Genomic DNA, 136,365 nt, shown 5'->3' with positions numbered 1-136,365 from the left:
TTTTCCACATTCTGAATGGCATGACGTTGGAGAGCTTAACACTTGTAGATGGAGGAGACAAGAAGTGTTAGAAGAACAATTAAGGGGAGACAAATTCCTCATCTAGTAGTCTCTGTTCATTACGCCTTCACTTTCCCTTCACAATGAAGCCATTTAGTTAACAGAAACTCTCTGTGAAAGTTCTCGTCTCAGAGTTGTGTTTCCTTGTCATCATGCCAATGTGTGTCTCCCCATTATGCTATCATGGCTGCTTAATTTCAGATGTGCAGGGATCAAAATATTACCTTCCAGCAACACTTCTATGTAATGCAGTTGAACGTGTTAGCCACCTGTAAGGGTGCATTGCAAGAAAGCCTAAGTTAACTTAAACCACCAGACAGGTGTTCGGCATGATGGCAGAATATTGCCTATGCACCTCACCCTCACTCTGACTTCTTTAGAGTTTAATATCATGCTGTCTGCCATCAGCTGTTAATGCCAAAAGGCTATCGTTGAAAGGCTAATTAAGATTCCCGCAATGTTTTCCTATAAACTGCGCTGTTTCACTGCCAAACCATTCATCGTTTAACGTCAACGCCTGTCTAGCAGTGTGACGGTTGTGAACCGAGTCTTTCCCAGCTAACATGCACTTTACGGGCCACTGTGGGCACACCTGTCCACACCTGGAATTCAACAGAAGCCTTTGATTTATAGCTGCTAGCTTGTCTATGTGAAGCTACTGCTGGAGCTTTGCCGGGACCAGGCTGCAGAAGACTGGCAGTGTCCTCGAGAAATGTCATGGTCTGGTAAATAAATCAACTTCAAATGTCATGATGACCATTGTGCCATCTAATCACTTTTAGGATAAGTGGGAAACATTGGTGACTTCACTGAGGTCACTAATTGTACTTTTGGGTGAGATAAGCTGTTAATTCAATGTAGGTTATGAATTTGGTGTGTCAGTCCTTTACTGGGCCTAAATAAATGACTGTCCACTTTTCACAAGATGGAAAAAGTCATTACTCCCCCTAATCTATTAAAATACTTGTGTATAGAGCAATAACGTTTTTTAATTAAATTGTAACAGCACAAGCTTACATGTAGCACAGCAGGTATTGTTGAGGATGAACGTTCAAAGAACTTATTATTTTAATTTCACACCTCAGATATCAAACATAAATCAGAAAACAAACAATGTTAATTGTTCTCAGATGGCACAGAGAGAGACACTGAGGGGGCTTTTCCACTGGGCTCGTTTGCTGTGGTCCGAGCCCGAGCGCGTTTGTTCCCGGCGCCCCCCGCAGCGTTGGTCTGGTTTCACACTCAACTTGATTCTATCGAACTCTGGTGCGTTTGCGTGCATCTTAAGTCATTGCAAACGTGCACGGCGCATGATAGAAAACACGACGCGGGTCAATATATTGTGTTTTTTATTAATTTGGTGCCATTATTCATAGCTGAGTAAACAACCCAGGTTAACTGTGTGTGTGTGTTTCGCATAAGCTGTTTTTCTGCTGCTTGCAAATGGACTCTTTTGAGGAGACAGTGGATTTCCATTAATTTGTTGCCCTGATTGCACGCACTATGCGCGAATACACTGCAGACTCACTCTTGCTCGTATCCAGGGTAAATCTTCATCCCTTACGTGTGTTTTATTTAACTAAATACATCATAATCGACTAAAACGCATGCGCAGGATACTTTACTTCCTGAACAAGTGCGCACCCGAGTCCGTGTAGTTTTCACATACACGCGAATCGTGTTCGGGAGCAACCGAACTCAGACCACCTCCTCCAGGTAGTCTCGGGTTCGGTACCCCAGTGCGCACCCGGGTCCCATGACAGCGTTCACATTAGCGATTTTTCATGCGAACCGTGCCCCGTTCCGAACTAAACTGCCAGTGTGAAAGCCCCCTAAATGTTCCACTGATACACAATTTGCCAGTGGCATCCCTTCATTTATGATTGTTTGAGTGCCAAGAGTTCAACCATGTAGTTCATTACAAACACCTGTGTAAGTGCATGGAGTAAACTAAATGAAATTGTTGACGGATTAGTTCATACAAAAAAGAAAAAGTTTAATACTCTGCTTCTTTCTAATCCGTGCAATTAAAATGAATGGAGACTGAAGTTTTGAGATCCAAATTATGCAATTTGATTACGTGATAATATAATAAAACGCTTGCAGTCGTTGAAGGGTGAAGCTATAGTGTAATGATTCTCTATTTCTATTTACTCCTTGATCAGCAATGATGTCTTACGGATGGCCTTCTGGTATATAATGCTTGACCAAACAACTAATTCTACAGTGAATCTAATCCTGTTAATGTGGTTATCACAGATCTGACATACCACAAAAAGTATAGGAAACATCTGTGGTTCCTCAACAGATGCACAACCATACATTTCTATAGTAATTAGAAGAAAAAAAAAACAGTATTAAAGTGTCATATAGCCTTCCATCTCAAGAAGAGCTTGACAAAAGAACATAGAAAATTCTACTCAAATTATGTCTTGTATCAGAGCCTGGGGGTCAAAGGCAACTCAGCATTTTGCAAAAGGATTAGCAGTCTTACTGCTCACTTCCTTTGAAAAGAGAACTGCAAAAATGTAGATCAAGATTTTTTCTCGCACATAATATGGCTTTATTTTACATATGTATGCTGGAGTATCATGGTCCTTATTTAAGTGTCACATGAGACAAAAATGACTACAATCTGTATATCTCACCACCATGGACAAAAACATGAGCATGCAGAACAACATGTTGAGATGTTTAGTATAATAACAAAAGCTTATAGTTGAGTCTATGATCATGGAAAAGAGACCAAATGTATTATGAAACAGTACTGCTTGCACTGTATATATGCAAATTAGACATAACGTCTAAGAACTACTTTGTTATTTTTGTTCTCCGTTGTTTTTGTTTTTTTTTCCAGATGTTTGATTCCAGCGCAGTTTCCCTCTTACTTCACTCCGAGGTTCCCCTAAGGTACTAAAGGACATACGCACTGGCACACTCTTCCAAAACGGTGGTTTAATTCTCTTGACAAACTAAAAGACGTAGAATTAAATTTATATAAATTGTTACCACCGGCCGAAAGCTGTAGTTCCAACTACACAACTTTCTGATGCTGTTTGTGATTGTTCGTTGGAACTATGGTTTGGGGAAACTAGACTCATCTTTGAATTATGTTAGTAACAATTGAACTTGCGACTATAGTTGGCTAATGATGCTTATAGGAAATGCAAACCAGCATGACTTTCATTTTTTTAATTTAGAGTAAACTATTCTTTTTAATTATAGATAACATCCGAAGGGTACTAAAACTGAAGTGAAAAGGTGTTGAGGAATTGCCTTACCCAAACCTGTGAATGTTCCATATTCTAGTATCAAAATGTCAAATTCTTAAAAACAACATCATCTCTTTATTGTATGCGTGTGCATGTTGGTCTGTGCTTATTTGGAGGTTGGGCTGGGTGAAAGAGGGGATTTGGACTTTCACTTAAGAAACATTCCAATGGTTGTAAGTTTTGTTGCTGACAGTTGTAGCCGAATGAGGAGTACGACACAGGAGGTCCCATGAGGCTTTACAATGAAGCTGATCTCTCATGTTGCCATAGGAAATACCATCAAACTGCTCTTAATTACAGATCTCCCTCCCTGCTGGCCTCTCCTCATCATGTGTGGCATGTGTCTAAAATTACACTCCATGTATAATGTCTTTCCAGGCCTGTGCCAGCTTGTTACTCAACCCAATTTCTGGAATATTGAGGAACAATATTGGATGGATATTTAAAGTGCAAAGCACAGGTGGAGGTAGGTGTTTGTAACTTAAAAGACTGAAGTGTGCTTCTTGGCTTCATCCCTTTAGATGTGTAAAGAATGTGTTAATGACTCCAGTCAAAGACGACCTGAGCACTGGAGGCCAAACAAATGGGAAGGCTGTGAACACATCAGCACAGGAGCAGTTCCAGCTTAATGCGGTGAAAACTGTAATTTTCAGAGAAAGGAACAGAAATAATAGCAGGATTATGGAGGTAAAGCAGCCATGTCCGTGGCCTAAAGCACAGGGATAAGTGTACATTTGCTCTTTCCGTGCCTCAAGTTCTAAACAGAGGAGGATGTTGGTTACTTTTATTAGGGTTTCTGTGAATCACTTTCATCTACATGTTTGTATGATCTGAAAGTGTTTTATTGCTACTTGTGGTATATGAAATTAATAGATAAATCGGTGGTTGTGATGCTTTCCTTTTTTAATATTTGGAAATGGGATTTGAGAAAAGATTAATGTAAAGTATTATCAAAGTCATTCTAGTTGAGCCATAAACATTAATAAGTCTACATAAGTATGACAATAATATTGCTAGTGTCAGTGAATGCATGTGTGAGAAAAATAATGTGTGTGTGAGTTTGCTTCATTTTGCAAAATGAAGCATGAAAAATGCTTTAGGGTGACATATTTGCATTACTGGTCAAATATGCCATCAGGGCATTAGAATTATTAATTCACTCTTTTTCATCACCTCTACAAGAGCACAGTTAGTGAAAGGAATGTAGTCGATCATCTCTGATGGTCTCCTTGAAAGAAGAAATAAAAACATTAGCACTGTAGTGACAGAGCAAACCATGGCAAGCCTGTTTTTTTAACTCTATGATGACAGATAAACTCTGCATCACTTAAATTAAAACAATTGAGTCAGCCACAAACGGTAATCAGTGACAAGAGCAATAGAAATCACTTAATTATTCACATTCACTTTTACACTATTGCACTTCAGGTATTTTGTGGATGTTTGCTTGTTGTTTTCAATACCTACCCATTACTGAACATTTCTTGGCTTATTCCAAATCGTACATGATTCAAGTTTTACAACCAGTATTCATGACAGAAAATATACACCTAAAGATCATCATTTTATAACATGATACTTTGAGATGAGAAGCCCCAAACCAAGTAGCTTCATTATTCCTCTTATAACAAATTTGTGCAATAATTGCAATTTAAGAATCACCCCACAGTTCACCCTACTTCAAGGCCAAGTGTTCAATTTCAACGCCAAAGGCACCAGACCCGAGTCCTGTATGATAAGTACAGCAAGCCAAGACTTTTTGGGCCCAGGGGGCTTCAAGGGACTTTTGCTGCCCTCTTTTTGGTTCACCCCCCACTCCCCAGCACCCCCACACCCCAGATATTTAAGAGCACAGGAAACATGAGCAATGTTTTCCTCTTCGAGTTATGTGACCTACCTGGCTCTGGGGCTTACCTGTTCAATTTGGCTGATCTCTGACTAGTCATATTTCATAGTACAGTAATGACTATACTTTGGTGACTAAAGGGTCTCAATATTTTGCTTTCTATAACTGTATAACTTAAGTTACAATTCATGCATGACAATTCAATAATGATGTTTTCCAAATGAACGTCTCTACCTTTAATCCCTTAAGATGCTTATGATTGCAGTGTTTGCTCACTAAGACAAAGAGAACCTCGGAGCAAGGCTTATTGAGACCTTTGACGCATCATCAACTCAGACTGGCTTGAAATGTGTCTCATCATGCATGTCTACTGAGAAACAAGAACAAGTACACATGACAAATTCCAATGTTGCATAATACTTCTGTGACTCTTCAAACTGTTTGGATGTTCTTTCCATTAGTGGAAGAAATTTTTTTCTTCATTTTTTCCAAGTAAGCTGCCATTTTATGTAGGACACTAGGATCATTTATTGATTGTCAAATAGGTTTCTGGATGAGTGATAAAAAACACTGCTTGCCATCTACCAGTTCACTACGAGGTCACCTTTATGACACTGCGAATCGAGGTGAATAGCATAATGACTCTGACTACGTGGCTTAGTAATTTCAACTGGCAACACCAGCTGAGTACTGTTTCACTGAAGCTCCTTCCAGAAAACAAGTTTGAACAAGAAACAAGATGCAGATTCTTTAGGGAAAAGAGTTTGGCTGAACTGCATGCCAAGAGAGTCTTCAAGGAGTGGCAACAGTTTGCGTTCATACTATCGCAGCCATACACGAGAATACAGACAGAATATATGTATGTAATGTATAGCACAAGGTTTCCGACTCAAACATTGTTCGGTGGATATCAGGTAAATGAGAGGGCTCTTTCAAGAAACAACAATACTGGCAAGCTGAATTTCTGACACACTTGGCAATGACCTTTCAACTTATCTGTGAGTCTGATATTCTGACAACTTTGGCACAGCAAGAAAGAGAGTGTAAGGGATCAGACCCTGTTTTGAAGTGCTATAATACAATTACAGTTGCTCAGGTTGCACAAGCAACTGACACTGGTAGGTCACATGATAATGACAGCCTGGCGAATGTAGCCCAGATTACATTCATTCACACATTCATACTATATAGAACATACTTTTTTTTAGCAGTTGTTAAGTAATTACTTATTCAAAAGAAGTACCTACTCAAGAGAGTATAAAGCCTTGTTTATACTCGACGCGTCCGCACGAGCGCGAAGGTGCGCGCGGCAAAAATGACGTCATTGCGGTGTGGGCGGTCGTGCGCTTTGTGTGCGCAAGACCCCATTTCGCCTTGTGGTGTGCACGGCACTTTTTGTTACATCGCGCGCAGCGCCGCATCCGAAGATGAACGACTTCGAGGCGACTTTGTCCGAGCTGGTACGTCTGTACCAGCATGTTTATGATCCTTCTATACACATAGAGACATTTGCATTGACGGGCGACCATAAAAGCCTCTCATTTTGTGAATAGGAACACATTTGCATTAAGCACCCAGTTTGCACTTGTCTAAAGTTACTGCTTACATTTACAAAATAAGCCTACAATAGCAGAAGTAAGCCCTGCTGATGAAATTAAGGATTAAAGACTCTTCAATAAGGCTTCAGTTGTTTAACTAGTTTACATGCAGTGAAAGTAGCCTACAATAAACCTACTGCATTTATTACTCTTTTTTTATATGAATTTCAGCAATTAATAAACTACTAATAAACGGCAAACTACTTCTTCACTGCTGATTCCTGGTGGTTTAGAGGAGAATTACTCCGAGACGCTCCCTGACGTTTCACAGAATAGCACAATGGCGAGCGCGTCAACGCCTCGTCCGTTTGGGGAGGTGCGCGCGCAGTCAGCGGAGACTCGCGCTTGTGTGGACGCGTCGAGTATAAACAATTTCGGACGCAGCCAACGCTTCCCCGCCTTTGACAGAATTTTCTGGCTTTCTGTGTTTTCTTTGTCATATTGTATATTGTTTGCTATCACATATTTTCTGAAAAAGTACATAATCTCTGGATCAAAATACATGCAACAAGCAAAAGCATTGCTTATGCATATTGTAGTAGCCTAGTCAATGCCTGTTTCATGCATGTATGCATGTTATTGTAGTTTTAAAAAAGAGGCTCTGTTCTTTCTTTTGATATGTTGCATTGCATGTTCAGATATTCCTACAACAAAATATTCTTGGTGCCATAAGAATTATAAAAAAATGCTGGCGTTGGCTGGAAACTGAGAGTACTCTATAAAAGAGTTAAACACCCCCCAAAAGTAACCAATCTCCACCTCTTAATCTTGATCAGACTTAATGGATTTCTTAAAAAGATATATTGTATAATGCATGAAGTCATCAAGATGGCCCTGGCCCGGTAGATCTGTGCACCTGGCAATGGCGCAACTGTAAGCAAACAGATGTGGGAAGCAAGTTCATATTTCTGAGGCAAAGGAAAATAAGACTGTTTCCTTCTACCCCTATTCCAAGTGGCGCATTCCCCTTTCCCAGAGTTGCCTCATGTTGCTTGTTGCTGTCCCCCACTATCATTGTTTGGACAGCTTGAAGCTTCTTCAAGAATGGAAAGTTGATATTTGGACTGAAACCTTCGAATTGACCATTTGTTGAAACAGTCAAATCTCCACTTGAAGGAGGCCTGGATTTGTATCTGTGCTTCAAATATTACACTACATATATAAAATAAAGTAATATACAAGTAAGACCAATATAATTACATACTATAAAAAACAAAGTTTTTGTTGTTTTACTGGTTACAGGACTGTTCATGCATTGTGTTGTGCTATTTGTAATTATTTTTCTATGTAAACGTCCTGGCTGCTGCGTCACGTCTTAACTTTTTTTTGTCAGCATCTTGCGCCAAAAGTGCTGTATTTTTAGGATGCTGTCAAATTCTAAAAATAATCCCGAGATATACCAGTATTCTGCTCCATTCTCTATGTATGAATGCAAGAATGTGTTCCGTGTGAAAACCCCATATAATGTTACGATTTTCCTTGTCAGTTCTGCATCCTCAGGTTAGTTGAGTAACGAAGCTTCATGAAGCTCCACTGGCTGCCTCCACAGTTCAGTGCTGGGTCAGAGGAGACTGTGTACATGTCCTTCTCTCTTCAGAAAAACACAGCTGGGGAGCCTGTGCTGATGTCAGATGAAGACACAAGGAAGAGATGTTAATTAAATAACTCTTCCCGCACTGGCTGACCAATGTGGAATTAAATGGTGGGGGAAGATGACATTCTACTCACCATTTCTGACAAAGAGCATCAAGTGGAAACAATTGTGGTTGTATCAAATAATTTCTTCAGGTTAACATACATTAGTTTGTCCTGTTACATTGATCGTTATGCTAATCTTAACCTATAGTGGAATCTGATAAAAATTGTAAGAGTAACGAGAAGGATATCCAGGAGTTTACGTCTCACGATTGTAGAGAGCATCTCTGTTCAGACCACATCCTTGCAAGCAAACTCAGCAGCAGCCAGTACAGACCTGTTCCACAGAAATATACCTTCATCTATGTCATGTAAGTGTAACACTGTGCTGGAATGTCTGCTGGGGTCCTGGGGGCCACTCTCTCATTCAGCAAACAATCACTGCCAGCTAATAAAGGAGGCATTTGTGTGATATGTCAGCGGTTTGTGTGAGGCTTAGATGGAATGAGATGGTGTGGGGAGATAGCATTCACAGCCTCTCCAGGAGGGGAAACATATACTATTATTACCAGAAGCCATTGTCACTGCGAGCCCTTTGAAATAAAATGTGGCATGGCACTGTCAGCCGATACTTGTGCGATCAAAACCCACAATAATTTGCAGCTCCTCAGGAACATCGATCTCTAGTTACTGGAGGAACAGCTACAAAACTGTTAGCTATTCACAGTGACGCTGTTTGTAAGGTGAGAGAATAACTTTCTCTTATATATATTTCTTATATTTTCATATATTTGTTTTGTTCATTTATTTGTTCATATATTTGTTTTGTTTTAAATTAGAAGAAAAGTTATATATTTACACTATTTTTGAACAAATTACAAAATTACATTTCTCTTGCTAAATGGCTAGACAATCACAGCAGAAGTAATACATACAAAAATCTTAAAAGTACAGTAACAGAACAACTTGTTTAATGTAAGTGTCAGAAAGAGTGTGGAAATGGTCATGGACTGTAATGGTCTGACAAAAACAAAAAAAGAAAGAAGAAAGAAACACCTGCTGCTGTTATGAACATGTCTTCAGTGGCACAAACAAGTAATTATGAGAAATAATGCTTTTCTCTGTACGTCTGACACTAAGACTTTGGGCTAGTCTACGCACGATTAAAAACACTATTTGTTAATCTCCAAAACATGGATACATAGAAGCTGTTTTACTTTCATTTTCCTGTTGTGTATCCTGAAGCTACAGACTTATTAAAGCCATTTATCATCCCAACCACCCAGAGATTGTAAGGGTGTTGGTGGCAGGACTGCCCTAAAATATGATGTGGCTTTAAACAATCATTTTTATTCCACAAGTCAGTCCAGCACTGACTTTTGTTTTGATTACTGTCCGATGAATTATGTTTACCATACAAAGTGCTCAGACAACCGGTTATGATATACAATTGTTCTTATCACAAACATTTTGACAAGTCAATGATGTAAAAATGAAAAACGTCATTTTTAAAGAACCTAACCACCAACTGGTTTAGCAAACTCGGTTACGTATGTAACCCTCGTTCCCTGAGTAGGGAACGGAGACGTTCCGTTGTGACGACGAATGGGGTTTCGCTTAGAAAGCCTATCGACTTTGAGTATTACAAAACGAGCCAATGGCAAAGAAATGCCATGGGTCTGCAGAATTTGCATGTCGCAACTCCGCCCCACCTCGTGGGTATAAACGGAGGACACCGGCAACATGCAGATATGTTTCTTTGCTGAGGAGCCGAGACAGAACGTTCCCTTTCATTGTCACTACGAGTTCCATCGTGACGACGAATGGGGCTCCAGTTTAATTACGCCACCTTCACAGCTGTCTTCCAGTGCCCTGCGTAAGTCTGAGATCCCTGTCATGGGACTGGCACGGACGAGGACTCCTACTTAACACAGGAATACCAAGGTACACTGGGGAGCATTTCCCAATCTCAGAGAAATATCCAATTAATGCCAACCCAGAGGGGGGTGGGGGGGACTTAGAAAATACACATATGACCTGGAGGGATGCATATGGAGAACACTGGGGTGTCCAGGCGCAGGTGTAATATTTCAACCCCAGGGGTGGCAAGGTGGCTTGCCAAGGGAAAGACACATTCTCAGAGAGGCTTACTGTGGAAATACACATGTGGGGGTCGCCCAAAGGGAGGACCATGCACACCGAAGGCACCTAGCCAACGCGCAGGCAATAGACACTGGCGTCGGCGTTAGCAGTGCTGGAGGAACTCAGTGAAGTGGACTAGTACGGATTGACCTTAGAGCAACGCAAGAGCGGTGCAGAACAAGGCGTACTGCCAGCAACTCAAGGCAATAGACATGCTAAGGGCGCTAGGTCCTGTCCAGGAGCTCGCAGTAGCGTGTCCATTGCGTATGGCAACCCAGCCCGTGGTGGAGGCATGTGTTGAGCAGTGGTGGAAAGAGTACTGAAAAAACATACTCAAGTAAAAGTACCATTACATTCCAAAAAATGTAGTGTGAGTAGAGTAAAAAGTACTTGTCCAAAAAACTACTTGAGTAAGAGTAAAAAAGTAGCTTATTTAAAAGTACTCATGAGTAGTGAGTAGTGAGTACTGAGCTGCGGATTCTACCCCTTATAATAAACACTGTGCACTACAATTTATAAATTAAAAAAAAATTGCACATACTGTAATTCACATTATATTTTGTTCTTTGTCAGAAAGATTGAAGAATATCTATCATCCATCTTTTTAAAATGCATCAAATCAGTACACTCATCAGATTATTTGGGGGGAAAAGCATTTAAAATTAGGCAAAAGGCCACTGGGCCTGAGCATGCTATTGTTGCACATAAAATATCAATATTCATAACTGTGCAAAGAATTCAAAAACCTTTAGAAACTCATATGATAGTTCAGCATCACACACCATGAGATAGGTTAAATAGAGAGATTAAAAAATACCCAATTTCTCTCCAAAATGGTACCAATGTTAGTGTTTTGATAAATGACAATCACTAATATTATCAGATTACCTCACCTAATGCACTGAAAAAGGCTAAGATATTGAGCTAACACTAATTACACACTTTAATTCCATGCTATTAAATATGTTACAATTTAAACGTAAATGCACATTGTTCTAGAAAGGTGGCATCATCCATTACAGTTTACACGGCTACATTTACTCACATTGTAATGCTGATAATATAATTTGTAAGGAAAATTGTGCATTAAATAGGGAAGTTATATACAGGAAACTTTTACAAAAGAAACAAACAAACACACACACACACACACACACACACACACACACACACACACACACACACACACACACACACACACACACACACACACACACACACACACACACACACACACACACACACACACACACACAAATGCATGTCTCTTTGTAGTCTCGGCGAAGCTGTTTTATCAGCAGCATCCACACACAAAAAAACAAAAGTTGAACATGAAAAATGTTTTTGCGCAAGTGCACTTGCCAAATGAAGATGGATTGTATAGTGGATCAATCAAAAAACGTTGTTTATTAACGAGCTGTAGTCACGCACTGACAGAAATGCAGTTCAAGTTAACGCCGTGTTCATAGAGTGCACTGATTCTGAATCTGGCGGCATGGCGAGCGCGAGACGCGGCAGTGCACAGATCGTGACGCGCGTCTCTCGATAATGTGATTGTGAAGTAAATGGCAGCGGGAATTCACCGCATTATGAGCTCGTCACGCAATACCCCCAACCTCAGACCAAATGTTAGGCCATTTAGACAGGCCAGCCTATATAAATATCATATTAAGCAGAAATGTGAAATGTACCTTAGCATATTAGAGGAAGACGCTGATATCTGGATTGAATTGATGCGTGAAGAATGCACTTCCACAGCAGTCACGAGTAACAGCAGGAATAGGCGGTTAAAGTTTCCTATGGTTAATTTGATTTGATGACAGTCACGAGACCGATTACTCGATCCAATCACGTTGATGGATAAAAATTAAATTAAATTAAAACAAGCATGTAACGAGTAACGACCACAAACAGAAGGAAAATAGCGGAGAAAAAGTACCGATACATCACTTAAAATGTACTCAAGTAAAAGTAAAATTACACAATTTTTAAACTACTCAAAAAAGTACAATTTCTGAAAAAAACTACTTAATTACAGTAACGTGAGTAATTGTAATTCGTTACTTCACACCCCTGGTGTTGAGACAACAACATGCCCGGAAGCTCGTTCCAGGGGCACTAGCCCGTAGAAAACTGATGTTCGACCATGGGGTGAAGGTCTGACAGCAGGTCGGAGTAGCTGGTACTCGGAGCGTGCCATGTTGCCATGCCCACCTCGGGACTCAGTCGCAAAGCCAAAGCTGAAGCGGTCTCATATGAGCAATCCGAGCGGCCATGTTGTGGCTGCGGATGCCATATGCCCCATTAGCCTCTGAAATAACACCAGTGGAATCGCACTCTTGCGCTTGATTGTCTCAGGCAAGTCCGCAGTGGCTGAGTGGAGAAGGCGACCGAGTCGATACCCAGAAAAGAGACCCTCTGCACGGGGCAAAGTTTGCTCTTTTTCCAGTTGACCCAAAGGCCCAGACGAGCTAGGTCCCTGTGTTCGCAAACCTGTTCTCGAGAGTGAGCTAGGATAGCCAGTCGCCGAGATAGTTCAGGATGCGAACCCCGTGTTCCCATGGAGGAACAAGGGCTGCGTCGACAACCTTCATGAAGGCGCGAGGAGACAGGGCTAGCCCGAATGGGAGAACTGCGTACTGATATGCGCGACCCTTGACAGCAAACCGCAGGAATGGTCGAAGTCGAAGTGGAGTCGAAGGAGAACGGAGACATAAAAGATGGCGTCCTTCAGGTCGATCGCTGCAAACCAATCCTGTGGCCGCACACATTCAAAAATGCGTTTTGCCAGGAGCATCTTGAACGGCAGCTTGTGAAGGGGGAGGTTCATATACACAGGTCCAGGATTGGCCGTAACCCACTGGATTTCTCCGGGACAATGAAATAGGGGCTGTAAAACGCGGACCTCATTTCGGTTGAAGGGACAGTCTCGATCACACTGGGAAGCTCTAGCCAGGCTCCCAAGAACTGGGCCAGCGGAGTCATGTGAATCACAGACGTCCCCTCAGTGGTGCAACGAAGCGGAATGACCGGCCCGGACATGGACGGCATAGCGGCCCGGTGTGGGGGCATGGTCATAACCGCACCCTGACAGAGGAGGCCAGGGATGGACAAGCGTTCCACGGGAGCCTGCTCTGCAAGGGGTCTAGCGACAGAGGAGGATGAGAGTGGTGCGGCCCGGGGACGGCTGACACTGTCATCTGAGAACTCCGTGACAGAAGGGGACGAGAGTGGCGAGGCCCTGGGGCGGCGCGCACTAACATCCGAGAACTCTGTGTGCTCAGAGATGGGAGAGTCAGTTCTTTCTGAGAATAAGGATTCTCCCCCGGCCCTCCACCGGGGAAAGGAGTGGCCCTGCCACCAGCTCCGGGAAAGAACTGAGGCCCAATCTCTGAGCAGCCCGTCTCAGGAGCGCCGCTTAGCCCGGCGTTTAGCGGGGGGCGGGGCTGGAGAGGGCTGTGGTGCTCTCCTGCGGCTTCCTCCAAGAGACAGCCTGGGTGAACGGGCGGGGTGGGAGCCGCGAGTGGGCGCCCTCAGCGGTGGGCAGAGTGAGGGGTCTGAGCCGACGGCGGGGCTTTTTTAGAGCGGGCTGTCGGGGCAGAATATAATGGAAAGCCTCAGTCTGCTCTTGGGCGGTTGAGAACTGTTGGGCAAAGCCCTCAACCGCACCGCCGAAGAGGCCAACCTGGGATATGGGGTTCTCGAGCAGACGAGTCCGCCCGACATCCTGCACATAGGACAGGTTCAGCCACAGGTGAATGGTGGACATCACCTGACCCAGGGAGCGTGCGGCCACTTTCGTCGCTCGGAGAGCAAGGTCAGTGGTGGCGCGCAGCTCATTAAAGAGCCCTGGGTGAGTCCTGCCCTCGTGCATGTCCGCGAGCATCTGGGTCTGGTAGACCAGCAGAATGGCCATGGCACGCAGTGAGGTGACTGCCTGTCCTGTGGATCTATAGGATTTCGCCACAAGCGTAGACGAAAAACTACAGGCTTCAGACGGGTGATTAGGACCATGCCGAGTAGAAGCACTCCGAGGACACAGTAGCATCGCTACAGAGCGTTCAACCGGGGGGACCCCAGTGTACCCATGGGCAGCGGCCCAGTCGAGGGGAGGAAAGACGGAGAAGATCAACGAGGGATCGCGGGAAGACATGGGGGTCTTCCAGGATTTCAAGATCTCCTGATGCACATCCGGAAAGAAAGGTATTGGGGTTGGATGCCGACAGGTATCAGCGGCCGCACCCAAAAACCAATCGTCCAGCAGCAAACGCTCAGGACAGGGTGGAGGGTTCCACTCTAGTCCGATGTTCGCGGCGGCCCGGGAAAGCATGGCCGTCATCTCAGGATCCGACTCGACAAACGCCATATGCACACCCGAAAGTGGCAGCACTGTCGAATCTTCACTTCCTGAAGACTCTTGCCCGCCCTGTGATGGTGCGATGGACAACAGATCCGATTCTGGAACGTCAAAGGAAACCCGCGGGGGGTCCGAAGACGGGCCCGCAGGAGTCCCGTGATTGCTCACGGGTTGCGTCAGTGAAGAGGGGGGCATGGGCCCAGGACGAATAGTCGGCGTTTTTGTACCACACCATCACCCTCAGGTCACCCTGGCCAACAGCCGAAGTACCACCTCACGTGGAGAGTGTAGATCGGGGTGTGGATGAGGGGACTCTCTCTCTAACGAGATCATTGAGTCTCGACCGTAATGACGCGATGGTCATGTTCCCGCGGGGAGAACATGAGTCATCCACAAACGCTGCTCTAGCGTGATCAATGCCCAAGCACGCAGAGCAGAGAATATGCCCATCAGAGACGGAAATGAGTCGACCGCAACCAGATCAAAGTGCACTGGCGAGCCGTCTTTAAAAAGACGTGCCTCATGCAAGCTCTTTTGTGAGAGGAAAAAACTCTGCGGATGTTGAAGTGAGTAGGGAGAACACACTCACTGTCAGATACTGCACAGATCAGCAGGCAGTGTGAACTCGCTGGAGATCGCCGTCACACCAACACCGGAGAGTCGCTCGTCTCGTAGAGTGAAGTCAGAAATAGCTGTGGAGTGAAGAGATACTCTTGGCTCCAAAGCGAAAACATATCTACATGTTGCTGGCGTCCTCCTTTTATACCCACGAGGTGGGGCGGAGTTGCGCCATGCAAATTCCGCAGACCCATGGCATTTTTTTGCCATTGGCTCGTTTTGTAATACTTAAAGCTTTCTAAGCGAAACCCCATTCGTCGTCACGACGGAACTTGTAGTGACAACGAAAGGGAACTGATATCCGCAATATTCTGTAAAATGTATAAGAACAAAAAGTATAAGTAACTGACAGCTTTAGTTCTAGCAAATGAAACGTACCAGAATTCAGACAGAAATAGAGAAAGTACATGTAATATGGTGCACTACACCCTTTTAATAACAGAAAAAAGTTTGCCTCCAAGACCGCAATGTGTGTTCCAAAAGGAACATTGTGTTATTTTTCTGTCCAATTTAACTACTGAAAGTCCACATCTGCAACTCAACAAAGTGTAAATTAACTCATGTTCTCATCACCCCGCTGATACAATTACATATTTTGGCAGATATATCAACATATTTCTAATTTAAGCTTTGCATGGTAACTATTGTACAGCTACCATTTATTGTTTGTATGTATGCCTATGAAACAATGTGACTATTTTTTATGGATATTAAATTCGCAATTTCATCTCACACATTACTGTAAGCAGAACACATTTCTTGAACTAATTAGAAAATAATTGGTCTATTGTCCTATGGGATGAGTGATCCACTCCAAAAACAATGACATAATCAATTTGAACCCTAGCTTAAATTAGTCACTGGCCACTTTGAGTTCATTATCTTCCTAAAAGCAACATTAAAGTACACAATAATATGAGAGGCCAATTCCCAACACCATCAAGATGCTGAAGAGCAGAGCAGTGTCTATCCATTGAATGTCTATCTGTGTGCATTTCTGTTAGGTTAGGTCCTTTTAAATGCATGCATCCCAGCTTATAGGAGAATCATTTTAAGACGCTGTAAATTTTAAGTCATAGTAAGGGTGATAAAGCTGCCTGTCACATTTTTGTCCCTAACTACAACAGTTCCCATTCAGGCCTGCATCAAGCATCTCCAGGATTGCCACACAGTCACCTCTTTCCGGCACTCTCTGCATTCAAATGTGATCATATCAAAAGGTGACTTTCCCTCACAGCTGGGCGGAAAAGCGGATTAGGTCAAAGAGACAGAGTTCCCCCTGAATCCTGACACTGAGACGGGTGAGTGGAGACGTGTGAGAGTGTGTGTACGTATGGGAGAGGGGTAGAGAGAGAGAGAGAGAGAGAGAGAGAGAGAGAGAGAGAGAGAGAGAGAGACTAAAGAAAAGGAGAAAAAAACGTGTTTGCAGCCAAACAGCAGAGGCTTGCTGTGTCTGTCAGACTCCAATCGTTCCCAATGGCAGGCAGCCAGTGATGGTGACCTGTTGTCTAAAGGCTCGTTGTCAGTGCAGAATACATAATGAAGTTGATTCTATTTATCCAACCCTTATCACTTACCCAAGCTTTTCTTCACAGTTCACATTAAGATTTAAATGTTCTAAATATCATTTGAACTTTGTGAATAAACCTAGCTAACACCAGAATTGGTTAGAAAAAAAAATTGTTTTTTCTCAAAACCAGGCACTTGAAAGTAATTAGCAGATGGCATGTTCCATCATTCACAGTGTTTTTAATAGGGCAAAAGAGGGTGTGTTTTCGTAAACTGCTGTATGCTTTCGAAGTTAAGCTCTTGTGGTGAATTGTACTTGGTGAACACTTTGTGTTGCCTCTCCCCAAATCTTCCTGTGGTCTAATCTGACCTATACGAAAGAAAACCAGAGTGAATGTTAAGGCAGATACATCTTGAGATAGGAGAAAATAATTATTAGAATCAATAGTTTAAACTTAAACCACTGTACTTACTTTGAGAATGATTTCCTAGTTCTGCCAATGATTTGATTGTGAGGAAGTCAGTCAAGCATTATCTATGATGTGGAACATTTCAAGTGTAACAGATCAACATCAGTGCAGCCATTTTTCTGCATCAGTTAGAAAATTAGGCTGTCACTTCTAAATGTCGTAATGTCCTAATGATCTGCTTTCCCATGTCCCCAAGATCCTTATGAAACTCGCAAGGTCCAGGGACAAGAGTGCCATCTGCAGGCAACTTCAACATTGTCTCTAAAAACCTCAACCTCCACAGACACCATAATGCTTTTCCAGAGGAACTGAAATCAACGAATAACCGTGAGAGTTTAACTTCATACAATATAAACAGTTATAAATAATGAATTCACTTATGATGTGTGAATTTAAAACATTCTTAACAGTTAATAAATTATTAATTGACTTTTGATGTGTTAAAAAACTTAATACACTGCTGCTGTTTTAAACAGGTGGAAGCATGCTGTCAGGCAGGCAATCAAGACAGGAACTGAAAGACATGTTAGGACATCAAAAGATATCAGCTAAAGTTTAATACGCGCCATATAGGAAGATCTTTGGAGGCGTAAACATGATAATTAATGTACATGCCATGCCTCCGTCAGCAGTGCTGACAGATATAGTGTCCTTCTGAGGGTATGTAACCTTAATTGTTATTTGGCACGCACCTGACAAAACAAAATAAAGGGTCGTATCAAGTTGGTCCGTGCACTATTCCTGAATTAAGGTGCTCTTAAACTTGTCAGCATGTCATTAAATTTCTCAGAGCCGAACATAAAGTGACGATAATCTGTAATTAAATATCATTCATGGATATTTATATTCTCACTATGTGATTTACTAATAAAGAAAGTTTAAAATAATGTAGTAAAAACTTCTTTCCCCCCAAACAGATTCTTGACTTGTTTTTTTTTGTAGCATTTAACACAGCTAATGTTACTTAAAAAAACATATGACCATAAAATCACATAATCTATTAAAATTAAATAACTGAAAGTACATGTAATGTCTTACATTGAATGCCTTTCATAGTAGAGTCTCCAAGAAAAGTGTTTCTTTTCCATAGGGAGCACACGTGGAACATGACTGACCGATTCAACTACTGAACATTCACATCAAGTGCACATTAACTAATGATCTCATGCCTCTGCTGATACAATTACCGTTTTTGGCAGACACTCAGACATACTTCCAAATTTATTATGCTTTCTCTAGTTACTATTGTACAGCTTCCCAGTCACTTCCTACAGATTGACAGAATCAATTTGATGGCTTGTTTGAATTTGCCATTGGTCATGCTGAACCAATCTTCTTAGGGAGAGCAGAAATAAAATAGTAGTTTCAGTGTCAAGTCATTCTCAGTCTTTCCCCCATCAGTTTTCTTTATTATTATTATTATTATTTAAACCATTTTAAATGTAGCTTATATTAATCAGGTATTTGTATCAACCAGAAGTTCAATCACGTTTTTTTTATTTTGAAAAAAGTATCTTATGCTGAACAAGGCTGCATTTATTTGATCAAAAAATACAGTAAATATATATATATTTTTTAAAAATGTTTTAAAAAGTAATTTATTCCTGTAATGGCAAAGCTGAATTTTCACCATCATAATTCCAGTCTTTTGTCATATGATCTTTCAGAAATCATTTCAATGCTAATTTGCTTATTATCATATCTTGAAATTGGTTGTGCTGCTTAATATTTTAGTGGAAACCATGATGAATTTTTCAGGAGTTTTTGATGAATATAAAGTTTAAAAGAAAGAGCATTTATTTAAAAAAATCGTACTGACCGAAAAACGTTTGTATATCCAGTCAGTGGCGTCATGCCCATTCAAAGTGAGGGGGCAGGTGCCCCCTCAGATTTTTCCTCCCTGATAATTTTTTTGTCACAACTTTATTCCTATTATGCTCCATAATTACCAGAGCCTATAACGACTCAAATATATTCTTCTGGATGTGTAATAAATCGGTCAGCATCAGCCTGCCCCTTTTTCCTAATATGGTGTCTGTGTATATCAAATCTAGAGCGCTACGCATGTAGCGCTCTAGAATCTTTGCTGTGCATGTTCAAACAACACACTCGTCTCGCACGTTGAGCTGGCAATGTTTTACAGATTGTCTTGAAGTGGTAAGTGCGCAAAGCAACAAATCGGCATTGAATTAGTTATCGGATGATATTAAAAGGTAGTGGGATTATTTGTGGTTGACCTGGAAATTTTAACTTCATCAAAAAGTTATGGATTTGATATTAGCTGCGAATTCAGAGCATTAACTTAAGTTGTGTGTCAGTGTAACGTTATCGATAGCTAGCCTAGTCTAACCGTAAACCAGTTATCAAACTTCTTTCAAAGTCCTTCATCACATTTTAATATTAAAATAACTTAATTTCAGAGCACCACAAAGTCAGACCTCAGCACCTTTATGTACCTTTAATGTAAGATGGTTCTTAGGTCACATACCAATTTAAAATCATAACATAAAAACTGCAATGGTACTGTTTTTAAAATCATGTATAGTAGGCCTAAGTGTACAGTAAACGTGTGTGTAAACATGCTTTAATGAAGTAGACTTCAAAAGCTTTTGAATTTGAGCTTTGCCTGGAGCTTTCATCAACCTGTCTTTTGCATAAACTTACAAAATAGATACTTTAACTTAGTCCTCAGATAGAAGAGGGTTGCTGCTAGCTCCGTTAAGGTATTTCTGCCCCTCCCAAACTGCATTGAAATGGTATGTTTAGCAGCCAGAATTTCAAAATTTTCAGGGGGAGAAACCCCCTGACCCCTCCTAACATGATCCATATAATATCATCCATATCATTGTTTTCTACCGTCAGAAAACAATTGCAACGTCTCAGATTGTGCCCCCCCAGAATTTTGGCTTGCATGACGCCCCTGTATCCAGTGAAGTGGCCTGTCACATCGCCACACAACAAAAGGGCTTTGAAGGTGTTGTTTTAGATTTGGTGGTCTGTAGTTGTTGTTTGAATCCAAATCAAAGCTTTCCGTCTGGTACAGTGTCCAACACTCACCTGTCTCAGCTGTGTATACACCCGTCATCACTCCGCTGTCACCTGCCTGCTCTGCACACACACTGCCAATCGCCGCAACACAACTATAATCCTCAGAGGAGCAGTTATATCCCTTTGGAGTGTGCATGAAAGGTTATTCACCAATACATACACATTATATTATGTTTATAAAGGTAAAGGTAAGGTAAAGTAAGGTAAAGGTACAGTCAAACACCCAGAACACATTACTACGGTATATTCAAGAGTTTCTGTATGTTTTTACATTTCTTTTAAATGTTTTAATTCCATTTTCCTTAATAAAAGACTGTTAATCACTCCTTGCCATCTGGGCTTTTTTAACTCTGAGGCATAAAAATATATTATCACACGTTTGCATCAAATATGTTAAACAATTCTTTAAAATATTTTTTTTCTGCTTTAAACTATTTTCTCTTTTGCTATCAATTCTGTGAAAAAAAAGATTACTTTGGCATCTGAATAGATGTGGTATAACTCTTTGGCTTTTAAAACTTTGAAATGCTACTGAACTTTACAAGGAAAAGCGCTCTTACCTCAGGGCAATTCTTTATCAAGGTATACAGCAGACATTTGTGAGCAGACTACAGTTATATTGGTCTGATAGTTGACATATGTGTGCGCTGACAGTGGAAATATTTGTGCCTTGTGGACATGTATGTGACTTGAGCTCGCTCTTCAGTTAGTTTTGACATTTTGTGTTATAACTAGATGCAGAAAGCTTGAAGCACAAGAGGTGTGAAGTAAAGTCCAGAGAATACACATCTATTTGTTTCATCCAATGCACTAATTAGTCACCCAGATCAATGGTCGGAGATAACATCGAGGGGTTGCATGGATGTCGATAGTGTTGTAAAGAGTGAGAGAAAGATTCCTCAGACAATGGAATGTTTGCTAACTGACAAGGATATCTTAATTAAGCATGGCAGTCAACACGAAACACTACAGGAGTAGCATTCAGCTAGGCTGTTTGGAAGCCATACTCCTAAATGCTGAAAGACTAATGGCACTAGCTTGAACTTCCTAGCAGGTACGGTTTGTCCATCAACAGCAGAGGTAAAAGCCTGAAAACTGGATACCTGAGAGCTATAAACTCTACCGACTACTGGAGCAAGACATTATAGATCTGAGTGTCTGGGTTCAGCGGGGATAATAGCGGTGACAAAGTATGATTTCCGCATCAAGTGTGAAATATCCATGTGACTGGATGATTCACACTTTTGGTCTGGCTGTATATTTTATGAGGTACCTAAGGCTATTGCAAACCTGCTGAAACATGGAGTTTTAATATGTCATTATACCATATATCAAACATTTCTTATGTCATTAAGGTCGAACTGATTAATCACCCAACTAAATTTCTCCATAGATGTGATCTCTTTAAATATCAAAGGTCTCAATCAAAACATAACTACATAATGCTAAAAAAGACGTGTGAAGTCATGGAATGAACAATTATGTCTAGATTTTCCCTTTGAAAAAAGGCATGGGGGAAAGGGGAGGTTAGGTGTTGTTGTGATGTTAGCTTAACACACCTTGAAAAAAATATTTAGCCTCTCCATTTTCCATTTTGTTGGCTGCGTATAAATAAATAGTCGCGTAATTTTATTTTCCACCCTCATCACAGATAAGTCAAGCGTTTGCACTGACACAAGTCACATTTCAGACCATTTATAAGATTTAAGAGTGCCGTGAACAGTAAAGTACCACCCATGAATATTAGAAAATGTACCCGTGTTCTTGCAAGGTCTTCCAATATCAAAGGTTGTAATCAAAGATCATACTTGACAGTATCTCTGGCTAACAGGCTTTCCACTTATGAAGGATAGAATGGTTTATGGTGAAGGAAAACCCCACCAGGGTTCCTTTGATTTCCATATCTGCCCAGGCCACATCATGCTGTTTTCTCATGCGTGTTTGGTAACTTCAGATCAGAGTGAGGCTGGAATTTGGGGGAATTCAAGAGAATTTGAAGAGACAAGTGAGTCCAACAAACGGGTAACTCGACCACAAATATTGAGCCGAGGGGAGAAACTTCAAGCTTGTGGTTTTCTCAGTGGAAACTGCAGGTAAACTCAGCGCGAGTCTAATTATGCCTTCGCGAGCGTGATGGGGCCAGACAACAGGAAAATTACTGAGCGGTCTAAACCCATCACGATGGCGGGTGAGCACTACATTGGATCAGTAGCTCATCACACTGCTGTTAGAAGCAGGACTGCACTAAATTCCTGCAGGGTGTGATGAAGAACTGTCACTTTCTGAAGCCTCTGGTCATGCTGAATGAGAGTATCATGAAAGAAGCAATGTGAAATTATGCAAAAAGGAATTAAACATGATCACCTAATACCAGGGTTTCAACCAGGATCTGTGGAGATGTACAAAACATTATTTGAATGAACATTAACTTGTGACCTAATAAGCACAATATGTTAATGTTTCATTGAAAGGGTGAGTTCACATTTGTCAGGATTGGATAGATTAAAACAAACTCTGGAGAGTTTGCTCTGTTAGTGTGGTTTATTTGAATAGGTCTTAATGCTACTATCCAAACCCTGATGCACACCAAACAAAGGACTGAAACTTACCTTTTCACTCTGGTGTGGTTAAATACACAGACTAATTACAAAACAAGGAACACCTGTGAACAATGATAAGACTATTAACCAATGACAAGCACATGGCATGATCACATGACAAACAGGGAATCACATGACAAGACACAGAAACATGACATTAATCTTGTTCGACTTCATGCAGCTCTGCGCAGACCGATCGGCGGCTGACTTGAAGCAGTGCATGCTGGTTAGAAAGTGTGTCTGACTTTATGCAGCGCTGACGCCACATGATTGTGACCTATGCCATTAAAGTAGCGCGAGAGCGATTCGAGAGCAGCCGCAGGACTCAGCCAGCGCAGTTTCTCAAGAGCAGCTGCATGAGCTCTGATGAAGACACAACTGTTCCACGATTGGCCCGATTCACCGCATGACATTAGATCACGTGTGTTTCGTGTTTATTCGAACACCTTCAGTTCCACTAATGTTCACAAATCTGTTTTTCACAAAAGTAAAATCTCTTTTCATGTAGTCGCGATGTTACTGTAGTAGCCTATATTGTGTAGGGCTGGTTCAATACCAGTTTTTGAGCTTCGAAGGTTCGGTAGTAACGAACATCGAATATTCGAAGCTTCGGAATCTCTATAGCCTATGTCTGTCTGTCCGTTGCATTTTGATTATTTCGAGAACCGTTCATCCAAACGACTTCACAAGGGAGTGCAGTGTCGTATTTGGTGCAATATAGCTAGACAGGCGAGACGCCACACGTTCAGAATTAATAAACTTTTAATAAACTACAGAACAGCGCGAGCCAGATGCGCGCGCGCCTCACGCGAGCAGAGCTTATATGCTCCAAGAATGGACACTGCACTAGTGATATAAAACACACACAGGTCTGTTAACTTAAGCAATATTTTAAATAAGGTAGTCTAATATTTTTCTCACTAACAAATTAATTACAAAGTAGGGTAGATTTAAATAAAGAAGCGGCGCGCCTCACGTATGCAGGGCTTAAGCCCAATTTATACTTCTGCGTCGAACTTACGCCGTAGCTACGCCGTAGGGTGTGTGTAGCGCGCGTACCCTTCGGCGTACCCTGACGTGCACCTCTCCAAAAATGTAACAACGCGTCAATTCTACGCGGACGCAAGCGCTGTGATTGGTCTGCTCAAACCGCTCCCTCGGGTTTCACATGCTCCCTCTGCGTGCGTCAACGCGGACAACAACGCAGAAGTATAAATTAAAACCAAAGCGTAGTCTACGGCGTAGAGGCTCCGGCGTAGGTCCGACGCAGAAGTATAAATCAGCCTTAAAAGGCCAATTTATACTTCTGCGTCGGACCTACGCCGGAGCCTCTACGCTATAGACTACGCGTTGGTTTTCATTTATACTTCTGCGTCGTTGTCCGCGTTGACACGCAAATACACATGCAGAGGGAGCATGTGAAACCCGAAGGGAGGGGTTCCAGCAGGCCAATCACAGCGCTTGCGTCCGCGTAGAATTGACGCGTTGTTACATTTTTGGAGAGGTGCACGTCAGGGTACGCCGAAGGGTACGCGCGCTACGCACAGTTCGACGCAGAAGTATAAATTGGGCTTATGCTCCGAGAACGGACACTGCGCTAGTGATATAACACACACACACACACACACACACACACACACACACTCACACACAAACACAAACACACACACACACACACACACACACACACACACACACACACACACACACAGGTCTTTTAACTTAAGCAATATTTTTAATAAGGTAGTCTAATATTTTTCTCACTAACAAATTACTGACAAAGTAGGGTACATTTAAATAAAGAAGCGGCGCGCCTCACGCATGCAGGGCTTATATGCTCCGAGAACGGACACTGCGCTTGTGATATAAAACACACACACACGTCTTTTAACTTAAGGTAGTCTTATAATATTTTTCTCACTGACAAAGCAGGGTAGATTTAAATAAATAAAAACGAAATTTAAATAAATAAAAACGAAATTTAAATATAGAAAAACAAAATTTAAATAAAGAAAAACAAAATTTAAATAAAGAAAAACGAAAAATAAACGTGACGTCCCAGTAAAATCTCAAAGTCTCCTATATTTAGCTGTAGATTAATTTAGATTGATAAGGGTAAAAAGGATAATACATTTTGTTTCTATTATTCTATGTTCCACAATGTCAAAGCAACGCAGCTTAACCCAATATACAAGCTCATGCATGCACTTCTGTCCATACAAACTCCGCTGTTCTGCACTCTAGTCAGAGAATACTCCCGTTGCAGGAACACATTTAGTAGTCCAAGAAGAAGCAAATATATTTATTAAGTAGATATAACTAAGTTATATGTTAAGTATTATATTTCACCAGATTTTATAGTGTAAAACATATTCAAGCGCGAATGAGAACCGTTTCGAGGGGGATGCCAGCTGTGCAAAAAAAAAAAAAAAAGAATATTCGAATGTCACATTTTCAAATCGAATACCAACACACACCGAACGAATATTCGAATATCCGGGTCCAGCCCTAATGTGTCATGTTTATCAAAATAAAACTGATTAAAAAACATAGACCCCATTACATTATTTAAATAGTAGGCTAGCCTAATAGGCTTATGTTGAACTTATTCTTGAACAAACGTAAGCATAAAGTATTAAATGGAAACGTATCTGAAATGAGTATTTGACAAATATTGCATTTATTTCACTTCAGCTGTGGTAAAGTATGCAAACACCACGTAAGCGGTCACTACGGGAACCAGAAAGTGTCCGACTTCACGTCTCTGTTTGCAGCTCCTCCCCATAGACATCATATAGATAGACGCCCTATCGACCGCTACTGCCTATTGGCGCGGACGAGCCGTGGGGCCGCCATCTTAAACCGGTCATCCGCTCCGCTCAGTGTAATCTGTTTGACAGGTGCAATGAGCTGCCAGCGCATTCAATTAATCATATCTCACTGAATACCGAACTGATTTTCAAGCGGATTTTTTTGCTGCAAAGGTCATACACGTAGCTACGATACAGGACACATTGAATATTTTGTTCACAAAATACAACTAATAGTACGGTAATGTTAAATGTTAAATCTTACTTGTGTAAAGTAATCCCCGAGTGATGGTCCGCCGATTTGAGCAGGAATATGCTGCACAGTGCTCTGGCATCTACTGCTGCTATGCAACGCAAATAGGAGTATGACCGGTTTAAGATGGCGGCCGCATTTCTTGCGCCACAGCGGCCAATAGGGCATCTAGTCTCTATATGATGTCTATGCTCCTCCCCGCCTGCACGCGGCAACTCTCGCCCGATCGATTACATCCAGCCGCAGCCGATGTCGAACACACCTAATGACAATGACAAGAACAAGAAACAAAATGTGACAACTATGATGCCATTACAATTCGGCACAGGCATTCGCCATCTCCTTGCAGCAGATCTTCATTTGTGTGTGTGATGCACACAGTCAGCCGCCGATCGGTCTGCGCAGAGCTGCATGAAGTCGAACAAGCCTAATGTCATGGATTTGTTTTGACTCCTTTAACATTTTAAAAGCTGTTTGTGTGTTCTCAGCTGGTAAAAATACCATCATATACACACATAAATTGAGCGCATTTAGCCCAGCACACAGTTTGGTATAACATCATAAAAGCATTTTTTTGATCTTTAAGATCAGTGTTAAAAATTAAGCGAACCAGGACTAAATGTATCATTCTCTTTTTTTGGTCTGAATCAAAAGAACCAAACTATAAGTGTGAACACACCCTAAAAAAATCTAGCAAAAATTGGGAGTACCTGGGTTCACAGAAATTCTGGATGAGGGGTCAGTAGGGTAGAAAACCACAAGCTTTAATAGAAAACAGATAAAGAGACAAGTTAAGAAAGTGCAAAAAATAATAGTTGGGTAAACTAGATATTTACATTTTCTGAATGAAACGTCAACGATGCTTACCATGCAAATGTCACCGCAATGATGCTAGGGTGTTGTGGTTCTTGTCAGGGTGTGGTTACGTGGCTGCTAAGGTGTCTTGAGTTAGCAGTCATTTCTATAGTACAAATGGTGCGGGACAGGTTTACAAGACAAAGTTTTGTTCAAATCCCTCACTTGGACCATTAGTATTGTGCTTGGCTTAGCAAAATATATAAACTTTTTTATATATATATATAGTCAAAATTGACTTTTTTCTCAACTAAGACCACATGGATGGGGAAAAATATATTTACTGCAAATTTCAAAGTTCCTACATACTGAATATCGGAAATACATCACATTACAGACGTTAAACACATTGTGATTACCGTTTAAATTAGTCTGTAATGAGCGGAGCAGTTTGCCTAACAAGACTCGGATAGTGAATGTTTTTGAATGTGTGAGGGAGGCAGGTATTTGAGCGTAATGAGAGGGGGAATGACAGTGTTTGACAGGCCTGCTTAATATCTATATTCAGGAAGTTCAACACCTGGTTTATGTCATTCATTTTCAGCACGCTGTCCACATTGGCTCTGCCCATCTTTGTGTTTGTGTGCGTATGTGTGCATATTTTCCAATTACCATGTCTTCATCACACAGGTCCTTGTGACTAATCTCACATCAACATGCCATTACACCATCAACTTTCCATCTTTTCAGAGAGATTTTAATTGATTTAATTCATTTAATTATAGATCATAACCTTTTACCTAATGACAGGGCAGTCTGTGTCTCTTTGAACCCAGATCACTATCACCTGATGGATGGATTATGTCTATATGCTCTGGCCCTAGGGATGCACTAGACCATGTTCATTCATATACTCTTATCAGATGGTCATCTGCCCATTTACATCCTGGATTTAGCAATTACTCTTAGTGCAAAGTCAATGTGTATCTACAGGTATATAATTATATGTTCGGAAATGCTGTATAAACAATAATTTTAAGGTATTTTTAGATGGGCATGTTGGCTTAGTCAGCATCACGTCTAAAAGAGAACTGATTAATTGGCAACTCATCATTATCAGTCTCTAGCGGCTTGTTCAGACAGGCGGCTTTAGGGAAATTCAACTCAAATCAGTTTCGTTAGTAGTCTGAATGGCATAAAAAACACCTGAAATCCCATGTTTAGAAACACAATGCAAACCACATCCATATGCGTTTTAAAATCCAATTAGACATTTTCTGGGGTTAATACATTTTAGTAGCCTAGAAATCTAGACGCACCCTAGCGGCAGCAAAAAATATTTTGCAGAAAGGGTGGTCTAGCAACTCTCCATAGACTTTTGAGCTGGAAAAACCAAACTCTGGTCAGGCCAATCACATCGTGTATAGAGTTGGTGGACGGGCTTAACATAATGACGGCAGAGTTGTGATGGTTCCGCGCATAGTTCCGCGTGATTTCCCTGCTACTTGAAAACAAAGAAGATGCTGCTGGCGAACAGCGGTCTTTCGAATCGGCTTTGGCCGCGACTCTGGATGACTTGGAGTTAAGAGAACGTCACTTAAGTCATTCTTAAAAAAGGAAGATGTGTTTGGAGTTTTGACGACCGGATACGGCAAAAGTTTAATATATCAACTAGCTCTACTGGTGGAAAAACGCCCGGGACTCACTCAGCCACAGCCGTCCGTTGCTCTGGTTGGTAGTAGCGCTGTCCTATTGCGTGCAGAGGGAATTTGAAAGACAACCGTTCATCCCGCCCCTCGGATTGAGGTATGCCAATTGTGAGTTCCCAGACCTAACATCTTGATAGGTCTGGCTTGCCAGGCTAACATTTTAGTATAAATGGTCAGATCGTTTTTCAAGTTTTTGATCATCATTTGGGAAGCGACGAATATACAAAGTGCACAAAATTGTCTAGATGTCACATACTCTTTCATTATATTGCAAATTATGTTATACACTTACTATGTACTGTCAACGAGTGGCACAGTCTATTCTTTCATGTCACTTATATTATTGTATGCCCCTTGTGGGTTTATCTCCACACCAAGATGATCCATCAGATACTGACTACCATTTCGGAACAAAAGGATCAGGTTTTATCACAGCCAAAATGTCATCACAGACAATCAGTACTAAAGTTACGATATGGAAACCAAATTTGTGTGCAGTGTGAACACAGATATGTGTAAAACAGCAGTGTCCTCATCATCATACAGGATTACAAAAACGTTCCTGAGGAAAACAGCCACATTTTTCCATCTCTCACACACACCAAAGGGATTTTCCTTTCTCCAGCACTGTACGGCCAACACCAAGTACTAATACTCCCACTAGCTATGATACTGATCTTCAGATTAAGACCAGCCCCTTCCGTACAACAATGTTGCCTTTATCTTTTCCATAGTGCCTGGGATATCTGAGTGTCTGTCAACAGATTCCCTTCCCCAGCCCCGATTGCAGTCAGAGTCAGACAGGCCTACAGGTCACTCGCTTTCTCAGGTGAGTCTCACCTGCTACTGAACTTTCCATTACCTCTCCCTCTCCTTCTTTTTTTCTTCCTTTCTTCACAAAGCAAACAGTGAATTCTACCTTTCCACCCTCAGGCGGTCATACTTCCACTACCTAATATGTTTATACATGGAGCTTTTAATCAAGGTGAGAGATTGTTCTGCCCTTGTGCTATAGAAAAGACTTATCTCTAAACATAAGCTGCAGTGGTATTGGATGGGGAAATCATGATCTGGAATGGATTAATCGGTTTCGTTATTGTAGACTGGGAATAAAAAAAAGAAAAGTCCCCTCAATCTTCATACCAGAATTATGTACTTGCAGTTTTGGTTAGATGTCAAAAACTTCAACCAATCATGTTTATCAGCATGAAACTATTTCACTTGATGGCTGCCATTTCTCAAACAAGCTCTGACTCAGGCTTTGGATTTGCCTTGGGGTGATGAACCGTGACTTCTACCTCTCTCGTTCAGCTTTGATGTGGATTAATCAATGGAAAACCCCATGTGAACAACTGTCTTTCAAATATCCTGACCTCTTTTTCTATATCTACTTTATTGAGTTTATAGAAGTTATATCATAATGAGCTAACGTTCAGGTACCAGCCTATTAAGTAGGGATGTGCAAATATACATTTGTAACTATATATATTTTAATAATGTGCACAAGACACATTTACATAAGACATGTTTTTCTTTTTGGAAATATAAAGGAATGGAACACAACACTGTAATTTTAAAATTATTGTTATGAATTTAAAGACAAATTCTGCAAACTGTACTTGAGAAAACACAGCTCATTAATAAAAGCACCGTTGCAAAAAATTAAAAATCTACAAATAAATAAACATTAAATAATTTAAAAGAAGCATTGTCAATGATAATAATTTACCTGGATGTTTTCTAAATAAATTGTATATACAAAAATAAAATATATATCATACAACTTACAAATAAAATGTATATAAAAATTAGATCAACTAGTTGACCATCATGATCCATCCCTACTATTAATGATAATTTAACAAAATAATAACAGCAGTCATTCCTAGTTAAGCAGGCCTGTGATATACTTCAAGCAAAGTCCCCAATAAGGGAACACAGTCTATGCAATTGGATAAACCGGCCAATATGTACCATAAACTGGTTCCATATCCCTTACGTCAGGCTAGAATAGTCATATTTCTTTTATTCACTCTGCCGTAGAAAGATGCATCAAAGGATATTGCAATCATTGTGAACACACATCAGCCACATCAAATTAGTCTCCAGTCAGACATCTCCAAATGATGATCACACAAAGCGTCATTACCTGGGAGCCAGTCTGACATGAAGCATGGAGAGGCTAATCGTTTTTGATATCCGAACACCTTTACATTCTCTGCCTCTGCACAAGATGAAAGAATGCACCTGAGTACACTTTATTGGTCAGAGGATAGGAATGAAGCCTGGAGATGAGCTAATGTGAAAACAAATTATTTCACCTCAGAGTAATTCCTAACTCTTAACTCTAAATATGGGCATTATTTGATATCTCATTCCTGAAGACCATTTGACATACTGATCCAAAGAAATCCCAACCCACCTCCATATGATCAAATAACGTGTTATGCTTATTAATGAGGTATGAATCGAAAACATGGGTCGAGAGAACGCATCATTGCTCACGTTAACACATGAAATAGTGATGAATGGTCTAATATTGAAAGCCGACGAGAGAAAGACTGGATACTTGTGTTTATGACTTAGGTGCCAGAGGCATGTTATTTGGAGTGAGTGTTTCAAGGCTGCTTTATACCACTGGACACTGTTGGAATTCCTCAGGTGCATTGTGCAGAAGTCTCCAGTGTGTGTGTGTGTGACCCACGCGTGCATACACACACACAGTGCATGGTGTAAAGTGGTCATGCATCCTGACAGATCTGTCACCAGCTGCTTAGAGTTTTGCTCAGTCGATGATGGCTACCATCACTGCGCTTTGTGTTCCGCCCTGCAGTCACACAGGCAAGCCTGATTTCTTACAGTTACTCTGTGCACGGAAAACTCCTTGTTTACACCTGCAAACACCTACCGCAGTCTCATCATTACCACCAACGGATGTATCAGGGGCATGCTGTGGGCATTAATGCTCAATAAATTGCCGTAAGATTCATCACCTGGGCCGCAATACTCTGCGGTGTTGATTTAACAGACCAATACTCTGCATTTTTCCTGGTTGGGACACATGGTGTAAATCACCCAGCAGAAGACACGGCTTCCTCCTGTAATTGGCCGCAAGTTGTGCCTTTCTGACTAGACGTGTTGCAGCACAGGCTGTAACCCGAGGAAGATTCCATCTTAAAGGAGAAAAATGCCTTTTATAATAACAAATGCTTGGAATCGGCTTTGTTACATTGTAACGTTATATTGAATGACAGTTTATTTATAATGTTACAAAGACATTTATAAATATTATAGTTAAAGATTTCTATTTTTAAATAAATGCTTTACTTTTAAACTTTCTATTAATCAAACAATCTTGAAAATAAATGTATCAGTTTCATACAAAAAGTTTAGGCAGGACAACTGTTTTCAACATTCAAATAATAATAACAAGAATTGTTTCTTGAGCATCAACTCAGGATATCAGAATGATTTCTGAAGGATCATGTGACACTGAAGAAGGAGTAATGGCTGCTGAAAACTCAGCATTGCTATTATGGAATAAATTATATTTAAATAAGTAAATAAATAAATACATTTTGAAAATAATTTTTATTAGTTACTGTATTTTTGATCAAATAAAGCACAAAATAGAACCAAAATACAGCCTTGGTGAACATAACCCTAAACAGTATTGTAAACAAAATATAAAAGTCTATAATAATATAAAATAAACATACAAATGATTTACAAAAATATTATATATACATAAGTTATATTTTACTTTGTTTTATTTTAATTAAATATTAATTTCAATGAAAAAATATTAAATAATATTAATTCAGTTAAGTTCATATTTAGTAAACAATTACATGAGCAGTGAGTGACATTCTGAAAGACATTCTTTACTACTGAAATATTGAAGAAGTGTCTATCAATTTAAATCCTAATTTGATGAAATCCTAATTTAATGCATTCTCGCTTTACAATAATTATAATTTTACTGTCTGATGAACCTGTGAATGAAACTTTATTTCAAATATAATCTGCAATATGAAGTGTCTCACAGAAAAGACAAAATTCTGACACCTGTAATCATAACTCTATGTATCCACTGGAATGAGCAACTACAAACACATGAAACACACTCCTGTGTTTGCCCGGGGTCTGACAGTGGGCTTTGATTGAGAGTTGGGGGTAATGTAGCAGCCAGTCTGAGCCTCTGAGAACCGTGACACTAAAACAGGCGCAGACTGTTCGCCACACAGAGAGACAGCAGCAGCATCCGTCATCACCACCATTACCCTTTGTTGTAGCCAGTCAGGTGCTGAAAGTCTGGGTTAAAGAGCATTCACCAGAGGTAGTTCTCTTCCCTTCTCCAGTTTCCTTAATCCCCAAATTAATTCCCTTTTATAGAGGCTCCGTAAAGTGACGGATATTTTTGTATCAATTACAAAGCAGTCTGTTTTACTTAAACAATCACAGAGCATTGACCTTGAGAAGGGAACAAATTTTAGGCAAAGTCAGTCTGCAGGGAGATGGATTACATGCAAGCTTCAATGTGAGTTTTTCTTTTCTTTTTCCACAAAATGCTCATAAAATGATTAGGACTGGGGAGTATGACGGTATATACTTTTTGATGGTAAAATGTTTCAACCAGCAGAGTTTGCTATAAAGTGGTAGACATATATTCACAGCTTTTTAATGTCTTTGAAAAAAGTTTCTTATGCTCACCAAGACTGTATTCATTTGATCAAAATACAGTAAAAACTGTAATATTGTGAAATACAACTATTCTATTTGAATATATATTTTCAAATGTAATTTATTCCTGTAATCGCAAATCTGAATTTTCAGTATCACACTATCCACAACATGACATCATGACTTTGCGTAAACATACACGCCACTTTCAAGTCAAGTGGCGTGTTATCTATACGCATTTTGAGCTATCCGCGTGTATGTCCACGCCGAAATCTTTTGCGTGTATGTCTACGCCATTAAATTTCCCAGTGATTCCGCGTGTATGTGTACGCCGTTAAATGTCCGAGCGAAACAAAGCAAAATCTATATCTACATCTGTGGAGCGATCTTTTTTTTCCTAGGATGGTAGGAGAACACTCATAAATGGTATTAACCCCAGTGAGGGGTAGGTTTAGGGACGGGGTTGGGGTAGGTCATATATCTATATATACATAATACAGTAATATAACGTTAAGTCAAAGGCGTTGATAAACACGCTGAAAAGCGATTATGCGTGTTGATAGCACGCCAAAAATGGAAATACGAATTGGCGTGTCATACATACGCCATTTCATGAGATCAGTCTGCTATCCGGCTGTGAAATGGTTGTGTTGCTTAATATTTTTGTGAAACCATGCTTAGTAACAGAAAGTTCTAGAGAACAACATTTCTTTGAAATAGAAAACATCTGCAACAATGCAAAAGTCTATCACTTTTGATCAACCTAATGCATCTTTCCTGAATAAAAGTACTATTACGTTAAAAAAAAAATCTTAATGATCCCAAATGTTAGTATACATGAGGAACTGAAACTCGCATGCTGATCTTTCAACTCTAAAGAAACTAGGGAACATTTTGTTTAAAAGTATAAAACTAAGGAGGAACCATCTGAATGAACTGATTCACTGAAATGAATCAGACTTCCCAACACTGGTGCAGAATGTTCACAATGACGACAAACACAAAATGTTATCACACATTGCTGAAAAATCTTTTTTTCTTTGTACACAGACACAGTTTGCTGAACATAAAGGCTTAAGTTGTCTGCAAGCACATTAACCACGAAACATGCAAAAGGCCACCCACAAATATGTCTTTCATAACACAGTTTCCATCTCTGCTGATAAGCTCAGAGCCAAAGTAAATAAGAACTCACTTTTCCACCTGCCCAAGAACTCGAGTGTAAATAGTGCAAGTGTGCGCAAAGCAGCAGGTCAACATTTTGTCTCTGATATTCTACTTGTAACTTAATTCTGGTTGTAACTAATTATGCTTAAGTCAAGTGTGTCGTCATTTTTTGGTGAATAAACTCACGCTGTGAATATAAAGAACTATATTTTCCAACCACATTCTAGAGAGACAATGGTAATATTCAGAGTGGTACATTTAAGATTGCATCCAGCCCTACTCTTTTTTTCTACATCTGAATAAGGCTGAAGGTAGATTTGTTACCCGTCCAGTAAGCCGAGGGAGGTCTGTGACCTTTCATTCACTGAGGATTTTATGATCTGTAAGGTTCAGCTCCCTGGAATGTTTTGATTTAGCACTTGTAATTTCATTATCAAAGGTCACATAAAAAAAATTGAGGCTTTATTAGCTCTACCCAAAATCCCTTCATCATTCAAACTTCCCCAATTATACCTGCACTGACTAGCTCTCAGTTTCTTTCTGTGAAAGATGAGTCATCTCACACCAGACGGAGTATCTTTTCCTGATGTTATGATGACTTTTACATGAAATGAATTCTTGAGCTCCCGTGGCTTATTTAGTAAACAGAAGAGCGCAGATGCCTGCCACTCAGGTTAAAAGAGGGAAAAATCCTCAAGCTTCTCTTCAAGGGGAGCAGAAGCGGAGTGTCTTAGGGCTGTGTCGAAAGACATCTGATGGAACGGAAGCATTGGCAGGCTTTGTTGGCTGGTCAGGTGGCACCCCATCATTCCACTCTGCAATGATCCCTAACGCAATAACCTTGACTTAGACTTGGGACTGCTAATTTTTATTTTTTTTGTCTGGGTTTGACACATTAGTCACCATATGCAATGGCCCAAAAAAGTACTTTGGCACTTAAACTGTATAATGTTATTGCATTAGATAACAAAATATCAAACCAAGTTGCATTGGCAAATAAACAAGCTTTTTCTCAAAAACAAGCGTTATTTTATGAGCTGTCTGGACTTTTAACGAACTAGTCCCAAGGTAATTTTACAAGAAATATGAAGTCAAGTTGACAAGGGCAGCTAAGTTAGTGTCAAATGCCTAAAGTTTGTCAACCAAAAAGTTTTATAAACCTAATACATTTTTTTTCTTCTGTGATTGCAATGACTTTCGTACATTTTAAAGTGTGGTTTAAGTGTCATGATACTTTTTCAGGCCACTAATCTGACAACTTGCAAAATTGCAGAAAGCTGTAGCTTTTTACATTGTAGAATATGTAAAATATTCAGTAGTAAATAAGACAGATTTCTAGAAATGCTGGATGACAACATAACTACAATGAAACTGGTGGAGCTCCTTGTCAAAGTGTGAAGTGTGCAGCCACTTTCCTCTGTGCAAAACACTGTTTTTGGAGAGGAAAAAAATTGGAAGATTGATGATCCCTGGCTGATATTCATCTCCCACATTTGGCTGGAGTTCAAAAACACAAATACCATGGAAACTACTGGCTCAATGATCCTCATGTTGATTTCGAACACACCGCCTGTGTGGTGCGTGGATGGTACAGTGCTTCACGCATAGTAAACAGACTGAGGAGTTACATCCCGGGAGTCAAAATGGACCACAATCAAAACATTCAGCATTGAAAGAATACTGAAAAAAATACTTCAGACCTTGCGTATAAATAACAGGCTAATAAAATCTTTTTGAATTGTTTTTTTAAAAATAACAAAACGAAACAAAACTACATTTTATAAAACTGACTCAAAATTATGCTACGCTGCTCCTGTTGCTGCTAAGCAAACATAAGGATTTGTTCAGCTTAATTAAAAAAACATGAACAAGGAAACAAGCTGCTGCAAGAAAATTAGAGAAAACTCCTAATGCCTGGTTCAGATTACACGATTTTAGCCGATTTTGGCACGATCCGTTTGACGTAGGGTGTCGTGGGGATTCGTAAACGACAACGGGCGTCAGGACGCAAGATTCAATCGTATCATCTCGTATAGTGTGTCATAGTGGGCGACAACCTACGTCGCGTCTGTGATGCTTCACGACATCACGACAAAAAGACTAGCATGTTTAATTTTTTTAACGGTCGTCCACGACGGCTTCCATCACATGTATGAGGTTAACCAATAGGAACACAGAAGCTTTTCCGTACAAAACTTTCAAAAATGGCAAAACGAAAGAGAGACGATGGTGCTACTAGGTGGAGTTATGACATGGAGGAAAGGTTCGTGGAGCTGTGGCAACAGTATTCCTGCCTATATGATGTGTCATCGAGGGAGTACCATGACAGAATACAAAAAGAAAAATGCTGGCGAACGATAGCGGAAACACTTCAGCAACCCAGTGAGTACTGAAATTAGCATTAAGCTAGCTAATCATTCATTAAATTTTCCATCGCTATAGAGCAAATTGTTTGTGTGATTATGTATGTATGTGTATGAGTGAGTGCGTGCATGCTGCGAGTGTATGAGTGAGTGAGTGTGTGAGCGAGTCTCTCTGTGTGTGTATGTGCGTGTGTGTGTATGGGTGACAGATTTTTACTTGTACTACTGGCTAAAAGTAAAAATATATAAGAAAACAATATTTTACCTCAAGTTCTCTTTGGAGGATTGACAGCCCAAACTTTGTCCTCTTCGAGCAATCCAGGAACGTGTACATTGTCGGGTTTTCTTTCTTTTTTTACGTTTTTCTGAACACAGGACAGCCAATACAACACTCACCGCTTCATCCATTGTTTGTTTACGTTCGTTTCCGGAAGTCACTCGCTACTAGTTTCACTTCTCGATGACATCACGCGCGTCGTTAAAGACGGCACGCGATGACTGGTCAGGAAGCAACGTGTAGTCTGACATGTTTCTTCTCCACGACGACACGACAAGATTTTAGGAGTCAACATCGCGTATTCTGACACAGTGACTATCGTAACAGACAAAAAAAAACGTGTAATCTGAACCAGGCATAATAGATATCTCCAGGTGGAGCTGGGGAAGAGGAGGGGAAAACAAGAGTTTTAATATCGCGCTGCAGAAAGGTCTCCGGCTAGGGAAGAGTAATAAATGGTTATATGGATTAGGAAGTATTTGCTATGCAACGGCTTTAAGAGAGAGGGTCTCGAATCTTAATCGATTTTTTATTGGTTAAAATGAATGGAGAATTTCTCATGTTTTTCCATGGGTGCTCAACCATTTCCGTGGGTGCTTGATTCCTCGACTGATATGATTCCTCGACGGATATTATATCTGCATATGGGTGCTTGGATAGAGTTTTCAGTATTGATAACAATAAGAGATGTTTCCCGTACATCAAACCACCATATTAAAATGATTTCTGAAGGACCATAGCATGCTTTCGAAAGGATCATGTGACACTTAAGAAATGGCGGCTGAAAATGCAGCTTTGCAATGACAGGAATAAATGAAATTTCACAATATAATAACAGAGAAAATGTTTTTCAGCCTCTCTATGCTTATTGCTTTAGTAGTGCAGAAATAAAATTGGAAAGGGTCTAATTTGCTGTGACACTTCTGTACAAAATAATGTGAATGATAATAATAGAAAACATTGCATTAAAATAAACACTTATACACAAACTTTAAGTCAAAACTACCTCAAGCAAAAGTCCACTGAAGGCCTGTCCTGCTGTCTGTCACCGTAGTAGTTTTTACACACACAATGCTGTCTTTCAGGCACAGCCAACTTAGTCATTTTGAGGTGGGCAGCAACTGAGTAGTCTAAGGTTTAAACTGCTACCATTAGTGGTTCCTGGGCCAGGCATATATTGGAGAGAGAAAGAAACCCAATCTGAACCATTAGCCTGAGTGAAAGCCTTTCAAAATACATTCCAATCCATGCACAATGAGCATGTGACACTGCGGTACATTCACATCTTTGAGGTTTCATTAAACAATTTGCTTGCAATTGGTTGTGTTACTTGAGCTCACAGAAGCTGAATGATCACCCTCAATGGTTTGTGTGCAGGGTGTAAAATGCATCTCAATGTGATGTTAAATAAAATCATGTAAGGATTTTACTGAATGACTGGATAACCAAATCGTCTGATACAGTGCTGTGGGGAGTAAGCGATGCACAACAAGAGATTAATGAAATTAGCCAAACACTCAGAGAAAGCAAGAGTTGTATAATAACTTCCACCAGACATTCATCTCAACAATCAATCTTATGTACGTCTGGCAGGTTCACTTTACAAAAGAACATTTGTCTGCTTGGTAGGAGCAAACTTTCTAGGTGAATTACGTAAGCAGAGCAATGGACTGTGATGCTTTGAGACTGACAAGGCCATGGACATATTTCAGCTCGAAATCCTTTAAATGCTATCCTTCAGGATCATACTCGTTTTCATAATTATATAACATCCTCTTCGTAAATAATGGTGTGTTATGATCTCTCAAAATTATTACAATTGGTTAAGTAAACATTATGCACTGTCTAATGGAAGGTGTGCAGAGTGTTTAAACACAAAAGGTTTGACACAAAACTTTTTCTTGAGAGCACATAACATGCCTAGGGCAAGCATTTCGCAAAAACCTTCACAGAACAATAAACAATATGAGTTGAAAATGCAATTCACAGCAAGTGTATCTGTATCGCTGATGGAATTTCCCATAGTGGTATGGTGAACTCACGTTAACATATCACCTGCAAATGAAGGCACTAATCAGGGTATACAAAAAAAGGGACTTTTTATAAAGACATTGCGCCAAACCACTTTCATTAGACATCATCATTAACGAAAATGCAAGATAATACAAACTTAAAATCCTTGGCCTTTAATTGTCAAAGGCTATTAACAGGGTTAAAAATGTCATCCCGCACTCAACCTCATGCCATTCCAAACCTGTTCTTTTGGAACAAAAGAAAAAAGGCTTAGTGTGTTTTTGTCCATACAATGGGATCCAATCATCTCCAGCATATTTTTAATTTTCTTTTACAGTATGTACAGCAAGAGAAAGAGTTATACATGTTTGGATCAAAATGAGGGTCTGTTTTCAGTTTTTTATTTTAATTTAGTATCAAGTTCTTCGGTGACTTGCAAAATGTATGCTCCGCTTTCTGAATGAGCTTCAGTTAATTGCCACATACATAAATGAAACACGTACACACACAATACAGTACATAAGATAAAGTCCTATATAATGTAAAGTGTGCTATGCTTTGATGCGACTATGCACGTTAGGAATGCTTGTGAGAGCACAGTTTGGTAACAATCCTAGATTTCATCTTTAAAACATTTCGTGCCTTTAAAAAGACAAAATTGGTGAGAAGCAAAGATCTTAATGTTATATAAAACAAAAATCCATTTGCTTTCTCAATAGTTTGCAAATGATTTTCATTATTCGGATCTGATCTCCACACCTGATATACACGCCAAAACATGAACCAGTGCCTCGCTACTGTAATGCATAATCAAAGCTTAAAAAAAAAAAAAAATGCCCAGGAGAGAATTGCTTGTCTTGGTGTTGCTTACCTGACAAAAGCAACTCTAAGGTGTGATGGGATCTTGCACGATCGGGTGGATGAATGAGCTTGCAGACTGACAAACTGCGTAAGCCAGAATTCTGTCGGCTCGCATCTTAATCCACAGGTTGCTGCTTCTCTAAACATCACGGAAGAGCAATTTTTCTCCAGCCTCTGGGGAACAGCAAAGACAACAAGGGTTAATCAAGAGCTCATCGCTAATTAATGCAATTGAGCACATTTCAACAAGGAAATTTCTCAACGAACAAACTAAAAAGCCTGTTCAAATGCAGGCCACGTCTTGCCTTTCATACGTATGTAGTGACATTTTCCTTATAATATAGTGTGCTGACAAATGACATCAACACATTACATCAGTTCTATACAACTGAGTACAATGATAACTCAAAACCAAACTGTCCCACACATCCAACAAAGAACACAGTCCCTGTGTCTCAATACATCTTAGGCCTTTAAGTGGAGATAAGAGAGCATGAATGAAAGTGTTTGTACTCGGGCAGCGTAGGCCATTGACTGGGCGAGATGAGAATCAGACGTGCTCACCCTTCCCCTTATCAGAGCGAACAGATCGGGTCGATAGGGAGGGTGCACAGCCATAACGCTCCACAATGCCAGAGACATTGCACAAGACATAAGTGCAGTTACAAGGACCAAATGCAAAAGGCAGGCACAGTCTCATGTAGCCACATTCTCTGTGTTTTCTGAGGCGAGACAGCAGCACAGCTGAAACAATGGATCTCCAGTCATTTAGGTGGTGTGATTCTGTATAATAAACTTATGTACAATAAATAGATTTCCTAAAAGCAGGAATACAGGAAAAAACAGTGGTGATCTAAAATTTGCAATATACTAAAGAAGCAGACGAAAGTCTAGTCAAATTGTTTGTGTATACAATATCCTGTGGCACAGAATTCAAACAAATTATAGTTACTTTTGTGATAGTCACTTATTTGTTTAACAAGAGAAACATTCTTGACATCAGCGGTGCCCCTGATATCCAAATATAGTCCATGGAAGGTCAGTGCCTGGACATCGTCCTGTGCGCTTTCAGCGGTACCACTCCTAACAGGTGGCGTATTTTCCATGGCCTGCTTTGGAACACCATCAGCGCAAGTTCCTGGGAACAACCCAAATTTACGGAAAATAACAAAACCACTGCCCTCAGGGGATGTCCTCCAGCTTCCGACCTTTTCCACTGAGATCTAAAAAGATGAGCCCAAGCGTCACACAACTTTGCTCATACATTTACAAGAAAAGGTGGAGCATGGGACAGTCAGTGTTTCTTCAACTTTTGAAACGTGTTAATTTTTTAAAACAAACAAATATAATTTCATCTCAACAAAGAGTGAAATAAATGTAAATAATTTCAGCATTTATTGTGAGAATAAAATTTACAATTTTCCAGTTATGAATGATTATCCATTGTTGGACATGTTGGTGGACAAAAATAAATTAGTGAGTGTGTGTGTGAAAAGGTTGTTTTAAAAGAGATTATTTTCTAAAAGAACACAGGGTCAAAGTTTAAAAAAAAACACCAGTGCAAAATATTGCCGCTCTTTCTGTTACACGCATGCGCAAAATGGCTTACGTTATTAGAAAAGATATTCACATTGGCCCTATATAAAATACCCTTTGAATTTCTATTAAGCTACTGTAATATAGAGCTTTTTAAAAAAATACATTAAAACATTAGGCAAAACAATCATCAACTGTGTGGAAAATAATTGAAACTAAGTGTTACTTCAGCACGATTGGTTTCATAGCATAACCATAGCAATAACTGTGAGGATCGTCTACTTAAACCATTGATTAGCTACATGAAGCTGCAGTGATCAAGTATTATGCTGATCATTATGAATGCGTATTTCGATTTGCCTCACCAGTTTTTATTTCAGGGGATGCGGTTGCGGTGATCTTAAACCTCTCGAACTTGAAGTTCACACAGGGATGTACTGTAGTTTGGCTTTGGCAGCTTCTCTTAGTGCTCTCGGTATTGGTGGAGCTCCCTCTTGTGGCCAAGAGTACATCAGCTCTGTGACATACAAATAACGGCGCAAACAATGAATCCCTTTATCATCAAGGAATGTACTGTTTTTATTATAGATTACTTATTAATCTTGATTGTATTATAGATCGTTTTTAATAAATGTCTAATGCATTATTTTATTTTATTTCTAAAAATCAAACATGCCACGAGTGATTATTGGACACTGGACAGTATGAAGTCAACAGGAACATTCCTGGTCTGCTGTAGTTCTGCCTTCTCAAATGTTTCTATCCATCAGACTAACAAACACAAATCTACTCACACAGACGGAGGGGGCCACATGACATATGAATATACACCCACCCATCAATCAAACTGACACTTTATGGTTGAAACATTTTTCATTATCGCAAGGAGAACACAAACAAGTATCCCACGGTTTGTCTATGAGGTTTGTCCATAAATCACTGTCTGATTCATACAGATATGATGTGCATGGATGCAGATACAATAATCAAATATTTAATGAGCAATTGCATAATCAGTCACATGTTTTATAAAACACTAAGGATTTCTCATGGATTTGATTGTGAGAGATGCTAGATAAAGAAAATTGATTTCAGAGCTCTCCAAGTGAAAATAAAGATTTCTAAACAAAGCCAATGAGACACTTCTCTTCTTGACATACTGTATGGATAGAAAAATTGTAAACTGCAGTATCATTTTGTTTCATGCCTCTATTTGAATGCACAAACCATATATTACTAAAAAAAAGAGTGCTGACACAGTGTTTACATAAATATTTGCGTGACAGATTTAAATGGATGAGTCTGTGATAATATAAATAAGCCCTTGAATTTATTTAGCTTGGACAACGTCCAAGAACACACACTTTTACCGTGCATGCTTCATACCTACAATTATTTCACTGAATAGGGATCAAAGGACGCCGTGCTGAACCTTTGTTTGCATCACTTCTGCAGTATAAAAGTCTTTCTTAGTTCCTCTTGGGCATTATAGCTCATTAATAAATCTACATTAAGTGTTCAGAGAAAGCAATTAAGCCCAACATATTATAAAGGCCTTTTTCTCATTTCAAAAAGTGGTACTAATATATTTTAAATATATTAAAAAGAGATCTTTGAAACCAATGAGCACTCTCTATTATTATCTGGTTGTACTGTGACACTAATGAGGGAACACAATTCTTTTTGGTCGTAAATGTCCGTGACTTTATTTTAGAATAGGACTTATTGGAGTTATATGGAGCGTTTTTTGCATCTTTAACTACAACTTACTGTTATTTCACCCAAACTCTTTGTACCAAATACAGTATACTTCAATGTGCTATAATTATAAGAGAAGCATTTGCTCAAGGATGCATTGAGCTTTAAGACGGGAGTGAGAAACTCACCTAATAAAAGATGGAATAGTTGAGAGAACAGGAATGGAATGTGGGTATAATGAAGATCCGTCAAACAAACAAGATCATCATTATTCACAGGAGTCTCTGTGCATAGAAAAATATTATGTGAAAGGAAAATTGTTGAGATGATTTGCTATCGGAAAACATTTTGAGATGCATTCCATAAAGCTCTTGTCATTTATATTAAATATTATAAAAGTACTAATGTTCCCCTGTTATTGTTATTTTTTCCTTTTGTCATGGTGACTACTATAAATAAAAGTAGAGCAAAACATAATTCATTGAATATATTTTGATGACATCTTACCATGTCCGGTGGCCAGTTTACTTATGAATACCATTCAAATAAATGTATATGTTTGCAGATAATTCAAAAAAAATCCCTCAGTTTAATTATAAAAACTTAATAGAAAGCAAATAAAAAGATAGAAAGGATAAGAGTATGTGTGCATGAAAATCAAAGTAACCCATCAGAAGATATACTAAAAGATGAGATGATAAAAGACAAAAAGAGCTATAGTAAATGTTTGATCTCACAGGCCCAGACCCGATGAATCAATGCCTGATTAAATGACAAGCCTTCGGTGCAGCAGCAGAATGTTAAGCTACATTAGGCCGTGCTGAAGCCTCATCTCTGAACCATATTCTGTGAACTGATGCACTGACCTGTGGGACTGCGGTCAGGTGAGAAACTGCTGCGGACCACCAAGATGCTGAGATGGATTTGCCACATAAGGCAGGGAGATACTGAGATTCAGACCTCCTAAAACAGCCAAAATCGAGTCAAAAAAGCATTTTCGCTTAAGCATGCTTGGCTTGACTTTACTGTTAAAATAGTCAATCAAAAATTCATCTTTTATTTACTCTTGGAGGGCTTAAAGGGTTAGTTCACCCAAAAATGAAAATTCTGTCAGTATTTACTCACCTTCATGTTGTTCTAACCCCATAAGACCTTCGTTCATCTTCGGAACACGAATTATGATATTTTTGATGAAATCTGAGAGCTGGATCACTCCTCCATACTAGTCCATTGGCTTCTTCAGGGATTGAACTTGCCGGCCTCGAAAAGTTATTAAAGACATCGTTAAAATAGTCCAAGTGACGTCTTTAATAACTTTTCGAGGCCGGCAAGTTCAATCCCTGAAGAAGCCTATGGACTAGTATGGAGGAGTGATCCAGCTCTCAGATTTCATCAAAAATATCATAATTCGTGTTCCGAAGATGAACGAAGGTCTTATGGGGTTGGAACAACATGAGGGTGAGTAAATACTGACAGAATTATCATTTTTGGGTGAACTATCCCTTTAAGCTGGACATGACTGAAGATGCTTTAATTCTCTTTTTTTTTTGAACGATTTATGAGATTTAAATGTTATTCCTAATGTGAAATACGCTATTCTGTACTGTATGTCATCTGCCTTGGATGGATGTCTGTAAACATCTTTCTCGCTTTACTTTGACAGGTGAAAGAACAGGTTGTAATATATCTATGATGCAAAAACATATGTTACTCATGACACCTACATGCCAGCTGGATAGAACAGATAAGGAAAATCAGCCCATAAAGGTGTTACGATAACAATTTCACACAACCCATACCTCACTCCGGCTCCAATTTATAAATAATCTCAGATCGGTTGTACTTCCGCACTGGATAAATGAAACGCCTGAGATCTGATTCTATAACTGCACCTGAGAAGATGGCAATTCCACACACACACACACACACACACACACACACACGCACACGCACACGCACACACACACGCACACACACACACACACACACGGCAACCCAGATGAAGGAAATGCATTTTTGATGTGTTTCCTCATAAGCAAATATCTCTCACTCCAGAGCTGCCTCTCTCTCCTGTCCAAATGACACTGCGGTCATTCACGCCTCACCACAACAGTTTGTGCATTACTGTAAACTTTAAGTCGATTTTAATGAAACGATTTTAATGCACAACATGGAGGCAAAGAACCACCTGACTTATTTTTTTACATGTTTGCCTATAGACATCTCTTACAAAAATGTGCATTAACGTACAGTCTACTCCTCAGCTCTTTTATTTTATCTTTGGGATGTTCTAAGTGTCTTTTATATTTAATATGGCATGCTTCAAATGTTGTTTTTCATAACAGATAAACTGTTTTCAATGTGTAATAAGCATTTCTAGTCAGAATACCGTCTAGTCTCTCTAAACAGAAAAGAAAAAAAAAATTTTTTGAAAAGGGCTTATGTGGATTTTTCCCCTCCACTATAGCCCTTTCCAAGAATAATATTTCATTACCCTAATCTGTGTAATTATACCTATTACAAAGAGATAAAAATCAAAAGGGAGCCCTGACTGACTTACTGTTTGTATCTGACACAACATGACTTTACTGTTGCTTTATTTCAAATGAATCATTATGGATTATTGCAAAAACATAAAGGTGTTTCAAATAAATATTGTGTAACAAACGAAAGCACTGTGAAAAAGATAAAACAGATTATCCCTGTTTAATTAAAAGCATAACAACAAACAAATGGATTAATCTCACGCATATGTTTACTGGTGTTGCTATGCTAAACATAGACCGGGGGCATAAAAATCATATAACAAAACTCAAGAGGACAAAATTGTCAAAATTACTATCCTTTATACCAAAATTTGACTCTATCTTATACAATTTTGGATCCTAGAAGATTGACACCCCACAGTGGGTCAAAGGTTTGAACTCTGTGCTCTCTGATGTTATTTTATTACAGGCACTGTGTTTTTGCTCATGCTGGAATGGAAAATGTGAGCATATAGTATTTGATGGGCTGACACTAAAACAGGTTACGCAAGTGTGTTGTGCAAGTGAACATTCCTTCACCAGCCACAGGATAGTAATTAACTGAACATACAGCCCTTTAAAGCAAATCCCTCTCTCTTTATGATCTGAGCATTATTATAATTCTGTCTCAGGGGATTTTAAAAAATCAACATCCAAGATAAGTAATAAGACATCTTGCCATATTTAAACTTTCCTTCAAAACAAAGAAAAAATGTGTTTGAATCGTTTTAATTATGGCTGTACCGGTGGATTCAGATATCTAAGACTTAAATGTGTTTTTGGATGTTTTTTTGGGCCATACTTTTCCCCCCGGAAGCTTTTTTGAAAAATAGGTGCATGTTTTACCCCCTCCTCCCTCCAGCCCCTCCTTATGCTCTTCCACTGACCACTTGAATTATCAAAGATATCTTTTGATAACCATCTAGACGGCACGTTATAGTGTGCAGTGACATGATGAATACATTTACATAAAGAACATAAATTGTGCAATTTATGAATGATTTCAAGTAGAACTTTTTGAGGAATTCTGCTGTTGAAGATTCCTTGTCGGCCTGCAATTCCTACAATGTGTGGTCGTTGGGTGATCAGTGACACATTAAATATTGTCTGTGTTTGAGTAGGGCTGTTCAAGATGAACTGTCATTATTTGAATTCATTTGGATAATTGGATCAGTAACAAAGTGTAATATCAAACAGTGAAAGGACAATTAGTGGTGGGGATATTAATACATCATACGTAGGTGGCTACAAATATCTAAAGTCTTATGAATGAATCAGTGAATCATTCACTCAAACGATTCATTCAAAACACTAATTCATTCTGGAACAAAACTAGAGACTCATTAAATAATTTGTTAAACCGATTTGTTCCAAAATGTGTTAATTCTTTCTATTTCTGCCTTATAAAGAAATGGCAGTAGGCAATTCTGTCGTTGATACACTAAGCTATAAGTGATGTATGTTTTTATATAAATGAGTCATTGATTCATTCACTCATCCATTCATTCACTTATTCACTCATTCACTGACTGGCTGCCTCCGAAATCACATAGCCTACTCTCTTGAGTACTTATTCTGAATAAGTAATTACTTCACAACTGCTAAAAAAAGTATGTTCTAGTATGAATGTGTGTTGTATGAATGTAATCTGGACATACATTCGCCATGTTGTCATTATCATGTGACATACCAGGGTCAGGGTCATTTTGGCCTACTGCCATTCAGTAAAGTGTCCATCGTATGCACACTTCAGAAGACTACTTTCGAAGAAGTAGTCATCTGGATACTTTTTGCTTACTCTTTTACTGGGAATTTGGACATACTTCTTTTGTCCCATTCCGTTTTTCGCCTAAAAAAACGTCTCGGTTACGTATGTAACCCTCGTTCCCTGAGTAGGGAATGGAGACGTTACGTCGGATGACGTCGAATGGGGTTTCGCTTAGAAAGCCTATCAACTTCGAGTATTACAAAACGAGCCAATGGCAAAGAAATGCCATGGGTCTGCGGAATTTGCATGACGTAACTCCGCCCCACCTCGTGGGTATAAAAGGAGGACGCCGGCAACAGGCAGATATGTTTCTTCGCTGAGGAGCCAAGACTGAGCTCAGGCGATCCCCGCGGTACAGCGGAAAGTGGCAGGCAGACGTAACGTCTCCGTTCCCTACTCAGGGAACGAGGGTTACATACGTAACCGAGACGTTCCCTTTCGTTGTCACTCCGAGTAACGTCGGATGATGACGAATGGGGTTACCAGTCTAATCACGCCACCTTCTCAGCTGTCTTCCAGTGCCCTGCGTAAATCTGAGATCCCTGTCGTGAGACTGGCACGGACGAAGGACTCCTATTTAGCACAGGAATACCAAGGTACACTGGGGAGCAAATCCCAAAGTTCAGGGGAAATATGCAATTACTGCCAACCCAGAGTGGGGGACTTAGAGAATACACATGTGACCCGAAGGAGACATGTGGAACACTGGGGTGTCCAGCCGCAGGTGGAATATTTCAACCCCAGGGGTGGCAAGGTGGCTTGCCAAGGGAAAGACACATGCTCAAGAGGCTTACAGTGGAAAACACATGTGGGGGTCGCTCAGGGGAGGGACCATGCACACGGGAGGCACCTAGCCGACGCACAGGCAATAGACACTGGCGCCAACGTCAGGAGTGCTGGAGGAACTCAGGGCTTTCGGGGAAGCTCACCTGAGGAGAATATCGCACGTATCCAGTCCGTGGAGTGGAATGGCGAGCAAGCGAAGACACCTGAGCGGGTCCAGTACTAGCTGGTTGAAGCGGTACATGAGAGGACACTGGCTCCACTCGGAGATTGTAGAATCTGGCGAATGTGATAGGTGTCGCCCAGCCTGCAGCACTGCAGATGTCTGTTAGCGAGGCGCCATGCGCTAGAGCCCAAGAGGATGCCACACTCCGGGTGGAGTGGGCAGTCACACCAAGGGGGCACGGTCGACCTTGCTGCTGGTATGCCAAAGCAATGGCGTCCACTATCCAGTGAGACAACCTTTGCTTGGAGAGAGCCTTTCCCTTCAGCTTCCCACCATAACAGACAAAGAGTCATTAAATATATTTTTAATTTGTTTTTAGTTTTGTTTGTTGGATTCCAACATATTCTGTTTCTGTCATCACTGCCATTCAGACTGATTGATGAAAGCGGACATCAACAGATAGAAGACTCCCTTGTTCTGATGTTAGTCAGTCAGTCAGCCTGTCAATGTCAATGCCAATAGCCAGAGCAATTAAGAACCATGCTTTAATGCTGATCTGAGGACCATGGGAAAGTCATCTGAGGGGAACTGGTGTCTAACTCCAAGGCTTTTGAAGAACAACACTTATCAATCTGGACTGACCAGGCACTGATGAAAGCCTTCTATTTGACCCAGCTCGCCACGCACAGGTAATGATCCCGTCTTTTATCTTCCGACACCCGTTTTGGATTATAGGGTGGCTCTGTGTGTACCAGCTTCCTACACACTCGGACACAGAAACCACCTCTGTGCAAGTGCAATTCAATTTCATTTAATTATTACCTCTTTAAGTTCTTATTGACTGAGCTCAGATGGTTTACTAGTTTCAACTGATTGAAGGCAAGGATGGAGAACACTAAGCTTCAAGGGTAAAAAGAACTAAATTGTGAAGCTGAAAGCACGCAGATTAAAGATGTACATTTCGGATGATTGGCATCAAAGAATCAAAACAGATGCTACTGAAGGGCATTTGAATAGCACAGTCAATTATCCACTTCAGTAATTAACTTGCATTTTTTTGGCACAAGAACGACAGCACTTGCAGATCTCAGTTAGCCCATGCATTTACATAAAAGTTTTCTTTTTTGGTAGGGAGGTTTGACGTTCGTTTTCAGTGGATAACAAAATGAATTAGCCTATACCAAATCTTGGAGCTGACAGTTCTAGGATTTCAGAGGTGCTAAGCATTCAAATCAAGGTTTCACTTTTATAATGTTGTGCAGCACCGGGACTTTTCAGTGTATATTCAACTTGTGTGTGTTTATACATCCTTGACAGACTGTCAGTGTTTTTTTATTGGATTTAGATGAGTATAACAATGTGTGTAATTTATATGTATTATGTACTATATACTACTATATTTAAACAAACTTTTATGTTAGATGCAATTAATCGATTTGACACTAATTAAAATGTATATTTTGTTCAAACTTCAGACAAACTGTGATGAACCAGTGCACTTCTGTTTTTTAAACATTTACACACACACACACACACGCACGCACGCACACACACACACACACACACAAAGGCTTGGAAAGGTCAGAACAAAATACATTTGTATTTCACTCGGTTTACAACAGTTATTATTGTTAACTAAAACTATAAAAATGTTGTTACTAAAATAAATTAATAAATTATAAATTTAGAATGAAAACCTTAAAGTAAACAAAAATTAGAAATGCTGCATTGACTAACTGAAATATGTTGAAGCACTAAACTTATTAAATATAATATAATAGACATAAATTGATAGTAATATTTAAAAATAAAAATCTGATAAAAATGCCAAAAGCACATAAAAAAGACTAAAATTTAAATAAAAACTGAAAAATATGAAAATAAAAGCTAATTCTAAATATTCAAAAAATTACGAAATACTTTTTACTGCCAAAGTGAAATCAGTGAGGTGATTCATCAAGATTTTGTGTGAATATTATCACAAGGTTCATAACTTCTTTATCATAGGAATAGCCAATGAGTCTCTCAGTGGTTTCCCCACCTTGGGGTGAACACTTGCTTTCCAAAAACACAATAATGTATATTTAGCCTCACTGATAAGCATGAAGAGGGAAGACGATAATCTGTAAGGAGCAGCATGCACACTCCATGTGTGTAGGATGGCATCTCAATGGGCGGAAGTGTTTGAGCCTCGACTGTCGACAGGGAGGACAGGGGCCACCCGCGCAACACCATCAAATGGAGCTTGTTGCAAATGCTCTATAAGTGTCAGAGTGATAAATGAATCTTATTGAAATACATCAATAATAGTCCAGCTAACAGGGAAAGTTCTCAGAACTTTGGCTAACATTCTGTCGAGGCTCTCTTAAAGTTATGAACGAACACTTTCCAGTAACATTAAAATAACATTGTTCAAAGTTATCTGTTTTTTAATAATGTTCTTAAAACATTATTGTTCAAGGAGTGTTTTTCTGAATAGTTTTAGTTGTATGTTCATCTAACTAACTTATTTAAATGTTACTACTAACTACTTGTTTTAAAAATGTTCTGAGTACATTCAAAAGTAACATTCCCACAATGTTTGCAAATTATAAAATTAACATTCCCCTAAAGTTTTCTCTAATGTTTGCAATAACCAAGAAAAAGTTTTGACATTTTGAACATTCAGAGAACATACAGTATTTTTGTTATCTGAAGAGAATTGTGTTATATAGTAACTTTTGTTAAAACCATATAGCCCGTTAACTGTGTGTCCCAGTAGCAGGACACTTGACACCTTTTTTATTCCCTATCAGATATATTAGAATAAGAATCATTTGAAAGCTTAAACACCTTAAATTTATCCTCTGAAAACTTTTGAAATTGGACATTGCATTACCATGGAAATGGTACTTTCAATCTTTATAGCAGGCTCATTTTCTTGTGATATTAACTTTAAATTTGAAACATAACTTGCTTAGACATATGCCTTTGCTATTCTAGCAATTATAGAGTCCACATTATTTTCAAAAAATCAATTTTTTGTAAAATAAAAATATTTAGTTCAGTGGATTTTAGGGGTGGTGAAAAAATCGATTATTGATTAATCGCGAATATGTTATGGGCGAGTATGAATCGATTATTAAATCTTCAAAAATCGATTTTTTATTTATTTTAAAAAAAAATCATTATTTTATTTTGTAAAAAAAATTAAACCGGAAGTTGAACGTCACGAACGCGCCCAGTTCCAGTTAGCAAGCCCGTGTAACGCACTGTCTATGGTGTAACCAGCCAGAGCTAGTTAGAGCAGGTGTGTAAAAGCCTGTTTGAGCCTATTTACAATCGTATTTGATTGCAGAGCGCCGTCGCCCAAGCACTACCTCTCGCTCGTTCCTCTCTCTCTCGCGCGCGCTCTCTTACCCTCATATGAGGCGCAGTTTAGGGCTTATATCAAACTTGATTCACGCACACATATATGAAACACTTGCATACACATATATTAAGTAGTCAAACATACATGTATACTGCTGAATGCTCAAACAAATACATATGAAATGCACAATGACACACCTAAAGTCGCTCACGCACATACACGCAAACTCTACACACACGTGATGCGCACATACAAACTCTCCACGCACATAGCCTACTCATATGAGACACGCGTGGCACACACAAACTCTCTACGCACATATGAGACATGCGCGCACACACTCATATGAGACGCGCGCGCGCGCACATAAACTCTCCACGCACATACTGACGCGAGCACACACACACACACAAACTCGCGCACAAACTCTCCGTGCACATACTCATATGAGACGCGAGCACACACACACACACACACACACACACACACACACACACAAACTAGCGCACATACTCATCTGAGACGCATGCTCACACAGTACATGATATATGATTCTCAGTGTGAACAGAAATCACACATTGGTAAGTGCATTTTTTGTTAACAGAGACAGAGTCCATTGCTTTTATTGTTTTTGGTGGTTTTGTTCATTTAAATAGTCTTTAGAAATAAAAGTTTATTGATCTTTGAAAAGGTGTACCTTCATTATTAGGCCATTATCATTATTTTAGAAGAAAATGGTCTCAGAACGACTTTATTATCAATATTATCGTTTATCGCAATAATTTCTTGGACAATTTATCGCCCAGCAAGATTTGTTATCATGACAGGCCTATAGGTGTTACTGAAGTTACAGTAAGTTGTTCAAAAATGTTCATTTTGTCTTCTTAATGATTAAATTGGACAATTTTCTTCTAGAAAGGTGTTCAGGTGGAGAGAAAACCTTTTCTTTACCTTGATATGTTTCGACTGCAACCTACAGTCTTCCTCCACCTAAACAACACCTTGTCTTTCTAGAAGAAAATTGTCCAATTTCTACAGTATGTTGGTTCTGATCTACTTCCTAAAGGAAATAAGCCTTTCATTTATTTGTTATTGTTTAGTTCAACTTGATGAGTCACAACACAATGTGATGTATTCGTTTCTGTGTTCTACAGAACATAAGCTACATAGAAATAATTCTTAAGTTATAACTACACGACACAGAAAGTGCTTTGAGTTGTTGTTACTCAATAAAAGAGTTAAGTAATTCAGCAGCTGACTTTTTTTAATACTGCAATCACTTTGTAGTGTATTTTCGTTTACTGTTGTGAAATGGAAAATCAATAATCGCTAATCGAGAATCGTTAATAATCGAAAATTGACTGTAATCGAATCGGGACTTCAATAATCGTAATCGAATCGAATCGGGAAACCAGACAGATTAACCACCCCTAGTGGATTTACTTTACAGTAAATTTAAACTTCTAGAACTTGTTTACTTTCATTTTTTTAAAACTGCTTTCACTTCTGCTATAATATTCTGAGTGTTTCTTAAAAAAAAAAAAACACAGGCATTCCAAAGCTTTCATAATTGACAACTATTTAATGTCAGATATGCTCAAAAAGGGGGGTGATATTTAAAGGGATAGTTCACCCAAAAATGAAAATTCACATTTTTGGGTGAACTATCCCTTTAACAGGTTAAGACATGCCAGTATAAATATGCTCTCCACAGTAATTACTATTCCTGACTAACTTCTACAATCGTCCTGGTTTCACAGACAGGGCTTAGATTAAGCCAGGATTAGGCCATAGTTCAATCAGGACATTTAGGTAGCTTTTTATGACAAGCCGTTTTAGCTTAAATTGTACCCAGCCTTTCTCGTCGTAATTGCTTTTTACTAGTAAGAATTCAATTGTAGAGCTCTACAATTCAATTCTTACTAGTAAAAATTACAATTAGAGAGCTCTCTAATTCAATTCTTACAAGTAAAACTACAATTGGAGAGCTCTCTAATTCAATTATTACTAAAAAAACGAATTAAGGATTAAAGAATTAAAGAGCTCTGCAATTGCATTCTCACGAGTAACAACTGAATTAGAGAGCTCTCTAATTGGAATTCTTACTAGTAACAATTGCATTAGAGAGCTCTCTAATTCAATTCTTACTAGTAAGAATGAAATTGCAGAGCGCTTTAATTCAATTCGAGAGCTCTGTAATTGTAATTGCTACTAGTAAGAATTGAATTGTAGAGCTCTCTAATTGAATTCCTAGTAAGAATTGCATGAAAGAGCTCTCTAATTGAATTAAAGAGCTCTGCAATTGGATTCTTACTAGTAAGAACTGAATTAGAGAGCTCTCTAAATCAGTTTTTACTAATAAATAATTGCATTAAAGAGCTCTCTAATTGTAATTGCTGCTAGTAAGAATTGAATTGTAAAGCTCTCTAATTGAATTCTTACCAAAATGCAGTTAAGATGAGCAAGGCTGGGTACAATGTAAGCTAAAACATATCCTGTCGGATAGGCAACTCAATGAATTTAAAAATTTAGTTTAAGAGTCTCAAAGATCTTTCTCCTATGGGTTACTGAAGCATTGACAATTTTTGCGGTTCTTGCTGGAACTTATGGGATCTTTTAAGCACTTTGTATCATTTCAGAGGTTCTGTAGTCACATTTTCATTACCATGAGACCTCGAAGTGCTCTGGGGCAAATTAGAGGAACTCGAATTTTATAAAAGGGTTATTCTAAGATCTTTTAACATTTAAGTGGTTCCTGGAAGATCTCTCATGTTAAAGCCAGCACCTGGAGGAACCCAATGGTTCTATGAGGCCACCATAATATTTTTATTATCCTATTATTATTACATTTACATTTAATCATTTAGCGGACACTTTTATCCAAAGCAACTTACAAATGAGGAGAGCAATAGAAGCAGTTTAACTAACAATAGGACAACAATGTAAGTGCTGTGACCCTTCCCAGTTTAGTCTGATGCAGTAGGCTATACGTTTATTTTTTATTTTTTTAAACAGATATAAAGGAGAAGAGAAGAGAAAAGAAAGCGTTAGTATTAATGGCTCCAGTGTTTATATTTAAGTTTGATATAGGCTTACATTTATTAAGTATATTTTTATTGATTAATTTAAACCTTAAACAACAACAACAATAAGTAATAATAATAATAATAATATGAAGAAGAAGAAGCAGGAGGAGAAAAGTTGTATTCTGTCACCAAACTGCTGCTATTCCTCTGCTGTCATCGCTTCAGTGATCCAACAAAGCTCAGCTGATCATCATCGGATTTGAAAGTAACGGCTTCTCATCAAAGCCAGCTTCCGCCTTTTGTTCGGCCCTCCATTACAAGGTTTGTAAACTCGCCAAAGAAATATATACAGTCTCACTTTATATTCAAACACATACCTATATACTGTACACTAAATGTAGTATACTACGTCTTTACAGTATTTACCACTCAGTGTTTATTGCACAGTGGTATGAAGGTTTTAGTCGTGATGCTAACTAATATAGCCTAATGAACTTTATGCAAATGGAAATCGTTATTGTCTCAGATTTTTTTAGTGATTCAATTCAACGTATTGTGTACAACTGTCTTCAAATTGCTGATATAACTAATTTAGCTGATTCCTGCTGTCGTCATTGGCGTTTATTATGAATAACACAAGTGGTTAATTATAGTTTGGTCTGCTTTTTTTTATTTAACGTTACTACAGGTGCCCTCATTCTCTCAAATACCCTATTAAAGCCCTTTACTGGCCAATAAATATTATGTTGTGAATGGATAGAATCAGCTTTCTTTTGTTTCCCCAACCAATAGGCCTAACCAGGGGCATCACTAGGATTTTCATTTTAGGGGGGCTAAGCCCCCAATGAGGGTATGATTATTTTTTTTTTTATAATAAAAAAAGTTAACACTTTAGTTTAGGATCTAATGCTCACTATCAATTTCAGTACCATGCAAAGGCAGGGTTTTATAATCACTGTGGTCCCAAATGTGAGGTAGGGCTGATAGGGGGGTTCGGGGTTTCCCCGAGAAAATGTTGATTTCTCTTATCTGAAAAAAATTGGATAACAGCTTTAAAACCATGTCGGTGGGCAGCTGATTATTTTTCTCTCCTCATCAGCATCACACTCTTTTTCTCTTTGTTTTTCTCTTGCCCTGTCTCTTCCCCTCCTAAAGCTGAGCTTTGACTGATATAGGCTTTTCATTTTTGTCTGTCAGTGAAGAAAGTAAACATAGGGTCAACTGATGGGTTGCATTCACAATATGTAGGCTACACATTCATTATTGATCTTATGCCACAGGGCCGTAGACAGGGCTTTATAATCAAAGAGGTCCTACATTTGAGGTTTGTAGGGGTTCAAATTTTTTATTTCTCTGATATGTGTATTTCAAGACGTTTTTAAGACCAAAAAAAAAGATAAGAAATAACTTTAAAACCATGTCAGTGGGCAGTAGATTATGTCAATACCTGCTCTCTCCTCATCTTCATCTCTCTTTCTTTTTTTCTTCATCCCTTTCTCCTCCCCTCCTAAAGCATGAGCTTTTTTAAAAGGCTACAATTTGTATTATATTCTCAATATGTACACATTCATTATTAATCTTGTGCCTAACATGATTAAAACGGCTTTGTTAATGTTTCTTGTCCCCTCACAATGACAATAAACTAATTATTACATTAGGCCTACACGTTACATAGGCCTATTTTCAGTTCAAAATGGCGAAAATGGACAAAACTATATTAGTTTGCCTGATTATTTTTTGTCATTCGTTTAACATTATGACCTAAAAAATGTCAAATATAAAATGTTAAGTTTAGCTACTTACATCTTATCTCGCACAGCACTTGACCGTACACGTCGAGTTGCACTGTTAAAATTTGCGCTCAGCAGCGTCACTGAACATAAAGCCCTCCTACTTTGATTTGATTGGTCATCTCAAATATTCTGACATTGACGAGCAGTGACAGACCAATGAGGCTCAGATGAACACACACACACACACACACACACACCCTGTCCTGTGTTTCTGACGTGCTCTCTGCTCGGCGCCGCTGCGGATTGAAGAGGAAGAACGCGCTGAATCTGATTATAACAAGACTGAAGCGAACACGAATTTCTGTAGCCTACATTAATCACAATTTTTTAGGGGGGCTAGGCAGAAGTTTAGGGGCTGAAGCCCCCCTAAAAAGGGCCTAGCGACGCCCCTGGGCCTAAAGTTAAATTTCAGAGGCAACATTGAAATACAGTAAGTTACCTGCACCACATGCAAGTACATTATTACTATGAACTTTTCTGTGTGAAATTGTATTGTTTGACTGTGTACTTGTGTTTTTTAATCAGTTAGTAGGCTATTCTCTGAAAATCTTCCCTCATGCTCTCAAATCTCATTCATGTTATTTTTACATGTAAAATAATATCACAGGTTTGGCACCAATAATGCTATGCATTTTTTCTTATACCTTAATCATTTGAATAGACATTTTTGCACTCTGAATTATAACTTCAAGTTTAGTCTTTTTAGACCAAAAAAAAAAGCAATTAAATGGCTTCAGAAGACTTACAACACAACCCAAAACACATGAGTTGGAGCAATTTTTACATAAATTGTTGCATTGAATAAAATAAAATAATAATTTGGTTCCTGGAGGCACCCAAAACGGTTCCACACAGTGCCTTATATAAGAGTTCCTCAGGAGACCTGTGTGGTTCCTCAGAGAACCGCCCCTTTTTAAAGGGTGCCTAGAGGATCTACAGATGGTTCCGCCGGTGTGGCAAAGTGAAGAACCCCAAAAGGTTCCTAAGCCTTGTCTGTGAAAAAGGGTGATGGTGTTTTTTTTAAAACAGGCATGATTTATGCTGTGCTGTTGAGCTGACGAATCGTATCATTCATCCCACTTGCAGCCAGAGGTTATCTGTAGGGATGTACTACATACAGGACCGTGCTGCCGGCTTTGAACAACGCACACCCTTTTCCGATTCCTACACAATGAAAGGCAGGGTTGAAAGGCCTCCAGGGTGCGACAGAAAATGATAGCGCTGAGGTCTGATGAGAATTGTGAAGTAAAGCACAATGAGAGGAGTAAAGAGCAAAGCACCTCAACTCGGCTGTTCCAAAAGCCAAAAACAGCCCACCTTTTCAATATAAGTGCCAACACAGAATACAGAGTTGTTTTGGTCTTTAGGTCATTTCCTAATGTTAAATACTGTTTGCAACTCATTTTACCTCTGTTATGTGACATATTTCTGATTGAAACAGGATATTTCAATGGAAATTTATGGGGTGGGACTTAATTTTATCCATTGGGAATTGATTGGATTGTGTCTTTTACCAGAATTAAACCAAAACGAATGAGAATCTGCTAAAACAATGGCTAAGATTGGCTCTTGATTAACATTCTCAAAAGCCAACAAAGAAAGGTCCTTTCAGAGGAATAGCAAGTTGTTACTCTGATTTAAGATTACAAGCATGTTTTTTTCTTATTAACATGGATTAATACTGTAAATAGGGTCAGATTTGATTTCATGTTCACTTTAAATGCAAGTGATTGAACAATAAAATGCTTCATTAGTAGAGCAATCATTTCATCATAAAATCCGATGATGGTTTATAGCTGCTGAAAGCAAAGGGAGCCTCAGGCCACAAGCTATAGTTCCTCTTCTCACCACTAGGAGGCAATCTCTAACTTTTCATGAAATCAACAGAAGTGACAAAACATTTCAAACAATCACTAAAATACTAATAAAAGGATTGGCGTTGCTTTATTGAAGAATCAAATAATATGCACTGCATTAATATACTGATGCATTTGGTTGTTTCCATGAATTGAACGAGCATGAAACACTTTTATGTTGATACGGAATGTTTCTTAATTGTGTTATAATTTCAGAACTGCTGTGCATGAAAGTTTATCGAGATGATTTTAAGCTTTTACCCTGAGATGAATTTGCAAGACAGTAATACATCAAAATAGGTACAGTATTACAAAGTAAAGACATACAAAATGATGTATAACAATGAAACATTCTCAGTGCTGCTTTGGAGCTCACACACTCTTCATGTATGCGTGTCAAACATTTCCAAAACGGTAAATTAGCACCAAGAGCTATGAAGGGAGCGCATATGAAACAAACTTTTGAAATAATAATAACAATCATACACCTTTTTAATTGCTAGTGTTTAACAATGATTACAGACATGATCACACAATGTTATCTTTCGCAGGCTGGTGGGCTGAGGTAGGCCTACTCATGTGAATTATCACGGATAAGTTTTCAAATGCAGTTATCAGTTGTTTCGAATGAGCTGTGAAATTATTAGACATTTAATTGGCACAGCACTTGAATGGCCTGCGGCAGAATTGTGACAGCCATTACAAATGTGCAACTACCTCAGCTCTATTCTGCCAACCCCCGAGGAGAAACATTGTGTTGTTAGAAAAGTAATGAAGTGCTATAAAAAGCAGTTTAAGGCAATCAAGATAAATTGGTACAGTATAAATAGCATTCGGTGTAGAGTACTTTCAATACTTTGAAGAGGAAAAACTTTTAAAAGCTTAATGTTTCTGTCAGTCTCTTTATGTACTCCATCCTGTTTGTTCTCACTCTACTCAAAACAAGCGGTTGGATCCCAGTGGGAGAGTCCCATCAAAGTCTCTCTAAGCAAAATCCATTAGGCAAACAGAAGCCTGAAGATCAGCCAGATGACAAACAATTTCAAGGTAGAGGCTTGAAGCTTGAGTTTAGCACCATGCGAAATCAAAGGCGTCACTATTACGAGTGCTAACATCACATGGAGTTTGTTGTGATGAACACGTAGATGCGGGCCAGGAAAGTTGTTAAAGTTCCTTGACGCAGCAGCTTCATTTCCACGTCGATGAGGAAGTCCCGTGGCTCCCGCACCTGCCGGTTCAGGTACACGGCGCCCGTGAAGCTGTTGAGCTTCCGCGTGCTGAAGTAGCCTTCATCATTTCCTCGAGGGATGCTGATGATGATGTTGTCGCCCGAGTAGGCGGGCGAGGGTCCGATGCGGAAGATCTGTGCTGGGATGATGATGTTGGTCTGGAAGCTCAGTTGGTAGTATGTGATGCGTAATGGCATAGTCTGGCATTGCTGGAAGTTGGGGCAACTCGTTCGCTCGCAGCGTCTAAAAACATGGGAGAGGTGAGTTTTTTTGGTCCATAGAATGTGTAAGAATTTGTTCTGCAAAGACCCTGGCCGAAATTGTGTTTTAAAGTCAAATATCTAAAATGGTTCTTATGACATTTAACAGACACTTCTAAAGGGATAGTTTAACTAATAATGAAAATTCTCATGTTGGTTCAAACCTGTTAGACTTATACTTTCTTCTGTGGAACATAAAAATGATATTTTGAAAAATGTGTCTGTCCAAAGTCAATGGGGTCCAATGTTGTTTTGTTTTGTAGTAACAGCGACCTAAATTTGTAAACCTTATTGAGTTTTATTGTATGGACAGTAAACATTCTTCAAAATATTTTCTTTTGCGTTTCACAGAGGAAAGAAAGACATAGGAGTGACACAACGGTGAGAAGAAAAGACATGTTTACAAAATAAGGTCACTGCTACAGAACCAAACAAAACCAAACAAAACAAAGCAAAACAAGACAAATAATTTAGCACAATATAAAACAACAACATAACGTAACAAAACAGCAGCATAAAACGTAACAAAACAAAGAAAATCATTTGAAGGACATGGGTAAGTAAATGGTGACAGAATCTCAATTTTTGAGTTAATTATCCCTTTAGCTTGAACGCTGAATGATACCTCAAACTGCGTGGATGATTCTGGAGAGCTGTGCTGGCACTTTTCTAAATGACTAGATTTGTGATTTTGGGCTTTTTTATTTATTTGGATCAATAAGAACCGTTAAGCAACCGATCAACAACATAAAACACCTGATAACATGAGCGTCTTGTTCCACAGATTAACTAATATGTTGAAGAGCATGACATCCAATAATAACAGAGTAATACAGTGATACGGTCTCCTAAAATAACCCTGCACAACCCATATGTACAGTTTCTCCGTAGGTGTTTTTGCCCCTGCTGACTCCTCTGGGCTGTTAATCTCTGATATAGCAGTGAATCTCAGGAGGGCTGATGGTGAACAGTGGGAGTTCCCACCAATCAGAGTTCTTGCTGACACTGGCCAGACGTGCGTGTTTGAACTACTGCCTAATCAAAGCAATCTGGCTTCATTCCATTTGCTTAGCAGAAACCATGCTCTGCCAGCATCAATTCAGATGGCACGAGGATGCTACAATGAATGTATTTATGCGCTAACCAGTGCAAATGTACTGATCCAGTATATGTGCAAGTGCATCTGTATGATTTCTAGTTTCACCATTATGCAGTTTATTTCTTGATAAATGCTGACAGATCCTATATTTTTTCCTGCATTACTCAGAGTGAAACTTCGGATTACTGTGGTTAGTTGGATTGGGTCTAGCCACGCTAGTAGGTTCACTGATCGAGCCCACATGTGATCTGCATGGTAAATGTGATCTGTAAAGAAAATCAGCGGGTCATACTTACGTGTCCGACACTCTCCTGTAGTTGTCTGGACATGCAAATGACAGGCAACGGAAGCCTCCCTGGATGTTGAAACAGGTCTGGGAAGAAGAGCAATTGTGCGATCCAATGGCACATTCATCAATATCTGAGAACGAAAGGGAAGACAACAGCTAAATAGATCGAGTCGGTATGAATTGAGGCCCCTGAGACTGCTTAAAACTTTAATTCCATTATCCCTTTCCTGAATGTTCTTTATTGTTCTTTCTTCTTACATAAAAAAGAGTAAATGGAAATTCAATAGTGAATCAAACTATTAGACTTTAAGATTTTGATTACATAAATATCTTAATGGCAGCACGCATTCAACTTTACCCGTTCTCAATCAATGCTAGAAAGGTTGTCAGGGGGCGACTGACGTCTGCGGTGGCTAACCGCTAGACTTCATTCTGCTAGGAGTCAAATTTGGCCCCTCCAGAAGTAATTAATTATGCATCTCATTTTACAAAAGCAAAGTCCTCGTTACAGCTCGCCGGCTCCAATTCGCAGAGTAATTCGTTTGGTGCAGGCTAGCGCTAACCTCCGGGAGCATGTACAGGCTCTTCTTCACCTCTCATCGACTTTCCTATCTTCAGAGCCTGAGGGAGTTTCATCAATTTCGTGATCTTTCAGAGAGCGATGGAGGACACCAAGCAGTGCTGTGTTGAACCTGAGGTTAACGCCTCGCAACTCAATGTGCCAATTAGAGAAATTAAAGCTTGAAATTGACTTTGTACCATTTGGCTTTGGAAAGGTGTTAGGTAGAATAGGAACCGGAGTTTAAAGGGATTGTTCACCCAAAAATGATATATATATATATATATATATATATATACACACATACACACAGATACAGTAGTCAACATTTGAAGTGGATCAAAAAAGTTAATCAAATTTGTCCTTAGACAAGAACGAGTAGTGTTCCAAATTCATGTATAACTTTGATGAAAGGTTTTGACTACTGTATATATATATATATATATATATACTGTATACACCTGCAATATTGTAACAAATCTACTTTCCTGAGGATTAATAAAGTATCTATCTATCTCTCTATCTTAATGCATTACTTTTAGAAGTAACTTTCCCCAACACTGAACATAACATATTATAAAACAACAACAAAATATAAAACAATAAAATAACACAGCATACAATGACATAACATAAAATAAAACAACATAATACAACAAAACATAAAACATAAGATAAATCCTGAACATTTGGTCTCATGCTTTGTGCTTTTATTTAATTAAATCAAAGACTTAAATGTAATATGATAAAGCTTATATATCTCTTTAGTGTTACCTTGACAGGTGCGTCCATTGGGTGACATGGAGTAGCCATGGGGAGGGCAGGCACATTTGTAGCTACCTGGGACATTCACACACTGGAATGCACAGAGGTTTCCAATGCTCTGTGAGCACTCGTCGATATCTAGAGAACAAACAAGAACATCTTTATCAGTGAGAAAACTAGCCATTTATAAAGAATATCACAACAAACCACAGTGAGAAGATTTGTCCTTAACCTAGAAAGATTTGTGTTTAAGAAAATGTGCAAAGAACACACTTATTGCTATGATGATCTGGGAAAAAAAGCATCCTTATTAAAAGATTCAAGACATTATCGATCCAATATCCCTAACAAAGGAAAACATCACATCATATCTTTAATCAATATACTGTATAATGTGACTGTGTCCTTGTGTTTAACCCCTAATGGGTATGAAATTGATGGCAAGCGGGAAAGCGGTAGACAATCACAAAAGACTGGGCCATCCAACCAATCAGAACAGAGTAGGCTCTCAGAAAGGAGGGGTTTAGGGAGATCGGATTCTTGATCAAACCGTTTTAGACAATGTGAGGAAAGAGGTAATGGTGCAATGTAGAATATTATGAGAAAATCAAAGTGTTTATGATATCGGATGCATGTAGGCCTACTGTAGGAGAACTTTTAAAATATCATAATAGGGCACTTGAATCCATTTCCTACCTTGAGGACATTGATAACACCTCACCTTCACACTTGTGCCCATCCTCTTTCAGGTAGTAGCCCATTCGGCAGTAACACTGGTAAGAGCCATAGATGTTTGCACACTCCTGACTGCATGGATTGTTGTCACATTCATTAAAATCTATGAGAGAACACAGAAAACCGAGTTTTTGGATTAAAAACTATTTTTGTGTGTACACATTTGCATAAATCATTACAGTCTTGTGCATATTGGCAGTGTGCTAATATCAATGCAAATGTGCAGTCGAGTCCAAAAATCTGAGACCCCATTGAAAATCTGGTAAATCTAAATAAACCTGGAAATAATTTTAAAGCAGATGTAAAATATAATTCTGCACTATTTCTAGGTCACTAATCAAATTCATTTGTGATGTAAACTCTATGTACAAACGGTCTGATGTTCTATCATTCTCCAGTTATGATTGAGAACTTGATCAAACTTGTTTCATATTCAAATCAGTTTTCAGCTTTTTCAGTACTACAATATTATACTATTGTATTAAATCACTATAGGCCAGAATTACTCAATAGGGCAAATTAGCGTGCGGCTTCAATCTAATAATCTAATTAAAATAGTATGGTCTAAAACGCAATGTCATATTTTATTTTTGCCACTGGACAGCAATTGCGAGTACGTTTTCTGTCATCTTTGCAGAAATGTAATATAAAGATTCTACAAAGGAACATTTATCTTTAGCAACATTATTAATGTAAATAACAGACACAATAATGGCAGTATAACATAGATATTATGGGTACATTGTGACACATGAATTAACATGCATCAAATACCTTCAAATACCTCACAGTCCACACTACAGTGCGAAAACAATGTTTTCAAATTTATCCACTTGGGAAAGCTTTTTCAAAAAGCTCCATCTTCGTTGAAAAAAACGTTGTCTCGGTGTGAACGAAAGGCCAAAACGGAGAGAAAAAGATGCACTTTCAAACGAAAACGTATAAGTGTGGACAAGGCCTAAGACAGGGGTATGTATCAAACTTAGCTCCTGGAGGGTCACTGTCCTGCAGAGTAAAGTGAAGTGTCCATCATATATGCACACATCAGAATCTCCACAGAGGTAGTACTGTAGGTCATCCGGGCACTTTTTGCCTATTCTTTTATGAGTACTTTTGTCACATTACTATATAGTTGGGAAGAATTTGATTTCGGATGCAGTCCTAGTCTTTAGGATTACTAGAAACGTTCAGGTGTTTAGGAGCTAGTTAGAGCTACACTGTCCTCCAGAAAATTCAGATGCAATAAGTTCAGCCACAAAAATAACTCTCCACACCAGTTCATTGCTAATTTCTCACTGCGTGTCTTTAGTAAATCCTGACAGTAGTTTTTTAACGCCAAAAGAGGGTTTGTGCTGTTTGAGCTGTTACTAAATCCGGCCCTAATTCTGCAAAATGACACATGGAGTGTATTATTTATTTTAATACTGTTGCCCCTTTGAAACCACACTAAAAGTCACCTCATGAATTGTTCCTCAGGCTGTCACCCGGCAAGTCCTTGAAATAAACTCTGAATACCTATATGGAACTGTCCATATTTTAGGACTAGTAAATAAAAGAAGTGGCAAACACACCGGCTGACAGCTCACTCTTCTTTTTTTGTTTTTAGCTCTCTGCCTCATTTTAATTGGAAAGAGAGAACATTCATACTGTCAGAGCACAACACATTATTTGTGGGTAGACTGATCCGTGTTCAATTCTGCTAGTGCAAATGGATGTACCTTCGCAGTTCTTGCCATCAAAGGCCAGGGAGAAGCCTGTGGTACAGGAGCACTGGTAGGATCCCGGCGTGTTATCACAGGTCTGGGCACACAGGCGGCCCGGGTACCGCCAACACTCATTTACATCTGCCAGCACAAAAAGATGCAGAAAACTGCATTAGTTTTCAAACATACTGTAGTCTGAGGAGCATCTCTCTCTCTCTTTCTCCATCCATCTTTCTCCTTGCCTCACTGTCCTCTTTCACTCCTCTATAGGAGCAGAAGGGATACAAGATTAGGATAATCTGCATGCTCTCTGGAGCATGAGCTGCTGTCAGCTTCATCTATATGCATGCTATTAGTCTGGCTAACCACAGAGAAAATGACGTCCTTTGGGTAATTCAGTCACAGTATCCAAACTGTTTTTAAATCCTTCAAGTGCTTTATTTTGCAGCTGTGGTTTAAGATACTTTGAAAAAAGGGGGAAACTTGAATGTGTTTGAGGTCAGAAGCCGAAAAAAAGTGTCATTTTTAAAATGCTAAAATTTCTTCTCCTATTCCATACTTCATCCTCTACTTTTCTTCCCCATTGTGACGTAAATCTGAGTGAAGTGGCTTCTCGAACAAGAAAAACTGTAGGGTGGGACTTGATTTTGTCCATTGGGATTTGATTGGATGGTTGTGGTTTGCTGTTGCTGTGATCTCATGTGAGTGACAGGTTGTCCCGCCCTCGCAAGTTGCTGCAAGAGGGAGGGGAAGTTATTTTGATTAAATATTATGAGGGCACCTGAATTAAAAAAAAATAATGATGTGCAAGTGTAACGGAGGCCAGCTAGTAAGAGCTGTGCAAGTAAAGGACCGGGTCTACTTAATCTTTCACGTTCCGCTCTGTCGCGCACTGTTGAGCGTGCAAGCTTTTCAAAGTATACTCCCATGAGCACAGAAAGATACGTCGACAGTGCGCAGACCGTTGCGGAATGCGGATGGCCAAAATATACTTTGGGCTAAAGCCTCACTCTCCTGGTCTTAAAAGGCGCACTAGTGACTGATGATGGAGACCGTTAGCGTGCCCACCTTCCATGCCAGATATGACACAAAATATTCTACAAAAAAATGACTGATTTCATTGTGACTTACTACATAGCATATTGAAAGGTCTGAAAGTGAAGTTTTGTTCAGCAAGCCTAGTGTGCACTTTCTAATCTGAACTAAGATGTGTTTTGGCTGTGTACTTGTTGTGTGTGTCAGTGTATGTGTTGATACGCACCCACACATATCTGGCGAATGGTGTCGTACTGGTAGCCGGTTTGGCAGTCACAGCGGTAGCTGCCAGGAAGGTTGTGACAGATTTGGCCCTCTCCACAGCGGTGGGTGCCCGTCTGACATTCATCCACATCTGCAGATCACATTCAGCAGTCTTACCAGTTCTTGTAGACTTAAGAAGTCCAGTTAGTTTTATACCAACATAAATAGTAACAAAAAGTAATATGCTACTAACATATTTTTTGTTGAATCACAGAAATGCCTTGTTTTTGGTGTTTTTTATGGTCCTTTGTACTTGAATGGTACGCGAATAATGATTCAATTGCATGATATTATCTCACTCCATTACACTGTGGTATTGCCACAGTACATTTGAGAAATGCTCTTTAAACAAGTGGAATTAGCTTTCGCCAAGCCACACTTCAAAAATAAATTTCAGAAGTAAGAAAGTTTATGGGAACCAACACCAACAGTCCCAACAAGGAAAATGATATATTAAATAAAGTAAAATTTTGATACATAATACTTATCATATAGGCTGTAAACATATCTATCTATCTATCTATCTATCTATCTATCTATCTATCTATCTATCTATCTATCTATCTATCTATCGATATATATACATAAAATATATACGTTTTGGGTCAGTAAGTTTTTATGTTTTTGAAATAAGTCAAAAACAAGACTGCGTTTATTTGATCAAAAATACAGTGAAAACAGTAATATTGGGGAATATTATTACAATTTAAAATATTATAAATATAAAATATAAAAAGTTTTTTTTATTTGAATATATTTTAAAATGTAATTTATTCCTGGGATGTCAAAACTGAATTTTCAGCATCATTACTCGTCTTCAGTATCCGTGATCCTTCAGAAATCATTCTAATATGCGGATTTGCTGCTCAAGAAACATTTCTTATGATCAATTTTGAAAAGAGTTGTACTGCTTAATATTTTAGTAGAAACTGTTGTAAAAAAAAAAAAAACAGGATTTTTTGATGAATACAAAGTTCAAAAGAACAGTATTAATTTGAAATATAAATATTTTGTAACATAAATGTATTTGCTGTCCCTTTTGATCAGTTTAATGAATCTTTTGTGAATAAAAGTATTAATTTCCTTAAAAACAAAGTTTTAATCTAAATAATAATAGACCTAATGTTATAATCTATAAAACTAAAAACACAAAGTTTTATGAAAGGGTTAGGTGTAAGGTTAGGGTATAAGAAGCATATGTATATTTGTATGTGTCCTTACCAATACATCGTGCTCCATCAGGGCTGGAATGGTAACCCTGACTGCACATGATGATTTTGTGCTGACAGGTGTAAGAGCCCACAGTATTTATGCAGTTAAAGCCAGTCGTACATGGTTCTCTCACACTGCTGCATTCATCAATGTCTACAATAAAGTGAGAGAGAGCATGAAAGTGATAAAACAAAGACAAATGAAACAAAAAAAGCAACTTTTTCAAAAGTGTGTTTACTTAAAGGGATTGTTATTTGTATTATTCAGATTTTCAGTGACAGTTTGGTATTCTTCATGCATTTGTCCTCTAGGGGGCACCGAGAGACTCTAAAGGTGTCTCTGCCTTGACTTACCGATGCAGTTGCCGTGTAAATCTTGAGTGAATCCTGTGAGGCAGCGTTGCTTCGGGTTACACGTGAATGAGCCATCAGTATTCTGACACAGGAAGCCCATACCACAGTTATGAGTTCGCATAACACACTCATCGATGTCTAGAAGAGAAAGAGTGCAGCAGATGTCAAACAGGCCAGTGGTTTGGACAGCTAGACGCCACCCAGTCGGGTTCCTGTACTGATAGATCTGTTTAGCTTTTGAGACTGATGCTGTTAGAAGGTCTAAACAAATGAAGTTACCTCTCATAAAGACTTCAAGAAAATCTGTAAATCTCACTAAATTTGGCAAGCATAGAAGCATAATGAATAGATGGGCGTCATCTGAGACATTTGATGAAAGAGATGGGTTTGGACAGAGATCACAACAGTCCTCAATTACAAGTCAGAACTTCACAGTAGGTGGCACTGTGGCTCAATAACAGGCTGGGAAAGAATGCTCACATATTTCAAGGCAGCTGGTCTCACAAAATCAAACCCCAGTTTATCCACAGTCAATACTTTCATGTAATTGAAGAAAAAAACAAAACAATTTTGTATTTTGTTAATGATACTGGCACACAAAAAATAATACAAGCATCACTGAAAATAATGATAACCTACAGTTCATCAAATGAGTCAGACTTTGATTCATTATCCACTCTGATGGATTCAGTTCAGACTCAAATTCATTAAAGAATCATAAGAGTGATCCATTCGGGAATCAGATTACCATAGTCGTGCTGATGTTTTGATTCACAAAATAGAATCAGCTCATTGAGTCATTTGTTAATGAATTAGACTGCACTGATCATGCTGTATGTTTCTGATTCACTAAAAAATCTGGCTCATAATAAAGCATTTATTAATGAATTGGACTGCATTGGTCACGCTGCGTGTTTTTGACTCAATAGAAGAACTGGCTCATAATGAGTCATTTATTTATGAATCGGACTGCTCTGGTTATGTTGTATGTTTTTGAATCACAAAAAAAAAAAGAGTTCATAAGAGTCATTTGTTGGTTAATCAGACAACACTAGCCATGTTGCAAGTTATTTTTGCATGCAGCCCAAGGACAGAAAGATTTTTCTTGACATTATTTCACAGTACACCATTTGTAATTGCATTACATTCAATACAGACTGCAAACTCGCATTCAAAATGCAGGTAAATATAGCACCATTACCTAAGCAATATGATACCTAGCTAACAAAAATATGTTGTGAGAACACTGTTAAAGTTCCCATTAAAGGGATAGTTCACCCAATAATGAAAATTCTGTGATTAATTACTCACCCTCATGTCATTCCAAACCCGTAAGACTTTTGTTCATCTTCAGAACAAAAAATAAAGATCTTTTTGATGAAATCTTCGAGATTCCTCACCCTCCATTGACACCTACCCAACTACCACATTGCCGCTTCAAAAAGTTAATATAGACTGTAAAACGAATCTATATAAATTGAGTGGTTTAGTCCAAATTTTCTGAAGAGACTCAATCGCTTTAAATGATGAACAGATTGAATTTAGGCTTTTATTCACATATAAACATTCATCAACTCTCACAAATCAGTTGTGGTAAACGGAAGCTCAAGCACGGTTTGTTCTCGCATGTCAAGCAGGTTCGGTTGAGCTTCTGTTTAAGTTCGCTGAACAACAACTACATTATTTCTGAATGTTCTCTTAACATTCAAAACATCTAGTTAAAAAAAATCGTAATTATGCGAACATTCCATTTTTTCATTCTTCAAACATTATGGGATTTTTACTCTTGAATGTTTTCGGAACTTTCTGAAGTAGTAACATTCAAAAATGTTAGACAAACATCCAATTAAAACTTTTCAGAAAAAATAATGTTCGCTTTTAGAATATTATTAAAGACCAGATGTCTTTGAATGAATGTGTTATTCATGTTACTGGAAGAATGTTTTTGAGAGAATCTTGTCAGCACATTAAGGGAAGTTCTGAGAACATTTTGAATACATTCCCTGTTACCTCGGAACCCATACATGGATATTGGTGAGCCTTTAATTTCAAGTTAAGGTGTTTTTTTTTCAAAATCCTACAGTTGCACTGTGTTTGAATTTTCAACTGTCCAAAGCCTGCAATTAGTTAAAATCCATTATTGCTATTCCATCACTTTTGATTGCTATTCAATCACTGATAATGATAATTATCCCTTAACACTAATTAGAATGCGCTGGGCCAAGTCCTGACAAGAATCAGAGACTCTTGCTAAGTTTTCTGTTCAAAGGCGATGGTTAGATGTGTCTAAGCATCTGCTTTGTGTAAAAAACAGAGTGCGGGATGCTTTAGATGTTAGCAAGCAAGAGCCCGAGGCAATCAGCTGTGGCCTCTTTCGAACTGCGAAGGCCTGCAAAAAAAAATCACATTTTACTGCACAGATTGATGCATGGTTTCTGGGTCTTCTCAGCAGCGGTGACGGTGGTGTTTAGATGATGAAGACACTGGTCTGAGATCTGTGGAGTAATGTGGGCTAGAGGACTATGACAAGGATAGAAGACCGTTTGTTATTGATTCTGTCCATATGCATCACTGGGCAGTTCTGATAGCTGGGTAAGAGTTGGACTGCTGCCATGTTTCTGCTGATTTGATCGCACATAAAAGCAAAGTTCACGTAGACATAACTCTCAATGTATTTTAATGAATACAACAATGCTCTCTGTGGACTTTTAGTGAAATTAAAGCTTAAGGGCCATTCACATTCACAATGCATTTTTGTAGTTAAAAAGGTAAGACGCAGGTCATTGGAACAAAAAATATGTGTTTTTTAAAAGTTCTTTTAACTTGAGTGGGTGAACTTTCAATTTTGGGTGAACTACCCCTTTAAGCTTTAAATTAGGAAACCAAAATTATGTTGTGTGTGTGTGTAAACGTTTGCTGATACTAGCCCCAACCCACCTTCACACACTCCGCTCCTCAGCTGGTAACCGCTCGAACATGAGATCTGCCTCTCGCACACAAACCCTCCTACTGTGTTCACACAGCGCTCGTCTGCCTGGCAGGTGTGTGTGTTCGTCACACACTCGTTCACATCTGCAAAGCAAAAGTACAGCATTATTTTTCTGGGCTCCACAGTATAACATCCTCACACAGTGCCAGGGACATAAATGGAGAGTTACATCCACAAAAGCCTGGAATGGAGAAGCTGAAGCTGGTGGAGAAGCAAGCAGGTGAGACAGCATTGTAAAAAACATCCAATTGTGTGTTTCCATAAACCGAGGCACACGTCAGGCAATTTGTTTCCCGTTCTTTAGTTCTGGCACTGTGGCGAACTGTCAAGATCTTCGGTTGGCCGGATTTATTAAAGGCAATAACTCTGGACTATGTTGAAAACAAGATTGGAAAGAGAGAGAGGAGAAAAATAATTACTTGAAGCTAAGACAATGGCTGATTTGTGGCCCAAAAAAAGGATTCAATCTGTCATGTTATTGCCAGAGTAAATAATTTCAGGGGACTGGTTGGAAATGTTTGTGCTTTCTTCTGGCCACATTTGGACAAAAGAGAAAGGAGCACATGGTACCTTATCTGTTCCACACAACAGCTGGTAACACCATAGAGAAAACAATGAATTTGAATGTTGCAAAGTTTTTTGGATGCCAAAGCATTGGGTGATTACAGAATTGCAATTTCAGAATGGAATAACAAAAGCAAAACTACTGTTTTAGGTAAATAAAAGTGGCTTTGTTGTTGTCATCCCAGTGACAACACTTTGAGAATCTTGTTTTCAGGCAGCGGTATACGCAATAATACTATAAGTACATAGTCGCGATAGTGCAATGCAGAGGCAGCTATAAACGCTTATATATATATATATATATATATATATATATATATATATATATATATATATATATATATATATATATATATATATATATATAGGAAGACAATACCAACCACTAATTATACAAATATATAAGTGCTTCGGGTTGATGTAATGTAGAACAACTCAAAAGATGAAAATATTTGAATATGCATTTAATATATGAATAATATCTATTGAGCGGTTTTGAGAGAAATAGGTAGGTTAAAGAAAAAGAAGAGAGATGGTTCACTAAATATAGCTATACCTTCTCAACAAACATCTCAAGAACAAACTTAAAAGTATTTTCTACAAAAGTAGTTCACTATTAAATATATTTAAACAGTACATTTTATATTTATACTTTTTACATTTACAATATTTTACAGCATTGCATAAATTGCGATGTTAAGTCATGTACAATTTCTCACCATAGCTATATAATGAAGTAACTTACAGTTAACAGGTTTTTACTATAGCTGCCCCCCCCCCATTAAAATTACAACCCTTTTTTACAGTGTAGCCTACATAACATAACAGAGATACATGAGATACTGTCATAACAGAGATACATGAAGCACACCATGCAGCTGTCCCTGAAATGAAAATTCTGTCATCATTTACTCACCCTTATGGTGTTCTAAACCTGTATGATTTTTAAAAGATAAAACATGATGTGTGTGTGTGCGTGCGTGTGTGTGGTCAAGTATGGCAATACCAGAAATCTTGTGGGGACATGAGGGAATCGGCTTAAATCATCCTAAATTATGTTTTAAAATTGTAAAAATGCAGAAAGTTTTCTTTGATGGTAAGGTTTAGGGTTAGGGGATGGAATATACAGTTTGTACAGTATAAAAATCATTATGTATATGGGAAGTACCCATAAAATGTGTAAACCCAACGCGCACACGTGTGTGTGTGTGTGTGTGTGTGTGTGTGTGTGTGTGTGTGTGTGTGTGTGTGTGTGTGTGTGTGTGTGTGTGTGTGTGTGTGTGTGCGTGAGAGAGAGAGAGAGAGAGAGAGAGAGAGAGAGAGAGAGAGAGAGAGAGAGAGAGAGAGAGAGAGAGAGAGAGGGAGAGAGAGAGAGAAAGAGAGAGAGAGAGAGAGAGAGAGAAAGAGAGAGGGAGAGAGAGAGAGGGAGAGAGAGAGAGAGAGAGAGAGAGAGAGAGAGAGAGAGAGAGAGAGAGAGAGAGAGAGAGGGGGGGGGGAGAGAGAGTGTGTGGCCAACCATACAAAGCAAGTCTACATCAACCAAAACTGTTTGGTTACCAACATTCGTCAAAATATCTTGTTTTATGTAAAGTCATACAGGTTTTGAATTACATAAACATAAGTAAATGGTGATAGAATTTTCATTTTTGAGTGGACCAGCCCTGGAAGGTTCACGCTTTAGTTACCAGGGAACCGAGATCACTCTCTATCTCTGTCTTTTTTTTAAAAAGGTTCCTGCATTCAAGTGCACATTATTTAGCCCCAAAAGGCACATAGAAAGCAGCTCTGACACCCTCTTGCACTCTGTCTCAGATCCAGCACGGAAGTGTCAACAAGCTGCCTCATCAACATACATGAGCAGTGGCACATATTCAAAAGATTTGCTTCATCATATTAATATGGTGAATTGCCTTCAAAATGTGGTACTCTGAAATGCATTAGAGGATATGCATGGGATGAATAATGCATTTTTGCAGACTGCAGGCAAACGTGAGAGGGTTAGTGGTATTGCAAAGGGATGTGACTGCGGTGCATCAGGATTATGGTCTGTCAACATTATGTCTATATCAGATGTGCTGTTGTGATCGATAAGGGTTAAGATGAGAGGGTGATGATGACCGTCCAAGATGGTTGCAAGCTTGAGTTCACCTTTTTGTCTTTGCTTTGAATTCCTGTCTTTGTTTTCTTATGAGTCAGTTTTGTTATTGTTACTAAAACAATTTAAAATAGAGTAATTGAAATAAAGCTGAAATAAAATAAAATATAAATATTAGATGAAAAACTTAAAATTACAAAAAATTAAAAATGTTGCCTTGGTAACTAACTGACAAGTTTAACCCTTGTTAAACCCTTGCTAAAGTTTAATGCATGAATGTTTTGCCATTCTTTATTACATATTCGGGTCTTTAGCGACCCGGATCTACATCTAACACGGATGGATCTCTACCTGTAGCTATAATATAAAACTCTCCTGATAATAGAGGAACAATTACAGAAGAATAAAATAAAGCATATTTTGTTTTTTGGAGCTTGGAAGGTTTCAGTTTAAGCAAATGTTTTATACCATCATCACCATCCTCATCAGAGCTCATTTCCCAGTACATTCAACATCTGGCTCATATTCACAATCTCAAACATATTCTTAAAACTATAATTTTCAACATCTTCAAAAATCAATATTTTGATTGCTGAAAATCGCTGAGCCATTTCAAGTTTTGCTGATGATAATTCCTATACTTTTGTTTTCTGCCTGCCGTAACTATGAGTGATACCTCACTTCATCATTGTGTATCAGACATTGCCACCTTGTGGAATAAAGGTGAATTGAACTTATTCAGTCATCAAATATTCCATTATTGTTGTGCAGAAAAAAATTATTTGTTACACTGTTACACACCTTGTTTTTCTTTTTATATTGTTTATAATGAATTGATTGAGGAATACTAAGAAGGTTGATGTCTAACTTTAAAAAATGAATGAGGAGGAGGGTAGTAAAAGACACCTCGGGTCACTAAAGATGTTTAAAGGTTAAGTTGAAGTACTAAAATTACTAAACTGAAATAAATTACAGCTAAATACAAATATAAAAAACAAAAAATGACAAAAGCACATAACAAAATCACTAAACCTTAAACTAAAGTTAGAAAGCTAATTCAAAATGTTAATAAATGCTACAATAGTACAGTATATATTTAATACTAAAATAACTGTTATGAGTTGACTACTGAACACGCACATTTGCACGTTCACTTTTGTACTTCTATGAGAGAAATAGGAAGTCACAAGTAAATGAATAAAAAATGCATTAAAGTATTAAACAATCAAATAATTATATTAATAATAATACATAAATAATAATAATAAATGCCACAGGTTCTCACGTGTATCATCAAAACACAGCATGCTAGTTTAATATGAGGGAGGCAAGATGTATTGATGATCAATCAATTGATGAACTTTAATTTTTGGTGCACAGTATGTCATGCATGCTCTTTATCATTTACTTCATTAATTTTGAACCGAACAAAGCCATAAAAACCTCTAAAAACATGAAAATTTAGCAATAGTCTTCAAAACCTAAACTTTTCCATCTACAGCTACTCCAAAACATCACTGCTATTTGGTTTAGAGGCAGATCTAAGACGCCCATTAACTACCTCAAGAATCAAACTACTGTAATAGACTGAGACATTTGTGTATGCTAACCACTAATGCCTTCTATGTTTTGGTTATGTCTGGAGGAAGGCAAAACAAATTCAACACGGCCCCACAACTTCTGGTGAGAAGTCTTGAGCAAACTCGACACCCATTATGCAACCACATGTATGTGATCTGGTTATAAGAGCATGCCGATGAGCTTTTGGGTTTCCTTCTAGTGTGTTAGTGAGTGTTCATCTGGGCAAGCGATGGGCCAACATGACCAAACAGTTTGCAATGAGCTGAAACGGTCCCACAGTACCAGTTAAAACCTCTTACCCACACAATCTCTATTCTGGTTGTGAATAAAGCCCTCATCGCACATCTCATTCAGCCGCACACACTGGTAGGAGCCCTCCCGGTTCACACACACTTCGTCCAGGGAGCAATTGTGTCTGCCGCTCGTGCACTCATTCACATCTACGGTACACATAACACTTTAGTTAAAGAGAAAAGGCACATTCTGAGTTGCGAACACACACATAACACATACACAAGCCACCTCCACCATCATAAAGTCGTGCTAGCATTTTACGAGGTGCGAGATCAGATCAGGTTTTGTTTCTAATAGTGAGGTTTGCTCTCAATTATTCAACCATTTTATTGTTGTTCGAAGTGGGTTTTCTTTGTGGGGAAATCGCATGCATGTGTGGCTTTATGAATCTATAACACTTAATGTTTACCACGTGAATACAGCTTATGAAGAGAAACAGATGCCAGAGAAACTCCAGGGAGGATATACATGCACAGTTTCATATTTTGAGCTTGCATTTGGAAGTGTAAATGTCGATCATAAATGGAATGAAAGTGAATACTAAAACATTTCATTAAAAAAAACATCCAGTTTCCTGCAGAGTGTGACTTCAGTCCTTGGCTCCACAGCAAAGCCAGTCAAGCTTCATTTTGTTTCTGCCAAACAAAATCAAGGTCTCTGCCCACCCGCATTCAGCATATGGGAATGCTTTGATGGAGAGATGCAGAAAGAGATAGTGAAATAAACTCTTTAAGTACAGAGATAATTCAACAGTGAAAACTGCCCTCTCAGCTGAAGCCATTGCGATTATATCCTCCCTTAAACAGTCCTCACATGCTAAAATTGCACTGATTTACAGTTCCTGTCTGCTGAATCAATGTGAACATTAAGTAAAATTTGACATTCATGTTGAGCCTTAGGCAATTTGCATTTCAGTCAAACAAACACTATTAATCATCGTTGAATGTCATATTAATAAATTCTACATAAGCTGAACTAAAACAGACAATATGAATGATTGGTTGTTACTTCTACATTTGCTTTAGAAGTTAAAAGCCGGTTTACACTGGGCAATTGTTTTCTTTCCTTTACGGCTTTTGCTTGTCCTTGCCCAGTGAGATTTTGGGTAAAGGCCAAGGCAGACTGTGCAACATCAACAGTATGTTATGTTAGACAGATATACAGCTAAAAGTTTGGTCACAATTGACAGAATGAACTGGCCATTTAACGTCCCGTTTTAATATCTTCTTTGGCATTTGAAATGGTACAACATAAACCCAAGTCCTTTGAGTGTTTTGCATAAAAAAATGTTTAACATAGAAAAATGGGAAAAAGTAGGGGTTTGAGAAAGAGAAGAAGTAGTAACATTAATCGAAAATGTAAGTAATTTGGCATTGGTGAATGCATAAGGCAAAATCAACAATCTTGCATCACCATTTTGCCTAATGATAAAATAAATCTGGTACAATCTCAGACATTTGTTTTAAAGCTGCAGTAGGTAACTTTTGTAAACAAATATTTGTTAAAACTGTCATTATGTCCTGACAGTAGAAAATGAGACTCCTCTGGCTCCTCCCTGTGGTCCTATTGCCATTTGCAGAAATACACCGCTCCCGGTCAGAAACAACCAATCAGAGCCAGGAGGAATGTCTTAGCAGTGTCAATCACGCTTGTGTACGCGCTGATCACCCCTCTCTTGCACAGCGCGAGTGCGTACCGTCGTTCGTGACTCTCCGCTCTTTCAACGAACGAAATGACTCGAAAAAAGATTTGTTCATTTTGATGAACGAGTTCGAACAGGAGAGTCACGAACGTGCATCACAGAACAGAGCAAGGCGAGCATTTCTGCTTATAAAACTTAAAGTTTTTTATTTATTTTTGAAATGACCGATCGTTTCGTTAGATAAGACCCTTATTCATCGTCTGGTATCGTTGAAAGCCCTTTTGCACTCAAACTGTCATTTGGTCCTTGAACCGTTTGTGTCCCATTGAAGTCCATTATATGGAGAAAAATCCTGGAATGTTTTCATCAAAAACCTTAATTTCTTTTCGACTGAAGAAAGAAAGGCAAGGACATCTTGGATGACATGGGGGTGAGTAAATTATCAGCAAAAGTTTTTTTAAAAAGTGAACTAATCCTTTAAAATTATCTTACTAGCTATTTATAACTTATAGAATGTCACAGTCCTCGTCTGCACCTGTCTGTCCTTGTCTGCACTACACTACCCAGAATCCTCCTTGTCTCCACACCTGAACTCACTCCCTCACTTACCAGCCTGTTCCTCGTTATCATCATCTGTGTCACCTGTCTTCACATCATTATGGTTCATTTGTCTCTGTATTTAGTTTCTTCTGTTCAGTCTGTCTTTGTCGGTTCTCGTCTATGTTAACTGGTGTTTGCATCCGCTCTGTCTGCCTGTACCTGTTTGTTGTTTTGATTTATAGTAAAGTTTATTGTTTATTTGAATTCCTCGTCTCCTCGTGCTTCCTGCCATACACCACCCGTGACAGAAGAACCGACCAAGTAAAGAGTCAGCATGGGAATTCTTCTCACCCCGGTTAACCCAGCTCACTCTCCATTCACCCCAGCCGATCGTCTGGTCCATTGTTTTCAAGACGGTAGCCCAATTGAGGAATATGTGGCAAAATTCCTTGAAATATCCCACCTCGTGGACTGGACTGACGATGCGCTGAAGACCGTATTCTGGTGTGGTCTGGATGAACCTTTGTACCAGCAAGCTCCAGCAACGGCAAACCCAGGTTCGTTTGCCCGGTACCTAGATCATGTGCTGTGGTTGTGTGGCTCAACCTTCACCATTGGTGAGGCGGATGACATTGCCACACAATCACCGTCTCCAGCCATCTCCATCACGCCCACCATCAAACCAGCCACCGGATCGGTATATGGACGTCCAGGACTGGTTTCCTGCATCGCCGATCCCCCACTTATATCAGCACGTGCTGCCAGGAAGGCCATAGTCCCAGAGACCGTCCAGCCAGAGACCGTCCAGCCAGAGACCGTCCAGCCAGAGACCGTCCAGCCAGAGACCGTCCAGCCAGCTCTGGATGACGCAGTGCTACTTGTGGGATCCATGGCTGTTGTGTGTGTGGGCAGCACACACATTCATTTCAGCCCATGAACCCAGCACTGAGCTTTCTTCGCCGCTGGTCCCGTCCAGCCCTGAGCTTCCTTCGCCGCTGGTCCCGTCCAGCCCTGAGCTTCCTTCGCCGCTGGTCCCGTCCAGCCCTGAGCTTCCTTCGCCGCTGGTCCCGTCCAGCCCTGAGCTTCCTTCGCCGCTGGTCCCGTCCAGCCCTGAGCTTCCTTCGCCGCTGGTCCCGTCCAGCCCTGAGCTTCCTTCGCCGCTGGTCCCGTCCAGCCCTGAGCTTCCTTCGCCGCTGGTCCCGTCCAGCCCTGAGCTTCCTTCGCCGCTGGTCCAGTCCAGCCCTGAGCTTCCTTCGCCGCTGGTCCAGTCCAGCCCTGAGCTTCCTTTGCCGCTGGTCCAGTCCAGCCCTGAGCTTCCTTCGCCGCTGGTCCCGTCCAGCCCAGAGACCCCTTTGCCGCTGGTCCCGTCCAGCCCAGAGACCCCTTTGCCGCTGGTCCCGTCCAGCCCAGAGACCCCTTTGCCACTGGTCCCGTCCAGCCCAGAGACCCCTTCACCGCTGGTCCCGTCCAGCCCAGAGACCCCTTCACCGCTGGTTCCGTCCAGCCCAGAGACTGGTAATGACTCTGTCACTCTCCCCTTTAATTTTTTTGGGGGGGGCCATAGGCCCTCGCCGTGGCCGCCCGAAGGGTCCTCACCGCCATGGCCGCCCGAAGGGTCCTCACCGCCATGGCCGCCCGAAGGGTCCTCACCGCCATGGCCGCCTGAAGGGTCCTCACCGCCATGGCCGCCCGAAGAGTCCTCACCGCCATGGCCGCCCGAAGGGTCCGCACCGCCATGGCCGCCCGAAGGGTCCCCACCGCCCTGGATGCCCGAGGGTCCGACAGCTCCACCCTGGACGCCCGAGGTTTCGTCTGCTCAGCCATGCCCACGTCCTGCTCCGCCCTGGCCACGCCCAAGTCCTGCTCCGCCATGGCCACGCCCACGTCCTGCTCCCCCCTGGCCACGCCCACGTCCTGCTCCCCCCTGGCCACGCCCACGTCCTGCTCCCCCCTGGCCACGCCCACGTCCTGCTCCGCCATGGCCACGCCCACGTCCTGCTCCGCCATGGCCGCCTGGTCCATCCTGGAGTCCATCCTCATGCACCCGGTCCGCCTTCCCGTCACGGACTCCAGGATGCCCACCCTCCCACCCCTGTTCTAAGGCGTGAGGTCACGCCTACCGGGAGGGGGGAGTAATGTCACATTCCTCGTCTGCACCTGTCTGTCCTTGACTGCACTACACTACCCAGAATCCTCCTTGTCTCCACACCTGAACTCACTCCCTCACTTACCAGCCTGTTCCTCGTTATCATCATCTGTGTCACCTGTCTTCACATCATTATGGTTCATTTGTCTCTGTATTTAGTTTCTTCTGTTCAGTCTGTCTTTGTCGGTTCTCGTCTATGTTAACTGGTGTTTGCATCCGCTCTGTCTGCCTGTACCTGTTTGTTGTTTTGATTTATAGTAAAGTTTATTGTTTATTTGAATTCCTCGTCTCCTCGTGCTTCCTGCCATACACCACCCGTGACATAGAAAGAGTGCAACCTTATAAAGTTACATGTATTGCAAAATAAATAATGATTTGAGGACCAAGTTTGTAGTCAAAGTATGGGCAGGCCATAATGTAAAGCATATTGTTGATGTTTCGTCCCTATTAGTGAATGTTCCATAACTGTTTATAATCCGCCGTCATCGGTGGTCCTGCTTACTAGCCTGCGCGTTCACGGCAGGCTCCGCTGTGGGGGAGGAGCTGTGGAGGGAGGGCTGTAGCGCAGCAGAGGGCAAGGGGGTTGGACCTGTAAGTTAAGCTTGTTCAAATTTTCAGGCTAAGTCAACATTTTCTCAAAAATCCCTACTGCAGCTTTATATGGCTAAATTCTTGAAAAATGTATACTCTGCAAAATAATTTTCAATATAGCTCTAAGCATCCTTAAAAGCAAGAAAAATGTATTTGATAAGCTAAAAATGTAAATACAATGTGTAAAAACTAAGAAAGATTTATTTTAATTTTTGTGAATTTTTTAATTTGTATTTAATTATGTAATATATTATATTAAATTAATGAATAACATATTATATTACCATTATTTCTGTTACTGTACCACATTGGCAAATATATATTTTCTTGATTTAACCATAATTGTTTTTAGACTTTTTATCAACCTGTAACATATTGGCAAATATATATTTTCTTGTTTTAGCCATAATTTTATTTAGACTATTATCAAATTAGTCAGGTGTTATTCTGTATTTTTTTAACATATATGCATATCTATTAAATATATAATTAAATATATATTTAATTAGAATTTTGTTATCAGCTCACAGTCAGGTGTTATACAGTAAATTACATAAGGAGCCAGCAAAATATTGTTTTTGGATAAGTTTATAGCAACATCTCTGCATGGCAATTTTATTAGCAACCTCCATGACAAGTTTTGGATATGGAATGAAAAGACCTTGAAAAATATTGTCTGCAACACTATCAGTACAGTAAATAAACATGTGGTAAAAGTGTCAGATCAGAAAGGAAGATGTATTGTGAGACAGCAGAACTGTCGAACCCAGGGCTGAGGTCACTGTTTATTATTGTAGTCAGGGCTGAAGGAGTGTAATTGGTCATGGATCAGTGAAGCTGAAGGAAGCAGATCCTCAGGTAAGAATGTGATGTTCAAATCTCTTGTCATGATCCTTTGGGTATAACTGCTATACTGTACATGAGCGATTCAGTCCAATAAGGGATTGGTTAGTGAAGTATGACAGTTTTATCAGTATTTTGTGACAGCTCTGTTGAGAAGAGGGTGTGTATTTGTAGTTTTAGACCAATTTAGAGTACTTTACCTTCACAGGTGTGTATGTCTGCCATCAGAGAGAATCCTTGGAAACAGGAACATTGGGGCAGGCCTCTTACCACAGAACACCGCTGAGAGCAAGGCCCATTACCTGCAGACAGTAGTAAAACTGTCAGTTAATACATCTATCACACTTATTTTTATACATTACATTATAATTACAATGGCAAGGATCATTGTTATTATTGTTGCCCTTGAATGATCAAATACACACAATTATGTCAAAATGCCCATCGTGGAGTATTCATGTAAACACAGTCGGTTATGTCTTATGTAAACAGTTTGGTGAAAAATGTATGTGTGTGAGTATTTTAGATCAAACCATTTGGTCTTAAAGTGACAGGAGCCTAATTATCTACTGCCATCTGTGTAATTAATCATTTGTCAAAAGACAAAGAGAAAATCACTCACTGCTCTTGACAGAATAACTTTTGTTTATATTTAAAGGCACAATATGCAATATTTTTAGATTAATATATCCAGAAATCTGCTATTTTAACCAGTATAACGGCCCATGTCAATGAGCAGTCTGTCTGTAAATCCCTTGATTTCCAGTTTTACTTCAGTAGAAACCGTAGAAACTTTAAAGCCGCATTAAATTATTATGCGTTTTACTGGTGAAGGAACTGTTTAGATACATTTATCAACAGAAAACTAATCATTGTTATTTTGCTCAATACGGTTAATTATCGGTCTTATTGTTTGATTCTCTTGTTTTCTTGGTTTACAGCGAGTAACATGTCTGTATCATGCCTTAGAGACACTGTTTTGTCAAGTGGCTAACATAGCATAATCAGAAAGAGCATTATAATACAGCATTTTCTCTGCCATACTATGCATTTCAAAAATGAATTACATGCCATTTAGCAACAGAAATCATCCAGATTTCATTAATATGATATTCAAATATCGATATAGCTAACAAGCATCTCATATCAGCCACAGAGCGTACGCACAGAGTAACGTTATAACATAACTTTCAACACACTCAAATGTATATTGAGTATGATTGTTTTTACCAAGTAAAACAGGGCTGCATTACCCCACAATTTTAATTTAAAAGTGACCTGTATGAGTAGTAATTCAGCACTAACTGTAACAAAATTCAAGTTCAAGGAAGGAGACATGAAATGGCAATGGTTAAAAGTAACTTTAATTGTAAAATAAACAAACTGCGGTATATATGGTTAATAAAAGCTCCGTTGCTCCTCCATGGGACTCGATCCTCTCCCAGGCTCTCAGCCCCACCCTGCTTCATACCACAGTACATCTCATCCATGAACACGATTTCTGCCTGATTCCCGTCGGATTGCTTTCCATCGGCTGTGGAGGTGAAGACGACAACTCCCATGATTCCACTCTCATTAATGCCAGAATGGAGCTGCTGTGCTCATGGATGACCATAACAGATTTCGTTAAAAATTTAACTATGATCAGCATGACTTAACGAGTCACCCAGACACATCCAGATCATTTCCGTACTGATTGATACTCCAGAAACACGACAGTGCCCCAGACAAGACACAGACTTCCAGTAAATGTTTAAGTCCTTGAACATCTACCATCAATCCCAAACCAGATATACATTAAACGTTGTGGCATATGGACTTGTCTTGTGAAGTGCTTTATTTTCTGGATGGCCTGCTCAATAAGGAGGAAGTGGTGATTTTTTGCTTCAATTAAGATAACATATGTTTTGCAGAGAATTATAATGACCATACAGTACCTGTGAGGCTACATGGTCTGGAATTGAGTGCCAATTCTCTGTCATGGTGCCAGAACCATGTTATGCGCACACCAAAACAACCAATTATGTTAAGATATCCACAAAACATTTGCATAATGATTCATCATGAATGAAGCTAAGAAAAAAAATCTTAATATGTATTAAAAATGTCAAACATTCTTAGGCCTGACTAAAGTCTGAGTATATATATATATATCTTTAAAGGTGTAAAAAATTTGAGTATCTATTAACAGAAATGCAATATGACATCCATAACTATGTTTTCAGTGGTGTATTAAGAACGTCCTGGTTGCGTATGCAACCCACCGTTCCCTGAAGGAGGGAACTCGCTAGAGAGCCTTTCCTCTTAGAGTACTATTGAACGAGCAAATGTAATTGGCGTGCGTGATTCGCATCACACACTCCGCCCCCGCGGCGCGGGTATAAATACGGAAGTGGATGTACGCACTGGTTGCTTTTTGCTGAGGAGCCGAGAGTAACCCGGGGTCAGCGGTGGTCCAGCGGTAGTGGCAAGGGGACTACGTCCTCCGTTCCCTCCTTCAGGGAACGGTGGGTTACATACGCAACCAGGACGTTCCCTTTCAGTCGATAACGTCAGACGTAATCGACGGTCGACTGAAATGGGATCACTCTTTGAACACGCCACTAACGCTGCCACCTTCCAGTGCCTAAACCAAAGCCTCCTGATGCCCCCGCAAATTTAAGGCGGGGAAGGACAGGGCTTAGGCCAGGGAAGTCACTGCTGTTCCTACAGGACCACTGGGAAAGCGTTCCCCGTACATTGGAAGGAAGGGACGCTGCGGAAGCCACATCCAACCCAGAGGGAGGTAACGTGGAGAATACACATATGAACTGGGCGGAAACCGGGCAGTCTAACATATGGAATGTCACTGGGGTGGCTCCAGCCTAAGACGGGGGAGACACACCGGACAGTGACGGCAGAGAGACTCTGCCGAGGGAAGACACGGGCTCGCCGCAGGGAGCCGTATCGTGGAAGAATACACATATGGGGTCGCCGTAGGGACCGCAACATATGGACCCAGCCTAACACAGGTTCCACACTGCTTACGAGTGGTAGGCCTAACACCAGACGTTCCGCACGTCCGACGTCGGAGGGGTGTGGAGGAACTCAACAGGGTTCAATTTTAAGGGAAAGCAACTGGAGTAGAAAGGCGCACGTATCTAGTCCATAGGAGGGGAATGGCGCAGCAAGCCGACACTTGAACCGGGCTCACGGTGAAACTGGCTTCACGAGAAGGGAGCCCACGGGAAGCAGCGGTTCAACTAGGTGTCGTCCAGCCCCCAACTCTAGAATCTGTTTAGCAAAGCATATCGTCAACGCCCAGGCGGAGCACTTTACACTCATCATAGAGGAGCTCAATACCTAAGTGGACATGTTGCATCTCGGATTTTTATAAGTGCAACTTTGCATGGAAACAGCCTTTCCTCTCTGCTGAGTTCCAACAGATATTTGTAGAGCTGGTCTGAGGTCTATGGCTTGCATTCTGTACACGTCCAAGCGAACGGACAGAGAAGCCAGGGCTGGATCTGCCTCCTCCAGGGCAGCGCTTGCACACTCACCACCTGCTCCTATTACGGGAGAGGTAGGAACCTTGGGCACAATCCGAGCCGGGGTCTCAGCTTGTGAGACTTAGCCGGTCCAGACTCCAGGCACAATACGTTGACCGAAAGCAAGCAAGTCCCTACCCTCTAGTAGAGACCACGCGAGCAGGAGAACTGATATAACAGAATTTTTAACTCACCGCCTGCAGTGGCTCAGGGGCGGTCTCTACAGTGCAGTCGCACCAGGGACAAGGCCCAAGAGGATAAAGAAAGACGCAAGGATTTACAAGACCTTGCTCCTCAGGAACCTGACGATCAGAACGTGCTTCTGCACACTTCTGCAACACTATTAGCGTCGTTTAAACACCGAGGCAACATCATTTTGAGGGTGAAGGAAAACAGCCTACTCCAACCCATTTTGCAGGAAAGAGAGCACTGAAGTGATCGAAAGCTTTTAGGATCTCCTCTGGAGAGAAGACGCACTCAACGACTAGGTTCCACTTCTAAAGGCGTAAGCACGCTACCCATTTCAAGGGGGTGCTCGCAGAAGTGATGGTAACTATCACATGTCCCTGTGATAGCCACCTGAAACTCCGCGTTCAGATGTAAGACCGCCCGGAATCTCCGGGGGAAGAACGCGGGTGCCATCGTGCCCCGTCCCTGAAAGAGTTTTCAGGGGAAGTCAGGAAGGCTGTCGATGGGAACCAGGTCTAGTTGGGCCAATAAGGGGCAACTATGAAGACATGTTCCTCTCCTGACTTGGCACGTAGGTGCAAGCGACGGGCGCAAAAAGACAGGAGCATTGCTAAACACAACATGTGAAGATCACTGGGCTTCAGGAGCATTTTCTGCTCAGCACTTGAGTGTGATAAGTTCACTGAGCTTCAGGAGCATTCCTGCTCAACACTTGAGTGTGATAAACTCACTGAGCTTCAGGAGCATTTCTGCTCAACACTTGAGTGCGAAGAACTTCACTGAGCACCAGGAGCATTTCTGCTCAGCACTGCGTGTGATGAATTCACTGAGCTACAGGAGCATTTCTGCTCAACACCTGAGTGTGATGAACTCACTGAGCTACAGGAGCATTGCTGCTCAACACCTGAGTGTGATGAACTTCACTGAGTTTCAGGAGCATTTCTGCACAACATGAAGTGTGATGAATTCACTGACTTGAGCAGGCGCAAGGCGACCATGAGTCGCAGTCGCCTTTAGAAGGCTCACTGGGGTTAAACGCATTTCTGCGGGCCCCTGGGGCAGCTGAGAGCAGGTGTTTGTCCAAGGGTAGTCCGCTCGGTTTGTACAAACACTGGCAGGAAGACGAAACCGGAGGGGCAACTGAGCGGCCCCGGATTGGTCATGACCCAGCTGGACCCAGGGGATGGAGTCTCCACTTGCCCTGGCTATAACTGTCGTGAGGCTCGATGGCAGCACGATTGAGTAGAGCGGGAAGAGTGGAACAAAGCGTCCTCAGAAGCTTCTGACTCCAAGGAGGAGGTGACGGGTGAGTTGAGACATGCAAGGGAAGCTTGCGCAACGGTCGCAATGTTTAACAACTCGAGGCACGAATGCCCGTGTAGTCGAGGGTCGCCCAGGCCCCCGTTAAAACACACCCTTTGTACATGGCCCCTCTGTTGAAGAGGGTTTGGCAGCAGACCGGGATGAACTATAGTCACACAGGGTGAGCTGCTCTGCCACGGTCACCTCGGATCTCGATCGTGAAACTAGCGCTGAAGCGGTCACATATGGAGGAAGCCAATCGCTGCAACTACCATATACCCCAGGAGCCTCTGAAAGTTCTTTCAGTGGGACCCTTTCTCACTTCAAGCACCAGCTGAACACATTCTCATTGGAGAGACGTGTTAGACCGAGTCCATCTCCAAAACTGAAAAAGAGATACTCAGCCCGTGGGCGAGATTAATCTCTTCCAGTTGACCTGAAGACCCAACGGGCTCTGGAGCACTCGAAGGGAAGGACACTGTACTGATACTCCACCCTTACACGCAACCCACAGGATGGCCTGCGGTGCGTAAGGTAGAGATCTGTTTTTAAGCTCATGTCTTTCAGGTCGGAGCTGTAGACCAATCGTGGGCCAAGATGGTCACGACCCACCACCTAGTAGCACGAAGAACGAGTTTACAACTGGCCTTCGTACCGGCTGGAGGAGCGGCTATATCAAATCCTTCGCCAGCAGGATAAGATAAGCACGCACAAGTCAGGAGCACTGCTCAACACTCGGTGTGATGAATATCACTGAATTTTCAGGAGCACGTCTGCTCAACACCTAATGTGATGATTATCACTGACTTGAGCGGGGTAGCCGAGCCTGAGGTGGGGCAGCAAAGTAGAGAGAGTGGTGTTAGTGTGCTGTGCAACACTTACCTTTCTCCACTAGCGGCAGGGGGCGCGTGAGAAGGCGGATGACCGGGTCCTCGAACGCACCAAGCTGCCTGCTGGCGACCAAGGGGGAGCTGAGGGGTGTAAGGCTATACAGGGTCACACCCGCCAGACTGGCCCTCTTGGGACCCAGGAACAGATGAAATTGCTCTCTCTTTGAAGTGTGGGTACCGCTTGCTCCGCTTTTTTAAAAAAATTTTTAGGGAGCCAGCGGCAGAACAGACACACACACAAACAAAGGCTCCACCCGGCCCTCACCCGGGGGGAGGGAGTGATCGTGCCACTCCAAGAGCATCTCATCCATTCCTGGGCGGCCCGCTACGGAAAGCTTCCGCTGTCGCTTGCCATCTGGCTTGGCAGCGCCTGGAGTGGGCTGGGCGTCTCTACTGCGGCCGGCTCCATGCTGAGGCCTGGGTGGAGGCTGCTGCGGAGGGCCAGCAGGAGCGGCGGCCAGGGAACGCCCACGGCGACGAGCAGGCGGAGGAGCTGCCACCGGCGGCGATTTGAGGCAGCAGCTGGCCACCGGGGCAGGATGTGCCGGATGACCTCCGTCTGCGCTTGAGCGGCAGAGAACTGTTGGTTGCAGTTCTCCACCGCGTCGCCGACCAGCCCAACCTGGGAAATTGGGGAGACCAGGAACTTAACCTTGTCCGCATCCGCCATACCAACCAGGCTGAGCCAACGAAGGCGCTACTGGACCAACAAGGTGGACATCGCCAGACCGATCACGCACGCTACGACACTCATGCCCCGGAGGGTGAGGTCGGATACAGTGCGGTGCTCACCTATGAGCGCACGGTCTGGATTACCCTCGTGCATGCCATGGGTGCCCTAGCCCGCAGCAACGCCATGGCACGCAAGAGGAAGCGGCTTGCCCACAGGCTTTGTGAGCTCTGCCCGTCGGAACGGACGAAAACTCACAGGTCTTAGGGGGGAGACGAGGATCCCCCCAAAAGGCAGCAGCCGCCGGACACAGGTGCACCTGTGTCGACAGACCGCTCCACTGGAGGGACACCTCGCAACCCTTCACCGTTCCTCCATCAAGGGTAATGAGGGGGAAAAGCTATTCAGGCAGTTTCTGGCAGAGAAAGATGCTGTTCACCACCTGATAAGCTCTCCATGCATTTCGGGAAAGAAAGGCACTGGGGGGGGTGAGCTGAGAACCAGCGCGGCCCGCCCCAAGATACCAAACTCCAGATTCCAACCGAGACTGAACGGGACACGGTGGAGGTTCCACTCGAGCCCGGCAGCCTCGGCGGCCCGTTTCAGCATAGCTGATAATTCTGGATCCGGCTCGGGCAACATTGAACTCCCGGAGGGAGACAATGCAGCCGAGTCATCATCTCTAGAAGTCAGCTCACCCTCCGATGCTGCAATCGGCGTCCTGTCCTCCAGGGGAGCCCCGAGATGGACCAGCAGACAACACAGGAGGCTCCAGTGGTTGCAGTGGAAGGGAGGAGTGAGGAGCCCACAGGGAATGGTTACCGGCCGGGACATCCAACACTATCCTCCGGTCACCCATCCCACACAGCACCCGAGGGTGGGGCATGGTAATGGGGACTCGCTCTCCGCGAACGAAGGCGAGTCTCGCCCTCAACACTGCGACAGTCATGTTCCCACAGTGAAAACATGAGCTGTCCACAAAAGCTGTCTCAGCGTGCTGTAAGCCCAAACACGTGACACAACAGTTGTGACTATCAGAGAGAGACAGGGTCGACCGCACCCAGAAACGCACGGGCGGAATGACATCTTGAAAAAGACGCAAACGCACCCGTGTTGCTCTTTCAGAAAATAGGACCGCCACCAGTGCCGGAGCACACAGGGGAATGACCGCGGCAACACTGAACAGAGAACTGAAACAGTGAAGCACTCACTTTTCCGCCCTCTAACCAGCCATCAACACACACAAACATTTAGAAATTTGTTGCTGTTAAAACAGCAGTTGAGAGCTCAAAGCTCGCGATCACCGCTGCACTCGCGCTGTAGAACACCAGCACTGGGAGAGTTTTCCTGAAGAACACCGACACACTCGCTCGTTGTAGACAACAGCACTCTCAGAGACATCAAACGATCGGCTCCGAAGCGAAAGGCAACTAGTGCGTGCATCCACTTCCGTATTTATACCCGCGCCGCGGGGGCGGAGTGTGTGATGCAAATCACACACGCCAATTACATTGGCTCGTTCAATAGTACTCGAAGAGGATAGGCTCTCTAGTGAGATCCCATTTCAGTCGACCGTCGACTACGTCTGACGTTATCGACTGAAAGGGAACTTACTTAATAAACCGTAATGTTTTTATTACCTTAGAATGAGACATTTATATCTACATAACAGCGGGCACCCCCTTCTATGAAGGTCGACATATTGTGACGTCATGTTTCTACCGTAGCCGAACGCGAACAAACAGCGCTACAGAGCGCGTTTCGTCACTAATTTGAAAGAGAAGCCGCAGAAAGCTAGAAGCTAGCCATAAACACCGTGAGTACATTTACATTTACATTTATTCATTTAGCAGACGCTTTTATCCAAAGCGACTTACAAATGAGAACAATAGAAGCAGTTAAACTAACAGTAGGACAACAATACGTAAGTGCTATAACCCCTCTCAGTTTAACTTTAGTGCATTTTTTTTTTTTTAGAATAGAAGTGAAGAGAAAGTGTTAGTACTACTGAATCAAGTGCTGCCGAAAAAGATACGTCTTCAGCAGTTTCTTGGAAGTGGCTACTGACTCAGAAGCTCTGGTTGAGTTAGGCAGATCATTCCACCAACAGGGAACAGTCATGGTAAAGGTCCGAGAAAGAGATTTTGTGCTTCTTTGAGATGGTACCACAAGACGACATTCGCTAGCAGAGCGCAAGTTTCTGGATGGCACGTAAGTCTGAAGTAATGAGTTTAGGTAAGAGGGAGCAGTGCCAGTGGTTGTTCTGTAGGCAAACGTCAGTGCCTTGAATTTAATGCGAGCGGCAACTGGCAACCAGTGCAATTTAGTGAGGAGAGGAGTGACTTGTGCTCTCTTTGGCTCATTAAAGACTACTCTGGCTGCAGCATTCTGGATCAATTGTAGAGGTTTGACAGAGCAAACTGGAAGACCAGCCAGGAGAGCATTACAATAGTCCAATCTGGATAAAACAAGTGCTTGGACAAGGAGTTGTGTAGCATGCTCTGTAAGGAAGGGCCTGATCCTCCTAATGTTGTGCAAGGCAAATCTGCAGGACCGGGCAGCTCTAGCAATGTGGTCTGTGAATTTAAACTGATCATCAATTACAACCCCAAGGTTCCTAGCTGACCTTGATGGAGTTATGGATGATGAGCCTAGCTGAATGGAGAAGTTGTGATGAGTGTTGGGTTGGCCGGAGCCACAAGTAGCTCTGTCTTCGGATGGTTTAGTTGAAGGTGGTGGTCCTTCATCCCACCAGGTTAAAGCGTAAAGCCTTGTTTAAATTCGATGCGGTCGCGTGAGCCCAAAGGTGCGCGCGTCAAAAATGGCATGATTGTAACAGCACGCACCCCTCCGCATCCCCTAGACACCATTTACTACACACAATAGGCTTTTTTTCTCTGATTTTGAAAACTCTTCGCGATCAACTTAAAATGCTTCCATTTTAGTGTAGTGACTTTTCCCTTGTCTGTGTCATGGCTTTGCTATGTGGGGATAAATGTGCTGGTTACGTTCGTGAGACAGCTGATTAGTACTCTTGTCATTGACCGTAAAACGTTACAGGAATCACCAACCCGTCGATCGCGGTCAACAAGTCGATCTTGGAAGCATTTTAAGTTGATCGCGAAGAGTTTTCAAAATCAGAGAAAAAAAGCCTATTGTGTGTAGTAAATGGTGTCTAGGGGATGCGGAGGCGCACGCACTGTTACAATCATGCCATTTTTGACGCGCGCGCCTTTGGGCTCACGCGGACGCGTCGAGTTTAAACAAGGCTTTACGCTTTAACCAGCTCAGCCACAGTAACAGCTCAGATTTAGCCAGCTAAACTTTTACTACCCTGTTAGAAAAAATATATAGTTGCATAGTTTCATGTGGTTCTTCTCCCTCGCTGTATTATGGGTTTGCTATGTGGGGGGAAATGTGCTGGTTACGTTTGTGAGACAATCAGCTGATTACTATTATTATATAATATATTAAGACCATTGATCCTCACCTGACTATGGCTTTGTAAACTTTGTAAACAGAAACAGTGACAATGTTACACACTCTTGGCTTACTCTGGCTATTCTCTGCTGTCTCAGACAACGATATGTTTGTCCAACTTTAACCACCGTAGCTTCTTCGAAAGGGAGGGGTGAGCAGTGGGCTGAGCCCTTAGTGCAACTCGCAGCCGAACCGCTAGATGTCGCTAAAAATCATACACTGCACCTTTAAAAGGTAAAAGACTTAATACAAATTGTAAAATTTTATAATCAATATGTATGATATTTATATTTTACCATATTACCGTTTTACTTTATTAACAGCATTACGTCACCAAATGTTTTCAGTTATTTCTAAGGTCCTTACAGCCTTTAACAGCAAAAGAACCTAAACCCACAACGATTACGTACCTGCACATGGGTTATGAAAGACTGGGGGTTGAGTGGTGGTTTCTTGTCTTGCTGGAGCTACAGTAAGCAGCCTGTCTTCTTCACTCACCCTGTTGTCTTCCTCCTGCTTCTCTGTCAGAAAGAGAGAGAAAAGAGTGAAATCTCACAGGGATGAGTCATTCTATTTCTTTTTACACCCCATCAGATGGTCTTTTTGGTAGAGGAGTGACCAGATGCGAAATATGAAAAGTGCTATTTGATTTGTGACATTTGCAAAGATATATCTTATGATCAGAATTTCTTTCATTCCAAAAGTCAGCTGAAGAATGCTGGAGGGGAAATTATTTGTGGTCGTATCATTAGTTCAGTCCAGACATGAGATCATGAGCCAAGGTTCAAACTGCGGGGCAGCACAACACTATCTCTATCAACACTTCCATGTCACCGGAGACACAAAAACAATATTGACACATGATGACAATCCCATCATGCAGTGGCGTTGTTAGGGTTTGGCTGTTTAACCAAGGAAACGGGACAAATAATTACAAACTGCAGTGAATCAGGCAAAGCATAGATGGTCCCATCACTGTGCTATCTAGTTAAAGGGATAATTCACCCAAAAATGAACTCTTTCATATGTTATCATTTATATGTTTTAATATATTTATATATTGTCATTTTGGAGCTAGACCAACCCAGTTATTGATTTTATAATATTTAGAAAAACTGTACAGGATATTGATATTGATGGAGATTGATCAAAATACATGTTTTTGACTCGTTTACAATACACGTTTTATGTTATATAAAGAATTAATATTATTCATGTGGTTCTTCAGAGTTCAAAGGTTTGAAAAATAATATACCAGGACATCTAATTCAATGACTCATCATAAAAAACCTTCACTAGATTGCTGTATGTGCAGGCGCGCACCTACATGCAAAGTCACAGTACACACAGTGTTATTTAAGGTCATTTTAAATCCAAATCAGTTCTAAGTAATGCACACACACTGCAGAAAGGATATTGAGAAGGTATTACGATTAATTCCTCTATTTAATGCAGGGCTGATAGAGTGTGTTTTGAGTGCATAAAGATTAGACTTCATTATGCTAGGTTGTATACAGAAGTAGATCTCTGCTCTGAAAGTCTACGAATTACATAAACCCCCACTGGTTCTCAACAGCATTTATGCATATCCAAATAGAATATTTGTTGAAGTATACCTTGTTACGTCCCCTGTGGTCTGTTTATGTGTTTTATGCTGTTGTGGGAGGTGTTTGTTTTTTTTCCAGGAAGAAGACCGGATTGATTCCCGCAGTCTTATTGGTGCCACGCCCTGATTGATCAGCTGACACCTGGACGTGTATGAAAGCATCCTTTGTTACTCCTTCCATTAGCCTTGTGCTCACTCGCTACACTTGTCTTGCCTGACTTTGTTACTCAGTAAGACTTTTTTTTCTGGGGTGTGTTTTTGAGAAATTGTTTAAGAGAGAAGAGTTTGTTTGTTTCTTGTGAATTGCCATTATTTTTGATAAAGACTACCGCCTGTTTAATGACTTGGACTCCAGATTAACCCTGCACTGTTTTGTTTGCTCTTATACCTATATATATATATATATATATATATATATATATATATATATATATATACATGTGTTTTGGAATTGGGAGGTAGGGAGACCGACGCCACCTTTTTAAAAAAATCTTTATTGCCTGTTTTGGATTAGGGAGTCGGGGGAAGTAATTGTATTTTATTTTATTTTATTTTGTGTATTAGGGCAGTAAGAGGTAGATACAAATTACTTTTTTGTTTGTTATTTTGGGCTGTCGGCTCCTGAGGTAAACTCCCAAATTGTATAATAAACCTATTCAAATTCAATAAATATTGTTTCATTGGCTTACCCCTTATAAGAAACCGTATCATCTCCTTTTTTTTATGTTGCGTGCGTCCTTTACCCTAGACGGGGCGTAACAACCTGCTTAATCTAAAATGGTTCACACACAAAACTGAATCTACATACAGTATAACACAAGCAAACAGGTTATTCCTGAGTCATCAGAACTCACAGAGGGGCTGATCTTACCTGGCACACAGGTGCGGGCATCCTGCAGGAGTGTGTATCCAGGGTGGCAGGCGCACAGGTAGGAGTCGCGAGTATTGATGCAGGTGTGATGGCAGAGCAGTGCAAATCTCTGGCAACTGTCATCATGCTCTAAATCCTCCAGTGAATTGGCTGCTGGATCCACATCGACAACCGACAGCGCTTGCTTCGAAAACCGACTGTCTGATACTGAGGAAGGGAAGAGAAAGAAAGATTAGTAAGATCTCTTGCATGTGACTTTATTTAGATTACTGACATCAATGCATATACACTGTCACTAGGGATGCAACAATATCAGAATCCTGGTTGATAAGCCAGAATTCTAATATTACAGATAAGCCTATTTAAATGTTCATGTTATGGCCAATAAATGATAAACGGTTTAAAAATTAAAGAAACTAACTATAAATAAAAAACTGAAAAATTAAATCAATCATTTAAATGCAGCAAGTGAATTTAGTTATCACAACATTATAAATGTACAGTATGAAGCATTTAGATAACACTTTACTTAAGGTATTCATAAAACACGTTATAATGCATAATATATATTCATACATAATCAAAATCTTATCAAAAACACTAAGTAGGGCGAAAACAAGTTAATTCTGAGTAACAAATGTCATTAAAAAAAAGTGCATCATAAGTGATCAAACTGTACATGCTCAGTACTAAGTTCTTAATTCAATATTTTAAGTTCTTTACTTTTTAAAGGTACACTATGTAACTTTTTTTATTCAAAAATTACAGTGTATATAATGAGCGATTATATCATGAATCAATCTTCCAAATCGTGTTTTTGTCTTATCCTGAATCCCTATGGTACGTAAGTGTTTATAATCTTTGTGGAGTAGCCCAGTACATGCATGATTACATAAACAGAGAGAAGTAGCTTTAGCTACAATTTTCTTCCGCAATACACATGCAGTTCTGTTTATTAACCACTAGAGAGGTTACAGAGTGTACGTTTAAGTTGCTCATGCTAATTATTGATTTTTTCTACATTTAATTGTAGACTTTAACATTAAACCGGCAGCTGATTCCTGTGGATACTGGATAGCATCATGTCTAGAAGACGGCGCTGTGCTCTGTAATGTGAAGTAACTTTTTAATTGTTCAATCAACATTTATAATGCGTTTGACAAAATGGAAGCTTCATTATTTTAAGTGAATTAAATTATTTTATATTAGCGACAATATTGACAGTTTTCAATAAAGATTTTGATGTAATGATATAAAATAACATGACAATATAAATACATGTGCAAATCTCAAACATTTCAAAATAAAAAGTACTTTTATAATTTTTATTGGGATGCATGCCATTTGTTGTAAACCTATAAACTTCCCATGTCATAAATTAACTGTTATTTTGTGAGAGTTTCTGGCTTTGACTCACAGAAAGCGTTTGATTTGAAGCAGTTCTTTTTTTAGCACTTCTGTCTGGAAAGACACTACAACAACAGATGCTATGATTGTTTTCCCTTCAAAGTGCCCTGAGTTGATATCATTTATGCCATCTGAAATGTCCCGACAGTCATAGTGGTCTACAGGGGTCCTCTCTATGATATTATTTCCTGTTTTATGGAGGGTTGTTTGTCACAAGATGGGTTCCACACCCACACTGACTTTCGCGAAAGTGATTAGGCAGAAGCTTGTTTTGGGAAAGTATCAGTAACATTTTAACAAAACGGCTTCATTATTTTTTCAAGTAATAAAAAAGAAAAAAATATTAACAATAATCAAGAATTTTTGCCTTTTTTCCTTCAAAACAATCCAAGGATCACCTTGACATTTTTCACTTAATGTCCCAAAAAATATTAAATAAATATTCTGAAATATATCATGTAATAGCTGTATTCAAGACATTGGGTCTTATTAATGAAACAAACATGAAGATCCGATTTCTGTGTAAACATACGAAGTTGTGCACATTATGGTTTTACAAATATTATCTGGACATAAAAAAAATAAAAAATAAAACATTTTACTAATATGCTGATTGGCTTTTTCAATAATACATTTCACTTGTGTTATTTCTCTAGTGTCTCTAATGAATGTTTTTCATTACTCAAGGATAAACCAGATGTCAACCAGAACGACACGGCAATGTCGACTACTTTTACGTAAACATAATACATATTAAAGCAACACTCTAGTCAACATCTGTCATTCCACCACTGCCAGCTGTGCTTGCCATGCTCTCTGTGTCCTCCATCTGCCAATCACATCCTATCAATCCCAAATCCACAGTCAACGAATTCTACACAACAACTGATGGAGTTAATCAACAGGCTTTCCAACATCGCACACCAATTTGGCAAGGCGTTCGACTGACTTGGCAATTAGCATCTGGCTAAACATAATAAACAGACTCGGTTTCACCTTACACAGCGCACTGGTGTAAAGTAAATATTTCTCACAGTCATTAACTGAATGTAAATGCAATGGAGGGAGAAGGAGATTAAACATTTCTGCTATAATTAATCACTTTACGGGTGTGAGGTGGCAGGGGGCCTGAGAAAGCATCCCTCATGGAAATAATTACCTCTCAACCATTTTTGTATGGCTTAAACCTTTGATGCAACCGAAAGGGATTACATAGTTAGCAGTAGTCTCCTTAAAAAGAGAAAGAAAATGCATTTCTTTGGATACCTCTATGGAGGCAATTTAATTGGACCTATTTTAGCGTTCTATCATCTGTATGTGCAACACGAAATGGAAATAAACCAGTAGCTACTGACACGGCTACAGCTAATCTCACCTTGCCTCAGGATATCAGGTAGGCCAAAGGAATGAACCATTTGAGACATAGCAAGAGGTAAAGTCTGGGTTTTAACTCTCATTCAAAGGAATATTGACCTGTGTCTATTGACTAAGGTTTTGCTGATAACTGAGGCTAGTTGGGTAATGGACATCTGCCATTACACTGATATGACACTATGGCTCTCAGGCTGATAGAATAAAAGTCAGGATGTGAGGTGTAGAACAACTTTATTTAGCTATAAGCCACATACAGTTTTAAGGCACTTAATTAAATTGAGGAAAATTTTCCTCACACGCACACACAAATGTATTAGACACGGTTCATTCTTGGAACTTGAAAGCTTTAGGTTATATTTTTATACAAATATTTAAAAAAATATATATATTAGATGGCATTAACAAAGAAATAAAAAAAAATGGTTCACTTTAATTTTGTAGGGTCTAAACTAACTACACAGTCAGAAAATGTGTGGGTCTGGATTTGGATTTCTGCTGTATTTTCGACAGTGAACATTATTCATGTATTCCGAATACAAAAGGATTAAGTAAACATCCATTTTCCAAATTTAAATTGATTTCACACAATGAAATCAGGTTAAGACAAAAGAATTATGTTGCATTAACTCATTTTAATAAATTCAATTTAAAAAGCAACATAATCCATTTTTGGAGTGTACACAGTCTATTTCTAAACTAATATCAGGTCTTATCCCAGTGTTAACATATAGCATAATTCCAAAAAAGAGAAAAATGTTTCCATGCAAATCCTGCCAAAATTAGTGAAATTAGTCAGCTGAAACATTTGAGACAGGAGGAAAGTTTGCTGGCACCGGCAGAAAGGCAACAGCCTGCTTTGCCATCTGCTTCTGATTCAGCCCAGCTTGCCAGCATCTTTGTGCGTTATTCTGAACGGTAACGTGACACCTGACCAATCAGCTCTGGGCATCTTTCTTTCCTCTGATCCATCAATGTCAACCTCTCGGCCAGAAGTGTGACGAACTTGAACATGAAACTCAATGCCAAGACAAAGCCAGATTTCAGACGCTTCCAAGTATGATCCAGGCTTTAAAAACAAACAATCAAAATCACGACTAAGTCACTGGGATGAAGAGATAACTGGGACATTGGTAAAAAAAAAAACATTGCAGGTCCTCATGTGGTTTCACATCATATGGTGTGTCTCCATCACAACCCTTTCTTGGCATGACAGCCCGTCTAGATCTGTTCGTTTAAAAATATGAACTCTCACTCACCCCAGACCCAACCACTGGAAATCAGCCATACACTACAGGTTACACATTGCAAAGCACGAGTAAACTCTGCTGTAAAAACAAAACTCCAGATTTTGTAAAAGAAAAGAATTTCACCTCTCTTAGGAAGAGCAGTCGGTTGAGGTCTCTGTTTTTTCTTGATCGCGGGTGGAGCAGGACCTTCCTCATCCTCCTCGCAGCACGTGAGGAAGACGTGTCCACATGGGTAACTCAGATACTCGTGCACTTCACAACCTTTACCTTCTTTTCGTAAACGCAGACCCAGTGCACAGCAGTTACAGCAGTCCTACATTAAATTGCAAGAAAGAGAACGAAAACATTTTTTTCAATCCTAACCAGTCATGATGTGACTGTCGAGCAATAAGTAATTTGTCTAGCAACAAGTCATTTCCACATTGAAAGCCAAAATTATGTATAATGTTACACAAACACAGCCAATCAGAGCCTTTTTGAGGTTTAACATACACCACCTTTCAAACTTTGAAAAAAACCTTTCAAACAATTTTAACACATTTATTATTATTATTAAAATTAATTAAAATGATTATTTTCTAAATTGATACTTTCATTCACCAAGGCCCCATAAAACTGATCAAAAGTGAAAGTAAAGTATTTAGAATGTTACATAAGATATTTGTTTCAAATAAATTATGTTTATTTGAACTTTCTATTCATCAAAGAATCCTGGAAAAATGTATCAGTTTCCATTAAGATATTAAGCAGATCAACTGTTTTCAACATTGATAACAATAAGAAATGTTATTAGTATGATTTCTGAAGGATAATGTGACACTGCTGAAAATTCAGCTTTGCCATCACAGAATAAAAAAAAAAAAAAAAAAAAAAAAATATATATATATATATATATATATATAAAAATAGAAAACATGTTTTAAACTATATTATTATTTCACAATTTCACTGTTTTACTGTATTTTTGATCGAATAAATTACCGACCCCAAATTTTTTTAACAGAAGTGTAATTGGACCAAGACAATTTCACTGTGGGTGGGGCTACCCAGCTTGAACCAACATAAATAGAAACCAGACTTTTTTTTTTAAATGTCCTGCTGCTACTTGTGTTCACAGCTTGTTAAGACAATTTTTTATGTTTTTGTCATGTTGGGACTGATTAGGACATTTCACATGACCAGACAGTATTCAGTAAATAATTTTGAATTGGCCAAAAAATGTATGTTTGCAAACATACTTAATAACAAAGAGATCATGCATCATTTGTATTTTTCTCTCATTATGTCATGAACTCTGTAGACTGTTTGAAAACAGTCATTATTTTTTAGTCCGTTTGATGCCACTAGTTAATATCTTACCATTTGGGAATCTTCTCCGCAGAGCGGGCTGTTTCCCTCACAGGCATGTCCGGCCTTTGCCGCATTCATGCCAGCCTGGCACCTGCTCTCTCTCAGAGCACCTGAACAGCATTGCTTCTGGACAACACTTGAACAAAGCAGAAAAAATTGTTTTAACATAATTTAATACCCGTTTCTAAAACCATGCCTGTCAACACCTTTCTCATCAGATGTACTTGTTGTGTAGAGCAGAGGTTTTCAAGCTGGGTTCTAAGGAGTCCCAAAGGACCGCAAAAATAGTGCTAGGGGGTCCATGGAAAGGTTTTCAGAAAAAAAAAGTAATTATTTTTATATTAATAAAAAAAGTTTTTTTATTTTTTATTAATTAATACTTTTTAAGACATTTAAAAAAAAGAGGTAATTTCTTGAGCACCAAATCAGCATATTAGAATAATTTTTGAAGGATCATGTGACACTGAAGACTGGAGTAATGATTCACAATATGTTATATTTTACAATGTTATGTATGTTTTTACTGTATTTTTGATCAGATAAATGCAGCCTTGGTGTATTTCAAAAGCATAAAATCTTAAAGACCCCACACTTTTGAACATTAGTGTACAGTATATTATATTATATAATTATAATATATAATAATAATATTTAACATAAATTCTATATTATTATATTATATAACTAATCTCTTCTTTATTTTATTTTGACAGGTCGAAAACCTCTGGATGCTTTGGAAACTACTGGTTGCAACTGACCAACTGATCAGCAGCGGCTTTTTACATTTCATTTGCATCCAGAGAAAATTAGTATGGACTATTCTCACTCATTCTGCTTCCTGCTTGACTGATTCCTCAAGGAAGTTGTACTGAGCAGCATAACCAAGGATCTGAAACGTCATTCAGCTTACCCACACACAGAGCTGAGGTCTTCTGTTTTGACAGGCATACGGTTGCAGTGTTGGTTCTCCTCGGCCCATTTCTGCCCGGCCACACAACAGCTCTCCACCAATCCTAGAGGTGAAAGCGCCGAGAGGACAACCATCTCACAGATCAGTTTTATCTTACATAAACCAGACAAAAGAATAGAGAGTTTACAGTGAATGCTTTTCTGACATGAAAAGGGCAGACAGGCAGACAAGAAACTCAGCATTGATAGAGCCCCAGAGGCGAAGCCCAACTCGGATCCATAGAAGAAGCATAAAAGATGTAATCTGCAGTCTTTGTAAAGAGGGAAACAGAGAGACTGACTCAAAGACTCAGACACAGTCATGGTATGTGCATCATCATAGGCGTCATTAGCACAAAATAACTCAGCCTTCAAATATTTGTCTTTAAAAAGCACCAATTTCGATAAGCCGTGTATTGAAGACGAATTTGATGAGCATATCCGGCTGATCTTTTCAACAAATTGTGATACAAAGAAACAAGAGTAATGACTCATTTCAAACACTTGACATTTTGAATTACTCATCCCTCAGTGCGAATGAAGGCCTGAATTAAATTCAAATTGAGCAAAAATCAGTTTGTGGAAATGATGGATGAAAACCATAAAAATATATTCAAAAATCATATGGCTTTTCTATTCAGACATACTGTGAAACAGCAGTTAAATGAATTGTATATGATTAAATCCCATTACTTCGAAGAGTGTAGTATAGAAATGTAGAGAGGACTTGATAACATTAAGTATAAGTCTGACAAGGGTAATTTTCAATCAGACCATAAGAGGGTAAAAATAAAGAGTCTTAAGGCCCTTTCATACCAAACTTTAAAATTCAGTGCAAAAGTCTGGGAGCAAACATTTGCCTGCAAAAGAAGAAAATAGGCAAAACAGGGCTAGTTGACACACTAGGAAGTAATTAAGGTTATTTTTGCTAATTTATAAATTGCTTTGTGTGTCATAATTGTTTTTATTTTGCTGAAAAGCCAGTAAGATGCACATTTATTTCCCTGTAAAAGGTAGTTTCCACTGTAACATGTCTACAGAGGGGCATGTTGTGTTGTATCTTTTTTCCAAGGAAAATAATATCTTTCTTTGTAGCCAATACTTAAAGGTGCTCCAAGCGATGTCGGGTGACATCACTTCTTGTTGACGTTTAAAGTATTGTCAAACAAAACGGAGGCTAGCTAGACCCTCCCTCCTACTCATCCGCGCACTAACCCCCCAAACCCCACCCCCAAATCCTTCTTGTCGGTTATTGGCTGGAATAGTTTGTTATGTTTCGTGTTGCGGGTTCGCCCAGTTTGTTTTTGTTGCCATTTGTGGAGCCTGGGGTGTCTGCAGAGACCGTGTTTTTTTTTTTTTACAGTGTGTTCAGGGGACAGGCAGCTAGCGGATAGTGAGGAGATGTTTGTTGTATGTGACAAAAAAATCTTTTGGCCTAAAAAACGCATGACATCACTTAGAGCACCTTTAAGGCAATGGTTTTCAACAGGCTCTGCTTCAGAACTTAGATTTTACATTGGACAAATGACCTGATCCAATACTTCTCTAAGAAAAGTAAACAAAATTATTATTATTATTAACTAAATTAAAATTAAATATTATTATTATTATTATTATTATTATTTATAATAATCATTATAATCAATAATACATATATAGATGTATTACCAGAAACCAGAAACCCAGAAACTGACTTTGAACAATAAATCCAGCCTGAAAAATACTCACTGTTAAAATTATGATAACTAGCCCCCATCACCTCTATAACCAGACACATACATGATCTGTGAATTTACTTGGAGAAGATCTGATTGTAAAATTGCTTGAGCAGTGACATGAGGCCCGGAGCGCTATGGGATTCCTGGAATGCTTGACAGGGGTCACTAGCTGCTGTTCCAGGTGACTTTTTGAACTTTGTGACAAACTTCCATCTGGACTAAATATCTCAGAAACAATAGGGCCTCTAAGCTATTTATAGCTAATCAGTGGACAGACATAGAAGTAAACAGAGTTAAACGTCTGATTGGCTTTCATGCAACAAATAAAACATACTAATTCAGTCAAATTTCGAATCTGTTCCTGCTGAACTCTGAAAATTTTTTATGCAGAACTGGAACGCTTGTCATTTACAGTTCTTCACACCCCTTGAGTGTTCGTTTATTAAATATTTGGGCTAATTCGGTCTAATATTGGGCTAATATTTCCAAAAAAAGTTTGCAGATTTTGCCTGGGATTTCACTTACAGTACATGTGACGTACATGTGAACAGCAGAAGTTCTGGAATTGATTTAACATCGCTAATACTCATTGTTCTGATTAAGTCAGACAAGGCATAATCAACTAAAAAACTAAAAAAAGGTAACACGGTTCCCAAAGCCCAATGAAAAGGGGGGAAAAGGGTATCTTTTCCATGCTGTTGGTTGTTTGGTTTCCACTGTTTTGCACTAATGTGTCGGAAAATGCATTGGGACAAAATACCACTCCTCTTAAACACCAAGCATGTTTGGGAAGAGATTGATTATAGAAGTTGAGAGATTTAGGATACTATGATGTGATAGAGCCGGTCCATCCAGCCGATATGAGGTCAGGGCAATACAGTCCCTACTTGATTGTATCCAAGAAAAGCGGTGAGTTACGACCAATCTTGGAAATTCGAGTTTTGAATCGGAGTCTCCACAAGCTACCATTCAAAATGCTCATGCATCCGTCCCAGAGATTGGTTTGCAGGGATCAACCTGAAGGAAGCGTACTTTCATGTCTCGATTCTCCCCCGACACAGGCCGTTTCTGCGCTTCCGGGCATATCAGTACAAGGTCCTGACCTTCTGGCTGTCCTTGTCTCCCTGTGTCTTCTCGAAAGTCACGGAGGGGGCCCTTGTTCCCATGAGAGAACAGGGCGTTCGCATCCTCAACTATCTAGATGACTGGCTCATACTAGCACACTCTCCAGATCAGTTATGAGATCAGGTCAACTGGGAAAACAGCAAACTCTCCCCCATGCAGAGGATCTCTTTTCTCTGTATGGAGTTGGATTCGGTCGCACAGACAGGGTGCCTCACAGAGGAACCCATTGGTCGGTGCTGACCTACCTGAACTGCCTGAACTGATTGCCAGACCTTCGACCCCTGGTCAGACCCCTCGTTCCTGCGGGATCCTGGAGTGCCCTTGGAACAGGTGTCCAGGCATGCTGTGGTGTTCACAGATGCATCTGCCACCGGCTGGGGTGCCACATACAACGGGCATGCAGTGTCAGGGATGTGGACGGGCCCCCAACTACATTGGCACATCAACTGCTAGGCAGTTGATAGCAGTACGTCTCGCTCTGAGCCGCTTAAAAAGGCCGCTACAGGGCAGGGACGTGCTGGTCCGTACGGACAACACTGCGACCGTTGCGTACATCAACTAGTGGTCTATGCTCCCGTCGCAACTCGCCCGCCATCTCCTCCTCTGGAGTCAGAAGCCATGTATGTCCCCGGTGTGCTCAACCGTGTGGCCGACGGGCTATCACGAGCTGTGCTACCAGGAGAATGGCGACTCCACCCCCAGGCGGTTCAGCTGATCTGGAGAGAGTTCGGGGAGGCTCTGGTAGACCTGTTTGCCTCCTCAGACACCTCCCACTGTCAGCTGTTTTACTCCCTGACCGAGGGAACACTCGGCACGAACGTACTGGCACACAGGTGGTGTGAGCCTGCTTCCACAGACCCTGTGCAAAGCCAGGGAGTATGAGGAGCAGGTCCTTCTGGTGGCTCCCTATTGGCCCACCCGGACCTGATTCCCAGAACTCATGCTCCTCGTGACAGTCCCTCCCTGGCCCTTTGCTCTGAGTAAGGACCTTCTGATTCAGAGACGGGGCACCCTATAGATCCCACATCCGGACCTCTGGAAACTCCATGTGTGCTCCCTGGACGGGATGCGGAGGTTCTAGATGACTTACCCCCAGAGGTACTTAAGACCATCACTTCAGCGCGGGCGCCATCTACGAGACGTGCGTACGCCTTGAAGTGGAACCTGTTCGTTGAGTGGTGTTCTTCTTGCCGAGAGAACCCCCGAAGATGTTCGATGGGATCCGTGCTTTCCTTCTTGCAGCAAGGGTTGGAGCAAAGGCTGTCTCTCTCCACCCTCAAACTACATGCTGACGCTATTTCAGCATATCACGTCCACATAGATGACAAAACAGTAGGAAAGCACAACCTGGTCGTCAGGTTACTTAGGGGGGGGCGAGACGGTTAAACCCTCCTCGACCCCCCTCCATACCCTCTTGAGACCTTTCTCTGGTGCTTTGAGCACTCCAGGATGCTCCTTTTGAGCCTTTTCAATCAGCATACTTAAAGCTTCTCTCCATGAAGACTTTGCTGCTGGTTGCACTGGCCTCTATCAAGAGGGTAGGGGACCTGCAGGCATTTTCGGTCGAGGAATCGTGGCTAGAGTTCGGGCCGGGTGACAACCATGTTGTACTGAGACCCCAGCCTCGCTATGTGCCCAATGTGCATTGGCTCGTTTAGTTTCACTCGAAGTAGATTGGCCTCTCTAGCGAGATTCCTATTCGTCGGTCTCAACGTGGCGTCTCCATTCCCTCCTTCAGGGAATGAGGGTTACCATATATAACCGAGACATTTTCTTTGTGTTGCGATTACAGTGCAGTGCAGTGCATTTAACTTTCATGTAGACAATGTAGACAAAAAAATTATGTGGCACTGGAATCTTGTAATTCTGAATCTTGCTGCACCTGGTTTATAGACTACAATTTTTATTAAAATGTTCTGTTATGCTTAAAAGAGTTAAAGGTTTGTCTATAAATATAATCTTCCAAATACAGCAGAGGAAAAACCCATTAGCAAAGTGTCTCCAGAGACGAAGAGTGGCCGGTACTCTATTAAAGAACACAATAACTGACCCCAAGACAAAACAACAGTCGCTTAGCAATCAGCTAAAAAAACTTCTCTGCTTTCCTGTTTAACTTTTACAGCCATAAAACATGAGAGATGCCCATTTTTTAAGCCTTAAATTGTATTGGGGTTTGTTTATTTGTACAAGGGCATACTATGTTGTGTTCACGTTATTCCGTGTATGTCATTTTTATGATACCGTGAAAGCAGGAAAGCCCAAGCGATGATTCATAATGGCTTTGAGTTTCTGCTCATTTTGCTCAAGTGTAACAACTGTTAGGACTATACATCTAAGAATTAATGATGAAATCTGTAAATGTACTTTTTGATAAAAGATCAGAAAATGTAGCACGAGTCTTTCATTAAGCCCAGACTTGTTTAGCAATGAAGGACTTGCGCATTAAGTTATACAAAGCTAAAGTTTAGACTTTGACTTTATTAAAACATCCTTCTAAAGGATTTTCTTCAATATGCTTACAAAGGCCTGTATACTAAGAGCCTGTTAATTTGCAGAATAGATCACATTGTTGTTGAGGTCTGTAAAACATCCCATAGATAACCTATGGGGATAAATGTTTACATGAAGGGGTGGGCGCTAAAACAAAGGCTGTTGCCATTGCTCTGTTAGATCATAATTGGGTCATCTGTAAAGCAGATGGTTACAATACAACGCGCTCTTCAAAACAGGTCCTCTCTAAGCTTGATAGATTTCGCCTTTTCTTTCACAGATGGTCACAGAACATCTGCAGGATCAAAACCAGGGAGATTTGTGAAAGCATGGATTGAATCAGTGAACGGTATGTCGGTAACAACTAACCAGAAAATACAGTAAGATAAAGAAAATGTCTGCTTCATCAGTATTCTTGAAGGTAAATGAAAGGTATTGATTAATGATCATTCAATCAACATTTTATGATATAGAGCTGTTTGGTTTGTAAATGCAGAAGAAACATTTAAAATGTTACCATTTTTAGAGCAATTTGGCTTAGACTAGCAGCTTTTTATATTTATAAGTAAAACAAAGTACTGTATGTGGTTACCATTATTTGAAGAGACTTTAATGTTTCGCTCTACATTTTGTTCACATTTGTTGAACAGCGGCTCTTTGAGTAATGTCCACTACACACCGTATGTTACTCATAAATTCAAAACTGCTGTTCAAAAAAAATCCATTAAAGTTTCCCAAGAGAACTCATGGCAAATTAGCCTAGGTCGACCTACAAATTGAAGTCAAGACGGAACAGCTCTGTTGGGTCACACAAATGCCATGATCAGCCACAAACTGCAGATTCAGTCACTCTAATGATCTCATTTTTAATCTTCTTAAAAGCGTTCATGGCCCATTGGCATTCATTGACATACCTGTGATGACGAACTTGAGTTCATAAGTTGAACTTCAGTTAACCATATGCCCCTTTAACTAGTAATAAAGTCACATTTTGACCTCAAAGCGGCAATTGTCTGATCTTTCTGTGCAACCATGTTGAAGAGCTCTTAACTTTGGTTATTTACTCCCAAAGCAGACAATGAGAGATCCATTGTTCATTTCCACAGAAAAACAGATGTTAAACAACCAAAATATTAATTATATTTTATTTTAAACTGTTTTATCGAATGGCACAAATCGAATCCTTCCCTCCCAGTTTGAGTCAGGAAGTTCAATGTGGACATCTATGTTAATTAGAAAGGACAAAATACGGAAGAAACATAAACATTGTGCATTCATCATTATGATATATTCCACATACAAACAAAGACTGTATCATCAGCAAGATGATGTTTTGAGAAAATGGACATTGTTCCTGTAGTTTGGACTTTAAACAAGATATTGTGAAACTAAACACTTCCAACTAGAACCAGATGCAATCTGCAGATGCTTTTAAGGGAAATCGGTGGAGATCTTGTGGAATGAATTTAAAGAGGGTAAAATAAATTAAATATATTTGCAAATATATTTAATAAACAAACCAATAGGGGATAGGAGATGCATATGAAATCTGCATTACTTACTTAGACTTCCTAAGAATGATGGCTATTCAAAATCATTCACTGCATACTCTTAGACTAATGTAAATGTCACTTCACAGGTGACACAATTTAAAATCTGAGCACTCTGCTTTGTTGCAACATCTCAGACAGTTTTAACATTGACAAATACACTCCTAAACAATGGCATAGGGCCACTAACTTGCAAAGTACATCTACTTGACATAGAGCACTGAAGGGGCGTTAAACATTGGTTTTATTTCTGGCTGCATTTCAGGGCCCCAAATGTATATTTTCCAATGTACTTCTAAATGTGCACCATCAAAGTCACTTTTTAATAAACAATATCTACGAAGTCAGCGCTTAGAACAAGTGCCTGAAGCTTTTCAATTTTAATGGTGAGTTCCCCTAGCCTGCCTATGGCCCCCCAGTGGCTAGAAATGGCGATAGGTGTAAACCAAGCCCTGGGTATCCTGCTCCACCTTTGAGAAAATGAAAGCTCAGATGTGCCAATCTGGAATTTTCCCTATATGTCGTCATATGGGGAAATGTTACCTCCTCTTTCTCTGCTTTGCCCGCCCAGAGAATTTGGCCTGCCCATGAGAAAATGAGCTACGACCGTGCGAGCGCGATACTGTTTTTTCCTCGAGAGACATCATGGCTTGCAAAACGAGCAAAGCATGGCAGTTGCACAGTGTTTGGATGTACAAATTAACACAAAAGTCTTTTTTTAGTTTCTTCATCCGAGCCTCTGAAGAACCAGTGGATTCATTTTATTTTCTCTGGAAATGCGCCAACACAACTTCCCAAAGTTTTGTATGTCTGCGCCAAACATTTCACCAACGACTGTTTCCTCAACTTGGGCCAATACAGAGCTGGCCTTGCTGAACATCTGAAAATATAGTCTGGATCAGTACCAACTCTCCTTGGCTCAGCTACAAACCTCGGACAAGTAAGTCAACTAACGCTATATCATTTTGTTGCTTTACTGTTTATATGTCAGGATTATGTCTGTCTTTATGTTTGTTTTCCTGTGTCTCCCCTCTCTCAGTGGATTTTGGTTCGGTCCTGTTTTCCAGTTTTCCTGCTCCTCGTCAGTTCTCAGTTGTAACACCTGTGTTAAATCATCATGTCATTCACCTGTCTCCTGTTTATATTCCTTTGTTCTCACTTCTCACTTGTATATATACATTTATACAGCTGCTTCACGCCGGTCCAGCCGAGCCCGCACTTCACGTCGGTCCAGCCGAGCCTGCACTTCACGTCAGTCCAGCCGAGCCAGCACTTCACGTCAGTCCAGCCGAGCCTGCACTTCACGTCAGTCCAGTCGAGCCTGCACTTCACGTCAGTCAAGCCGAGCCTGCACTTCACGGCAGTCCAGCCGAGCCTTCACTTCACGTCAGTCCAGTCGAGCCTGCACTTCACGTCAGTCCAGCCGAGCCTGCACTTCACGTCAGTCCAGCCGAGCCTGCACTTCACGTCAGTCCAGCCTGAGCTAACACTTCACGGCTGAAAAATCCTCTCCGCCATGGGGTCGTCCCCACCACGGCCGCCCGAAGGGTCCTCTCCGCCATGGTCACCCGAAGGGTCCTCTCCGCCATGGCCGCCGGAAGGGTCTTCTCCGCCATGGGCACCCACACAGCCAGTTCCACCCTGGCAGCCAGTTCCGCCCTGGCCGCCTGAACTGCCAGCTCCGCCCTGGCAACCTGCTCCGCCCTGACAGCCTGCACAACCTGCTCCGCCCTGGCCGTCTGCACAGCCTGCTATGCCCTGGCCGCTTGAACTGGCAGCCTGCTTCGCCCTGGAAGCTTCCTGCACCGGGAAAGCCACGCCCTTGTCAGCCTCAAGGACACCCACCATCCCACCCCTATTGATATTATACGGCGTGAGGATGCGCCGACCCTCCCACCCCTATTGATATTATACGGCACGAGTTTTCCAGTTTTCCCATTCCTCGTCAGTCCTCAGTTGTAACACCTGTGTTAAATCATCATGTCATTCGCCTGTCTCCTGTTTATGTTCCTTTGTTCTCACTTCTATATATACCCAGGGTTTTTCCTCATTCTTGGTCGGTTATTGTTTGTGTATTGTACACACTGTATCGCATGGCTCTTTTGTTAATTAAACTCTGTTTCTTGCATCTTTGTCTTCTGTGGATCCCGGAACGTTACAATACGGTTACCTAGCTTGTTACCCTTAAAATGTGGCTGTAACATTAGCTCTGCAGCTAACAACCCAGTTACTGTCGCTAATGTAAGGTAGATAGCATCAAGTATGTGTGTGAATACACACTGTCACGCGAGTGTTGTACACTTCTTTGTTATTTGGATAACCGTTCTGCTGTTGTTATTATGGCATGCGCGATATCCACATTTCCCCTCATTGAAATGTCTATGAGTGTGCACCTCATGAGAATGGGCAAATTCGAGGCGCCTTACAGCAACGGGGCTAGAGGCACTACATGATAATAACTGTAACAGCATACATAAACAAACCAACTAAAGTACCATAATCCAGACACAATATTTTAAACTAACCATTCGGAGACGTCCTGCTGTAGCCGCTGAGTTGCAACTTCTTCAGATGCTTCTCCATCCGGATCAGATTCTGGGTCAAACTGGAAAACTTGAACGACTCGAACAATGTGCTAGCTGGTCAAGGCCACACCCCACCCTCCACCTTGCCCCACCTCCACCCTCCACTTTGCCCCATCTCTCTCCTCCTCATTAGCATTTAAAGCTACAGGCACAGAAATGGCACGTCCTAAGGAAAGCTCATTGTGGGACTGGCTCGTTGTGGCTGTAATTCTGCACCAAGGCTGAATTCGGAAAAGAGACTTCAGAGGACTACTAAGGCCTACATAAAAGCATCCAAAAAGCAGCATGTCAAGCAGCCTGTAAGTGAGCATACTGAGTGCGCTCCGCTCATGAATGAAAATCGATTTCTTCTAAACTAGTTGACTTATTTTCACATTACCCCTGTTGAGTGGTCTCCATTTTTTTTTAAATAAACTAATGGAAAAAGCGCTACACAAATAGGTTTATGTGAAAAAAATAACAGTGACAAGGAATGTCTTGCCATGGAAATTCGACATGGACATAATGCAAAACCAAAACCATGAAATTTTCTGGACATCCCTTTCTTCCCCATCATTATAATAATTGCCGCACACTTTATTCTTTATCTTATACCTTTGAGTCACTCTCTAACTTTCTAATACCTTGTTGTTCTCATTACTCTATCCTATGAAAAGTAATATTCCCACTCTAAATGGATCTCTAAGCAAAAAAAAAAACATTAGTTAAAAAAACATTAATTAATCTTAGATTTCTACATTTCTACAATAATACATTTTTTAAAATCAAAAGTTGTATTTGTTAAAATTAGTTAATGCACTGTGAACTGTAAGAAAAAACAATGAACAATTGTATTTTTATTAACTAACATGAATATATAGCTCATAGTCAGTTCATGTAAACTGCATTAACTAATGTAAACAAATAAGACCTTATTGTAAGTGTTACCACTAAAATAATTCAACATAATTCATAAGTTATTAAATCAAGTACTTTTTATGCATTCAAAAGCATTTGAGTAGGCCTCATTAACTTATTACATGAGCATCATTAGATAGCCCTTTGTTCATGTTAACCTATGTATAAACTTTTGTTAAACAGCAATCAGCATTATTGCATTCAGCATCTCCTCCTCCTGTCATTATTCTGTAACTGACACAATACTCAAGGCATCCTTTGATAACTGTACGAAAAGCCTTCAGATGCATAATGCGTTTCCCAGGACAATGAACTCCCAGGCTTTGTTGTTTCAACTCTACATAAAGTCTCTTTGTTTAATGAGTCTAATCTTTTGCAGTGACCTGCATCCCCATCCGGTTTTCTGTACTCCATCAAATTGTTCGCGTCTGGTAATCTATCACTTTCAGGAACACGTCAACACACTGTTGCATACAAAGGAACATCCAGGAAAGAAGCTAAGGCGTAGCTAGCATGTGTCAGTGAACTGTGCATTTCTGCTAATATGAAGTAGCACAAAGAGGAATTAGTCTGGAGTCCTGCATTCCAGGTCAAGTAATTTCCTTTTCTGCTAACCGATGTAATTGCTAACATCACACGGAATGATTTAAAGAATGAAAGAAAATCAAGATATAAAACCTTAATACAGAACTGCTGATAGTGTTGTGAGCTTTGCCGGTCAAGGTCTTACTGGTCAAAGTCAAAAACTCCCTTCAAAGTAAGACAAAAAATAATTAAATATATAATAACATAGTATAAAAAAACCATTACATATAATTTAAAACATAAACAAAGAATGTTTCATCTATTTTAGTTTTTTTTATTGTCAGGTAATAAAATAACATAATAAAATAATTATATAATAAAATAAATATATTTATATAATAACTGTTATTTATATATTCATAACAATTTTATAAATGTTGTTATAAATGATATATGTAATTGTAGTTGTTAATAAATAAATTAAATAAAATATATAATAGATATTATTTAAAATATAATATACATTTAAAAAATGTAAGCACATACTAATAGGAAGTAGCAGCCAAAATTAGTTAACAGCAGACAAACTCATCAACTCCATTGGTATGACTCAGCAGATGGATTTACATTATTGTCATAATCAGAATCTTTAACCAATAATCTATTCATTTCCTGGGAACGATTACTGTCTGCCACAGGGATGCACCTGTCACAGATTCAGAACTATGAAGCCTGCCCAAAAAACTGCACTACCATATTAGAAGTTTCGGTAACACTTTATTTTGATGGTCCCTTTTAAACGTGCTGTTGACTATAAGTAACTTTGCAACTATATGTCAACTAACTCTCATTAGAGTATAAGTAGACTTTCTGCTTAATATCTGCTAACACTTTATTGTGATGGTCCTCCAACAAAAACTCTACTGACTATAAGTAAATTTGCAACTACATGTCAACTTATTCTAATCCTAACCCTACCAGTCTACTAATACTCAACACTCTAATGAGAGTTAGTAGACATGTAGGTGCAACGTTACTTATATTCAACAGAATGTGTTAAAGGGACCATCAAAATAAAGTGAAACCGAAGTTTCTGCAAGACATTGCAATGTGTCAGTAACTTTTGTGAAAATAAATATATATGTTCCCTTTTGATAGCGGTAACTTTACATTGCGTAGCAACTCTGCGGGAACTCCTCTCTTCTCCATTTTTGTTGAAATCTTATGGGCCATTGCCATAGAGAGAAAGAGTTGTGACACTCCCATAGACCGCCATAGGAACTTTGGAATGCGGAAGTAACGCGTGTCCTGGAGCAGCCAATAGTTCCAAACACTGATAGTTCCAGCATTGAACCCCATTCATTTTCAGTGTTTCCGAAGTACGCTCGCTGGTTAATTAATGAAATTACTGTATTTTTTTACTTTTACACACATTAGCCGACCTCTCGTGAATCTAGTCAGTAGTTATATTTTATGTAGCCAGTTTTAGTTAATGTTTGGAAGATAATAGGTTAATTGCAGCTAGGCCTATAGCTTACATGAACCTAACGTTAGCTAACTTATGGTAACCTGATGTATATAATATATAATATTATTAATAATATATATATACATATATATATAATATTATATACTACACACACACACACACACACACACTACATTAGCCATACTGAAATGAATCCCGTTAACAGTTATTTAGCTACATATTTAGGAACATAGTTAATTCACTCATTAACTATCTCTCCGGTTTCATTTTATGAAGTTAATATTTACCGAACATTGCTGCAAATACGTATAGTCGTTGCTTTCTACGTTATGGGAGCAGTCCATTTCCCTCCTTAATCATTCATTTGTACATGCACGGCGTAGTTATTTATATTTTATGTTGGTTGGAATTCTGAACGGACTGCCACTGCAGACCTCTTTTTGTGATCACGAAGGTAGGCTAATGGCTGAATCGGAATTTATAAGCAAGATCACGGATCAATAGCCTAATACAGCCCAGTTGTGCTTAAATAAATAACATGAGACGTCCATTATCAGATGAGCCGCTAAAGCCAGTGCTACTACCCATGCGAACATGAACACTAAGCTTTTCCCGCCAAAAAAACCCTAAAACTTATCTAAGTAATTTACAGTATTTCGTTGTCACCCTGCCTCTCCAAATGCAAAACTGACATTAACTAAAAGCAATAAGGCAGTAACAGCTGAAAAAGTATTTGTGTGTGTGTTTTATTTTATATTTACCGTTCAATAATGTAATCGCTGCTGTCTGTCCCATAGAAGAACATGACAGCCAGCGTATGTTTTGGAACTATTGGGGCTTACATGAACCACGTGACAGCCATAGCGGCGACATCAAAGCGTGTTGCAACTCTTTCTCTCTATGGCACTGTTATGGTCTAACGGCATCTTGGAACAGCTGGTCAATTGTCGCGAAGTATGCAAATACTGGCATGCTCGCGAGCAGTATAAAATGCACGGATGCGACAATTGCGTCAGAATCACGACTGAACAGCGAACACAGCGGTTAACGCAATGTCTCGTTCCCACCTCTCAGGGAACCGAGGTTACGATGGTAAGCGGAGACGATTTGTACTGTGACAGACAGATACAGCTCAAATATCCTCAAATTTAAAAAAAAACAATTTTTACAGAAAAAAGGTTTTCTCTGGTCTACACTCTTAAAAATAAAGTTGTTGTTTCTTTTGGCATCAATGGTTCCATGAACAACTTTTAACATTCACAGAACCTACCATTGCCCAAAAATGTTCTTTATTGTGGAAAAAGACTTCAGATTATTAAAATTGGCTTTACACTAAGAAAAATTATGGTTCTTTTAGGAACGGTTGACTGAAAGGTTTTTTTGGGGAACCAAAAATGGTTCTTCTATGGCATGACTGTGTAAACCCTCTTTTGGAAATCCCCTTTTTGAGTGTAGTGTCGGCTACTGTTCTGATTTTCTAGGGCAGACTAGCTACTTGTAAAAAACTAGTGACACACACATTATAAATAACAAGATGTTGTTTCTTATTGAGTCAACAACTGCACTTCTGAGTAAGGGGAGATCTAAAGACTAAAGCTAGCCAGACTCTTAGTTTTTTTAATGAGAGACTTAAATAAGCTACTCTTAACATGCTTATACTCCATCATTATTTTGAGATGTTGAGGCCATAATATCAACCACTTTTGTCTAAACTCTTATAAACCCTTTGTTAGTTTGTTGATTGTGGAAGATAAGCCCTTGCTAAGAGCGCCATTGTTCCACATTGTTGAGAGAGATCCCTATATTAATTGCTCTTCAAAATACAATCAAATCCCTACGTTGAATTCTTATGACATTTAAAGCAGCTGATGAGTGATTTTCCAAAACAGACCTTTCACTCACTAATACAGTACACTAAAAAACAATGTACTAAAAACAGAAAAGTTTTTCCTTTCCGCTTTTCGAGTACAGACGACAATATTGTTAAAAGGATCCCTGTTCACGCGGATCCGTGAAAACAACTAAAAACGGCGATGTCACTTTGTAAAGAAACACTACGTCCCTATAGACTGAACACGTAATACGCATGTGCATGATGTCACCGTTTTCACAAATTTGCGATTTTGTACAAAAACTTGCACATCAAAACTCGTTTTCGAAAGTTTGCGTATCAGGCCCCCAAAATGCTTTTGTTGTGTAAATGAATGGCCAAAATGCATAAAAGGTTTTTCGTTTTAAGTTGAAATCGGTGTTGTGTAAATGGGCCCTAAATTTTAGCAAACATTACAAAGACACTTTTAAATGTTAAGAAAAATTTAAATAGTTTTTCTTGTAAAAATGTGTTCCAATAATCTTTATTTGAAACTTTGAAATATTAATTTTTTACATTGAATACGCATGATGCACTACTAGCAATATGCACAACAGTCATAAGGTGAAATGGAACAAATAATGCAGGTCTAAAAAAAAAAAAAAGAAACAAACAAAAGAAGGAAAGCCCCAAGCATTCCTGGTTGTCCAACTGCATTCCCAGATAAGCTAAAAAACTAAAAGTATTTTTTGTTATTATTTTGCGGTACTGACCAACAAGTCACACTTTGGTGTGAATGTGCGTGAAATTGACATCAGAAAAATGTGACTCCCCCTCCCCCCCAAAATCTCATATGGCGTTCATATTTTAAATGCCCTGCTTCAGAGACTTTGTTGAATATTTTTCTTTCAGAAAGAGTCATGGTAGCTTTTCTACACTGTCTGTCAGCTCAGAATAGAGAATTACTGCTCCAACTCACATATTTCAGGGGGAACAAAAAGAACCAGAGGTGCAGTGAGAATACAGGGCAATTTCTCAAGGACAGTAAAACAGTAAGACACATTGGCAAAAGCCCAAACACATAAACCTACTCATATTTCCTATAGTAAGGGCTATATGAGCAGAAGAACACGAATGGTCAGTTTTCTTATGCTGGTGCATGAATGTGGATTTGAAACGAGAAGGTCCTTGGTAATTGCAGTTTTTTCTGCAGCATTGTGGGCCTATGGAAATTGAGAAATCACTTCTGCTGAGAGCAGCATCCAGTCGCCTGGTTCCAAGAGGCAATAACTGGACCTTTTCAACCGTTCTGTGAAATGATGTATTCTCACGGTGACTTCAAATCATCCTGTCAGACTAGGCATAAGTACAGAGTTTAATAGGGCATCTCATATTTCTCCTAACTCAAACGGGCATGAACTTTCGGTTTTCTTAATTTCATACCATACTGATATAGAAAATCCATGCCAATTACAAAGACTATGCAGCTTGTAATTTTCTGGTGTGATAAAATCTATGTGCAGTAATGTCATTGGCTGATTCCTGCATGCAAGACAGTTTTCCAATGGCTTAAAATTGAGTTTGTGGCTTTTAGTTCATGTCTGGTAGCATTGAGGCTATATGCCATTGTGTACTTGACAAAATGAACTTTTAGCAGATATACAAAATCATTCAAAAGTAAGTTTTATTAAAACTGAGTTAATACTTTTATTCAGCAAGGATGCATGAAATTGATTAAAAAAATGGAGTCAAGACATTTACAATGCTACAAAAGATTTCAATTTCAAATAGATGCCAATCTTTTGAACTCAATTCATCAAAGATTCCTGAAAAAAGGGCATTATAGTTTCCACAAAAATATTAAAGGTCCACTGAAGTCCCTTGAAATGCGCAGCATTATTCAACGTGTTAACGTAATTTCCACCTAAACAGGAAGACAGGGCGGGACATATCGAACAGCTCTTCTCCTTTTAAAAAGAATAGCCAATAGTTTACAGATCGGCCAGAGCCATTAAACTCGGTAAAGCCGCAGTTTCCTCCTAATCTCTAACCGTTTCCCCTCCTAATCTCCTCCATATCACTTTAAAATATAGCATTCTGTGCAGAATTCAAATTTTGTGGTCTGCGCCGACTCGCGCATGATCCGCTCTGTGATATTGTTTCTCTGGACCGGACTGTGTGTGCGCTGCGGCAGTTCCTGTGACACTAACATGAAACCAGACTTCATTCACCCCAAATGGAAAGCATATTTACTCTGTCTGAATTGTTCCCCATCCCCATATGAGAATGGCACATTCACATAGTGACTTCAATTTTGATTTCATTGGGAATTTAAGTAGCGCAACTGTTTTCAACACTGATCATTACGTGATCATTCATCATTAAGAAATGCTTCTTGAGCACCAAATCAGCATATTAGAATGATTTCTAAAGGATCATGTCACACTGAAGACTGGAGTAATGATGCTGAAAATTCAGTTTTGCCATCAAAGGAATAAATTACATTTTAAATTAAAATACATTAAAATAGAAAAGTTATTTTAAATATTTCACAATATTACACTTTTACTGTATTTTTGAACAAATAAATGCAGCCTTGTGAGCATAAAGGTCTTGTTTCAAAAACATTGAAAAATTTTACTAACCCCAGACTTGTGAAATTGGCAGTCTTTCTCGTCTGTCAAAATATGCCAACAATATTGATGACTCGCTCTGCATCCTGTCAAATACAGTTTTCCCCCCCAAACAAATGCTCATTAGCTAGCCCTCAACTAGCAATACAAGTAATTAATACTAACTAGTAGCAATAAATGGTTCACGGCTGTGACGTAGCTAAATTAACAACTATCAGCTTAAAAAACAGTGATGAACCCTTTTAAACAAAAGAAAGCAAACTTTGCCTGTCATGATGCCTTTAAAACGTTTTTGATGTTTTTAACAGTGTATTCTCCCAGAAGTCTCGTAAAATACATTGTAACATGTGAAAGCACAAAACAGATCCGGGAAGTGCAAATTCAAATCCATATGTCCTAACTCTTTCGTAAAGAACACAGACTTAGTCAGAGGACGTGACCACTGATCTATATAGAATGACATTCTATATAGATCAGCAGTAGAATTCAGCTCTTTCAGCAGAAACACACATGCCAATCTGGTCCCAGTCCTATCCAACATGAACAAAAAGACAAGAATCAAGAAGCAAGCTCATATTCAGTTCAATCTTTCACATAAAAAAAAAACCCAGAGAGAGATACCTACTCCACAACAGACTCTGACACTCCTGTAATATCTCAAACAAGAAAGTGTGATCACACTAAACCTGTGATTGATATCCAGACTCTCGTAGTGATTTCTTTTAGCTTGATTTTGGGCTGTGCTGATGTTTCAAATGATGCTGTTGGAGTCTCTGTTGGACATTTAATCTCCAAGCTCTCCTCCATCAGAGCCTTTTGGACAGAAAACACGGTGTTTCTCTGATGTAAGATGATTGATCACTCATGTCTGTGGACATACGGTTTACCTCAGCTATGGATATGCATTATACAACATAGTTGCACTGTAAGCTGGTAAAAACATGAATTTCTATGGTTTTTCCATGGAAACTAAGCTGCAAACACGGGACATTCATAAGGTGTCACAGTTTAATGTAACATATGACCACCCATTTCAACATAGTTTGGGGTCGATAGATTTTCCAATGTATTCAAAAGTCTTTTTTGTCACCAAGGCTGAATTTAATGCAGCCACTGTCAAAGATATAGTAGAAACAGTATATAGTATATATATATATATATATATATATATATATATATATATATATATAGCCTATATTGTGCCATATTATTACAATTTAATATTTTCTATTTTATTATTTTTAAATTTAATTTATTCCTTTTATGGCAAAGCTTTTATCAGCAGCCTTTACTCCAGCCTGTAGAGTCAAATGATCATCAAATCATGAATGAAATTTAATTTGCTTATTTTGCTTTGTGCACATTCTTGTACTCAAAAACTTTGGCCGCAAAACACAAAATCACTGAAATATCTATTATATTATGAAGACTTATCATATTCTGAATCTGCATCTGCATGTATTATGGACAGAAAAAACAAACAGTAGATATCTTATTCATGGATGAGTGTAAAAGTCAATCATCAGCAGTTTTCATTGGGCAGAATACAGACTTTGAGGCTGACAGGCAAGATTCAAATTAATGTGCATGTTAACACCATGAGGATTTATCATAGCACAAACTGATATTTTAAAGTATGCTGAGAGCATACATTAGCCACAATGATCTGTTTGTTTGATTCCATATGTTTTGGACACAGAGGCAATTCAACAAATCTAGTGACGTCTCACGCATACTCTGTATCTCCACAAAATCTTTCTGGCATCAGCTCTTGGAAAAAGCAGCCAACATGATTAAAATGAAGCATCCATCTTTTTAGATTAAACTGGCCTGATTTGATAAAAGCCAATAACAGGACTTTGAATTCTAAAGTAATACATTATTAGTGGTGATGAGTTACATTGTGTTGCCATATGGGCATTTGAGGCATCACACCACATTAGCAGTTTGTGCATGTGCATTCCAAAGAAATTCATTGTGACTTTATTAGACACTTTAAAACACCAAATAAGTATGAAACTCAGCAAATCATAACCAGATTCCTTCAGGCATAAACCAATGAAAAGTTAGAGGTGAGACTCAAAGACAGGATTTTGAGGTTATAAGTATTATTTAATAATATTTATTAATTTTAAAAAAATGTTCCTTGTGTTTTGACTTCAAGATGTTATTCACATTGAAAATTATGTTAAAGTAATTGAGTCCTCCTAAACAAGCTGAATATGGTACCATGGTGATGTTTCAAATGCAAAACATGAGTGAAATTTTGGTGGAGCAGGATAAAAGGCTAAAGTGACATTCCCTTATGAGAGTCAGTTACAGGAACTAACAAATCTGAATACAAACTTAAATGTAGACCCGACTTCCTGCAGTAAGTGTCAGCCTTGAGGGAAAAAATAAATCTCCAGAGCCCCGTCTTTATCATTATCTCTGTATGGCTCTGAGTCTCTTTAATTCTTAAATGCTAATATAAGATGCATTTGAATGAAGGGAAGACAGGATCACAAATCACTACATTACTGCTGGCAGTAAACATTCAGACGTCAAAGAGGATATCAACAAAGTGCGAAGGTTCCCACTAAAGCAATGTACCTCCACATACAGACATATTAGCACTAGCACCTTTTCTTCCCAAGCAAATAGGAGACCAGTGTAGGTTGATTTTGACGCATATTCCTGATTTACTCCATTTTGACTGCTAATAGTCTATTTAAAATGGTGTATTCACATAATTATCATATTATGCTCATAATGGAGCTCAATCGTAGAGCTCTTGGAGAACTTTCAAAATTAAAATGGTTCACATATTATAGCTGGAATTAAATCATTTAATAACCTTTAATAACTTCCTTGGTTCAAGGAGAAACTGATCAATAAAACTTCACGGCAGAAAGTCCATGAGTCCTTAAATGCATGTTTAACTACCCCATCCTTTAAAAACTCCTATATAGCCATACCATGGATTTTGCCTAGGCTTTATGGGACTAAATCAGTTTTTTTCCATATTTTTTTTGGTCGCAAAAAACATGTCCTCATTTGGCTGCAAATAACAAGTTTCCCATAGGACAATGCATATCTCCATTACAGAAATTCATGATCGGTGGCTGAGATTAATCATGCAACACAAACAGTCAAGGCTGCTACCTTTGACTTTTAATTCAAAGCACATGTTGGTAATGCCAGTATGTGCAAAACGATAAACTGCCTTCCTGCCAAACATATTATCAGTACAGTATGGCTCTACTTTCCCTGATTATCATACTCATGCAAAGCAGAGAGGCAAACTGTTGAGAGCTCCAAGTGTTTCTATCCGGTGAGAGCTGCTTATTTTGAGCAATGGCCAACTGGCATCCTGCAAGATAACTAATTCCTTTCCTTATCTAACTAATTGTGCATTGTTGCCTTTTAGTTGAAGTATTCTGTCACAATGATCTGAGCTGACCCTTCCAGCCTGAGATTGAACTCTTTACTATTTTCAGGGAATCCACTTGACTGAGAGGGTAAGCTTTACCAGCACTGTTTTAGGGCATCTTGTCTGGTCTTGGTCAAAAATAGCAAAACAAAAATAGAAGTTCACTTATCTTAAGTTGTATACTGACTGTGTCTAAACAATGAAAGCTAGACAAGACAAAACAGTCTAATCTTGGCAGCCAAACAGTAACTAAACAATGAGAAATGATATCGGATTGAGTTATTATATGCTATTCAAAAGGTTACATCTATCAATGTTAAGCAAACAACAGTTTTACATTTGGCAAAAGAACGATCTGTCATTTCTTTAAACCTCTGGAAAAAAACAGAAACCTTTAAATGAGTGATGAATCTCATAAAAACATGTCCAGGTCATATTTCACTCCACAATCAAATCAAATCAATTATTTTACCTAAAGAAAATAAATCCCATTATTAAGATTGTTTGCATTCTGACATTATTTTCATGAGATTTCTGTAATGTTTCCAGATGTTTTAGTGTTGAGTTTATTTCAATCTGTTGACTATTACAGTCTAACCTCGCCATCTGAACTTATAAAATATCTGAAGTCAGTGACTTCATCACGAGATATTAAGTAGGCACTGGGAACATATTGTGTTACGTTGGTGCCTCATTCAAAGGCCCAATTAAATATTTCAGTTCTAGTACAAGTCAAGATGAATTATGCAGACAAAACCTATAAACACCTTTTGGTTCAAAGTAACAAGCCATTTTCCAGTCAATGTTGAGTTTATAGCTAGCAATGTTTTTCACTAATTGAAGCTTGGAGCGTGCTAAACGACACAAGGGTGTTAGGTGGTGTGTGAGTGAATATGATGACTGAGCGAGGAGGATGTTCCCAGCGGGTGCAGTGTTTTACTTCGCAATCCAGACGGCCCCCCTGAGTTGAATATTTATGCTCCAGCTCACAATTCCTAGGACTAGTGAGAGTCCTTACCATTTACATGTCGAAATCAAACATGACAGCAAACAGTTTTCCTAAGCGCTGTGTGATACCAGAAATACTTTAATTGGTAACCTGCCATGTAATCTGTGAAAACAAGTCACCATAGACATCTCGAGAGAGGCTTGTTTGTTTTGTCTTGTCGTACCGCGGGGTGCAAGGCCCGGTGTATTCCCCGGCAATGTATTACCGTCATCTTTACACAGCTGTGATTGTCTATGGCAAGTTGCCAAGTACTCAGAATGAGAGTTTATGGTACCAGGTGAATGTCAGTTATAAATCACATTAGCATTAATTATGCACTAAAACTCTTCAGCATAACAGTTCAGCACTTGAAACACTGAATAAATGACAAGCAGTTGCTTGTTAACTCACCTTCTTCCATCCCAGAATGAGTTCTGAGGGTGTTGTCTGCCTCTTCCTCCTCCTCTCTGTAGTTAAACAGACTGTGGGACTGTTTGTTTGAAGGTGGGCTGGTTGGACTAAACTTAACTGGAGAGAACAACTGCCACTGATGTTTCCTCTCAAACTCTGTGTTGTGCTCTCCCAAGGTTTGCACATGTTCTGCTCTAGGGTTTTGGTGCTCAAAGGGTTTTATGTGTTCATCACGATGTTGTTTGTGGTCTACAGAAGGTTCTCTGTGGTCCACTGAAAGCCTTTCATGTTCTTCTTTAAATTCTGCTTCTGATTTTCCATGTTCTGGTATAGTTACGGTAGAGGTGGTCACACTCTGCTTAACGGGACCTGGACTGTTCAGGATATGTTCATTCTGATAACCAACAGCTGATTGAATGCCATCAAGGGTACTAGTTTCATTCAATACAGCTGCTTTGTCCTTACTAGACTCTCTTGTGATAGTTTCATCATGTTTGGAGCCATCTGTTTCCACGTAATTGGGGAGAAGTGAATGAATTTGACTATCTGATACACCGTCCCAAGCCGTCTGCAATGAAGTTGCGGTTTCCCAAAGCGGAAATGTAGTTTGCTCAATAGTCAATGGAGAGTCAGTAACCATCTCGCTGTATATGGTGTCCTCCTGTGAGGTATATGTATCCCCAACAGTAGTTTCTGCAGGAAATTCAAGCTGTTCATCATCTGTTAGGCCCTCTTGATTGGTGTTGTCTTTATAAAGACTAAAGCTCTTGATCTCTGTGGTATCTTTTTGAGTGGAGAATCCCACTCTGTTTGTTGTTTCCACAGGAAGGATGATTTTTTCCCGGTCTGTTTTATATTTCAGAGGACTGAATAGCTCATTTTTTGGTTTGTCATTATGAAAACTAACTCTCATTCTATCCGTACTGTCCTTATAGAAAGGAAACTGCGGCCTATCTGTTGTCGACTTATGAATACCAAACATCTCTCTCAGCTCTTGCTTGGCTCCCCTTTGCACACCCTGGCGGGGGGTAAAATTATCTGAACGAGATACCGAGATGATGGATGACTCCGTAGGAGCTGCAAAATCACGCAGAGATGAAGCTAAGGAATCAGAGGGTGGATAATCATAGTCTTCTTCATCCTCTTCCTTCTCGTCTGCGTGTCTCGTATGGAACTTAAAAGGACGATTACTATCACTGTGCAAGGGAATGTGTTTGTTAAAGGGACCTCTAGATCCTTGATGGTTAAAAATGTGTTGTATAGGGTCTCTGTAGTGTCTCTCTGGTGTGCTTTCCTCAGTTGTTGTTAGCATGGGATTTGAAGCCTGCTTCGGGTCACAGTTTGGAATCGGATAGCACATTAGGTTCCCACCTTCTTTCGGGCAGTGGCATACTTGGCAAGAGTCAATCTGGAATGTGTGTCCAGCTTCATACTTCTGCTCCAAGTGAATGCATCCAACTCGTACACACTGAATGCACCCGTCCGCCGGTTCCGACAATTCTATGCAGTTAGCCGGAATCTCAGGGCATGGAATAAAATGGCAGCTGATCCGTCCACCTCCTTGCGGACAGGAGCATTCAGTACTCCCAAAGTCCACAAAGTACGACTCGCCTTCTTTAACCTTCCCGTTTCTGAAGCCAGCACTGATGCAGTCATAATACTGGTACCCCTCGCACATGCAGCCTGTTTGCACGCAGGTAGCGCAACATGCTCCGGTGTCCAAGACTTCTTCGATGCAGTTATGCAATTCAGGGCAATCCACACCGGTGCAATCCCTTTGACAAAGGCCGCCGCTTATACTTAATAAAAACACCAAGTTCAAGAGGCCACGGGCCATTTCGACTTTGTACCTGGTGTGTCAACAGCTGATAAATGTCTCCAGTCCAGTACACTCCAATCTCTCCAGAGCCCAAACAGTCAGCTCTCCTCTTGTGGACTGTAAGCTGTCAGAGAAACCTTGAACAAAGAGAGAGAGAGAGAGAGAGAGAGAGAGAGAGAGAGAGAGAGAGAGAGAGAGAGAGAGAGAGAGAGAGAGAGAGAGAGAGAGAGAGAGAGAGAGAGAGAGAGAGAGAGAGAGAGAGAGAGAGAGAGAGAGAGAGAGAGATGCAAGTTAGAGAGCACTCTGAAAATTTCCTGTGGAGTTCTTCCAGCCAGTCAGTGTGTAAAAGCCAACATCTGGCTTCACAGTTGAGCTCACCCTTCTAAGACCATCCCACATTTTAAAATCACAGGGTTGTCCAAGCCTGATCTCATGATTTCCCCTTAATAATGAAGCACCAGCATTCAATCTCATTAGCATTATGGGGCCGCCACACGAACGGCGTATTCAGTGGCATTAGATTTTGTAATATTCCATTTGATGGGATCTTAAATGCTACACCACACCATACGATTTCCCTATTATTTTTAAGTGCTTTTTCTGATTTGTTTGACATTTATGAGACAACTGTGATTTGCTTCAGTTAGTGCAGGTCTATAATGAAGGAAGTCATACATGGCAAAGCCAACTAAAAGGACTAAATTTGAGCCATTCAGTGCAGACACAAAGCCATTTTTGATGAGGTGTTTTGTGGGTTAAACATATAGAGGGGATTTAAAATAATTCAGCAAAGCTGTGTTTTTTTGTAGTAGGATGACTACAGCAGACTACAGAAGTACAAGACTTGTTTCTAGCATTGTAAGCCATTTGCATTGAATTGCTTTCTATTTAGCAGCTAAGAAACACATTCTGTTTACTTTGGAAAACCCTTGGAGTCCCGAGGCCCTGAACTTTTAGATTTCATGGTCGATGAAAGTAACTGCTTTAATTGTTTCCAAAAAGCACAATTAACCTTAATATCTAAAAAGTCTGGGCAAAACATTTGTCTCTGCCACAATGCCAACATGATTTAAAACAACTGGTCTGGGTAATTATATAACTTGCATGAAACGTTAAAGAGACAGTTCATCCAAAAATAATTCTGTCCTTATTTACTCAGCCTCAGGTTGTTTTTAAATCTGTTTGACTTTCTTTCTTATGCAGACCTCAAAATGTGAAATCTTGAAGAATGTCAATGAATGACACTTTAAAAAAGATTACAATTTCACCACAAAGCTCCAATTAAAGTGGTATGTACACTACACTAGGCTAAGTGTTGTGGACGCATATGGTAGCTTTATGAAAGTAAAAGAGCAACATTTTATCTCTGATAGGTGTTTATCGCATTTAGAGAAGTAGGTTAGCGATGTATGATTCATGAATCAGTGATTTGAGTCTGATCTTTTTAAATCAATCCAATTCACAAAACCGATCTGACTGATTTGTTGACGAATCAGATTGATCCATTTCTCAAGGTCATTTCACTGTCTATGCAATGCTGTGGTTAACAGCTTATTGAATGGAAAGATGAACGAATAGGCCTACCTACTTAAATTAGGGTCTGTATTTAACCCAAATTGAACAGTTGTGTGGACTACTTTGAATCTTTATAGTGTATCTTTTAGTCTTCAAAAACAGGTTTGGAACAGGTTTGTGGGTGAATAAATTATGACATAATTTTTATTTTTTGGGTAAACTATCCTTTAAATATCAGTTTAAAAAATCAAAACAAAAGCTATTAATTTAAACATCCACTTTAAACATTAAACCGTCAATTTAAGCATATAAAAATGGAATAGGGCAAATTAAATTGAATTAAAATTACAAAGAAGACTGCATGTGCCTCTTGTAAAAATTACAATGGTAACCAGTTTCCGCCAAAACTCGATAAAAAGTGGTAACAATAGCCGCAACACTGTCATTAAAACAATATAAATGACTTGATAGGCATATTCTGAATGTTTTAAAAACTTTCCACACTAAACTATTACCATTTTTTTAGTAACAATCACTATCTGGTAGCCCATTTCGGCAAAATCTGTGATTACCATGGTAAAATATGGTAAGAGCTGTCATAGCAAATGAAAGACACCTCAAGCGCGCGCTAAGCACCAGAAGCAGTACGAATTATGTTTCAGTTCAACTTTTCATTTGCAAAAAAGGTAAAAACAACAACGTGCAGCCAATGTTGACAATACTCTAACTTTACAAACGTGCTATTGGAACATAAAACTTGTTTTAGGTTATTATTCAGAGCATCGATTGATTTTATATTACTATAATAGCCCACACGTGAGAAGCGCTCTTTTGTTGACGTTACTAAATAAAAAGGGTTAAAAAAAGTTTACCTTGCGGGAATCATGTTGTTCCGTGCGTCCACAGGTTAGAAGTTTCAGCCAACTAACTTGCCTTTTCAAGCCTACACAGTGCAGCTTAGTGTGCGTTGAGGATTGTAAAGGGGAGGGACAAAGTTGGAGAACTCCATAGCCTATGTACGGTGACTTTATGAACCAGCTCATTCAACAGTACAACCTTAGCATAAGAACTATTCCTGGTGTTTGCAATCAGATGCTAATTTTTTGAAAACACCACAGTATTTAGCTTGAAAATTCATTTATTATTAGTCAATTATATTATGCATATCTTGAGAATTAAATTTTCCTCCTAGTCCATCATATGTGATAGTAGCCTACAACTGCATGATGTACTCCCAATGTGCAAAAAGACAAGCAAGTGAATAAATAAAAACAAATGATAATGTAAACAAAAAATAAATTCCTTCATAATTATATTCTTAGTAAATAATTAAATTATTGGGAAAGTTTGACATTATATAATCTTGTATTTTTTTTAAATATTATTCATAAAGTTTAATTTTATTTTATGTAGGCACGTGCAATTTTTGTTTTACTCTTAAATACAGTAAATACAGGCTGCAGCTCAAGCTAATCTTAGATTAAAGACACGCATTCAACTGTAGGCATGTCTGTAAAGCTCAGCTGGGTTTCCCAAACACTTGTGTGAAATTCCTTACAACAAACAAACCCTATGTAGTTCTTAACTACATATAGGAGTTGGTTTTGTTTACCTTGTTAAATTGTGGATTCTGCACTCAGGTTTTCCCCCTTCAAAGCCAAGCATGCTTTGAGCTTCTGGAAATCAACACCGTGACGAGCTTGTCAGAAGTCTATGACGCTGTTTTAAAGGACCTTACATGTGCCTCTTAGGAGCAAGGGTCATCGTTGTTCAAACAAAGACATTGTGCCTGCATCGTCACTCAAGTTTGTGTCTTACACCTGATAATTTGATTCATTTACATTTAAAATGCATTTAAAACCAGTGTTGGGGAAAGTTACTTTTAAAAGTGATGCATTACAATATTGCGTTGCTCTCTAAAAAAATAACTAATTGATTTACTTTTTATGGAAACTTTTGTGTTACTTTTTCTCACCTGGGCTGGGATTGCTTGATTTTAAATAGCAAACATTCTTTGGCAAATGTGAAGGCTCTTTCGCACCAAAAGTTAAAGGGATAGTTCACCCAAAAAAGAAAATTCTGTGAGTAATTACTCACCCTCATGTTGTTCCAACCTCGTAAGACCTTCGTTCATCTTCGGAACACAAAAGAAGATATTTTTAATTAAATCTGAGAGCTGGATCACTCCTCCATAGGCTTCTAAGGGATTGAAACTTGCCGGGAAAGTTTGAACGAAGAAAGTTTGAAAGATGAACAAAGGTCTTGGGTTGGAAAAACAAGAGGGTGAGTAATTACTGACAGAATTATCATTTTTGGGTGAACTATCCCTTAAATGAATAAGCCATGGCCTGAAGAAAATGCACATTCACATCTGTACAGTAGAGGACGCAGCTCAAACAAACCTTTCAGTTTCAATAGGGTGCAGGAGAAGAAAGTTCAACACTCTTACTTCGGTAATAAAAAAAATTAAGCACAAATGTAATATTTAACTAAAGTAATTTTTTTGCTTATTCGTATGATTGAATTGGATCAACAAAGGTCAGCAGCAAAGACATTTCTTTTTATTTAAAGTGAGATTAAATACATAAAGTATATTTGTACTGTTTAACATTTAATTATTGCAGCAGGTTTGCGTAATATTCTAAGTATGCATTTCAATATTTGTATTCATTTTGAGGAACACTGAATCTGTTTTTGTGCAAATGAGATGAGTGCATCCAAGAACTACAAAACCATCAAAACGCACAACACCTCTGCACCTTACTGCCAGTTTCTCTCAAGACAGGAGAGGTGTCAGTCAATCAATGGGAAAACAAAGTAACTTGCATTACTTATTTGAAAAAGTAACTCAGATAGTTTATTGTAAATTTAAAAGTAATTAATTACTTTACTAGCTAGGCTACTTGAAAAAGTAATCTGATTACACAGCTTGCATTACTTGTAATGTTTCCCCCAACACGGCGTATGTTGCCATGCATTGTTCCCGCACCATGCATGTCCTCTATTCAGTGTGTTTGGTCAGTGGTGCAATCACTCAGACCGCAATTTGCAGCAACAAAGCCATCTGAAGTCATTCATCATCAAAAAGGAGTTGGGATTTCCAATGACATGAGAGACAACAATGAAACATAGAAGATCTTTATGCAACTCAGCAGTAATGCTATGTGAAAACAACCATTGAAATTGAAGACAACGATTTGCCACGTGATATAGTTGGATGAAACTGTTGAGAAGAAACCACAACACAAACCTGGCAACCTCCAATGATTTATTCAACTGTCTACACTCCCATTAGTTGTCTCCACATCAGGTCTCTCAGTTCGCGTATATTGCACTCATTTGAGACCTGTCCAAAACAATCAGATCGCATGACATAATCAAAAGGGTATTGTGAAATTATTCACAGTGATTAAAAATTCCTCAGGAGAACTTTGTGATCTAGATGTGTTTCTCTGGACTCTCGACAAAGAAATCCACGAAAGTTTAAATTTAATTCTCTGTTTTACACCATCAAAATCAGGCAGGAAGAAACTTTTCTAAGGAATCAGCACACTTAAATGACTCCAAATTTCCAATCTTCAAGTGTTCAAGTGTCAATCAAGTGATATCCTACAAGCTTAATGTCCTGTGTAGTTCAAGACATCCAGAAACAAATAAAAACAAAACCTATTAAGGATAACGATTAAACAACTAATAATAATAAATGTCAATTTTTTTCAGTTCTATTTTAAAGAATGAACAAATGAATGGGTTTCACAATGCAATTCCTAATACCAATCTTGCATAAATTGTTGCAATTTAACATAAGACTTGTTTTACTTTTTGCACAAAAATTCAGGTCTGAAGGGGTACTTGTGGCCTTAGTGATGGAGTTAGCGGAGGGGGGGGTGGGATGTACACAAGACATAGGAAGTGTGGGAAACACTTTTTTAAACAATTATTTCCATTGTTCGGGGCCAAGCAAAGCATTTTCTTCAATGTTTTACTCAAACAGCCACATCCTTTATCTGCAGGGTATCATAAATGTGTCACTTGGTAGGAATTTCAGCGGTGGAGTTTTTGTCTTTTAATGGGTCTAAATGATGTTGCTCAGGCATTGACCTGATCAGGATTCTGACCCAGGGCTCAAATGAGGCCCCTCTAATGACCAGGCTTTAGGAGAGCAGTGCAGGCTGTCTGCTGCAAAGATAAATGAGTTTTACTCTGATCCTTGTAATTGATACTTCTCTTTCCAGGACTATACACTCTAGCAGGCGGATGAGACAGTGAAATTAACACGCTTTCAAATGCATTTAGATGCTCTGTTTTGATTTGCTCAACTGGAGCAAAAAAGGTCCACCGTTAAATGCGCATTAACACAGGATTAATTCTTGAAGCGAATGTGCCAGAATCCAAAGCACTAATGAACATCTACAAAGTCAATGTGTGCCAGTTAATTTGAGGCATTCAGTGCAATGACATTTATCAAAAAATGTGCAAGTTTGTTTTGCTGTCGCATAATTCTCAACTCAGATTTTTTTTTTTTTTGATAATGGTTAAAAGAAGGAAAGAGATACAGAACTGACTTGCTTACAGGAGTAGTTTGTTTTGTTGGTTTGATCCGGTTTGATCTCAAAAATTGATCAGACACACATTTGACAAGTCAACAAGAAGAGATAGCTTGACCCTGGGTTACAATATATATATATATATATATATATATATATATATATATACACACACACACACACACACACACACACACACACACACACACACACACACACACACACACACACACACACACACACAGACAATACATACATAGCCTACTTGTTCCGCTGGAAAATGGAGAGCTTCTGTAAATCTGAGTCACATGGCACTTTCATTAGAAGTTGGATCATATGAGATGAATGTGATAGTGCGATCTCCTTGACTTTTAGGTTGATTTAAAAAGAAGAAGAAGAAAACACCTTTCAGCGCCGTTTACAACTGTACAGAATATGATGGGCCGTTCGAATGTGTATGTGTGCATAAAAGCCAATTGTTCAGCATGGAGGAGACATCTGGGACTGCTATTATGGCTGCTGTAAACTATACCTCTGAGTCTGGATTAATCCATTTATTCAATTATTCTTCAGATCATAAAACTCTGAGGAGAATAGAATTAATAAACAGTGCTCTCAAATCAATTCTGCAGCCACTGTAATATAAATTATTCTTTGTATATTTACAATAAAGGTTACAAATGTAGTAGCAGTAGGCCTATTGATAGGCCTAAGTACAGTATATTAAAAAAAATGTGTGTGTGTTTGGGAATGTATCGATTCTGAAATCCAGTCTATCAAAGCATGGGCTATCCGTAGGCCATTTCTTCCTGCACGCTTTTCAAGTTCAACAACGACGTTGCCTCACTATGGAAGCTAATCAGCGCCAAAATAAAAGGTAGGCCAATTTTACCTCCGTTTGAGTCTGTTGTCAGTCCATTTTAAATGTGATGCAATAAAAGTCCATTTACTTCAAAATAATGCACAGAAACATCTTTCTATTGAGTTGGCTCCCTCGCGGCCTGAACACGAAAACAAGCATAGTCCCAACGCCACTGGAGTCCGATACAATTTTACTTTCTGACCAGCGTTTCTTTATAGTGAATTAAAAACATAGGCTACTAGATAGTGTAGTACGTCTGATTTACGAACAAATGACTGTTTTGAGTCGATTATTCAATCAAAAACACAGCGTGACGGACCAGTTTGACTCCTGAACTCCTGAGTCATTTCTGTTTTTTTTTTATTAATGCCAAAAAAAAAAAAAAATTAGGAGTAAATAAAAAAAAAACATTCATATATCACAAAATCAATACAAATAAAATAACTAAGAGCCAAAATATGAGTCAGTGGTTTGAACTGAATCCATCAGAGCAGTTAGGCCAACTGAGCAACTTCCGGCTCACGCAAGTTATCATTATTTTTTCAGTGACATCAGCATCGAAATGAAGCGAATTTTGTCAGTATCAACACTGACTTTGTTTAATGTGTAGGCCAGAATCAATAATACCATCTGTAGGATGCCAGTGTTGCAAGTAATGGAGAACAAACAAAATGTTTCTAGTGTGCATTTTTGCAAAGCTTGCACTGGAAATATGAATTAGCCTTGTCTTAGTATTTGCAAGGTCCCCCTTTTTGCTTCAATAAAAACTCATGTATCCAAGCTGCATGAACATTAAAATAATAATAATAATAAAACGTTCTCTTTACATCTATAAATCCTAGATTTTTAATGGAACTTTTATACTGCATATCAAATAAAATATGTACATTAAAAGGGAGAGAATCAATGGATAAAGGTGAACTTGATTAATTCTTCTTTTATAATTCCTGTTTTCAATGCAGAGTGATGAAATATTGTACACTTATTATAAATGTTAAGTTTTATGTTGCCGTCCTAAACAATCTGATCTCTCTTTAATCCCTTTATCTCTTTCTAATGAAAACCTGCGGGAAAAACAGAGTGTCACCCAAAGGTCCCATAATATAGGGGACCACCCAGTGCGGTGATGAACATGTTGGTGTGGCCTATTATAAGTGGGTTATCTTTGTGATGCATTGGTGTTAAAGGGCTTGTAAATTGTGGGAAAATTGTGAAAGCCCAGAGAGAAATAGAAAGGGGGAGAGAAAGGAAGTGGGTGTAGCAGGAGGTTCTGGAATCTTCATCAGCGCCATGCATACTCCATCTGTCCCGAACACTATGTTTTGGAGTGCTTCTCATAGCAATATGACAGGTAACCAGGCGCTGACAAAAGCAACCCAATGTACAGCAACAACAGCGGTGATGGGTAAAAATAACATGAAAGCATATCCTGTGTTTGAAGAACACACGTTGACAGGAACCGCTCTGACAAGCATAACATTTTTCCACTCTGTTAATGCACATGCTTCGCCGATTATGACAATGGAAGATATTAAGTGGGCTCTGACATCCTGTGAAACCGCACACATTAGCAAACTTGGAAAGTTTGGTAACTTATCCCATTTCATGAAATATTTAAACACAAATTCAATACTGCAAGTGCATAATGCTAATCTCCTTTAACTTGGGGAAAATAGTGAATTCCTTGCATGAAGCTTCCATGATTCATGTACATGTAAAGCTAAATAAATGTAAGCTTGATAATGTCAAATAATTGCTAAAAATGTTTTTGAGGCTAAATGTTTTAGACTGAACAATAAATAAGCAAATACCAAAACATGTCAGAATTCACCCCACCCCTTGATAAATCAGAAATGTATTCTGATTAAGTGTGTTGAGTGATTTGAACACAATACCGCAGAATTGAATAGCTTACATGCCTAATAAGCAGTGCATTATTAACCTATACTTCTGAGGTTCTTTGAAGCCAGTTTCTTGTTCCAGCTAGGCATCTGTCAACATAGTGGTGGGGGAGACCTGGGTGGGCAGCACAGCTTGACAAAACATGATGAAAGAGGGAGAAAGAGACCTAAAAGAAAGAAGGAAAAAATTAGAAAACTCATCTGTCGTGCCAACACTGGGTTGCAGAGTTGAACGTACAGTATGTTCATGGGGCTGAGCGGGTTCAAGTCAGACTTCTGATCTTCTTGCACCTAATTATGATGATTTAATCAAAGGAGCTAATAAGCCTTGGATGTATTTCAGAAACACAGAGAGCACGGGACAAAATCAGTAATCAGTCAAAATCAGTCCAACTATTTGATTTCTACACAGCTCAATGAGGTGGCCTTGGCCAGCATGTGCAACCAGTGTTCTATTCTATTCTATCCATTCTATCCATCCATCAATCCATAATACGTTTATTTCGTAAGAATTAAATTGATCAAAAGTGATAGTAAAGACTTTCACATTGTTGCAAAAAAGGATGTTCATTTGAAATCTAGGCTTTGTGGCTTTTGAGAAGGACTAAAATACCTGAAGAAAGACATCTGTAAGAATTCCCATCTCATTGGCTCAGCTGGAAGAAGCCCTTGGAAGTAGAAAAAGAAATGTAATTTCTTCCATTAAATAGTAATGAAATATTTGAAATGTACATATTCAGATCAGAATACCATGCTAAATATGGTAGTCAATGATCACAGAGGATGTTGTTACTCGCCAAACCTCGAGCCCTTGATATCAGCCAGAAATTGTTGAAGGCAGAAAAAGTTATTACATTTTGATGAAAAAGGACAACGAATAAGACCAGAAAAGTGTGTTAAGAACCCAAATTTTAATTTCATGTTGATTTCATGTCTAGAACCTCATAATTATCTGGGGTACGATTGGTTAGCTAGCATGTCCAAATCACTGCTGCAACTTCATTAAACTACACATTCTGCTCTGCTTTGTTAATGGCATTACAAGCTGGGTCAGAATCTCAGGAGAGATGTTTCAATAAGCTTCTGATGTTTCCTCCATAATAGCAGTAACTGCACAAGAGTGCACAAAATTTGGATTGGGGTCTTGACGTCTTCGTAAGAACGTTTCCTCCTACATTGACCTCGAGTGACAGGAATGTGCTCGAAATATAAAAGCAAACACTGTTGCCCCCAGCCATTTTGGGCTGAAAATGTTATTTTCAACAAGCAAGAGTTTCTTATTTTATCTGACAAAGAAACTACTTCACCTTTGTTTAACATTAGCGCATGTGTTTTTCACTCACTGAAGACAAATGAGGTTGAATAATTAAGTGACAAAAAGCTGCTACATTGATACGGTATCCACGCGATCAGTTTCTTAAATGATTTAGCAAATCTTGATGTTTGTTGCTTTTAGGCTAGATGACAGGCTTGTTAATTTCCTCCTGATAAAGTTATCTTATCATTGCAGACCCCTAACTAATGTGTGGAGCTATGAAACACGCTGCTATGTTGCAATGACAGTCAGAGGTGGTTTAAGAATCATAATTAGAGCAGTTTTTAACACTAGCAAGCCATAGAAGGATCATCAGGCTGAAGCAAATGTCACATCATTTGTTCGTGTTTTGACTAATGTGCGTGGAGAGATTCCACTTGTGCTTGTGGGGAATGGTTCCAGTAGGAATGTTGTGGCCCCTACTTAATCAACTCCTGATTTCATGAAATATTCATGTTCTACCTGTGGGCTTTCAGCACACGGATTGTTTTGGATGTGTGTGTTGAAGTGTGGTGTGAGATGCAAGCGGCATGTATAATTCATATAAGGCTTGAACTAAGCTTCTCTTTTGCTCCAGAACAGGGAGGGAGTGATGTTAGATGACATGAGGGAATGTCTGTTGTCCGTGAATCAATGCATTGTCAGTAGTACCTTTTTGCTGATTCAACACCTCATTGCATTGAGGCACTGCTGGTTACCCAGCATGCTTTGCAGCTGAGGGCAAGTTTGATCTAATTAGGGTTATAGTGTGGGAAACAGTTTTAAGGGAGTATTCATATATGGTCAAAGATTTACATTTCGCTGTATGGTATGTTACCATCGCTGGGATTTGTAGTCCAGAAACTGTAGTGACAGCTTGTTGGGCATATTAATTGTTAGTTGTTTATGTTATGTTGTATACATTAAACTCTTGTTCTTTAAAGTAATTGAAATAATATTAACACACAACTCTAAGGCTACGTTCAGACTGTCAGTCTAAATCCGATTTTTTTGCATATCCGATTGAAATCCAATCAGATTCAGCAAGTGTGGATGGCAAAAAAAACAAACACACACAAATAAAAAACACATGAAATTTAGATTGACAGGTTAAATGTAGTGTACGACTGCTCTAATCGGATTTTGCATGGTATATGTGACTGTATTAATTTACCAATAAATAAATGAATATATAAATAAAAGAAAAATGGCTTAGAATCATTTCAATCATGACAATTCTCAGAATAGAATTAAACAGCATTTTCATGGTGTGTCACGTGAAAAAAAAAAGTGTCAAGGTTGTTGTGGGAAGGCATCAGGACCTGCCATCGCAACCCTAACGACAGGCAAATCCCAGCTAAAAATAAAAAAACATACTTGAAATAATACAGGTAAATAATAAATATTGTCTAAATTATAATACAAAAATAAAACATAAAAAAATTATATTAATCATAAATGTAAACTTTAAAACAGTTCAAGAATGCATCTGGCTATGGTTTTATAGTTGAATTATGAAACCTGATGAACATGTGTGATAAAGCACCTATATGATCATCTAATCTTTTCTCACGTGTTTCTATTTGACAACAGCTGCTCGTTCTTCTTAAAGCAATGCATTGTTTGCTGTGACTCTTCATCCATAGGCTACTCTACACTGGGGTAATTATCTTTCCAGCTGCTCCATACAATCTCATGCATGGATTCTTTCAGTCTAAACTGTGAGTAAAAAGATCCATGTGCAAACCAATTTCGCAAAATCAGTTTCAAAAAGTATCCTAAAAGGTATGGTTCAGGTAACATTAAACATCATATTTATTTATTTATTGCTATGAAGAGTTCAAAGGTTTCTCTTCTAAAGCAGCTGTTTTGACCATAACTGTACCAACTAAATAATCATTCTGATATGATAATTTAGTGGCTGCTAAATAACAAAGAACATAACAGGAGAACTTTCCAAATAGTTTTAAAATGTCCAATCCAAAGGCCAGTGTTTCCTTCCTCACAACATATGATCTATTACTGGCATCAAAAACAAACAGTCTCTCACTGTAATGGAGTCAACAGCACACACAATGTCACATTTTAATATTTAAAGTTGCCTTTATGGGGCAACACATAGAATACATAAAGACTAGTTAAAATAAGTATAGATCCAAAATTACATACAACACCATAAAATGCCTCACAAACAGCTTAAGATCAGTATTAATCTAAAACATAGAAGGGAAGATATGTTTGCTGAGAAATTAATAAGCATATCTGGCTATGAGGGCAGCAGAGGGAGTGAACATAGCTTGAGGCTATTGCTCTGCCTTGCTCTTTTATTCTCCAGCTCTTTATGGTAAGCTAGTTCAGCTTAAGTAAGGTTTCCTGAATCTGTTGTGCTTGTATGACAATGAATTCAGAACATTATTGTGGTTTATTTTTTGTGATATCTGCAATGTCATCCTGAGTATGTGCAGTGTCAGAAATGGACTTGCCGATTAGGGTGCTGAAATTGTTTTTTTCCTTTTACCTTTATGTGACACACAGCATGTCATCCATATACACTAC

The 136,365-nt window shown here is 39.6% G+C and overlaps 1 protein-coding gene across 2 annotated transcripts; it reads right to left on the bottom strand.

The window, feature by feature from the left end:
* Window positions 1–58,654: 58,654 nt before the first annotated feature.
* Window positions 58,655–126,196, bottom strand: fbln2 (fibulin 2). 2 transcript variants are annotated; one of them, XM_077203608.1, is made up of 18 exons: window positions 126,078–126,171; window positions 121,872–123,827; window positions 100,201–100,303; window positions 99,300–99,426; window positions 98,064–98,253; window positions 93,913–94,119; window positions 91,846–91,956; window positions 81,578–81,679; window positions 75,621–75,761; window positions 71,030–71,164; window positions 68,093–68,230; window positions 67,749–67,892; window positions 66,490–66,618; window positions 65,244–65,369; window positions 63,512–63,628; window positions 62,800–62,928; window positions 61,474–61,597; window positions 58,655–60,061 (listed from the first exon to the last, which is right to left on the bottom strand). In XM_077203608.1, the coding sequence occupies exons 2-18, from the start codon at window positions 123,706–123,708 to the stop codon at window positions 59,704–59,706; spliced, it is 4,218 nt and encodes a 1,405-aa protein (XP_077059723.1). In that variant the 5' UTR covers window positions 123,709–123,827; window positions 126,078–126,171; the 3' UTR covers window positions 58,655–59,703. The 2 variants fall into 2 exon arrangements, with proteins under 2 accessions (XP_077059723.1, XP_077059724.1); XM_077203609.1 differs by lacking the exon at window positions 75,621–75,761 and having other exon boundaries at window positions 126,078–126,196.
* Between the last annotated feature and the right edge of the window lie 10,169 nt (window positions 126,197–136,365).

This window comes from Siphateles boraxobius, unplaced genomic scaffold, assembly GCF_051911475.1.
Source record: "Siphateles boraxobius isolate OS27281-9 unplaced genomic scaffold, OSU_SipBor_1 5, whole genome shotgun sequence".
NCBI classification, from domain to species: Eukaryota; Metazoa; Chordata; class Actinopteri; order Cypriniformes; family Leuciscidae; genus Siphateles; species Siphateles boraxobius.
Note: the sequence above shows the minus strand (reverse complement) of the source record. Positions and strands in the feature narration are given on the sequence as shown.

Coding starts and splice junctions, on each gene's coding strand:
- fbln2 (XM_077203608.1), bottom strand. CDS start 123,708: ATGGCCCGTGGCCTCTTGAACTTGGTGTTTTTATTAAGTATAAGCGGC. Junction 99,427..100,200: donor GACCTCAGCTCTGTGTGTGG/GTAAGCTGAATG, acceptor GCTTTGTTCAAG/TGTTGTCCAGAAGCAATGCT. Junction 61,598..62,799: donor CAATGGACGCACCTGTCAAG/GTAACACTAAAG, acceptor TTTCGTTCTCAG/ATATTGATGAATGTGCCATT.